Source organism: Chamaea fasciata, unplaced genomic scaffold (assembly GCF_029207755.1).
Source record: "Chamaea fasciata isolate MVZ Bird 193981 ecotype frontalis unplaced genomic scaffold, bChaFas1.0.hap1 SCAF_3, whole genome shotgun sequence".
In the NCBI taxonomy this organism is placed as follows: domain Eukaryota; kingdom Metazoa; phylum Chordata; class Aves; order Passeriformes; family Sylviidae; genus Chamaea; species Chamaea fasciata.
Window position 1 is genome coordinate 104,886,234 of NW_027094088.1, and position 125,439 is coordinate 105,011,672.

At 44.8% G+C, this 125,439-nt stretch overlaps 2 protein-coding genes and 1 non-coding gene across 4 annotated transcripts; 1 reads left to right on the forward strand and 2 right to left on the reverse strand.

Moving 5' to 3' along the window:
- Positions 1 to 43,287: 43,287 nt before the first annotated feature.
- Positions 43,288 to 97,183, reverse strand: HS1BP3 (HCLS1 binding protein 3). 2 transcript variants are annotated; one of them, XM_066179996.1, is made up of 7 exons: positions 97,113 to 97,183; positions 90,918 to 91,083; positions 81,040 to 81,247; positions 78,893 to 79,109; positions 55,192 to 55,343; positions 54,541 to 54,676; positions 43,288 to 45,050 (listed from the first exon to the last, which is right to left on the reverse strand). In XM_066179996.1, exons 1-7 carry the CDS (start codon positions 97,154 to 97,156, stop codon positions 44,822 to 44,824), a joined length of 1,152 nt encoding a protein of 383 aa, XP_066036093.1. In that variant the 5' UTR covers positions 97,157 to 97,183; the 3' UTR covers positions 43,288 to 44,821. The 2 variants fall into 2 exon arrangements, with proteins under 2 accessions (XP_066036093.1, XP_066036092.1); XM_066179995.1 differs by lacking the exon at positions 97,113 to 97,183 and adding an exon at positions 96,784 to 96,992.
- A 112-nt stretch (positions 97,184 to 97,295) lies between these two features.
- On the reverse strand, positions 97,296 to 97,377 carry TRNAS-AGA (transfer RNA serine (anticodon AGA)). The gene has a single exon. It is a non-coding gene; the product is annotated as a tRNA-Ser (tRNA).
- Positions 97,378 to 115,139: 17,762 nt separating this feature from the next.
- Positions 115,140 to 119,021, forward strand: GDF7 (growth differentiation factor 7). The gene is made up of 2 exons (XM_066179997.1): positions 115,140 to 115,467; positions 117,855 to 119,021. Exons 1-2 carry the CDS (start codon positions 115,140 to 115,142, stop codon positions 118,775 to 118,777), a joined length of 1,251 nt encoding a protein of 416 aa, XP_066036094.1. The 3' UTR covers positions 118,778 to 119,021.
- Positions 119,022 to 125,439: the final 6,418 nt, after the last annotated feature.

Consider the following 125,439-nt stretch of genomic DNA (forward strand, 5'->3'; position numbering starts at 1 on the left):
CAAACTGCAAGTATTAGAAGTGGATTCAGGCTCTTGGATCTAAATAACCCTGGGTCTGTATGCAAACTTTGCAGCTGACACCTAAGAAGTGGGAGCGATTTGTAAATTGTGTCCCAGGAGACATCTCAGAGCTACTGGTACTCTTACTGGAGGATTTGAATTGTGCTGCTGATTTTGTCATCGGGTCATGACTAAGTAACAGATAAAAATTAAACTATGCAAAGTTATGACTATTGCATGTGGGGGCTGAATGACTTGGCTGAAAGGCCAAGAGTCCGAAGGAGCACTGAAACAGAGCAGCTGCTGTACTGCTGCCTTTCCTCCTCCTCCTCACTCACCTCCTCCTCCTCTTGCTGCCTCTGCAACAGTTGGAGCTTTTCAACTGCTCCCCAAATCCCTGAGAAGCTGTGAGAGCACAGGAGGTACTGCGAGACAAAATAATTCAGTTTTTCTGCCTTTTGACATGCAGAGGCCCTTCTCCAAATTCTCTCACGTGGATATGTATTTTGCATCCATCTGCAGGCTTTGTGTGCTGCATATAAATGGAATCATAGAATCAGAGAATAGTTTGGGTTGAAAGGGACCTTTTAACCCCTCTGCAATGAGCAGGGACGTGTTATTTTGTGGAAATACTGAGGGTGGGCCCTATGCCTGTGGGCTGCATTAGAGAGGATATACCCATGATGTATCATAGAGCTGGATGAGTGAAGTCTGGTTGTGCTGGACAAAGTGTAAATGTTCAGACAAGGTTTGAGGACAGCTGAGCTCTGAGGGTGAGGGATCTAGACTGCTCTACAACAGACTTTCTGTCTAGCAAATTTAGGGCTCCCACCACAGATTTCCTTTTCTTAATTTTTCACAACTGCTTCCAAGCAGCCCAGAAACCTTCCAGGACCTGCAGTTGAAAAGCCCTGGTTTAATAAACAAAACACTACTAATAGTTGAGACAAGCAAGCATGGAAAAGCAGAAAGAAGTAAAATGGCTCTGTACAGTTATTAGCCAGAGCAATTACCACAATTTCTTGCCTTCTAAATCATCCTCAGGCTGCAGTTCATACACATGCAATGGAACCCCTTATTTTAATTTACTTTTTTTTTTTTTCCATGCTTTAATTTCTAACAATGTGTGTGAGGCCAAGTCTCTCAGGAAGCCACATGCTTACACAGCAATCCAGGAAAAAGTACAGCAATTGGCACTTGCTTCCCTGAGCAGCTGTGCCTCATCTGATGTGCACAGGGCTGTGGTCAGTGTGGTCAATAAAAGAGCTCAGTGGAGGCTGGGAACTATTAGGCTAAGCATCACTTCTGGTGGTCATTATTGCCAGATTTTTCTCTGAATTATTTAAGAAGGGAAGAAGTTAGACTGGGGGTCCTTGTGGGTCAGTGAGGCCAGTCTTTGCTGTCCCAAGCCACTGTGTCACACATATCCCCAGATGGGCAGCCATCACCTCCTAAACCAAGATTCACTCCTGCCTCCAGGGCTCTTCCTGTTCCTCCTGTTGTATCTGAAGCACTCTCCTTCAGTGATTAGAACTACTTTTAATTTCAAGTCTAAAGTTATCTGTGGCTAGCTGATACTCATTTGTACTGGTGCCAACAGTGGCTTTAGCTTACATGGTTTTTTTCATCTTCTGGTGTGTATCTGCCTGATGTATTAATAGACAGCACAGGTTAATTGCTTCTTGGCTTTTGTTTTGTCAGACTAAACTGGCCAAATTCACTCTATTTCTTCTCACTGGACAAGTTTGCTGTTCCCCCCAATATTTCTCCCTTGCATGCCATCCATTTGGGATGACTCTGGGCTAGAGGGATAAACCCTTTTTTCTTTTTTATTTTTTTTTTCAGAAAATATTGTTAAGGAGCAAAAGGATGCTTTCAGAAGCCTCTCTCCTGATGCAAGCTGTGACTGTATTTGCTGTCTGGTGCACATTTTGTGTTTGATCAGCATACTCTACTTTACAGTAAAACAGTGTAATTTCTTAGGCCACATTCGTGGTGAGCCAGGGCCTGATGGTGTGGCATGGCTCACATCCATGGCTCTCTTAATCTCCAAACCAGAGTGACCTCATCCCTACAGCCCCTTGGAAGCTGTCCCTGGCCGGTGCTAATCCCCAAACCATGCCTGGGCATTGTCTAGCAGGGAATTGCTCAGCCTGTCAAACAGTGCCAGGAAGCACATAAACATTTATCCTCGCTCATGATCACGGGGCAGTTCATAAACCTGCCCTGGCTCAGTTTAATTAATTAGTGTAGAGGGAGCTTTAGTGCATGCCAGGGACTTTGAACTCTTCACTCCTGGTCTGCTGATACAGCTCTCAAATGCAGTGTTTTTCCTTTCTACTATTCCCAATTCACCAGTGCCTCCCAACTGTGTATTGTCTGCAGATATCATTAGCTCTTTCTTATTTTTTGTTCCAGAAGAAAACTATCTAAAACTGACTCCAAGTAATTTCACCCATTATGTCCCTCTGGTCCTATCATTTTCCTTTCAGAAGAACCTGTTGTGTTTGTTCTTGGCTGTTTCCTGACAGACCTTCAGCTCAAATACCAGTCCCTGTTTCTTCCAACACAAACAATAATTTCCCATGTGGCTCTTTTATCAGAATTGTTGCTGAAGTCCAGACAGATTAGATCTAAAGCATTTCCCTTGTCTAAAAAAGCCCATGGAGAACTTTGTTTGCTTTTTTTTTCTGTTGTTGTTTTCTTATCAAGTTAGTCTGACTCAAGTGACCTTGGTAAATCCTGGATTTATTTTTATATCATAATGTGCCTTCAGGTGTTCCTTCAAAATTATTTTGCATGTTATCCAAACAACATATCCAGCCCTTTTTCTCTGAATTCATGTAAGTTCAGTCCCTAAGTAGTCTGTGTCACTTAGATATCACAGCCTCAGGAGGTCTGAAATTCTCCCTGCTGTGTGAGCACCCTCAAGAAATGGGGCTGTTTTAAGATGGGCAGGAAGAAAACACGGAGCTAGAGTTACCTCAGTGCAGTGTGGGAACACCCAGCCTCACTTGTGCCAAGATAAATATCCAGTTGAGGCAGAAAAAAAATCACTTGCATGCTAATCCCCTTCATAATTAGCATTTAGGCTGGTGCCCCCTTGTTTCTCCATGGGGGTTTTGCAGCACATCCTGAGTCCCCAGCTCTGTGCCCACCCTGCTGACCAGTCTGTCCATGCTTCACTGCCCCAGTCCATACACACCTGAGTTTGCAAAGACAGATGTACAAGGACCTGCAGGGCCAGCACTGACACTGTGTAGCACAAGGCCCATTTGATGTGAATTTTCTGTAGTACTCATCTCAGAATACAGTTTGGTCAGGACCTCTGGTCCCCTTTTAATGGAATTTTAAGGGATCCCTGGCAGCCATGACAAGTGCTGCGAGTGCTCCTGCTGCATTTTTTTCAAGTCTCTTTCACTCATGTTATACCTTTTTCCTGGCAAACCTGTCCCTCAGTCAATACCTTTCCACAGCCTCCTTTGTGTATATAAATATACATATATATATATATATATAAAGTATATGAAAGTATGTGTATATCTATCTACACATATAAAATCAATGTATTTCAAACAATTCCCTGTCTCCTTTTTTGCCCAATCTAATGCACACAGAACAATAATGCAGGAGAGTCCCAGCAGCTGCAGACAAGCTCCTTCCCCAGTCTCCATCAGGCTCTGATCCAAAAGTCTGCTGGTCTTAATCTGGGACAAAGGAGCTCTTTCCCTATTTAGCTGGAGGGTAGCTATGGCAACATGGCACAAAGACATCTCAATAGCTGGCTAAGGCCAGACCAGCCCCCTGTCTAGCAGACAGACACTGCTTGCTGGCACTTTAATTCTGCTTTTTTTTTTGACAAAGGGAATGTTTATTACCAAAAACTGGGCCCCTGGCTCAGAATGTCCAGTATCTGGAAGTGAAAGCAAGCACTGCAACTCCCTCGACAAATGGGACATTTCAGGGGATGTCCATGAATAGGTCTTGTAGTGGGTAATGAAAGAAGCAGTGGAGAGGGAGGGGAGGAAATGAATGAACAGAGACTGCAGCAGCTAAAGGGAAGCTCGATGCAGGAGACCAGGAGACGGGAAAGGGTGCTCTGATTTATGGCTTGTCTGTCTGGGAAAGTTGCACTGATAGAGCTTTCCTTTTTGTCTCAAATGTGCTGCCTTGTGGCCACACACAAATTGTCTCGCATCCTTTTGTCCCGCCTTTTAATGGAAATGCTGCATTCTTTTCGCGCAAGGGCTGTTTCCCGCCTTTGTGTTGTAAAGACAAGGGTGCAGCCAAAGCAAATCACTCAGTCTGTACCCACCACCCTGCCCGTGTGGCCATCACTGGCCTTGGCGTTTACCACAGGCATGTTTAGAAAAGCTCTGGCGAAAAATGGCCTATAAACACCTCACATTTAGCAGTGTACCCAAAAATCTTTTGGGGAGCACCAGCACAGCCCCAAAGGAACTGCACTTCCATATCCCCACATAAAAGCTCCACTCTTGCACTAACCCCCCATGACATTTTAATCTTTTCTCCTATTTCTAACTTCTGTATTTTAGGGGATGACCCTGGCAAAATTAGACACTGTTTCAGCCTCTAGGCAGTGGCAGCTCAGAGTTCACTAGAGCCCTCTCTGCTCTTGCCATTGCTCTGGCCAGAGTGGTCCCAAAACCACCAGTCCTGAAGACCCAAGGCAAAGGGCAGTGCAGATGCCTAAACCAGTAACCATCACTTTCTTTCTCCTTCTGGCCACTGGCAGCGTTCCTCCCTCCAAAATCCTGCTGTGTCCTGGACTGCAAAGCTGCCAAGGCTTCACACGTGGGCCTGGCTGTGCAGTGTGGGGGCAGAACATGGTGCACGGGCCCTGAGGCCCTGATCTCACCCAGCATGTACCTCAAGCAATCCCACACATTTATTAAGGAAAGCTTGGGAATCTCCTGCCCCAGCCTGCCCCACGGTGTTTCCAGCAGTGGCCGAGCCAGGAGGTGCTGTCCCTTTGACCACTCCACCACCCAGGTAGGCTCATTTCAGCAGCATTAGTGCTGGCTGATGGCTTTAGGCTTGTGGTGTCACTTCTGGCACAGGCAGACACATTTATCACCAATTAGTTTCCTTAAAAGCGCCACGGAGGCTGCAGAGCCACCAGCCCCAGCTCAGGGCCATCTGTCTGGCATTCTGGGCCCTGTCACCTGCTGGTGACAAGTACCTCGAGAGTGGCACAGCAGCTGGTGCACGGCAGTCACTGCGCTGCCAGCGGGGACGGCTTCGGGCGCTCCATGTGCCCCCAGCTCCACCTGCTCTCCCCATCACACGTGTTCATCTGAGCCCTGAGGGTGGGAGGGAGTTGGCTGTGCTGCTGGGTCAGCCTCACCTGACAGAGCCCCAGCCCAGCCAGAGGCTGGAAGCAGCAGGCATGGAGTCAAGGGGCTGCCTCATGGCCCTGTGTGCCCTGCCGAGGCAGGCAGCACCAGCTGGCAACCAGCCTTTTCTGGTTATGTCCAGCACTGACACATCCAGGGCGTGCAGAACCCTCTCTGCTCACTTGCAGGACAACTGGAGGCACTCAGAGGGTGGCTGTCACCTCACAAGACCAACAGTTCAACTCAGCCTCGTGCAGGTGTGGAGGTGATCCATAGCTTGCTCCAGAACATGAGTGCAGGAGGCTCAAAAAAACCTGAACATGATGTTAGCAAACAGCTCATGTTTTGTGTTTGCTGCTGAGGAAGGCTGGTGTAGCTGCAAGCTGTTTGCAAGGCAATGATGAGTCATCACTCAAAAAATATGCTAATATATTAGACTGGGTAGTTTATATTTCATCTATGCTCCTCTGTATTTCCATAAGTAACCTCCCTCCTGTTACTGAGACTAACAGACTGCAGTCTTACCAGCAGCAAGGAATCAATTTAACTCGTTTAAAGGGGAGAGTTGGCTGTTGCCAAAAGTCTAACACTTTTTTGGTTCCTCTTGGCAAGCAGCACTGGTTTTGGGACAAGTGGGGATGTTTGTGTGTACATCTGTGAGAGAGGTGCTGGCACTTTGGGTACCCTCCTACTTCTCATGGTTGCTGTGGTGCTCTCTTTAATTACCAGCTCTCAGGGCCTGTCCTCTGCTCTACCTTAATAGCACAGCACTATCTTCTGCTGTAGACTCACACTCCAGCTTTCACCACAGCCTGCCTGAACCATTTCGGAGTGCTCATGCTATTGCAAGCCACTCATTTGCTTTTCTGGATGAGGGTCCTGAGCAGTCTGCTGTGCCCCAGAGCTGGGGTGAAGGGGGGTAGAGGAAAGGGGGAAGGACACGCAAGACCTGGGTGTCAGCACTGACATGACTTCTCCAGGCTCTTCAACTTGCTGCTTTGCCCCAGACACATTCCTGTCTGTCATACAGGTCAGGATGCTTTTTCCTGGATGGCATCAATATACCTGCTATAATTTTTCTCTTCCTGTGGGGCAAGGACCCACCTTTTCTGAGACCTTTGCCCAGCAGCTTCAGCCAGATTCGTTGCAGAGGCACTGAAGGTGCTAACTTCCAACAAATTCCATGACTGCAAAACAGCAGAAGAGAGAGAGAGAGAAACCCTCTGAAGAGGGAGAATCAATGGGTGTTTCAGGTTGCAGGCATACTAGAAGGGAGGCTGGGGTCTGGGACACAGACACCCACAGAGTACGTGTGTGTGTATCTCTCCTGGCATCCAGCAGCATCCTACAGCCATGCAACCTGGAGTAGGGTATGTGTCATCACTCCAGGGTCTAGTCCCTGAGAATGTCAGGAGGGATGTCCACAAGGATTGTCCCAGGTGCCCATGGGGATGGCAGAGAGACATGTTGCTTTTTGGGTGATGTGTTTCCCCCCCACTCCTGGCAGATAGAGGTGCCCAGCAGCCTGGAAGGCCTCAGCTGAGCCTCCCAGGGTGACCAGGGATAGCAGACACTCGCATTTTTTAGCTTTATACAGACACCCAAGGAAATTACATCAGTATGAATTTGTCCAGGCAGAGTGGAGGCTGGATTCCACCCCCACAGCGCTGATGGTGAAGAAACCCTCACACTGGGAAAGGGAAGCTGGAAGCTGCAGCTTGCTCCCAGTTTGGGCATGTCTTGAGTGCAGACCTTTTCCCTTCCGCTGGCCTGAAGTAGGGAAGACTGCTCTTATCTAAAGGTCAGCAAGGAGACAGCTGACAAATGCCTCTGTCTTCAGCCTGTCACTGTGCACATCACACAGATGCTGAAATAATCTGCCTGGGGGTCTGCTGGGGGAGTTTGAGGGGTTCTGATTAGTTCTAGAGAAGATGCATTACCTTGTGCTAAATGCTGTGCTAAAGGCTGTGTTACAGGCTTTTCTTCTGCTAGTTAGATGAAAGGGGAGGGGAGAAGGAGGTCTGGAACTTGTAGCCCCAAATAACTTAATGGTCATGATCTGTACTTTGAAGCAAGATAATAAAAGACATCTTTTTATGCTATTCATTTCAGGAGCCTTTACTCTTCAGCCAGGATTTTTCTGCCTGCTGGGAATGGCCTGATGGAAAAAGTTTTAAAATTTTCAGAAATCCCATCTGAGCCTTTTACTTTGTTCTTTACCTCTGAGGTTTATGTAGGATTTCTATGGCCTTATACATCAGACAGGACAATAAACATCAAGAAACTCCAGGTCACACAGGGACCAAATTGCCAACTCAAGCTCAGCTGATCTCTCATAAGTACCAGATGCTGCACCAGAGCAGTTTAAACACCACAGAACTCCAGAAAGCCATGGAGAACTTATCTCTCAGGCTCTGCCTAACTCCTGGAGGTGCTAAAACCCAGTATGAATGACCAAATTGAGCATCCAACAACCTTGATGGTTGAGCCCTTGATGATGGGTTGTTCATCACTGCTGCCATATGCTGCAACATCTGGTTTTGAGTTCTGGAAGCGATTTAAGGAGCTTACACATACATGTGAGAGCTGAGCCTTAAACTGGGGTTTGAAATAGTGTGCATGCTCAAGAGACACAAAATGAGGCATTGCCAGGAATTGTCTTTTAGGTATCAAAGATGGGCAGTGTGATCATGAGGCAAATGTCAGCTACAGCAGCAACCCCCAGCACCCTGGGACAGCCAAGGAGGGCAGGGCCACATGAGCAGATTTGGGTGTAAGGTGGACTGAACCCAGATAAACTGATATATCCAGGCACTACATGAAGAAGTTCTGGTTCTTCAGAAAATTTGTGGTAAAATCCTGAGTTGCCCATGCAATGCAGGAAGCTCCACAGACAGGCAGCAGCTATGGAGATGTCTGCAGAGCTGGAGGTCAAAGCTAGACTAGATCTGAAACACTAAGTCTGAATTTCAACACATTTTATCATGGTTTTCCCTATTTCTCTAGTCAGTTGGAGGTTAATGCAGAGCATCTTAGCTCTCTTCCAGACATATCACTATAATAAGCTGTTCAATTTTTAATGAAGCCAAGAGACTGCTTTTCTAAAGACCTTCTGAAAATCAATAGTGCTCTTTACAGTGATACTACTTTACAATAGTAGGTCAATAAGGAAGGAAAATGCAAAGCCTCTGAGGGCAAGACTGCCTTCTTACCTGAAATTATGAATTTCATGTGACAAAGTTCAGTTAGACACATGAATGATTTGAGGATGTATCACCACCACGTCACTTGTTCTTTAGAGTTATTAAATTGGTTGTTGGCAACAATTAATTAGTCAGAGGTCAGAGATCGTTTAGTATTTTAGAATTTTAGTACAATATCATTACTGGTCTGAATTTCTTATAGCATTTCCTATACCATTGGGGGGGGTATTATTATTACTCTGCATAAAAGGAAAAAGCAATTGACAAATAGGAACACAAGGGCATCCTTTAGGTAACCTCTTATTAAACCTGACCATCTATATTCAGACTTGTCATGTCAGAGTAAGTGATCATCTGGAAAAAAAAATTGAAACTATGTGTTAAATCCATATCAGTAATAAATCTCTTTGTTGATTAGTTCAGAAATGCTTTGTTTGATTAAAAACATCAACAGCTAAACTAATCTGGATCCAATTTGGGAATTTATATTAAACTCTTACTGTATGTCTTCTTCTTTGACTTCAGTGAGATTGAAAGAAATGTCCAGGGTTTTTCCCAGATTTGGAAATTTCCCAAGCTGAAGTGTATATACTATGAGCTGTCACTCACTCTGACCTCCCTCTGCTAGGTGCAGAAGGAAAAAGCAGAGAGGAGAAGCACATTCATGCCAACATTTGGACATCTCTGCTAGAAGTGATTTACTGGTGTTCCTTACACCTTTAATGGGGAGAGCTGGGAGCTGCCGAGCAAAGGTGCCGAGAGCCTGGATCTGCCTTCTTGTAGCAACCATTCTCCCTTCTGCAGCTCTTCCCAACATTCTGCAAACTTCGGGATTTTCTCCACTGCTGCTATTGAACAGTCTTGGCAGCTGCTGGCGCCTTTGAGTCATCTGTGTTTACTTGGTCTGCCCCGGGTGTGGGGGGACGTGTGACCTTGGGAAAAAAATATGCTGGACTTCTCTCCATCCCACCCCCACTTCCCTTTGCACCCTTGGGCGGATGTTGTCTGCACTTAATGCCTTGTCAATACCAAGAGGCTCAAAGCCTTCACAAGCTATTTTAAGATTTTTCTTACAGACTTCCTGATTTTCCTGCATTTCTCTCTCTAAATATCCTACCACCATTTTAGGTAAAAGTCTGTCCTTCTGAGCTTTGAAAACAATGGCCCAATAACTCTGTTATTATATTTTTTTCAGTTTATACTTTCCCCTAAATCATTTCTTCAAGGAAAAATCACCTCTCCTAGTGACATTAATCATAAGTTTTCATATCTTTTTGGTTAATCCTGCTATCCAGGGACAGTGTGTCTTATTTTTGTCATTTTTCTTCTTCTGTATTTTGTAACTTTGTTGAAGTTTTATTCCCCTTTCACCTTGCTCCAAAGCTTTTAGGTGAGAATAGGTATTGCACATTCATGTGTCACCCTGGAAACTGAAATGACAAGACTTTAGAAATTGAATTGAAGGATAACATTGGATTTGGGTGCTTTGGATTTTAACCCACTTCTGGCAGAGTCGGATTGATAGCCTGGAGCAAATCACAAAATAAATCCATCTAGTTTCAGCTGTCTTTGAAATGGGAAGAATTTTTGCTGATTTCTTATTGCAGCTCATTTCAAACATAACATCTTGGTCAATCTTGGGTGAAGGGCACTGGAGAGATCTCAGATAAAAATATAGCTGGGCCCAGGTAAAACACTGTGCAGGGAAGAGACAGTGAGACAGGAAATTCTCTGCTAATACAGCTCATGGACACTGATGTGGCAGATACACCACAAGTGTTCACAGGGGAAATAATATCAAGAACAAAAGCAAAGTAAAATGAAACTTCTGCAATGCATCTGTTTTACACTAAAATAATCAGGTCTTTCCTTGGTGACATTAATATGGGATTTCCTTACTTTAACACAAAACCCAGTTTCAATACCAAAATAGCTGACAATTCAGCTGGTATCTGCATCCAAAACTGGACTTCAAAAAAGCAATGTTTTCTTTACCAAGATCCTTGGGTTTTTGTTTGTTTGTTTGTTTTTGCTGGTTTTTTTTGGTTTTGTTTTGGGGGTTTTTTTGGGTTTTTTGGGGTTTTTTGGGGGGGTTGTTTTGTTTGTTTTGTTTTGGGGGTTTTTTGTTGTTTTTGTTTGTTTGTTTGTTGTTTTTGGTTTTTTTTTGGTTGGTTGTTTTTTTTTTTTTCACTGAGCTTGAGATGAGGTTCCTGGAGATAAAATACTCACTGTGGATGTGCAGACACATCTGAGACGGATTAAGCATTGCAAGTCTTCTCACAGCACTATAGTAGGGCATAAAGATAAAGGATTCTATATCCAGGAGAAGTCACATTTATCTTGAAATGACAAGCAAGAGTGAGAACAATGTTCTTTATTTTATCCAGCATCAACCACTTCTCATCTCCTTTGCAAAATACTTTCAGTGGCCAACTGGGCTGTGTCCTGGAAAACCATATTAGAGGCTGATTAATGATGGATTTCTAACAATAGAAGATATGCACAGGAGAGAAAGATCTGGCAGTTCAATTGAATTGTTATATTTCCATAGGTTTTCAGACTGACTACTTTATGCTTTTGATTAAATTATTATAATTTATGTGCTTTACAAGTAGCAATCTTCTCTGAGAGATTACTTTCTCTTGACCCATCTCCATATAGAATTATTTCCATGGTAACAGTTTGAGTGATTTGAGAAACAAAATTATGAACTTTCAATACTATTGGGTTAAAAACCTAGTATTTTAAAACAAAAATAGAGCAGATTTGGGCTTTATAAATGATAAAGAGTAGTATCTGAAGGAGTCATAGTTATTTAAGAGGAAATTGAAATTTGATCTTTCATTATTTCTTTGCAACAAAACTGTTATCTTCCAAACAGGGTTATAAACTGTTATCATTAGAGCAAATAAATCTAATGTTTATCTGGATTTGAATGTACCTTTGAAAGTATGGGGCTTAAAACAGCCATTATTTCTCCTGAGTCAGCAGACTTATAAATCAATGCATAACTATTTAGTATTTTCTTGGAATTTCCTCAGTGATGAAATGTTTAAATCAGTTAAATGTTTTAAATGTAAGGCATAAATTAGAGAAATAAGCTAAGCCATGAGAGGCAGATGACAATCACCCAAGGGTAAGTGAGGGATCAGCTGAAGCACTCTCTGAAACATTAACAATCATCTTTGAGTGCAAAATGAAGGTGGGAGATCCCAACAGGCCAGAGAAGAGCAAACAGCAGAAGGAAAGGGAGAAGGTTGTGGATGGAGAGAAGCCAGACCAGTCAGACTTGCTTTGGTACCTAGCAGGATTCTGTGAATTATTTACAACTTTATAAGCACCAGCAGGATAAAATGCAAATATAACAGTAATAGGTTTTTCAGGAACAAGTCACGTGAGTCCAGCCTGACTCCTTTCTTTGACAGGATAACAGGTCCTGAGAACAGGGTAACTAGCTGCTATGCTGTATCATTACTTCAGAAATGCTTTTGTCCTGGCCAGATGATGTTCTTACATACAATCTAGGAGAATGTGAAAGAGATTAAATCATAACAAGGTGAGTGCTTGACATATGGCACTGAAGGGCAAGCTGTGAATAGTTTTCTCTCTAAATATTTGCAGTGTTTTAGTCTTTTTTTTTTTCACTTTCAGTCCATGATGGAGTAAAGGATGCACTTTCATTTGTGGAGGGAAGTAGCCTCTCAAGGGGAGTTTTCAAATCTAGTTAAGGTATGCAGCAGGGCTCAGAGCAATATGCTTTTCCTGGGGAAAAGCATAACCAGCAAGGTTGAATTAAATAAAATGTTGAATTTGGGAAGGGGTGTTAAAATGTGCAAACACCAAGGTGGCAGGAAAACAACACACCCTCTCAAAAACCAACCAACAAACCAAACAAACAAATAAAAAACAAATCCCACCCCGAACATCCCCAAGCACAAGTTTTTATTAGATAGAAGATGAAATGTGAAATAAAAGGCAAAATGAACTAAATAAAAGGGAAAATGCATTCTGAGTTGTATTGGTAAGAGTATCACAAGCTGTAGTTTTGCTCTGCTCTTTATTGTTGAGTCTTGGGTGTATGCACTAAATCCAGTTTAAGAAAGGTTGGCTACTGTCCAGGATGGGCAGCAGTGGCAGAAGTTTAAGAAATACGAGTCAGAAGGGTTGGCAGACAAGTTCCTCTGGAAAAGAGAGGAGTGAGAGGCGAGGAGCATGCAACAGTCTCTGAATGTGGGATGGAGGACAGCAAGTGACTTTTTCCGTCTGCCTGGTAGCACTAGGCAAAACATATTTGATGGAACTGCCACAAACAATATTTGTATGAGAGTAGGGAAATATTTCTAACTATAAAGTGCTGAAACTGTGGATTGAGAGTCCTGGAGAGTTCCTGACCCTCTTGTACTGGGGATCATACACCACAGGTTAGACAAGTCTTTACCAGGGAGGGTCTAAAATGTTTGTTCCTGCCTTGAAACTGGCTAAGAAGAGGTAAGTGCTGTTACTGTCACCTGTGTTAGATGGTGCCTACATGGGAGGTCACCATCGGAAGATGCAGCTGGGTGATGTTCTCCCTTTCTGTTTGAAAGTTTTCTTCATGCCCAATGGAAGCTTTCTTTTCCAGCACTCAAATATCAGCAGAAGAGATCTGGAAGCAGGAGAGGTACCAGGAGCATGTTTTAAATCCCAGGTTTGCAGTCCTGCCCTGGTGAAATCCTCTTGATGCAAACTCCCTGACTTCACTATTGAAGAGCATCTGTGCCCCTTACAGCTCAGTCACTACACACACAGGACACTGTCTATCCTGGGCACCAGCCAGACTCAGAAAGGCAGAAAAGACCCTTTTAATTTACAGTGCTATCATTACCTACTTGCTTTGGGTATATATTTATGTACCTGCTTCCTTTGCTGAACAGAGCCCAAAAGAAGAGTAGTACCAGGAACAGAGTCAAATTTGCCTGAAGGCTTCCCGAGGCACTTGCAGGATTTACCAGGAGTCTCATTACCAAAAAACACTTCCTTCACTTAGGCAGACTCTAAGCCTCTAATCTGATCCCATCAATAAACAACAGTTCAGCTATCAAGAATCCTGTATCACGATGCTAAAATTGCTTATTCTTATGCATTTTTACACATGCACTGTGCCCCCTGGGCAGAGCAATTGCGGGGAGAGCAGGCTTTCCTGCTGAAAGGTAATCAAGACTTATGCCAAGGGCTGTGCTGGCAGCATGCACGATGTGTAATCCCTGACATTAAGCAACAGAAAACAGAACTTCCTGCACAGCCCACTTAATCCAGATAGATGAAATTCATTTTGGATGGTTTCTCTTTCTCAAATCATAATGGATAAAGGAAGAAGCGTTTTATCAGGTTGTGTTGAACATCACTGTCTTCTACAATTTTTGGAAACAGATACTGCCACATCCACAATGGATCTTTTCTTCTCCTCCTTCTTCTAATATGTTTCTTCCCTTTTTTCCTGTAAATTTTCAGGCTTCTCTAGGGACTCTTTTTAAATTCTAATCCTCTAATCTCAGTGTGATAAAGTGTCTCTTAAGAACTAGCATTGGAAGTGCTCTTAAAAGTTGCTCGGAAGGCACACAGGCTTTCAGAAGAAAAAACCCATGTTTATGTCTTCTTGCTAATTTAAATCATGTTCTCTGTGCAAGGAGGCTTTAGCCAGGATAGCTAAAAGTGAATCAGGGAAGCTTAGTCTAACCACTACTAAACTTTCCTGTCTTGCGGTAATAGGAGACTAATTTTTTTTTTTTTGAGGAAAAAGGTGGCTATGTGGAATAAATAGATCAGATTGGTTTAAAGAAGACCTTGTGTTCACACATTATTTTGCACTTTTCAGGGTGCAGAAAATCCATTAATAGTTTAATTTGCATTGCCAGCAGGATGCACTTCTTGTCCCATCAAATTTTTGTACTGGCTGAGTTCAACCAAAGCTCAATGGCTTTGAAAACACTAAAATAATCTTCTCCAGGGACTGCTGTCCTGCCTACTACCTGCTCTGGGTCAGCATGTTCTACTCCTTCCCACAGGGAGCCATTAGGGACAATACTCTCTGCCAGCATCTTGAGGAACAGGATACCTCCTACTCCAGGCTGCTCAAACACATAACTTCATACCCAGCTGTCTTCCTGGCTAAGGAGATTAAGTGTGTTAAAAAGGCTTCTGGGAAGCAATGGGTGCAGGTCACTGGGACACACAGGCACTGGGGTGTTTGCTGGTGGGGGTCCAGGCATTGCTCACAGACCAGAGGTGTCAGTGGGCTTTGGTGCCAGGGCCAGGCACTTCCCATCTGGCAAGGCACTTGCTACCCCAGCCTGCCACTGGGGGTTGATCATCTCATGAAAAGCTCATTTTCATTAAATAAAAAGAGCCTACTTCAGTTCAGGCTCTTTTTTTGATTCTCAGCAATGGTTTTACCTCTATTTGATTGACCACACAGCACAAAGCTTTGGATCTAGTCTTGATAAATGAACACTTTCACTGGTCAGAAAACCAAGTTCCAGGTGAAGCACCCTCTCCTGAACATGCAACTGAAGGACCAGAGTGAAAAACAGAGAGCACCTATCTCTCTAGTACCTTCCACAGTACTTTTAAAAATTATCTAGCTACAGGCATCAGGTACCACTGCAAGTAAGCAGGCATGTGTCACTTTCTAATAACAGCCTCTGGATCGTTACTGGGACTTGCTCCTGCCCAGGGTTGCAGTGCAAAGGCAGATGAGAGCCCAGTGCTTTCCCTGTCCTAGCCATCCTGTGACCCTGTCCCTGCAAGCACAGATGCCTTGGGGAGGCCGTAAATCACAACTGCTCCCAGTACTGGCAGCAGGAAGACCCCTGCATCTCTGCTCCAACCACACTTGGCAAGTTTGTCCAGTTCCTACTGCCCTTTTGTTCTCTCTTATGACAAGGCTTGACCGTTTTAAGGGCCAAAGGATCTACAGGCCTTTCTCTGAACGAGGTATTTTTAGGCTTTAAAGTTCAGTGGTGATCCTTACCTCCTCCTCATGTCTGAGTTCCGTCCTCTTGAGATATGAGGGAAAGTTTGTCCTTCCTTCAGCTTCAGTCATCACCTCCTCATTTTTGAGGATAACCGTCTCAAACAACATAGACACTTATGTTTCAATTTCACGGGGAAGCTTAGTTTTTGTGCTGCAACAACTGAAGATTGAAGGTAGAAGAGGTCCACAATCAATTCATCAATTTGGAAGTGCCTTTACCCATCTTCCCTTTGTTTGCAATACTTAGTTAGGCGTATTAATAAGTGAATATAGATATCAGACTGTTCTCAGACAGGCTGGGCCATCAGTTCAGTAAGAACAAAGTATTTCATTACAAATAGATCAGTAAGATGTTCTCAAAGAGAACACTTTACACTGATTTAGAAGAAAAATTTGGCAAGAAACCACAATCCATGCCAATTGCAAACCAAAACCAATCAGAGTTTGCAGAGATACTGGTTTAATCACCAACTGAAAGGACTATTGTTCTGCAAATCTTGAGGCAGGAGCAGTGTTGCTGTTATGGAATCCAGTCCAGTCCCACCATCCCAAGTCCCACTCCCGGCATGCTCTGTGTGAGCAAGGGGGGCACGGGGCTTCTTCTTGGCATGAGAAGTGTCACACCTTCCTTCTGTGCCTCCCTGAGCCCAGAAAATAAAATACTCATCTTCATGGGCAATATAGCAGGGTGAGAGGCAGCTCTGCCATCTGCATTCATTGGCACTGTGGATAGTGCACCCCATTCTGGAGACAAGCACGTTCCTGTGTGCCGCATTTTTGGAGGATGCTTTGAGTTGAGAAGCCTTTTCCATAAATAGTCATGGCAAATTCAGCCCTGTCAGACCATTTCTGGTAAATGGGACACTGAGTTTCACATATTCTGAGGGGGTAACTGGAGCGTCACATGGGAAAATGCAAGGCACCCATGTGTCTTTGTGCCACTTGTGTTGGTTTCAGCAGCATCTGTCTGGACTTAAATAAGAGCCTTTCAAAGCCAGAATTCAAATGGAGCATTTATGGCTGCTTTGTCCTGGAATAGCAAATGTCAGGAACTGTAGGCCCATTGCAGCAGCCTGGCTTGGCTGACAGGTCTTTTTGTGCAGCCCCGATTTATGTGACCTTGTGTCCTGAGATCTTCTATCTGTGGCAAGTATTTGTGTGTACCCTGGGACATAGCAAGGCAATACTGCAATGACACTGTGCATCCACAGGTGGCAACTGGCTCTTGGATAGCTCTGAGAGTTGGAGTTTGGTCACTGATTTTGCTTTGATGCTGTAAGAAACCACCTGTTGTGAGAGACACAAAGCTGCCTGAAGCACATCCCTGTGCAGTAATTAAAAAGGTAGGCAAGGCTGTGCCCTCTTGGGATACATACCCTTTTTACCTAAGATAACTGAGGATAAACTGCAAATTGCCTTACCAGAAGTGATATCCCTGTTGTTGTCCAGTCCATCCTTGTCCTCACAGATCACACAGGGACAGCACAACCTCCTACTAAGGTGACAGGGAAAGGCTCTCACCCCTCAGCCCTGACAATACCAGTATATTCTCATTTTCCAACCTCAGTGGGTTGAAGGCCTCCATCACTCACATGCCTACGGCCTTGTCTACCAAACTTATAACCCCATGGGAATTGTGGGGAGGTTTTTTGGCCTGAAATAGCCTCATACTGTTGAGGGTTAGAGCATTCCTGCATACAGAAGCAGTAGGTGCAAGTTCTGTGGAGTAGGGGACAAAGGAAGTACAGAAAATAGGATTTTTCTCCAAGTGAAAGCTCTGACTACTCTCATGCAGAGAATGAATATCAGCTTGTCTTATCTGTTCCTGAGCAGAGACATTGCACAATGATGAATGCTGCTGACAGCTACACACTTCTGCCAGGCATGCATGTGTGGCTCCTGTTGAGGCCTTGGATGCAGGTGGACATGGAGCAGCCTGGTATTATGTGTGACCTCCAAAAGTTGTCTGGGTCTCACAGCTGTTTATTTTATGAATTTAATCCCAAAACTCAGTGTAAACTGCACTTTAGTTGGTATTAATGAGATTTATGATATTTTCCTTATGCCACTTCCCAAAGATCTCACTTTTCCAACCTGGAAATTATATTTTCAGATATTAAAATACCTGATGAAATGCTTTCCCTTGGTGCAAATTACCTATGAAATTAGGTTATTTAACTGGTGTAGAATAATGCTGGCTGTGTGCTTACTTCTTGTCAGGAGACAAGAAGTCTGCAACAGCAAGGATAACAGTGGTTTTTTCATCAGGTGTTGGCACTTCTGAAAATGGTTGGCAGTGTTTGCTCAGAAATTGGGAAGGGATCAAACGATCCAGAACTAATCTAATTTGCATGGATATTTTACCTTAAATGCCACCTTGAACAAAACTACAATTCTGCAGAAATTTTTAGGAAGGTAGATAAGACTGAGAAAATAAAGGCAAGCAGAAAACAATACGTGTCTTAAGAAGGTTGAATTATCCTCTGGAAGTTCTGGTCTCTTGTCTTGAGTTATGTAACCAAAATATGTTTCTTCTATTCCATCTGTTGAAACCGGTTGGGGAGGTGGGGTTTTTTTTTCTTTATCTGTTGTAACTCCAGGAGGGAGGGGGCGGATGCATTTCTGATAACAAGCCAGCTGTTAAAACCAGGTGGGGAATTGTGTCTTATCTCTGTTCACCCTCCCATTACCTCCATGGGGATATCTTCTGTTAATGGGCCATTAAAGCTCACCACTGACATGACACATTACATTATCCCATTGTGAGATGCTCCACCCAGGGAGGAGGAGCCAAACCATTTCCACCTAGATAAAAAGGAGCCACAAGTGTCACCAGACATCCAGTGTTCCCACAGGACTCCCAAAGGAAGACTGTACCCTTCTCTGGACCCTTTTTTTCTACAGGACCATCTCTACTTCCAACGGGACCAGATCTGACACTCCAGGAGGGCTCACTTTTTGACTGCTCCCAACACCCTGACCAACAGGGTGTCATGTTGTATTTCTGACTCTGTCAGGGTTTACTAGGATTTCTTGCTTGTTTGCTTATTCTTTTGTACTACAACATTTGTATTTCTAATATCCCTAGTAAAGAACTGCTATATCTATTCCTAAAATCTTTGCCTGACAGTCTTTTAATTGCAAATTTATAATAATTTGGAAAAAGGGGGGGGGGGGGGGGGCTTACATTCTCCATTCCAAGGGAGACTCCAATCTTCCCTGGCAGGTGCCTGTCTATCGAAACCAAGACCTCTCCCTGTGGATTCTTCAGAGAACTTGGCAGTACTCAGGTAAACAGCTATGACTGTATACTTTTTAGTGCCCAGTGTGTTAGGACTGCTGCTTTCTAAGCATGGGTGGCAATTGCTCCTCACCCTTGAATCCAATGGCTGATGCTGATGTGCTGAGATCAAGGCCATCCCTTAGTTCTGTGCTGTATGATGTAATAAAGTTTGGCTTAACAAGTCCCTACTGAGTGTTCAAACAGTTCAAGAAGCGGAAATGAGGCCCATTTGAAGGCAGATGGTATATTTGAAAAGTCATGGCAACAGCAGAAACTTACAGAAGGTGAAAAGGAAACAAAGTAGAGGATAAAGCATGTTGAAGGATAGGGTAAGTCAAGGTGAAAGCAGTCAAACTGCAGTCTGCCTAATGAAAAGGGGATTCAGTCCCTCTTAGAAAAGAAGGATTAGAGAAGAGTTAATCCCCTCACTGCTTTTTGAGTTACAAAATAAGGTCTTATTTGCTTTCAGGTAATAATGGGACTTGGCTGTATTCCTGAGGAGAAGGAGAAGGGATGGAGCAGAAAAGAGAAAATATTGCAGCTTTGCTGAGCCTCTCAGGGCTACCAGGCATGAGGGTGACTGCAGATGCATGTGTCTGCTGCGTGTCTGCTGCACATTGCCTTTAGAGGGGTGATGCCTTAGTCCTGCAGGATGTGGTGTTTCAGAAAGGGTTGTGTGACCAAACTGCTCCTTCAGCTCCTGAGCTCGGCTCCATGCAGCTCTTCTGCAAATGCTGGGGAAGCCCAGACCCCCCCTGGCCTCAGCAATTCCCTGAGTGGGGTCTGATGATGCAGAGGGGGAGGAAGGTTCCAGCTCCCTCCTCCTCTGCAGATTCTCCAGCCAGACTAGCTATTGAAGTAGTGGTAATGATGAGGAGATCACTGAGAGAGCTTTGACATCACTCAAACCCTGCTGGTAAGTCCAGCCACAGCATGCAGCAGTACTTGGTGGTACCAGAATCTCTCTCGTACAATTAATTTTCTCTTAGTGGGAAGGAATGAGAGGAGTAGGGTGTTCAATATCATCATAGTCACCAGTGTCAGTCCTCATTGCTATGGGATGCAGGAGGAAAATAGCAGCCAAAGACCCAGAGACAGCAATAATCAAAGAATCATAGAACAGCTTGTGCTGGAAGGGACCTCAAAGACCATCCAGTTCCAGCCCCCATGTCATGGACATGTCTACCCTCCAGTAGACCAGGTTGCTCAGAGCTCCATCCAGCCTGGCTTTGGACACTTGGCAGGGGCTGTGTCCTCACAGCTGCTCCTTTGATAGCCAGCAGAGGTCCTTGCTGAAGCAGGATGCTCTGCCCTGGAATGTGGTCAAGGAACTTGAATAATGCCCTGTTTGCAAGGCGATTAGTGGTGAACTGGGGGAGAGAGGTGGGGGGAAGTGAGAGGAGGGCAGTCCTGCTACTTTTGGTTTTGAATTACAGCTAAACCTAGTCTGACTCATTCTGATAATAAAGACGTGGCAGATATGGTAAAACATCCTTATCTAAAAATGCTAATCTGACACAGCTGACCTTAAGACACATGGCTGACAGTCAATCACTCTGGAGGCACAGCACAGCAGGGCCCGGCCGGCTCCACTGCTCCGTCACATCTTGCAAGTCCCACTTGGAAGAGGAAGGAGCAGTTAATGCCTCGGGAGGGTGTGGGGGGAGCCCCGGGCAGCACAGGACCTGCATCACCTCTTTCCAAAAGGGGAAATAGGCTGTGTTTATAGTAAAAAAGTCCAGTCCTGCTTGCAAACGGGCAGGTTTTTCTAACATTCCTCCTTGGAGTGTGTGGAGATTCCTTCCCTGGGTTTTGGGGATGCTCACCAAAGATAACTCCTCGAGGTTAAGAGAAAGAGGCCTGCCCATGAGTGTTGATATTGGTGAGTAACATCAATGTCTACTTAAAAATTGTTCCTTTTTGCTAACTTTAATGTAATTGCTTTAGTATGGTGCACTGCATTATATTGTACAGTACCAGTAGTTTTAGCTTTCATATTGTGTAGTAATAATTTTGGTTAAGATCTTTTGCCTAATCATTTGTCATAATAAATAATACATTTTATATTAATATATCTGGTCTGCCATCTTTCAGTTCCGCGGGAAGAATTGCTTAAACCGTTGACAAACTCTGAGGCTGAGATTGGATCCAGCCACTCCTAAGCTTCTCTCTGAGAAGGAGTTTAGAAGGCAAGGGAGCCCTCTCAGTGCCTCGTTGCTCAGCAGAGTTTATTCTTCAAAAAACTTTGTCTGAAGCTCACAGTCCAGCCGTGACTATTTGGTGTAGTCTTGTCAGGAAGGCAAGTGATTTTGAGAAACAGACAAAAGGTTTAACAATATTTACAGAGGCAGAGTATACACAGTGATGCTGATGACTCCTGGCCAGGGGACAATTGGTATGAGTGGGAAAAGATACGGGAGAAATTAGATAAAAAACGGGGATCACAGAAAGATAAAAAAGGAAAAGGTATTATGTGTCATGCACTGGAATTATGCTTTAAGGCTGCATGGCAATGGAGAGAACAAATGCTAAAAGAAATTAATAACCTTAGAGGAGAAATAGAAGAAAGAAAACTTGTAGAACTTTCTCTAGAGTATCAAAATGACCAATTGAAAAAACAGTTAAGAGAATCTAAGGAAAAAACAGAAAACTTGGAATGATAATTATAATTGATATTATTAAAACTAACAAATCCTATTTTGTTAAAATTTACAAGAATTGATAGTTTCACCTGAGGATGGGGGTGGTGATAATTGGGAAAGCCCTGATGGAAATGCTGATGAGGTTGAATGGGATTCAGTTGAAAGAATTAAACCCCCACCTGTTAGAGAGGAAGGGATTCAGAGTTTAAAAGGAGTCCCATAACTAAACCCAAAGGTGTCTGAAGGATCTCAAGGAAGTCAGAGGAGGAACAGGGCCAGAACTTCTCCCTGGGATCTCCTGCAATGGATAAATGTACAGGGAAAATATAAACGAAAATCAGGGGAGTCAGAATCTGAGTATTTGTGGAGAGTGAGTCTCTCTGGGGGGAGATGGAATTTTGCTGGATGGGTTTGAGAGCTCTGGATTCTGGGGTACAAGAGTCCCAGAAAAAAACCTGGGACCAGAGCCTGCTAATGAACCCCATTTAATAACCAGCAGGGTTGCATATTGGGCAGGAGGAATAGATATTCCGGACAGAGGAGAGCCAGTTTCCATACCCATAAGGTCAGTTGATGAAATGTTTGCCTCCGTTGCAAAGGCAGCTTTGCCTGCAGGCAATGCACAGATGAGCCCACGCACGTTCCAATCTCCGCAGAGGTGGACCCCAGTTTAAGACCCCTGTTAAAAGAAGCCCCTGCAATATTAAAAACGTGTTTAGTGAAGCGACGAGATGAAATCGGAAAAGATGTCATGCATAATGAAGTTATAAAAGAGCCACAAGCCCCAAGGAGTGTTATCCCAATGTGGGCAGATCTCTTACATGACATGGTGAACTATGCAAGAGAAGTGGGCTGAGAAAATCATTCTAGAGAGCAAACTCGGGCTACTGAAGGGACCCCGAAGTCTGGAACGCAGAGACCTCCTGAAAGAGGGCTGAGGATTTTTAAACAGAACCCGCCTGGAAGAAAAGAAAATTCAAAGCCTCCTGCTCGCTGGCGAGACTATCGAAATGAGCTGTGGAGGAGTGCAGTGACTTTGGGAATTCCCATGCCGCCCTCAGGGGACGGCCCAAAGGCAGCGAGAGCGGATTTAGTCGAGGCGATACAGAGCAGGAGGGAAACGGGTAGCAAAAAGCCTCCACAGGAAAAACACACCCGGCAAGCCTTTTGAAACACAAAAGGAAAACAACCTCTGAGAGCTGGGTGAACTTTGGGCATTAACACCCAGGGCATTAATTTCTTCCAATGGTCCAGTGAGAGTGGTCCCGGTATCTAGTCACCAGTAGGACCTAGAAAAAAAACTTTAAATTTTTAATTGACACAGGAGCTCAGCTATCTCTGATCATCCCCAGAGATGCTAAAAAATTAAACTTCTGTTTTAAAAGAAAGAATCTATGAGGAAGAGGGTTTAATGAAGAAATTGCTGTATGTTATACTGCCAAAGTCTGTTTATGGTTATCTGAGGAAAAACGAATGACCTCACAAACATTTGCAATTGCAGATCATGAAGAAAACATTTTAGGATATGATGTCCTTAAAGGAAAAGTTTGGCAATTGCTCAGTGGGAATGTCTGGTCATTTGGGCCCACAAAAAGTCTATATAGTAAATTTTCTGGGAAAAAAAAATTAATCTATTAAAAATTTCTCCAGTTTTACGTGCTTCTGTTGTGACTAATATCGAGCAGTACCCTATTCCTCCTGCAGCCAAAGAAAGGGTAAATGAATTAATTAAAAAATTTAGAACAAAGGGGTAATATATTTAGGACACATTCCCCAGAAAATAATTCTGTTTGGCTGGTAAGAGAACCAGATGGGAGCTGGTGCTTAACAACTGATCATCGACAACTTAATGCTAACACAGAAGCACTCACTGCAGCTGTCCCAAATATTGCAAATCTCACTGCTGCCCTGCAAGCAGCTACACATAAATGGATGGGAGTTTTTAATATAAAAGATGTGTTCTTCACAGTTCCCAGCTCAGGAAGAAGACAAACCCAAATTTGCATTCACTTGGGAGGGAACACAATACAACTTTAATTGCCTGCCCCAAGGGTATAAGTATTCACCTACCACAGCACACAATGTTTTAGGTGAATTCCTTCAACAAATGAAAATCCTGAAAGGCTTACAAATCTATCAGTGTACAAATGATGTGTTGATAGAAGGTGAAGAAGATGCAATAAGAGCAAAGTAAGAGCAACAGCACAGATTATATGGAATAAATTAAATGATAAGGGGATAAAAATGCCCACACTAAATAAAAATGCCCTCCTAAAGAGGTGAAATTCCCAGGAACGTGGTGGGTTGCTGATCAGGTTGCAATCCCAGATGTAGCATTTACGAAATTGGATGCTACACCCACTCCTACTACTAAAAAGGAACTTCAAAAGATCATGGGTACTTTAGGATACTGGAGAAATGTGTAGGAGATGAGCTGTACTTGAATCATCCAGACTGAGCAATATGCTAGGCCTCTAGGCCGTGGCACTGAGGCCTGTGAGGTTGTGGCACAGATAGAAATTAGTGCCAAGTGTGTGTCGCAGTAGAAATATTCACTTAAGGTGTTGCAAGGGTCAAAGGGTTTCATAGTAGTTAACTAGTAATTGGTGTGGACATAGTAGCTACCTTAAACAGTTTATAAAACAATAGGTGTTTGCATTCTTTCCTGTGCCATGTACCAATGAGAATGTATCTAAAAGTGTAAACAATATAGAGTGTATAAAACCTGCCATCTTACATAGAGAAAAGGAGAAACGTAGTTGTAATCATACTGAGTGGACCTGCGTTTGCTCTGCCGACTCCTTTTATTATTTCGGGGTTTCCCCTGCGACTTCGGAAATGTTTCTGGATTTTTTCTAATAGAAAGACAATTGCACACATTAATAAGGAAAAAACAGAACTGGAAGTGGCTTGATAGTCATAAACAAGTTTTGCAAACACTGATAAAAGAGTTAAAAACATATCAAGCACGAGGTCCTGTTCATCCCAGTGATCCTATAGTAGTTAAATAGGGTTTTGCTGAACATAGGACTTACTGTAATATGTTCCAGAAAAGTCCACATGGATCCAAACAACCATTAAGGTTGATTTCCACAGCATGGAAGGATACTGATAAGAGAGACATTGATTGGGAAAAGGGATTATTATCTCTGACCTGAGCTCTTAAACAAGTAAAAAATTTCAACAGCATCAACCTGTGCAAGTCTAAGGACCTTTTAACCTGTCAGTCAGTATTAAGAAGGGCAGTGCTTCACCAGATGGGATTGCACAAAGACCAACAGTACACAAATGGTTTGCATGTCTCAGGACTCAAGGGGGAGATGAATATAACTGAAGGGACAAAAAACCCTGCAAAATTACATAGCTGTGACCCCAAATACGCTAGCTTTGCAACAACCATATAAACCTAGTCCTGTACTTGATGCTCCTGCCTCCACATCAGACTCTGAAGTTAAAGATGTCTGGTTTGTTGTGTCCGCCAAATGCATTGATGGTAAATGGAAATACAGAGCAGTTGCTTTTAACATTCAGACAGGAATGGAAGTAGTAGAAGAAAGAATGGGAAGTGCACAAGTGAGAATGTTAAAAGCTGTGTTGCTGGCAGTAAGAAAGCAAGCAAAGACAATATTGTTGATTCTTTCGCAGTCTGGGCTGGTGCCAGTGGTTGTGTCAATGGAAAACATTAGTTTGGCAAGTAGGTGGAAAAGAGGTGTGGCAGAAGGAAGATTGGAAGTGATTATTTGTACAGACTCAAACCCAAGCAATCCACATTGGCTCATGCCGATGGTCAAGCCTTCCAGGACAACCGTAAGTTGTTCCAACCCATCAAGGTCAAACTACCCCAACTGGCATTGTACCTATGACTCTAATGGACACTCAAGGACCACTAGTCTGGGTGGCGACAGACTCTGATGGCCACCAACACAGAACTGGTTAATGGAAAATTTCTACATTCTGAACTAAGGAAATTAACCTACCCCATCCGGCACAGTTGCGGATATATATATATAGTTTTATTTTACAGATCAATGGCTGCTCCTGGTCGTCATCCTGGTGGTAACACCTGGAACACTACGGTGGGTATAATATCCTTCAAACAGCTTTGAGGCTGCTGAAGTGTGGACTTGCAAACACACCAGATCTCATGGGCCCATATGTACCTGCCTACAAGGAGCCCGCTACAACTTGAAGGTGGTGTTGTCATTCATCAGCACCTATGGAAATGAACATTACCCTGGTTAAAAACTGTTGGAACATCCTGATCTACACAAGTTGTGGTACAACTGGAAAAGGGTAATTGAAAAAAATTATCACTGCTCATCATGATGTGGAAAAATACACTGTTGTCCTAGAGAGAGTGAAAAGGGATAGAGAATGTCACTGCATGATGACTTGTTTGGATGATCCTCAGTCACAATGGGCATTCTGAATTTATTGTTACACCCTGTTGTTATAACAGTATTATTAAGCAAAAATCTGTTTCTTGTAAGTAATCATTTTATATATATTTTATATGTGGTACCTAATCCAACAAGTGAGGATACTAATGATTCCAGAAGTACATAAATTAAAATAAAGTGTTTCTTGCCAGAATCAATAGCTAATTTTGTAGTATGATCCCTTTAATATTATTAACTAAATTCTAACTGATTTTTATAATAATTTTGTATATAAAAGAATAAGGTATTATTATAATACAGCTAACACTATTTCAAACTAAGTTAGGATAAAAGAGTAAAACCTAGGAAATAGGTGTATTTCAACATATTTAACAATAATGTACATATAGGCAGTGGACACTTTCATAGCATGGAGGGAAGAGGTACTTGCATTACCACTTCATGAAGTAAAGATGACTGACTGCAGTCATGGGGTGGAGTGTAGCAGGATGCTCTGCCCTGGAATATGGTCAAGCAACACAAACTATGCCCTACTAGCAAGGGTACCAGTGGTGGACTGTGAGGGGGCTGCCTTTGGTGTTGAATTATGCTGAAACCACTCTGACTCACCCTGATGCTGAAGTAAAAATGTGGCAGATATGGTAAAGTATCTTTATCTAAAAATGCCAACCTGACACAGATGACCTGGAGACATATGACTGGCAGTTAATCACTTTATACTGTAAAAGTCCAGTCCCACATGCAAACAGGCAGGTTCTTCTAACATTCCTCCTTGGAGTGTGTGGAGATTCCTCCCTTGGGTTTTGAGGATGCCCAGCAAGGATTTTCCTCGAGGTTAAGAGAAAGAGACCTCTCTATGAGTGTTGATATTGGTGAGTTACATCAATGTCTACTTAATAGTAGTTTCTTATTGTCAACTTTAATATAATTCCTTTAATATAGTCCATATATTATACTATACACTACTAGTACTTTCAGCTTTTATACTGTGTAGTAAATAATCCCAGTTAAGATCTTTTTTCTAATCATTTTTCATAATAAATAATTCATTTTATGTAAATGTATCTGATTGGATATCTTTCAACTGGGGGGGGGAAGTTATTTACTGTTGACAAACTGAGAGGCTGAGATTGGATCCAGCTGACCCCAGGCTCCTCTTTGAGAAGGAGTTAAGAAGGAAGGAGAGTCCTCTCTGCACCTCGTGGCTCAGCATGGTACTGTGGTGAGAGCAGCACAGTCCTCCCAGACTGGTTGTAGGTGGGTCAAGATGGGACTTTCGGGTGTCCTGGGTTCAGGATTTTCCCATTCTACAACACCAAATATCACCTCCAGCTCACAGCTGACTCTGGGCTGTACCATGGGCACACTATGAGGAGCCAGAGGACAGCTGTGCATTTGTTCAAATTGCAGCGTGGATTCTGCTGCTGAGTAGCAGCTAGCATTTAAATTGTTGGTCTCAGTATTTCAGAAAAAGTCCATTGTTGTGCTTCTTCCTTTTCCTAATTTAGGTGGCAGAAGGGTGCTAAAGAGCAGCTCACTGGTGTCCCCACAGCTCACCAGCTCCATCCTGCCCAGCATCCTTAACTTTTGAGCTTCAGGCACTGGGATGGCTGCAAGATCTATCAATCACCACAGTGCTGCAGAAAACAATGGAGATCTCAGCACAGCAGGAGCCAAAGATGCCTGAAAAACAGTTGCTCCTTGTTCAAACATGCAGGCTGCATCCATGCAAGGAGTCAGAGCAGCCAAGAAGAGAGTTTTGAGAAAGGGACAGGATCTGCGTTAATCTTCATCTGATAGTGAGAGTTCTTGCTTTCTTACAAGCTCAAATTCAGCATTAATTAAATTACTCACCTTCCTCCACAGCAATAAGTACGCTGATACACAGCATGGGATTTGAGTCCAAGCTGACTGGCCATGGTGGCTTGGGTGAAAGGTGGAGAGGCCTGTGATGACAGACAGCCTTTGCATGCAGGATGAAAATCTGGGTAATGCTGGGGGGCCACAACGGCCAAAATTATGTGTAAAACCACAGGTTCCTTCCTGCCCTCAGTCCTCTTGGCTTCCACAGAAATACTCCACTACTGATGGGCACCAAGTCTTGTGGGAATTCACTGCTCTTCTTCCAGCTTTGAAGCTGGGTTGATAAGAGATTTCCTTCAAGAGAGGCCATCAAAATGCCGCAATATGTGACTGTTCCACCACCATGGGCTAAGGGTGGAGACACCATAACCTCCCTGGGCAACTTGTGTCCATGCTCAGTCAACCTCACAGTAAAAAAATGTTTCCTAATATTTAGAGGGAACCTCCTGTATTTCAGTTTGTCCCTGTTTTCTCTTGTCCTGTCACTGGAAACCACCAAAATGAGGCTGGGTCTAACTTCTTCGCAGCCTCTCTTCAGGTATTTATGTGCATTGATAAAATTCCCTTTGAGCCTTCTCTCCACACTGAAAAGTCCCAGCCCTTCCTCATAGGAGAGATTCTCCAACCCTCAATCTTTTTCATGAGCTTTTTCCAGAGTCTTTCCAGTGTGTCCATGTCTCTCTTGTACTGGGAAGCCCACAACTGGACCCAACACTCCAGCTGTGACCTCACAAGTGCTGAGTAGAGTGGAAGGAGCTTCACCTGCTGGCAATTCTTTGTCCAATGCAGCCCATGGTGTCGTTTGTCTTCTTTGCCACAAAGGCACACTCCTGGCTCATGTTCAACTTGGTGTCCAACAGGACCCCTAGATCCTTTTCTGACAAGGTGCTTCTCAGTGGGGTGGCCCCCAGCATATTCTGGTGCATGGTGTTGTCCCTCCTCAGCTTCAGGACTTCACACTTGCCCTTGCTGAACTTCATGAGGTTCCTGTTGGTCCATTTCTCCCACCTGCTGAGGTCTCTGGATGGCAGTGTGGCCCTGTGGTATCAGCCTCTCCTCACAGCTTTGTATCATCTGCAGACTGGCTAAGGGTACACGCTTCCCCCTCATCCAGACCATCAATGAAGGTGTCAAACAGGACTTGACCCAGTATAGGCCCTATACTCCCAGACACTGACATGCAACTAAACTTTGCCACCACCCTCTGGGCCCAGCCATTCAGCCAGTTTTCAATCCCCCTTACTGTCTGCTCAACTCATCCACACATCAACAACTTGTCTACAGGCATCTAATATATGACAGCATTGAAGTTCTCAGAGACATCCAGGTAGCAGCTTTGCACTCCTTTTCCCCCATGTCCAGGCCACTAATTTCTTCTTCATAGGAGTTTGTAACATTGGTCAAGCATGGATTCCCCTTAGTGAAACAGTACTGACTGCTCCTGGTGGCTTTCATGTCATGTATGTACCTGGAAATGGTTTCCAGGGATAAAGTTGAGGCTCGCCAGTCTGTAGTTCTTTGCTTTATCCTTCTTGTCCTTCCTGAAGATAGGAGCAACATTTATTTCCTCCAGGCTTTGGGCAAATTTTTACTTTACTTCTCTTATTTTATGGGGAAATGTGTCAGTCCTTAAAAGACCTGGTAAAGCAGCATCCTCACTGAAAAGACTACATGTGAAAGAGACTTTTCCTGGCCTGGCTGTGCTGGCAAATACTTCAGAGATAAAGGGTGCCTTGGAAATCAGAGGATTATTTTTGATGCTAACCTGTGTTTCAACTCCATCCATGGATTCACAAATAACATCTGGCATGCCTCTGCTTAGGTGATCTTGTGGGCTATAACAAATTTGTGAGTGCAAAGACAGGAAAAAAGAAGTTCAAGTCCCTGTGGGCATCTCTCCCTAACTATTCACTCCTGGCATGACATGGAGCTTGCAGCACTCTCCATGGCTGATGTGTGCTCAAGAGTCCAGCTCTGCAGTGAACTGTGTCAACCATTCCCCAAATGGCAGAGGAAATGCCTTAATACTCATCCATATGGTAAAGGAAGTAAGAACATCATCAACAAAAAGATAATTAGGGAAAGATATCCAACAGAGATGCAAATTAACCTCCCTCCACAAAGCCCTTTATAAATCCTGGGATTTTGTGCACTTATTACTTCTATTAAATGTGACATATTTAAAACTTCCCTTTGCCAAAAGTGCTCTTTCACTCTTTCTCTCTGACCTCAGCTAGTTCATGAACAAAAAGATTAAAGGGGAGATAAATACAATTTATTAAACACTTGGGACCACTGGAAAAAATGCCATGTATAAAACCTTCATGAAACATAAAGTATCCTTAAACATTTTATTTTGCTGAAGGTTTTGAACTATTAATTACCAGTAACATTCCAAAGTTCAATGTTTCTCTACCAACCATTCCCTTGCTTGCTAGGAGCTTAACCAGCTCTCTCCTCGCCACCCCTGCTGCTTCTCTTGTTTCCTCTTTGCATCCAAGCTTGTGGCAACCACTGATCTAGGTGGGAAAAAAAGCACTAAATATACTTTGGCTCCAGGTTACAGCTCAACAAAAAAAGGGCTTTTCTTCTTAAATTGGATGGGGTGTTTGCCTAATGTGGAAGGTCCCAGTGCAGATTTTTGGTCTGCAACACCAACATGTAAGGTGAGGCTCTGGATGGAGGTCATCTGGGGCCGGGTCAGCCTACTGGGAAACAGGTATTGCAGAGTCAAAGTGGTGGGCTAAGTCCACAGCAGCTGGTTTCTGACTGACTTCAAACAGGGGTGCAACCTCTTCCCTTCTGCCCCTCTGTGCCTTTTTTTCATTTCCAAAAGTTGTTATTTGCTGCTGCGGGGCACCTGGATTTCAGCAGGAACATCTCATCCTTATTCGCAGCTGGGGTTGGGTGAAGATTTTGGTGGTGGAGATCTTTGGGGAGGCAGTGGCACCACACAGTGCACGTCCAACAGGTGCACAGCAATCCCAAGTGCCACCCCATGTGTCAAACAGCTCTGATGGCTGCAGGCCAACATCCTCAGCAGGTGTGGAATTACTGACACAGCTGAATGGCAGGAGACCTTGGTGATCACTGGCCAGCACAAGGCTCCAGCACTTGGTGTATCCATGGCAGGACATGGAGCTTGGCTGGATCCAGCACTGCTGTATGTAACTGGAGATAACATCCTAAAATAGCCAGGGGCAATCATGGAAAGCAGATTCTGCGCAGAAGACAGTCAGACACGTTTCCTGCCATGTGCAGTGGGAGTAGTGACGGCTGTCTGGACCAACATTTCAGCCTTCGGGAGATATGAGGCAATCTGGTACAGCTGTATCCTCTTTCACTGTGAGTTACATGATGTCATACCCAACCTCTGCTGCCAGAGCCTCACATCACACTTGGGCACTTGCTGCTGCTGAGGAGCTGTGTGATAACCTGCCAACCTGCAGTCATGTGTTAGAGTGTCTTAATGGGTGCAAATTGGGAGCAACTCCACAAAAGTTGATTACACTGGTGGAAAAAAATGGGCAGTGAGCCTTCTGTGCACTTATCAGTGAGGCTGGGCCTATTACTCATGATTTACTCAGAACTGTACAGAGAAAAACAAATGCCTGGTTGGCACTATTGAAGTAACTGCTTCAAGTTAACATTTATGGTAAATAGTCTGTGTAATGGGAAACAGCTCTTTCCTTCTGAGCTCACATGCCACTGAAGAGTTTACTTTCTTCTGCATGTCCTCACCAGTCATCCTTTGTTATGTTAAGAATGTATTGATTTTATTAACATCCTTTGTGAAGTTAAGGTTAGTTTGGGAATTAATTTATTTCAAAAGCATCCTCCTTGAGATTGAATATGTGTAAAAACTCACATAGCATAGCAAGAAAAGAGGGAGTTCTGATAACAGCCATGCTCCTCCCTCACGTTGAGACTTCCAGCAAATGCCCCAGCAAAGCTGCAATCCCCAAACTTGGCTCAGACCTTTGGGGAAAGTCAATCTTCATCAGCCTGGGGTGCCAGGCACCAGAAGGACTTTTCTGTGATGCTGTAACGGTCCTTTTTGGTAGATTCCTTGGGGTGGATTAGATTGAAATGACACTGAATGACTGGTATTTGCATATCTATTTTTTTAGTCTTATTTTAGAACAATTTGGTTGCAATGGAAAGAAGATGTGTAGCCATTTTTGTTATTCTCTATAGAAATATAACAGTCCAAAAGTAAAAAAGCATCACTTAAGAAAATATATAAGTAAGAGAAAAAAGGATAAAAGTAGACAGTGGAGAGGAAAGCTATCATCTGTGGACCCAGCAATGAGACTTGATGCGAAGGGATGGTTGCAGTCTTGAGAGGTGGATCTGCTTCTTATCAGCCTTTTCTCTTATCTGGCTCAAAAATCAGGGAGTTGCTAAAGAAAGGTTGGTTTGTCAGGGTCATCCTCCAGTGTTGGGTGTGGACCCCCCTTCACCTGGGCTGTGCTTGTGCAGATCAGAGGTTTCAGCACCACACACCCAACAGGTCTCCTTCCCCCCTTCAGCTGGGGATGCAAACCTGGGCTCAGCAAAGCACACCCTGCTGCTTTTGGAAATGGTCAGTTGTTTGAGTCATTAACCCTTAACATTTCAGTCTCTCACAGATGCCAAGGTGGTTGGTGGTCCCTGGAACAGATCTGCCGTGATAGTGTCCCCTGGTCTGGGGGCCAGTCCACTCCTACAGCAGTGTGATCTCCCTGTGCTAACTGGTCTCAGTGCTGGAGGTCCTACAGGGAATCAGCTACCAATAGGGTTGTCAGGTGCTTTTTTATAAATACCTGAGCATGTCCTGGGCCAGCAGAGAAAGGATGAGAGTAGTCTGTGGCAAGAAGACATTAGGCAGCACTGCTGGGGGCTGAGAGGGATCATTCCTCTCATGGCAGGAGGTGCCTTCCACACCATGTCTGAGCCTTACAGTGCCCTGTCACGCTTCCCTCGACTGAGGCTTAGATTTCACCATCCCAGGTGGGAGTTCTGGAGAAGGTAGTGTTGGGATGATGTTCCCCAGGAGAGGGAAACCAGACCTGCTGAAGAACGTGGCCATGAAAAAGGGGCAAGGAAGCAGAAGTCACAGCAGGGATGTTGAAAGAGAAAACATTTATTAGGTGGTGATTAGGTGGTGCCACCCTCTGTGGCAGCATCTTTGCTGGGGCACCCACTGCCATGGTCCCCAGGACACAGCAGCACTGGCATTTGCTATCCCAGGGATGTGCTGATGTACCCTGGCTGTTCAGTGCTCCCCAGCTCTGGGCTGATGTGTGGTCCCAGGGCAGTCATGGACCTGAGGGTTTTGTTAGCATCAGGAGAGACCACATTCATCTCAGCCTGACCTTTTCTCTTTTAAATCCCTTTAGTGGAGGAGTTACTCTGTTTAGGAACTAAATTGGCAGAGTGCAGCAAAGGTTTCTGCAAGGTTTCATTATCAACAGAAATTTCAGCTTATTGAAGCAATTTCTTGAGTCTTTTAACCTAACTAAACCCAGCAGTTTTATCCTGAAGAGCAGGGAAACATTTGGAAACCTATTAGACTCTCTACTGTTAGCTGTTCCTGTGGGAAAATGGAATGGCTATAGGAGCAAAATGAACAATAGTAATACCCAGCAAGTCACTCCTTGCTATTTTTACTGCACAACAGTACAGATCACACAAGTATTGTGTCTGTCCATGTGAAACTCAGCACCTGAACCCTGGTGTTCCCCCAGCTTCTGTAATGAGAAATATTTCAACACTCCCAAATACTTCAATTAAATTAAATGCCAATCCTTCCTATATGACATGAAGGCAATGTCAAATAATCACTTGAGGTACATAAGCCCCAGGGTAGTAATCCCTTTAAGATCAAAATATCTGTGGAATTTTTTTTTAAAACCAGGCACAAATTTAAGGTTCCCCTAATGCTTCATCTCCCATTTGCTGAATTTATTTCACTGGGGTGTCAGTAGTCAAGTATTGGTGTGGCAGCTCATGTGTGTTTAACTAGAGAGGGCAAGAAGGTCCTACTGTCCACAGCCCAGCCCAGCACAGCACCACATGGCCACAGGAGCAGCTGCTTATTGCTGGTCAGTGGAACAAGCTGTGTTTAAAACATGCCTGGGGGGAATGTGTCCAGGGCTGGGTTTTATGCTCTAGGCCAGCATTCAGGCAGCTGCTGGGGGAAACGTGGACAGCTGTGCCTCCCTTAGGGAAGACAGACCCATGTCTCCCTCTTAATGGGTAGATGCTCCAAGTGTCCACCTCAACACTTCTATAGCCCTCCCAGGGTTAACATTTATGAAGCAATTTTTAAAGACTCCCTGTAAAAATGTACTTTTGCCACAAGGCCAGCACCTGGCAGAGAGGGACAGACCTCTGTTTCACAGGAGCTGAACCTTCATGGCTTGAGAGGAGCCAAGTCCCCACTGTCTCTCCATTTTCCCCCACATACCTACTGCCAGTGCTTGCTTTGGCTGGCTTGTGTGCTAACAAATGACCCCGAGCACATGTGCAGAAACAGGGCCAAAAAAATGCTCATGGCGCTGTTCCAGCTGACGGGTCCCAGCCTGGAATAGCCTCCCAACAGCCGGCTGCCTCCTCCAGTTACAGCCCAGGGACACCCAGCATGACCCTTGGGTGAAAGGCTCTTAGCAGGATCCTTTTCACCTAGGTTTAGATGCTCCCAGCCTGCAGCTGAGTGAGCGGGACATGGTCCCTTGGAGAGGAGATCAGGCACTTCCAGAGGGCATGTCACCTCACCCTGGGTTAGATGAAGGTCAGATGAAGCAGCCTGGAAACACCACTTGTTTCACAGACTATAAAAGGGTTCTCAGCTGCCAGCTCTGGGATGGGATACACCATCCTTGGGGTTTGGTTCCTCTGCCTAAGTGCAGATATCTAATATCTGCTTGGCCTGCAGCTGCTGGCCCCCAGATCTATCTTGTCCCCAGATGCAGGGTTATCACCATGTCCCACAACTCCTTCAGAGCAGGGGCCAAGAGTGGTGCAGGTTTTGCTCAGCATCCTCCTGCACTGGGCTACTGGAGGAGAGATGTGCCCACTGGCTGGCTGCAGATGGGCACTGACAGGGGAGACCACACTCATGGCAAAATGTACAGAATTGCCACAATATTTCAGTACTGGCAGTCTATACATTAGGTTTCTTTCCTTTTTTTTTTTTTTTTTTAATTTATCATACACACAAATTTCAGAAGATGTGGGTTTTGTCTGCTTCTAAATAATAAACCAGAAGGAACAATTCTGACATCCAAGTGACTCCTATGCTGATTCCCAAACCATTCTTTCAAGCTTTGAGACAATAAAGCCTTCTCACTCAGTTTTAAGAAAAAAATATAAGAAGTGGAAGAACTTTCTACAACTACTTCATATGAAGACTCATGAGCTGTTTGAGTTGAAGCATTCTTAATATCTCAATTCTTAATATCTCAACTGGAGCCAAAATAATGGGGCATGTGAAATGTTATCCTGAACAGTTAACACCTGGCAAAGTTTAAGGAACTAAAAACAGGAAAGAAAAACATAAAGGAAATGGCTAGATGTATTTATCGGCATCAGGAATAACTTGTCATTAATACTAATAAGGATCATGTTCATATTGGTTTAGCCAGGTGCCAAATGAGATTATTGTCTCATTTGTGACATGTAATCAATAGGGAAATAATAGCAGGAAGCCTCCAGTGACTAGAAACAGCTCAGATCCTAGGAAACGACGCTTCTACTCCTACTGCAGACCTCATTTCTCGCTCTGTCTGCCAGTCCGTGTCCCTCTCACACTTCTAACAAGGAGCGGTGACGGCACAAACGCCGCTTGCCCCCAGTGACCCGAAAGCTTCTGGGTTCGGTCCCTGACCTCGCTCTCCCTTCTGGAGAAATACTCCGTCACCGTGCCCCGCCATGCCTGGTTAGTCAGCGTTCCCTGGCGCTCAGGGCATTCATTCCCCCGGCCGTGTTTCCAAGAAGCAGGGCTGTGGTCACTGCCAGGCTGCAAGGAGAGAACGCTGCCTCCCTCGGCCGATGCCATTTCCATTTCAGGCACGGCTGCACCCTGCCCGCGCTCTGTTCAAAGGGCGCCCCACGTCTGGGACACTGCAAAACCCCAGAAAAAGGAGCCCATCCCATATCTATACCCAATACCTGGTTTTTTCAGGGTCTGTAGTGCTTTATCCTGGGGAAAGCCCCACAGGCAGCCTTCTAGTGTCTGTGCCTCTCAAGGCATCTCTGGGTTTTGCTGTCACAAGCTGACTATGAGTTCAAAAAAAGTTTCTCTAAAAAGTTTTGTCTTCCGGTGTTCTGACACCAATCCAGTAAAAGTTTTATTTGTCTTGATTCTGAGCAGGCTGTGGTGACTGAACAGTGACTGGTTCAGTGACTTGAGACTGATGGGGGAAAGAAAGGTGTTTTTAAATGGAATTTAGAGTCTGGACCTGTTTTTCTGACATAATTAAGAAAACACTTCAGCTTTTCCTCTTTCATTTCTAAAGGTCAGTCATTTCCTTCTTATATTTTAATGTGAAAAAATAGGAGGAAACCCAGATTCTCACACCCTAAGTGTCAGGAAAATTCATTAGCAATCCTAAGAAACATTATTTTTCTCACAAATATTGTTACATATTTTAAAATTAAATAGAAAATCAACTAGAAAAGAAATTAAAACCTGTAATACCAAAACAAATAGTTTCCCCACCTTTCATCCATCACAATGTGACCAGTTCACTGTCTGTCCAGTAGACAAAGCATATTCCCGAATTTCTAACAAAACAGAGAAAAGGCACATTTTTTTTTCAGAGGGTGAATATTTCAGGTCATCCTTATGTACATCCCAGAAATGTGAAAACAAATCAGAAAATCTCTTAACCCACAGGACTGTTTGCTTTATATTTTTAGTTTAGCCTTGAGGTTCACGGCCAAGATATGAAACCAGACAAATTTTTTGCTGGCTCTGCTACAGAGTCCCTCTTTAACAGTGGGAAGGTTAATGAGCCTCTCTGATTTTTCCATGTTCTCATATGTACTATATACATGCATATTTTCAGACAGAGAGGAACACAGGGTCTAAAAATTACTCCGAAGTCTTAGATCCCAGTCTCTACTGACATGCTGAAAATAACTGAGTTGTTTTCATGAAAGGGCTGTTATTAAAATAGCCACAGGAAAAGGAAAGGGGGTAGCAGGTCTCTGACAGTCACATGGGTGGATACTCCAACCCCAGCGCAGGGACACGGTGCTGTCACCCTTCCCCAGCACCTTTTGAAGTGTCACCACCATCTGCAGAGTGCTCCCAGCAAGGTGAGACAGCAGACAGCAGTGGTACCTGCCATCTCCCAGGATCTCTTATTGGATTCTAATGCTGCCCTGTGTAACTCCCAGTGTGGATCTCTGGTAGAATTACATGGAATTCGTTATTCAAACATGGCTCTAGGGGAACTTTTCTTTTTCCACTAAAATCCCATTTTTTTCTTTCTCCTCTTATCCTCTGGCTGAACAAAAGAAACTCCATGATTTTCTTTTACAAAGCTGGAAAATCTGTAGGTCAAGTGGAAAAAATAAAAAAGAAGAAGAAAAAATAAAAATAAAGAAATAGCAACAGAAATGGGGGCGGGGGGGGGGAAGCTGTGGTAAATGAAGACATTACAGATTTCTCCTGCAGTAATTTAGGGGAGGAGCCACTGTAGGTCAGTACTCGAAGTGGAAGGCAGTCAATCTGTTAATTACTGCATTGAATGGAAATGGGTCAGCTCATGGCTGCTCTACAAACCCCAGTCGTCATGCACACACTTGAAAATTCTGGAAAACTGGAGCTGGTACCTCAGGAAATGCAGCACCTCAGAACAGGCTTTGCTTGTCAGCCTTAGCTGAAAACAGACCTCTGGGCAGAGCACACCGAGCCCCTGCCACCCCATTCAGCCTGTGCGGTGCCAGCTTGGAAACGGGAGAAAGCAACAGCATCCCATGGTGACCCCCAGTGACCAGTTTTTAACCTAGGCCTAGGATTGATTCTCCTGCCTTGCTGCTTAAGGAAATTTTTATTTCTTCTGACTTTCCCTGGTGCACTGCCTACTCACCCAGGAGGGCAGACGTGCAGGCTTTTTTCTGAGCTGCAGGGACTTTTGATCCTTCCCTTTTCCATTTCTCCAACAAACAAGAATCAAGGCAGTGCCAGAATCATGCTTTATCTTCACAGCTGAAACTGGAAAGAAACAGGATTCCTAGAAGAAGAAACAGGGATTTTATAGCAAGTAGGTTATCTACTAGAGAGCAGGAGATGTGAGTTTGTTTTCTCTCCTGAAATCCCCACACAATACGTTTTCCTTTAGTTGAGCCAATGTTTGCTTAATGCAAAACTCACAAACAGCCTGGACAGCAGAGACAGATGAACAGAGACCAAGCTGTTACAGAAGGGGACCTGACTGAGTATTATGAAAGCCAGTCCAGCACCTGCAGACCATGAATCTCCCTATGATTTTGCCCCTTCCTCCCTTTGCTCCCTCAGTACAATCCCTTACTGCAGAGGTGGAAGGGAACTGGCTGAGTTTAGGTGGACTTGGGACTCCATTTACCACCAAACACGAGCTGGTGACACCAGCAAGTGCAGCAGCACAACGGGAGCAGACATGCAGAGTGAAACAGCCGGTGGTGAGTGCCCACTGCACACACCTGGGGGTGGTTATTTCTACTTCTGGGGGGGTCCTCTGGACCCAAGTGTCTGGTTTGCGGCCATGGCAGCTCTGTGATGGGAGCCAGAGTATGGTTAGGTGAGCTAACCAGATGTGCTATGAAAATGTTCCCTTGAGCTAAACTAAGCCACTGATGAAGACAGCCTCAGGTTTCTTTTATCATTATTCATGAAAAAGATGAATTTTCCATACAACTCCATGTAAATTAGTTTTGTTTGTTGTTGTTTTTTTTTTTTTTTTTTTTTTTTTGTTTTTTTTTTTGTTTTTTTTTGTTGTTTTTTTTTTTTAGGTAGGCAGTGCAGCTAGAATTAGAATGTAGTTCTGATAAAATATTCCTTTTGGGGACTGTACACAAGATTAAATAAGTAAGCTATGAAAGGCTGAGACAGGGGAGGCATAAGCAGGAAAACAAATCATAGTAGCCTGCAGATTTGATTGCTTAAGATGGGAGGGAAACACTAGGTAGTTTTGATTCTCAGCATTCAATGTAAATAAGTGATTGTTTTTTCTCACAGTAAGAACTTGTTAACATACCCAGACATTACCAAATGGACTGTTTCATTAAGCTCTTCTGAAGTACAATCAGTATCATTAAATCATTATTACCAAGGAAATAATCTGAGAAGTTTGTGATCATTAGACAAAATATCCGGATGGACTTAAAAAGCAGATAGATTGGCAGAGAAGTAAGAAAAGTGTTCAGTAAATAGCCCAGGAATTTTATTATTTTATGTTCATTTGAAAAACGATGGAGCGCCTCTCACCAGAGAATCACTAAATTAATTGCTGATTCCAGCCCTACAGCTGTGATATTTCAGGGGAATTGAATGGCTCTGGAGCTGTGTGTATAAATCAGGCAGATGCCTTCTTTCATTCTGCCCTGTCTCTCCTGTTTCTCAGTGGTGCCCTCCAAGCCCATTAGGCTTGTCAGTGGTGTCACATCCTATTCCTTTACCTCCTCTCTCCAGCACCAGCACAACCAGGCTTCCACTGATCTGCATGAGGTTTTGACAGCTTAGATTGAGAGCAAGACCCTCACAGAAGTCACAGGAAGCAACCTTTTGATGACATCAGTGGTACAGAAACATTGCCTTTGGTAGAAAATAGCTAAATTGCATTCTGAGAGTATTTAATGAGTTCAAGGAGAGACTGGTTTGCATTCCTTTTACCAAAACCCAATCAAATGATACGTTTTCATACATTGTTAGGATTTCTGGGTGACTGAAGGACCACAAGGAAGATGCCACACTGACCATAATGCTTCCCCGTGGCTTTAACAGCTCCACACCTCCAATTTAATACTGTGATTCCTTGGTACTTGGTAATAAAAACAATATACCGGAGGGTAAGAAAATATGGTAGCTGTCAATACAGCAGGGGCCAGTGGGCTGTGAGTTCTTTTTGTGTTTGCTGATGACATCAGACTCTGAGGTTCCTGAGCACCTCACTGAAAAAGATCATCATGTAACATCAGGTGCTGTGTTTAGTGGATATTCCACTGCTATTTGATGGTGTTGAGATGATGCCCATTTATTGCCAGGTTACACTGGTAAACCTTCTGTATCTGACATCCTAAGCAAACTGTAGTATATACTAACCTTTCCATCCAGGGTGGCATCATTGAATCATAGAACAGTCTGGTTAGATGTGAGCTTAAAGATCATCCAGTTCCAGCCCCCCTGCCATGGGCAGGGACACCTTCCACTAGACCAGGTTGCTCAGAGCTCCATCCAACTTGGTCTTGAACACTTCCAGGGACATCCACAGCTTCTCTGGGGAACCTGTTCCAGTGTCTGAGCACCACTACAGTAAATAATATCTTCCTAATATCTAATCTAAACCTGCCTCTACTTTTGAAGCTGCTTGCCTTGTCCTATTGCTACAGTTCCTGAAGAAGATTCCTGCTCCATCTTCCCTGCAGCCCCCTTCAGATATTGGAAGGCTGCTATGAGGCCCCAACACAACCTTCTCTTCTCTGGGCTGAACAACCCCAATTCTCTCAGCCTGCCTTCACACGGGAGGTGCTCCAGTCCCCTCGCCAACTTCATGGCATCTTCTGGACTTGCTCCAACACCTCCATGACCTTGTCATATCAGGGGCACCAGAACTGTGTGTCATATTCCAGATGGAGAATCCTCACTAGAGCAGAAGATCTGGATCTGGAAGAGCATTTAAGAATCGTCGAAATCTTCCTCTGACACCATCTGGACTTTTACTGCTCACTAAATGTCAAAAGTGGCTTTTGAAGAAGTATATATTGCAAATCAACATTTCCACTGACTCCAGGAATTTCTCCTAAGTAAATAGGAGAACTTGCTTTGTTGCTGGAAGGCCAGTGGAGGGATCTTATGAGAGTGCTGGGAAGCAGGGTGACACAGCACTGAGTATGTTCTGTTCTTTCAGTCACCAAATCCTCCGAGTGACCCATTCCACATGAGTTTTGGGTTAGCCCAGAACAGTATTCCTTACAACAGCCAAAAGGAACTCACTCTAGGGAAGTATGACAATATTTGGCTGTTGAGTATTCTCCTTGTTTCCAGTAACCTGTAGCTCAAGGATTTTCCAAGCTCTGACTGGCATAACCATCAATTGATTTCTCTTCCATGAATCTAACTGGTGTCTCCTTAACCCCATATGAATTTTAAGCATCCGTAACATCTTGGTATGAATAAAACTTAGTCCCTAAATATCTAGAACTAATCAATCCTTTAAGCAGCTTTATTGACTTCTGAACTCTCATAGCAGCACTTAATTTGACAATTAATTTAATTTACCACCTTCCAGTGTGAGTATCTTTACTGAAAGCAGTGCACAAGATTTTCCCATCACTTGAATTCTTCATTAGGTTCAACACATGACATGAAATAACACTACGCAGGAGGGTTTAAAGGAAGATCAGTGATATGGTGAGGGCTGAAAAAAATCGGAACAGGAGGGTTTAAAGATGAATTAAGGAAGAAATGGGCACAATACAGAAAGTGAGTGACTTAATTTACTCCAGTTGTTGATGTTGAGATAAAAAGAACATAGTTACAAGAATATAGATAAAACTTCACAGTAAAAAAGCCTTTTCTCTTCTTGATCCACACATTTAAACAGTCACAAATGCGTGATCACTTTAGTTGAGATGAAATGTGGTTGATGCATACACAAAGATTCAAGAATCCTTGGTGAATTAGTGACAGTCACATTTTTAAGTGAAACATCAGCGCTTTCTGGTACTCAGTACTAAATCTAACAACCTCAGGGATTGCTCATTTACAGTAGGTAATGCCTTAGTGGCCCATGAGCGTGCTGGATTTTCATGACCTTAAATCAGAGGTTGACTTGTCTATTCTGCTGTAGCTAGCTCAGCTTCTTTGCAGAAGCTAACATCTGGGCAAAAATTAGCAGAAATATCAGTTTCAAGTAATACATTGTTTTACAACTCAACCCAAATTGCCACTGACAGAACTAGACCTTAAGTGCTACATGGGAATTAGCTTTCCTAAAAATTCACCAACTGAACAGACCTGAGCATATGACCCACAACTCATCTGTGAAATATTCAGCTTGGTGAAATAATTTAACTGTGACCCAAATAATGAAGTATATACAGTGTTAGTTGCCAATTAGTGTTGTACCACAGAGCAAGCAGAATGTTATGCAAAACAAGAAGCTGCTCATAAGGCAATAAAGATACCTATTATGAGTTCTAACTAACCTCCCCATCTTTTTTAAGGATTTAAATATAACTCTTTCTTGTCAAATCTCTTGAAGAACTCTATTACTGATGATGGAAGGTGATGACTGTCAGCCAAAAAACTACATTAGAGTCCATAATTGAGTTTCAAGAGTTGTCAAGAGCAGGCTAATCAAATAGCTGCCACTAGAAATAAAATATGAAAGAAAGAAAAAAAAAAGTTCTCTTCTGGCAGGATGCAAAGTATGTTGCATAGTTTCTTCATGTCATTTCTAATAGTATGTTCAATTTTTCTGGGCTACCTTTGTCTGACATTCTGCTCTTGTCTAATAATGATTCATTATATATAATGTATTCAATGACTGTAACTCACCTCTTAGTGCCCAAAAATATGACTGCAGCAAGACATTTGCATTGTAAAACAAAAGCATAACACCAGGGTTTATGAAGGATCCTCTTATATTAGTTTCTTGACAGGAGATTTTTTTTTTTCTGAAGTAAAATACTGACCCCAAAATAATCTTAAAAATCTAGCACAGGAAACAATTAACAGCTCTTCCTTCCCTGTGCTTAGGTAATTTGACAATTTTAGGGAGAGCTGGGGGGCAAAATATTCCTTGGCTATTCAAGGAAGGTGAAGAACTGCACTCACTCTACTACTAATGGATCATTAAATCCATGGCCTGCAGTTTGGAAGTTTTAGCAGTGTTCAGGCTATGTGATGTGCTGTGGTCCAAAAATACAGAAATGCAAGCAGTGTCCCCAAACAGTGCTGAGTAAAATGGAGATGATGCTCCCTGAGCCCTCAGTTAACTATTGTGGTTGTTCATGACAGCAGGGAGTGCAAAAGAGAGGCTGCTCTGAATTAATTTTTCCTGCCTGCTATTCCCTGCGTGTTCTCGGGCAAGGCATTTATTTTCTCCTCACTGCTTTTATTCACCTTTTTATTCCTATAATTGCACCAGGTCACTGAGGGGACAGGCAAGACCAGGCAGTACCTTTGGTTCTTCATTTAGCTACTCTCAAACGAAATATGAGCACAGCTACATTTTTGGTTTCATAGTTATTTACACTTTAACACCACATAACACTCCTCCTCAGCTAAATGGAATTGATTCTTTGCTGCTACTGTACAACCTAGAGAACAACAGCAACAACATAACACCTGGGGGTTAGCAAAATGTTTTATTACAGCAAAACATAACATTATATTTTATCTGTCCCATCAAAGCAAAATACCTTTATAATATTTCCCACTGGCTTAAAAAGGAAATGCTAATAGAAATAATTTCATTATTAAAAATATATAATGCTTTCTATTTATTTTGTTCTGTATTAGAAAGGCAAATATTGGGATGATGATACGGCTTAAATATATTAAAACTTTCCCTCTGGGGAGCTTGTCTTCATCTTTAGCTAGGCCACACATGGAATGAGTTCAGGAATCTCTGCATGAGCAGGTATCAACCCACATTAGGTGTAAATTTGGTACCTTCAACCAGAGTGCCGGAGTTTGGGAAGAAGAGGGAAAGTATTCGATACCTGTTCTACAATGTTTTTCTTTTCCTGCATATTAAAATTTCTTCAGTGTATTTTCTTCCTATTTTTTTTCCTCTAGATAATGCAAAGTTTGTCTTCCCTTGTTTTAACCATTGCATGGTAAAGAACAGACCACCATCTTATCACACAAACTCCATTTAACTTAGTGGAATTGATCAGCATGGCTGGTTCTTAAAAATTCTGGGAGAAGTGAACGAATAGGAGAGAAAGAGTGATTCCAGAGAGCAATTCAGACTTCCTCCATTAATACACCTGCACTGAATGACCTCCTGGAGAAATCTCTCTCTCTCTCTCTCCACTAACTACAGTGGAAGCTCAGGAAGATTTGGCTGGAAAAAATTAGCCCTTGTGAATGTGGAGTTCACAGGAGTCCTACAGCATCCAAACCTCCTAGTCACTGCAACCTCCATCTGTGTCTGGAGAGTGTTCTTAGCCACCCTCAGTCATCTGCTATTCTTCCCAGGAATCAGAGATGCATAGTGTGGTCTTTGCAGGCCTAAAGTTCTCTTACAAGTTCGCATTTGTGCAGCAATTAAGGCAGCAAGTTGTCAGGCTTAGCTGGGATTTCAGTGTTCCACAGCAAGACAGAGGAACTGTTAACTATATTTAGCAGTTCCTGTTAAAAATTACCGAAATACCAGTTAGGGAGGAAAAGGATGCTACAAAGAACACACTGGGTAAAAGGAAAATGGCCTTTCCACTGAGCTGAAAAACACTATCTAAAAATGACAGGAACAGCATCCTCTCATGCCTCAGACCATTTGCTGGACATTATTCACAGTTGCCATGTGTACAGCATCCTGACCATTTTCAATAACTGGCCAAAACTGTACAATGTTGATACTAAAATAGCAGAAGATAATCTGTAGTGCATCCTTGGACAATCTGTGGACATCCTTGTCCACATTCCCTGCAAAACCCTGAAAATCTAAGACAACATTAGATCACAGCTGCACTGTTTTGAAAACCTCACAGGGAGGTTCTGCTGCTCAAACTTGCTGGTCTCTGTATCCTGGTACACAAATGAGCATTGTGACAGTAGAACTACCTGGTCAATTCTTGCCACTTTAGCTCAGTGGGAAGTGGGGCCAAGAAGTCATCATCACATTTTAAAAATACATATGTTCAAAAAAGACTGGTATCCTGGTTGTTGATAGATTCATTTTCCTGGATATACTGGAGAATGTCCACTTCACTCATTGTCTGTATCCTGTTCTCCTTTTGCTTTGCCAGTGAAGGTGAAGTAGTGCTCTTGGGGGAAACTGCTGGCTTCTGAGGCAGAGGTGGTTTGGGTGGGACCTTAGGTTTTGGTTTGGAGGTAACCTCTAAGAGTTTCTCAAAATCATCTTCAACTCTGGAATGAAAAGAAAACATCAGTATTTAATAAATTCTGAATTACTTTTTGTTATTAAGAAAATACAATCTTTCAAAACAAAACTTCCTGCAGGAAAGGATCTACTCTGATAAATTTCTCTCTCCATAGAAGTTTCCATAAGAACCATCTCTTTTATAATGTGGCCTTTCAGTTCTCACAAGTTAACTTATATATAACAGCATGTTTTCAAATGTCTAAATTAAAGGCAATTTGCGATTACTAAAACCACTAAACTTTATTTTAGTTTGGGAAACAAATGTTTTTGATTTGTGACAGGATGCTTTGCTTCGCCATAAATTTTCATGGGAAAATAAAATTATCCTTTTTAAACAGAGTAACAGTATCCTTTTTAAACAGAGTAACATTTTACTCTGTTTTCTCTTCATCCCCATCACCCAAACCTGAGACTGAGCATCCCCATGCTCAATCATGAGAAACTGTAAACACTATTAAATAAATCTGTGTTCATATTTGGTTCCAGGACACTGGAGAAGTTTTGCAATCTGTGACCATATACAACAACTCTTTTTGGTGATTATTTGCTTCTGATTCCTACTGAAATTACCCAGAACACCTCAAACAGTTCATGGTATATTCTACCTGCATTATTCGACCTTATCAGATATGCAGCTGGCTCTGTGCGCCCAACTCTGTTCCCACAGAAGCTGTTAAAAGATTTTAAGAGAGCTCTTATCAGAGATTATCTTGTGACTCCAAGAACTGTGTGCCTTTGGAAAGTCAAAATATGGAGTAAAGAAAAAGAAGGATGCTCTCCAGCAGCTCCACTCACTAGAACAGGATATGGTATTGGAGTCTATGGAAGATACCTTTTTAGTTTCTTCTCCATTACCTGTAGGTAGGCAGTCCCTGGAGCATGAATCAATCATTTCATGTCATGTATTTTTTGGTTCTTCCTCTCATTTGCCTTTCGTAGTTAGAATCATGGGATCATTGAATATCCTGAGCTGGAAGGGACCCATACGGATCATCAAGTCCAACTCCTGGCCCTGCACAGGACATCCCAAGGGTCACACCATGTGCCTGAGAGCATTGTCCAAATGCTCCTTGAGCTCTGTCAGGCTGGTGCTGTGACCAGTTCTCTGGGGAGCCTGTTCCAGTGCCGAACCACCCTCTGGGTGAAAAACCTTTTCCTAATATCCAGTTTATAACCTCCTCACTATGACGAAATGAGGCATCTTGGGGGGTTACCCAGACCACTGTGAAACCCCTGGGGTAATTTTTGTTTCTAAATGTGACAGTGATTCCTCCCTTTCTCTCTTTGTCCACCAGTTGCCTTAGGATGGGTACTGTAAATGCCTCTACCACACAGCAGTACAACTGGTAGGGCTTTCTGCAGACAGTTAAAAGTAAAGTTGTGCTTTTCCATAATTTGGGAAGCAACTGATGAGGCAACTGTCCAGGAACAGGATCAAAGAACCAACATCTCTTGAAACATTCCTCCATCCCCACTGAATATCGTTTGAATGTTAAAACCATAGGTACTTCAAGAGCTACAGCCCCCTCAAGCTAAGGATCCCACTATTACTAAGATAAACTGCATAATTTCAAGGGCTTCCTTTTTGTGTTCACCCTCATTAAAACCTATAAGTACAACAGTACTTCCCAGGCTGAGACAAACCACACCCACCATGAACTGGCCATGAATTCAATAAGCATTAGCCTAAATTTTCTGGTGTAGAGACAGTCGGAACTCTTTAAGGTAAAACCATTCCTGAAGTCAGACAGATCTTCCTGTGACTCCCAAAAGGAAACTAAAAAGAATCACTTTTAACCAAGGCTACTCTTGTAAAATCACTGAAATGAACATTGATATCTAAAACTAGGGGACACCTGAACCAACTGATGGACAGAGCCATTCACTGCCCCAGAGTTCTGCACCTTGAACTTTACCTGTGGTATTCCAACAGGCAGAGCCTCAACTTTTATCCTCTAAGTAAATCTGGAGAATATATTCTCTAATTTAGATAACATTTCTGACGTCTTTTATTTTCCATGATTCCTTGTGCGTGACATATCCTACTTAAGTTACAAAACACACTCAATGTATTTCTGAATTCCTAATCTACAAAGAAATTCATTTAATTTAAGACCAGGCCTTTCATTTATTGCAAACTCTGATATCCAAGAGGTATCACACGTGTGATCATGTTGCCAAGACATGTTCTTGTTCTCTTTGCTGTGTAATAAACAAAACTTGTTAGGGCTGGTATTTCTGAAGCCTCCCTTCTTGGCATAAACAAAGAGTGACTGAATCAGTGTCCATGCCATGAAGTTTTGGTCTTAAATAACAGGAAATATATAATAAGCAGAAGAACAATACACAAAATACATGAAGACAATATGGAGGAAGCAGGATTTTGAACTAGGTGCACTACCCAGAAAGGGCAGCAGTAAATCCAGTTTACTAACCTGGTATGATGGTACAACTCCCTTAATTCTCTGGTCCAGCTTCTGTGCTAGTCACAGCAACAAAACCACTCAGTACAACCAAAAAAATACCCACAAAGGATTCAGTCCAGTAGGCTGTGGGGGTCTTTAGGAGGTGGGGGTTTGTTGTTCTGTTTTTAAGCCAAGGATTCTGCAGAAGAAAGTCTAGAAGCTGATGATGTAATTTCCTTTTTATGTCCTGGATTTTTTCAAGACCTTGGTTAGACAGAAGCCTCAAAGAGAGAACAGAATAGATAGTATGTGGTTTTTGTCTCAAAACCTGCTTTTCAGTGCTACAGTGCTAGGCAAGCTGTTTGATCTGCTGCTGTTTGATCATGTGAGACACAACTGTCTTTGCAAAACTAAAGAGGTAAAATGCAAAATGCCTCAGGCAGAGATAGAAACAAGGACTTCTATTTCTTGAGAGCAAATGAATTGTTACAGTGCATAACTACCACCATATTTAACTCCAGGCCAGGAGGAGGAAGAAAAAAATCAAGCAACTATTCTGAAACAAGATTAAAGGAAGAACCTTCCCACCCCATCTTTTTACAGACAATCAGGCACAGAATCCATGTAATTAATCATTCTTTAATTAGTCTCTTTCTTTTTCTGTAAAAGAAAAGCAGCTCCACAATGTTTAAAATTCCTGCCATATTGTTGTGCTGATTCAGAGACTCCATTGGTGGAAATTCTCTCTGACAGAGAGAGCAATCAAAGCCCTTACTGAAGAAAGGCTGTCACAAAGCCCTTCATGACTGCTGGCATGTGGACTTCCAGACAGCAAATGAGTTCTGACTGGAGACAGATGCAGCTGCCACAAGAGCATCAACATTTTAAATGCCATTTCTCTGGTCTTTGTCTCTTCTCTCTGGACCAGATCTTTGGGACAGGAATGACTGTCTGCATGTACAACATGATGGGGACAGTGACCTCTGCTTGCTGGGAATCCTTTAATGAGGAGAATTTGTAAAGAAAGCAAGAGAAAAAGACTCCCATAATTTGCTAAAGTATCCAAAAGGCTCATGATTGAATTGTGCAACTAGCACAGTTGTGCAACTAGCTGCAGTTCTTGCAGAACAGACTTTCATCTTTTGCTATCTTAGTATCTTCATTTTGTCTGGTGTTAATTCCAAGTACAAGAGATACCTTACCGAAGCCTTGGGGAGTGCTGTAACACCACATCTACAACTTGGGAAAAGACTTGTGCCCAAAAATAGGCCCAAGACTTCAAAGTATCTGTTACCCATCACATCTGCTATGGTCAAGAGAGACAGTGTGATGTCCAGCAACAGCAGGGATGCAGCCCAGTGGTGCTGCCTGGCCAAGTGCCAGGGAACAGGCTTATTAGTGCAGGTAAGTCCCACAAGAAGCCCTCTGAGGAAATCAGCCTGCTGGTTATATCACCCACCTAGGAAATGAGAAAAGTCAACTTTTCCAGTCTGAAAAAGTTCAAACCTCTCTCTCCTGCCTCTCTAGGAAGTTCTCCGATCAGCAGCCAAAGGCACAGCTGGGGCAGGGGAGAGCAGGCAGCTTTTGTCCCTTGAGCTGATGATGTCTGTCAAAAATGCAAATAGCTTGGGGCAAGATGGTTAAAATCTGGTGGGTCTCAAGCCCAGCAAAAGTATTTCTTGCTACACTAGGACTCCACATCACCTCTGTACATTATTCTACACAACCTCTACATGTTCCTAGAGGTGGGGCAAGGATTAATGATTCTGGTCTAGCAAAAAACATTTTGTTTTGTTGGCAAGTTTACTTTATAGCTTTTCTAATGCTTGTAAGTAGCATCTTGATACATCATAGGAATGAAATAAATTAATTCCTGAAAACCATCACAGAAGAATTTGTTTTTCTGTAACCTACTGCAGCCAAATCAAAGACCTTTCCCCAAAGTTCAGTCATAGCAAGCAAGAGAAACTGCCCTGGAGTGGTCAGGAAATTCCTGACTCAGTTATTGCAAATTTCTCTTCCACCTGTATGTTGCCCAAACTCTCTCCCCAAAGGATCAACATCTAAACTATCTGTAGTTTCTCAAAGCCTTTTTCTCCAACTATAGTGCTGTTCTCATACTCTCAGGACAGTGAGCATTGGTGCTGGAAATGCTGCTCCACGTGACTCCTGGATAGGTTGAAGATGTGTAACTCTCTGAATTCAGCATCTGCTAATGCCTGCTGAAAGAAGAACACACAAACTTTTTCTACTTCAAGGGTGGCAACAGTTGCTTGGCAAACCTGAAACTGACAAACCTGCTCAAGAAACTCGATGGACTGAATGGTGTCTGGGGTGCAGTTTCACAAATAGCCTCAGCCTTAAAAAGTGTAATGCTCCTGGAAAGGGTTATCCATGTAATTCTAAGAAGGAACACACCAGATCTGCCATGACAGGGCAGCAGAACTGGGATCCTGCTGGTGACACTTTTTTCAGCACTGGAAAAATGTGCTAACAGCTGCTTCCTTCCATCTCAGCTCCCTATTCATTATCAAAGGTGAAGCTAATTAAATCTCTTCTAAAAGGCTGTTCAGACAGCTGTGATAATTATTTCAGGCTAGGATGTGTGATAATTTATGTAATTCTGCGGGCACACAGAGCTGCTGCAACATTCACAGGATCAATTCCAGCATTGGTTTTCCACAAAAACCTGATCCATCACACCAGGCAGACATGATTAAGATTAATGAAGCAGAAGAGTGCATGCTTGCAGGGCTATGGCCTCACTGGCATCATGGAGACATGGTGGGATGGGTCCTGGGACTGGAGTGTTGGAGTGGAAAGATACAGGCTCTTCAGGAAGGAGACAGGCAGGGGATGTGTGGCGGGACTGTCACCCTCTATGCCAATAACCAGCTGGAGTGCACAGAGCTCAGCCATGAGCCTCAGATGAGGAGCCATCCAAGAACTCAGGGGTCATGACTAAAGGGAAGGCAGGAACAGGGGATATTATAGTGGTGGTTTGCTACAGGCCACCTGACCAGGAAGAGTGAGTGGATAAGGTACTCTACAAAAAGGAGCAGCTTGACCTTCACAAACCTTGGTCCTCACAGAGGACTTCAACCACCCCAGTATCGAGTTGGAAGGACAGCCAGCAGGGCTTAAGCAATCCAGGAGGTCCCTCGAATGCATTGAGGCCAATTCACTTCTCCAAGTAACAAAGGAGCCAACAGGAAGAGATGCTGTGCTGGACCTCATTCTCACCAATGAGGAGGGGCTCCACCATGAAATGGTGGAGTTTGAGTCTCTCATGGCAGTGAAGTGGGTGCTCAGCAAACCCAGAACCCTGAATTTTAGGAGAGCAGACTTTGGCCTCTTCAGGAATCTGCTTTGTAGAGTCCCATGGGATAGAGCCCATGAAATCTCCCATTTCACTTAGAATGCAATTGGTTCTTCTCAACGTTCCGCACTTGTTAATGTAAAGTTGATGATTCTATTTAAAACAGTAATTCTCATTTCATATGAGCAAGTATCCACAGAGAGCAGAGATTTCAGTTTGCAATGAGAACGTTTATCAGATTCTCTTCTCCCTCATGTTGTGACAAGCACAGCCCACATACATTTTGCAGACTCATTTGTCTCCTTAACAGCCTCTCTCTGCCTCATGAGTTACAGCCACTGCTGAGGATTCACTGCTGTGCTGACACTGCTGTGGTGCTACTGCTGCTACAACCACTCAGTTACCATAAAGATCACAAAGGATTTGGTTGCTCCCGTGCTCTGCTCTGAACATTATCTTCTTCCCATCCTCCTTAAGGCAGAAGGTTCTGCCCTCCTCTGCCTCAGGCAGCTCTCTTCTAACTCTAAGCCCCATAATTCACAGTGAGTCAGACACTTCTCAGATCTACCACACACTTGTGAGCAGACGCTGAGGTACATGTGAATGTTCACTATACCACTGAAGAGCTCCCACATCTGCATTATTCAGCTACTCCATTGGAGTGCATGAACATATCCAGGTTTCTGGACTTACCACAGACCTGATGGTGCATCATATCTCAGGACAGTCCTAGATCTTAACAAAATGTGTTCAGGTAAACTTTTGGTATAACCAACTATATCCAAGAGACTGAGATGTTTCCATTTCCATTTCTAGTAGTATATCCAGCTCTAGCCTACTAAAGAAATGGGTTGTCACAGCTCCTACTCTGATCTGAGAGCTGCGAAGAGATTTCTTCAGTCCTTTTGGGAAAGGAGAGTAATTGCCAAAACATACAGGACAAAGGCAAGACTTGTTCTTAGGCCTCAAAATAAGCTTAAGCTCTCATGCCAGGGAGATTGCAGAGTTCAGCTCATGTTGAACATTTTCTCACCACAAAGGGTCACTGCCTGGAAAAGAGACTGTGGTACTGCCCTGCAAGAACATTCAACACCAGTTCGGTGGGAGAGGATTCTAATGCTGCCTCTACATTGATGAGACTTGACTGTTCTGCTGAGGCTTCCACCTGAACAGGAAACAAAGTACACTTTGCCCTGCCACTGGAGAAAGTTCAGATATGGGATTTCAGGTGACTGCAGTGAATTTGCATAGAGGGAAGGTCAAGTGTTGCATTAGGTTAAAACAGCACTGCCACTCCTCCTCCACTCTTGGACAGCAGCTTTTCCTTTACCCTCAACTGCCTTGCCTTGAGTTCACCAGCCCTCTACAATGTGCAGGTAACACCATGAACTCGGTTTACCAGGGGAATTTCAGAGGGTGTTAGGCACCTCAACAGATCAACAGATCCTGACCTATCTGCCTATACCTCTTCCACAGCCAAGAGTTGCCTCTGGATTCCCAAAGCAACTTTCCCACTGGACCATTGGCATGATTTTCTGCTCCATTACACGTATTCATTTCCAATTGAGGACTTATCAACTATTGGAAGCATTGAGACAAATCAGGAATAAAGGAAAACTACTGGAATTTAAAAGAAATTAAATATTTTCCCATGGGTTCCTATAACCATCTGGCTATGCTGCTGTTGTTGATGAACCCAAACTGGTCTGAAAGCATGGTCTATTGGTCTCAGAGCAGACCTCAGAGACCTTTCCCTAAACATATATAACCCAAAAGACATTAATACGACAGATGGAGAAGTTCTCTCTAGTGGATAAAAATGCAAGGACTGCACTGGAACAGGCCCTTCTCCTCTAGTCATATGAACACTCTGGATGAAGTGCTGGATGCTGAGATCACTAGCAGACTAGAAAATATTGCAAGCACATGTGTGTTTGCTCCCAGTATACCACAGCATGAAATCAGGTCATGTCCTGCACAAAAAGCTTCTATAAACATCAGGTGGGCTGTCAGGGTGTAATGCAAGATGGCACCCAGCCCAGTTTAATCTTTGTTTAAAGTCAGGTATTACTGCTAAGATAGCCAGCACTTTTCCATGCTGTCACGGGTTTTGTAAAGAGCATATTATTCTATTCCATCTGGGTGGAGCAGAATTGCTTATCTTTGCCCAAATGGGTCAGTGTCACTTATCAGATGGTGGAGTGCTACTTATCTCTCTTCATTGTTTCACTGCTTCCATGGGAATGTCTTCTGCTAATGGACCATTAAGAGCTCATCAACGACATTACACATTACACTGCACTATTGTAAGCTGCTCCACACAGGGAGGAGGAGCCAAAACATCTTAACCTAGATAAAAAGGAGCCACAGTCCCACCAGGTATCCAGTTTTTTTTCCACCGGATCCCTGGAGGAAGACCGGACCCATCTCACCATTACTGGACCCTTTTTCTTCAACGGGACCATCTCTACTCCAACAGAACCACATCTGCCACTCCAGGAGGGCTTACTTTGGACTGCTTCCAACACCCTGACCAACAGGGTGTCAGGTTGTATTTCTGACTCTGTCAGGGTTTTCTAGGATTTCTTGTTTGTTTATTTGTTTGCTTATTCTTCTGTACTACAACATCTGTATTTTTATATCCCTAGTAAAGAACTGCTATAGCTATTCCCAAAATCTTTGCCTGACAGCCTTTTAATTGCAAATTTATAATAATTTGGAAAAGGGGGGGAGGGGCTTACATTTTAAGGGAGACTCCAACCCTCCCTGGCAGATACCTGTCTATCTAAACCAAGACACATGCATAGAAAGCAACAGCTGCAAAATTACCTGATTCAGGAGAGGTTTGAAACCACACAGAGTCTCTCTCCTGCGTTTAGTACTGGCTGTGCAAATCATATATCCTAACAGGAACTGGTTGACACAAATTAGCACTGGAAGCAGGCTGGCCTCATCATTCAGATGCCAGCTTGAGACCCAGAAGGAATGAATTTGACTCATTACTCCAGCAGATTCCCTGTGTCTCCCCAAGCATTGGTTGTTCCCTGCTTGATCTCTTGAGGACTATCAGTGCAGGCAAACAAGCCCTGTGAGAGAGACGTCAGGGGTAAATGCATTTTATGCTGATGTGTTCCAGGGCTACACTATCAAGGGAGAAGCAATATATTATACCCTCCTGCAACTCTGAGCTTCCGCCCTCCTTCCCACTAGATTAAAAATTACATGCAGTGTGATAAAGAGTCCTTTATAGCTGTGGACGTATGCACAGGATCCCTCCTGGAAATACGCATGGAAGCCTGTGAGCCATCAGCATGGAAACCTTTCTTCCTGTGGCAAGAACCTCTGATTTCAGGTCCCTGAAGCTGAACTGTTCTTTATCTATGGGCTTTTTTCCCCACTTTTTTTCCCTACAGTGGAGGTCAGGTTCCCTGTGGATTGTTTGCAGAAAGCAAAAGTGTCATGTTAGAAAATAAAAACATGACAGCACACCTTGGGTCTTGAAGGCTCCTTTGGAGTCACAGAATAATTCCTTGCACCTCACCTTTCTTAAAGGGTCTTCCTAATTTCCTATTTAACGTGTTTGATGTCCAAGCTTCATGACACACATCTTACATTTTACTTGTCAATACAAGTATTGATTCACAGTTTGCATTCTGAGTATTCAAGCTTTGTCCCCAAATTCATCTCTTTCAAGATCTAAATAACATCTCAGGCCACCTTCATCCCACATGACAGATTTGAGATGAGTACCTCAGCAGTTCCTCAGTGTCCTCCTCAGGATCCCTGCTCAGCACATACTTGCCGTGCTCACAGGCAGCTGGCAGCAGCAGTGAGTCGCCCAATTTCACCACCCCACCGAGGTCTGGGTCTTCAAATAACTTCAGATCTAGAAAGGGTAATCAGAAGCTGCTGTATTTAAATCATGCTAACACAATAAATCATGTAACACAATGCCTGCACTAACACTAACTAGTAAATCCAGCTAGTTTGGTTGAAAAAACAGATAATGTAGACAATTCTTATTTTTTATTACGACCTTCAGTCCACAAAGTGTGGTGATACTCTGCACTCTAAGGACTTGCTACATCTGCTTTTTCCTTGCACTCAAAAGTAGGTCACATTACTCTTGTTAGTGTGGCCTGAATGACTGTGGGACAGCCAGCTCCCACAGACCTTAATATCATAGCTCAAAATGTTTACAGAGAACAGCTGTGGGAGCTACAGGTTTCATTTGTTCTTTCTGAATGATTCTAGATGATTCTGCTAAGCTGAAGATTTGCCTTAACATTTCCAAGTTATTGTTTAGCCTGTATACTATGCATCACTGGGATTTAAAGACTCAGTTATACATATGCTTTAGACAAAACAATCTGTGTATATACAAATATTGAACAGATTTACTCTCTTTCATCTTTCTTCTGGGACCGATTGATGAGAAATCTTTTTCTGGGCCAAAGAGTCCTTCATTTGGATCCACCTCCTCTTCAAAAATGGTTAATTTGGGCTTCTCTTCCTTGGTAGGAGAAGCAGGTGCCTTCTTTGCCTTTTTTGTTCTAAAAGGTAAGAAAAAAGAAAGTTACCTGCAACTCTTCATTTAACAAGTAAGATTTATGGCTAGAAAGTCTCATAAGCTGAAAATGGTGGGAGGCTAGGAAAGGTTTAGACAAAGGTACACAGGCATCTGTTAATTGCTGGCAGGAATGAGATACTGAGCAGGAGGGACTGTGGGTCTGGCATTCCCTAGCTGGACCCATGTTTTGTATTCTTAATATCTGTCAAGGACCCTAGTAGGAATGGGAAAAGCAGAGCTAACAATGCAGTACTGTGCAAAGTACTACTCAGAAACATTTAGGCAGTTTTACTCCTCCCACACATAAAGCTTAAAATAAGAAAGATCAGTTCCAGCAACACTGTTTGAGACAGACAGAAAAGGATGGCTTGAAATACAAAGTGCAAGGTTATCCATTGCACTGATCCCTTTGGCTCCATTTCCTTGCCAGTTCCTTCTCTGTTTATGATTGCTGCATACTCCTTTCATAAAGGTATTAGATAATCCCCTCATTTGCACGTGGCTTAAATAAAGGGAGTTGACTCCCCTTCCAAGAGCAGAGTGAAAAGCACCTGCCTCTTGCTGTCACACCCAGGATTCACATTCCACCAGCTGAAGCTAAAGGCAGCTTTCACAATAAGGCACCTTGAGTTATGAGGCAAACCAGATGGTACAGTAAAGAAAATTTAGAGGATAAAACCCTTTGGGTGAAAAGTCCAATTCAAACTAGGCTGAAAGAGAAGCATTCCCTAAGACAGCATGTCCTTCCAAAGTAATTGCCATATTTCAGAGATCTTTAATCTCAGCAGCCCCGGCCCAGCAATTTCCAAGGTAGCCCCTTTTAGTGCCTCTTCCAATGGAAGATCTGATGTCCTCCTCTGCAGAGAGCAGGTCAGGTTTCAGCCTAGAGCAAACCCAATTATCAGCATTTAGCATGCCATAGTCATCAAAAACGAAGAACAGGGTCAAAAGATTACACACACATTCCAACTACATTAAAGAGTCCTGCAAAATCCTCTTCCAATTACAGCTGCACACAAAAGCCGAGTTCAGTTACTTCCAGTTATTTTCACAAGTTTATTATCAACAAACTGGAACTCATGGATGGTGTTACCTTGCTACCACCACTTTGTGGCAAATGCAGCCAAAGAGCAAGCCCCATGCAGAACTTAGATATTGTTCTATAAGGAAATGTACCCTATTTGATACTCTAAAGGTATCTGCAGGTATCAGCAACTACTATTTATGACACACCCCTTAATTTTAAAGCAGAAGAAACTTTAATTAATTTCTCTTTTTTTTGCATTCATATTCATTAGGAATATGTCTTGAGTAACTTCTGAATTTGAGCTATTTTTGAAAGTGCAGCTCCAAGGAACTGCTTCCAACTGAAGCATTTGTAGAAGACCTTTCTTCCAAAACCTGTCAGAATCTGAAGTTATAATATGTACAGGCAGCTTTCCCCAGGATATCTCCACAAACTCAAATTCATTGCTTTATTAACTGTAGTAAGGGATCTATCACTCAAATGAGCACAAGTATTAAAGGAAAAGGTGAAACAATCAACAACAAACCCAGAAGAACAGTAGGACCTAGTCTTTCAGAGCTGACAAACTGATTAAAAAAATTACTAAACACAAATAAATTCTATCTACTAGGGAAGAAGCAATCTTCATTTGCATAATTCACACCTCACAAAGTATTTTTTGAGAGGTGAATGACAATATAGGTGAGGATTTGCCAACCGACAGAATGCTGAAAGTCTTTGACAAGACCCTTCATCCATTTAGAGAATTACAACAGCTCTCCTGATGCATAAGAGTCCATCATGGCACAGGTAATTATGTACACTAGCCAGTACACTGCCAAGCAACAGGTCCCCACCCCAGTGAAGTTAGCAAGGAATTTACTCTTAGGTAGCTCACATATTTGCAGTAAACAATACTAGAATGGTAGGAAGCACCAAAGAACGGGAAGAGAATTGTAAAAAGCGTCATAAAAATAGCATGTAAAACAGAAATAATGGAACTGAAAGGTCCTGGTAACAACCTCCTGTGTAGTCTGGCCACCAAACCAGCCCAGGGCTCACTTTCTGTTTGGCCAGGGGACTCCACTGGCAGCTACAGGGCATGGGGCCAGACCCGCTGGGTTTGACTGGTACCCAGAGGAACAGGAGGAAGTTGTTTTTATGCCTTCAAGTTGTTTCCCCTCACTACCCTTCTAAGGAAGCCACTGTTGGACTGCCAAGTAATTCCAGTATATCCATACAGGGACACTGTTGAGGTCAGTCCCTAAGTGGGAAACAGGATTCCCACAGTTCTGTATTTAGCTGTGCCAGTCCAGACTGCACAGCTGAGCAGAGGTTAATGGATGAGAAGGGGGGTGTGAGAAGTTTCAGAGACTGCCTGAAGTTCTGCAGCTGGCCTGAGTGTGCATCTGCCTGCGCACCCATCCCCTCTCTGTATATTGGTGCTGCCTCCCCATAAGCAGGGCCCAGGGACTCTGCTGGAGCTGAGCTGATTGTGCAGCCCCAGGCTGGCAGGCATGCAGCGGAGAAGCTGCAAGGACAGCTAAATCAATGATCATGATGTAGCGGGGTGCAGTAAACTTGTGTAGGAATGTAAAGTCTTTGGGGAAGACAGCAATGAAGGAACATTAGGTCTTCCAAAGTATTACTGTACTCAAACCCTGCACTTTATTAGCACTTTTTTCATACATCACGCTCACAACCTTGGCATCTGACGTTTTGAAACTACCAGCATCCAGCTGGCAGAAGATGACCCGTGTTATTGCTATTTCTTAATTTATGAAACAAGTGAACTTTTGGAACATCACTCTAGTGACTTTTAAAACCTTAACAAAAACCAAACCAGCCCTAAAGATGACGTACCCTTTGCTCAGCAGAAACTATTTACCCAGCTGAGCCTACTGACATCTACACAGGAAGCACTATGAGAATAACTCAAATAATGCTCCTGTCTCCTGCTCTGACTAAAAAGGAGCTTCCTAAGTGACTGTACATAAAGACTGGCCCCTTAACTGACATGGACCAAAACTGGATGATCAAAATTTAGAGTATATGAATCCACCTAGTCAGGCTGCTGGAACACTCAAAAGTCCAGCTCCCACATGATCCTCAAATCACCCATGAAAATGTCAACAAAACCCTGTATGTGGACACTTTCAAACCTCACTCTGTTTGTTAGCACAGTTCTCCTGTACTGTTTACTGATGCAATGTACGTCACTCATCTGGCAGCCTCCAGGTAAAACTGGCACAGCAGTAATGCACAAAAGTTTTCTGGTCGGCTGTGGAAAACAGCAACAAGGACTCAGACACTCCAAATTCAGATTTCCAGACCTGTGTATGACAGCTGTTTGTGAAGCACTGGAACTACAGATCCAATACTGGGTGACACTCGTTTAAATCAGAGTGTGTCTACTGTGCTCTATACAGAGGGGAGTCCCTGCCCTTTTCTCACTGCTGGGTTAAAACAGTGAGTGTTGTGATCAAGAGCATGTGTAATCTCTGCACACAAGCAGAAGTTTTCAGATGTTACTATTCTGAAAATATGACCATCTCTTTTCTTATACAAATAAGATTATGCTTCAGAAAAGAAGTGTTACAGTAATATTTAAAAAAAAAAAAAAAAAACTTATCCAGAATATACACACTCATATATTAGGAATCCATGGAATTTTACAAGGGAAGAGGTCCCTAATATAAATGGACATCCCAACTCGCACAAATCTACGTTTAGGCTTGAACAAAACAGCTACAGCTAGAACAGCAGCAATATCAGCACATCTTCTTGAAAACCACATCTGAAAAACAAAGATCCTATACACTAGTTTGTGCAGAAAACAAAATGTCATCTGCTGCTTTCTTTTCACTCAACAGTGCCCATTTTCCAGAGCTGCCTGATAATAACAGACAGGACAAAAGGGCTCATTCTCAGTCGCTCTGGCCAAGGGATGCCCAATGGCAATTCAAAGCCCATCAGCTCACACAGCCTCACTCCTAAGCATTAGGCCACCACGACAAGTTCTGGCTGCAGGGATACTTTACCTCACACAGCGATCTTTTTCTAGTAGACATCATACTAATTTACAGTATTTTAAATTGCTTTGGCATGTCCCAAAGTAAGATAATGTGTGGAATGATGGAATAAATCTCCAATTAGAAATCATTTGGAACAAGAGTATTCAGTTGCAAAGTTTGTCTACTGCAGCTCTGAGATTAGGTCAGCCTTGGATTATTGTTCCAGCAGAGCAACAGATGGAAAGAAAGCCTGAAGGAACAGATTTTCAAGAGTTCAGCTCCCATCCAGGGACCTGCTTTTGTGGAGAGATTTTTCTGAAGGGTTCAGAACTCAAGAGTACCTGTTCTTCCTAAACAAAGGCAAGCTGTGTTTGTAATCTGTCCTCAAGTTTTCTATCTTTTTCTAATGTAATTTGAAAGCAGATGAGAAGACCACAGATGGACAACTTCTGTTTAGTACACAGATCATTAGCAATAATCATAATGCAGAAACATTTCCTAAAATGTTTTCAACTAAATAACTAATAAAACACTCAAGCACTCATAAGCCTGGCAAGGGAACTCGGGTTACAGAGTAGATCTGCAAAGAAGGAAAATTACCATAAAGGAAATCTCTTTATAATTTTCCTCTGATTTTCTAGACTAAACCAGAGTGTAAGGCTTGCTGAAACAAGTTAAGGACAACAAAAGACAAGTTTCAAAACATAATCATGACCAAATTAAACCACAGTGATCCAGAACAAGAGAAGCATAATAAAGTTGTCAATAATGTTGTGAGAAGGCCAAAAATACTCAATAGTATTTTGGGTTTCATCTGCAAAGCAGGAAAATGGTATTTTCAGGTTTCTGACAACAGTGAAATTTTTCTTATCCTAGTACTCATGTTAATGATGATCATTTTCAGATATGCAATACCAGGTACATGCACTAAGGTGCTTTGGAAAAAACTGGCCAGGTATTTTCTGCACCCCAGATGTAACTATTCAAGACATTTTAGAACTCCAGGGAGGTTACAGAGGGCTAAAAATAAAGCTATTTTAGAAATCAGAAAAGTTAAAAATGTAGAACACAAGCATGGGCGAGTGAGCATTGCCTTGACACTCAGTAAAATTATAGACAGGCAGATTATCAGATACAATCAATCAGTAATTAAAAGAGCATTCATTACGATTACTATTACTATTACTATTACTATTACTATTACTATTACTATTACTATTACTATTACTATTACTATTACTATTACTATTACTATTACATCTGGCCAGAATCATGCTATTTTCTTTCCATGAATCCACAGCCTTGATTAATAATGTTATCTTACCCAAGGTGTGACATAGCAATCCTGAAAATTCCCACCACTTTCTTCTAAAGCAGGTGCAGGACAACGGACGTTTCTCTCCTCCAGGTCCTGCAGACAGTGATCTCACTGCACCATTGCAGGAACCTGCTTCTCTGTAGAGATCCTGAGCCACCCCTGCATTAACCTGAACACTCAGATGCCTCAAGCACCAGGAGATAAAACCACAACAACTCTTCTGGTAGAACAAGGAGATGAGAATATTATGTCTGTCTATCAATTAGTAAAAGAGCTACAAGGCAATCATGCTGATGGCAGCATCAGGGCTTGATGTAGACAGCTTTTATCATGCCCTTAATTCTCTTTCTTTATTTGTATGTCTGGCAGGACTTGATTTCAAATTGATAAAAGGAGAGAAACACTGATTTTTGCTCTGCTTCCCTCTTCTGGTGCACCTTTGATTTTCCTTATGTCCAGCCTTTACAATTTCTGTCCAATTCCATCCTTTTTCCTCTTTTCACCCCTCTTCCTCATTTTCCCAATTTTCTGGCCGGTATCAGACATTATCCTGCTTCACCTCCAGAATCTGCAGTGCTGCCTTACCCTCCAGACTGACAATAAGGCTTCCTTGTCATCTTGAACTCCCGTCTTCACATCATGTACCTCTTACTCTCCACACCTCTGTTCTGGACTCTTCTTTTTCTGCTTTAACCCTAGTGATTATTATCATTGGTCAAATTACGCTTTTGAAAAAGACCACAGGCAGTAACAGAAGGAGAAACAGGAAACTTCACTGAGAAAGTGGGAAAATGCAGATGAGAAAAGGGGCAAAAAAAAAGGATAAAGGGTAACAGTAGGCAAAACAAGATAAAGGGGAGAAGTTGAAGCTGATCACAAATGATAACTAGCTGTAACTGCTATCCTCTAAAAATAAACGTTTACTAGTCAGTTTTCAATGAAAAGCAAAACTCATGTCAAATCTTAAATAAATACAAAATCTTTCTGAAGAAACAAAGCTTTATCAGGAAATAAAATGTGGGAGATCAGTTTGGACTTAAAAAATTCTGCAAGACATTATCACTTGTTTTATTTCCTTTAAAGTAATATTCAAGCTAAAGGAGCTACTTTCAGGAATAGTTACATTTCAGGAGTTACTTCTCAGGAAACATTCTTTTAACCCTATAAAAATTACACTCTAAGAAAAAAAATCCCACATTCTCTTGCATTAATTAATGATTGCTGCAGGTCTGTAGCTCCAAAACTAACGAATTCTTGAGTAACTACTGTGTTGCATGCCTGTAAAATGATGTCTATATGCAGTACAACTCAGCAATAAAATGTGCCACAAGAATTTAAATTTGACCACTGTAATGAAATCAACCTGCCACCATCACCCCTTTATGAGATGTTCTTCACAAAACATCCTGAGAAGCTTCACAATCCACACTGCCCAAGCTGAAACAGCATGTGAAAAAAACTTGCTAGTAAATATGTTTTCTGCCACACTCTCAACAGATTTGGGAGCAAACATTTAAAAAGAAGGCCTCACAAAGAGGGAATTAAAGGCACTAAAAGTATGCAGTGTCATGCTGAAAATTCTTACAAGTAGCAACTAAAAGTGACAAATACAAATAACAACCATTTTGGAGAAGGGATTGATGTCTTCAACACTGAAATGGTGAAACCTGCTCCCCTCCTGACAGGAACATACTACTGTAGCTTCTTGTTAGATCTATATTCTGAGAAAGCACTGAACATGTGAATAGTTGATACCTCATTTTCAGATGTGCTGGGCACTCACACCTCATGGAACAGTAGAGTTACAAAATGGTTTGGGTTGGAAGGGACATTAACATCACCTATTCCAACCCCCCTGTTGTGTACAGGGACACCTTGTCATTAGGTCACTGAGAGCCCCATCCAACCTGGCCTTGCACACTTCCAGGGGTGGGGTATCCACAGCTTCTCTGGGCCAGTGTCGCACCACCTTTATTGTATTTATACCTCATCTAAAACTACCCTTTTTCAGCTTAACACTACAAGTTTTAAAGTGTCACCTCACTACAGGCCTTGGCAAGGCCTAATCATCAACTGTTTGGTGCCTCCTTCTAACGACAGGCAGGCTGTTTTTAACTGCTACCTCTCCTTAACAAAGCCTTAATATTGGGTTATTTAATCTCTACCTCACAACAAATTGCTGTCCAGTCCCTTGCACTTACACTGTGCTCCTCAGGAGGAGATAATTTCCACTTTGCTGCTGCCTCACCTGAATTCCCTCCTCACCACATCCTAAACAGAAGGGGTACAGAGCCCAGACTGCAGAGACAACCCTAATTTTTCCTTGTCTGTGAACAGAAAGGCTTCAAATAGGATAGAGGATGTTTGCATAAAAAAACGTCTGGCTTCTCTAATCCTTGATGCTCCATATAAAACTCAGTCTGAAGGGTACCTTTCCTTTTCTTCGCCTGGTACCTGCACAGACCAAACTGCACATGATATTCCAGTCTAAAATTCTGTCTGACATACCTGTCAAACCACATCTAAAGAGCTTATGAAAAGCTCGAGAGGGGCCAGTTACCAAGGCAGTGAGCAGATTCCAGCAGTAGCCAAGCAGGATTTGCATCAACTCGAGGAGGGATGACGGGGCTAAGCCTGCCCCACTGCCTTCCCTTCCGCACATCCTGCTGTTCACAGAGGTCACTTTTTTCTCTTGGCTGTGCCAGGGGTGAAACAAAACCCTCACCACAATTTAGAGATGGCTCCACAGGAACTACAAGAGAGAAGGACACAGTGAGACATTGTCAGAGCTAAATGACACTGCTGTTACAGACACAGTACCGTGCTCCAGCTGCTGCCTCTCCTGCAGATCATGACATCAAAACATCTTCCATAAAACAGAACACTGCTTTCCTGCCTACAGGTTTTTTGTGATTATTTTTTGTTAATGGAGTTAAGATAAAATTGCTCTGGGTGAAATATTCCTTAGGCCATGGATATACCTAGTGCATGAAGCAATTCCACTTGTGATGTTGCAGACACTGCTGGAGGTCAGACTGTAGGAACAGTCACACCAGGGAGCACCTCAGACACAATCACTCCCTCCTAAGCAAAATACTGAGGCTCTGCAGTGCTGGCTGCCTAGGGGCTGCTTTCTGCTGTAAGCAGAAAAGCAGCTGATGAAATTCTGCATTTTTGAAATTGGATTCCTATTTAAGATTTTATTGCTAACTAGCTTGATTTCTCAGCAGAGAAGCTTTTGCAAGGTCAGTAACACCAGGGGCTGGGCACTGAGCTCAGGTGCCCGCAGCTGGCTGTCAGGCTGGAGGGGGGTCCAGTGGGGAATCACCACAAACCCCTTGGGGAGCACAGCGGGGTGGGCACTGAATCACTGGAACCTGCTAAGTGCCAGCATGCCACAACACGTGAGTGAAAGAAGAAGAAATGAGTAGTCTTCACAAGTGCTCTGGCTTATGCACACGATCCAACTCAGTTGCTGGTGTTATTTGGCAGCCATGACAGTATTCCAAAATCTTAACAAAATTCACTCCACTCCTACTGGCAAAAAATCTCTGAGCTCAGCCCAGCCAGAGTGACACTTGCTATTCCCACAGCACTCTTCAGAGCTGGCAGATAGATGATCTCAGGCCTCCAGCTATCCTCTCACATGCCCAGAGGATTATGACTTGACACAAACAACATGAGCCTGTAGATCCACACAACTGACTCCTTGCAGATCCCTCTCCTTGCTCCTGCTCAGCCACCTGATGATCTGCTTCTGCCTGCCAGCCCCTTGAGATGGCTGCATTGAACACTGCAAGGGTGCAGCAGGGAAAATGAATTAGGGAACACAGACTGTGGGTAGAAATACTGAAAATCATCTCCAGCTCCCATACCCCAGATGACATGAGATCTCAGGCTTGTTTGGGGACAAAAAGCAACAAACACAGAGCTCCAACAGCCAAGGAGAGCTCTTGCCACGTTTAGCTACTGGTCACTCGCAGTGTGAGTGTGAGCCAAGTTTAGCTAGTGGTCATTCATGTGTGAGCTAAGTTGATCCTTTGGGTCAGTTTGGTTACTCACAAATCCTAAATTCATTCAAAGAACATTAAAGCTCTACACTGTGAAGAATATTATACCATCCAGTAAGTTGAAGATGTGAGAGATTACCTGAGGTGTGGTAAAGGAGGATCTTTGGTTGAATATAGAGAGGGAACAGAAATTGTAACACTGATCTACGTCAGTAAGAGGGACGACTGGAAAAGTGCTGAAATTATGCTGATGAAAGTAAGGGAGTAGCAATTACAGATAACTGCACAATATTTTGAGCTTTTACTCCCTCATGTTACAGTGGCTATGGCAGTGTTGGAGGAAGAATGATCATTACAGACAGAAACCACAGACCCAGGGCACTTCAGGATTTGGGTCCATAAGTAGAAATGCTATAGCAGACCTTTCACATGCCACACAGCCAAGACAGAGAATAAACACCACAGGGTCAGCGTGGTTGTAAAAGTACAGTACATCAGATATGGTCAAAATGCTGATTCACAGGGCGTAATTTTTCCTGAGAATCCACTGCAGAGATTTCCCTGAAGCCCCTGGTGAGACAGCTGTGACCCTGCAGCCCATGGGGCCCAGGGGGGAGCAGAGATCCACCTACAGCCTGTGGAGGATCCCAACCCGGATCAGGGGGATGCCCTGTGGAGACCCCACACTGGAGCACACCCCTGGCAGGACCTGTGGACAGAGGAGCCCATGCTGGAGCAGGTTTGCTGGCAGGACTTATGACTCCAAGGGAGAAGGACGTAAGGAGTCCTCCCTCTGAGAAGAAGGAACAGAAGAGACGACAGATGATGAAGTGACCCCAGCCCCCATTCCCCATTCCCCCGCACTGCTGGTGGGGAGGTAGAGAAAATCAGGAGCAAAGCTGAGTCCAGGAAGAAGGGAGGGGTGAGGGGAAGGCATTTTATAATTCAATTTTATTTCTCATTATCCTGCTCTGATTTCACTGGTAATAAATTCAGTTCATTTCCCCAAGTGGAGCCTGTTTTGCCTGTGACAGTCACTGGTGAATGATCTCTCCCTGTCCTTATCTCAACTCGTGTCATAATTTCTCTCCCGTGAACAGCTGAGGAGGGCAGTGGAGGAGTGGCTTTGGAAAGATTTTGACACTGAATTCCACAGCAGAGGTGCCATGAGCACAGGAGGCAGCACACACACCTACCCTGCTGAACAAGAGGGCTGGTGCAGTATCCATATTTTACAACACTTGGCCTTGGTTCTCGCTTGCTCTGTGGCATCCTGGAATTAATGTTTATTCTGCATCTGTTTTTAAGTTCAAAGTGCTTGAAATGACATGAAGGTTGTGCTAGAGCTCTGCAAAGCCACAGCCCGAACTGATGCTAATGACTTGCTCTGGGCACAGAACAAAGGCTCATAGGGGTGTTTGAAGGAGCAAAGGCTGGTGTGATACTGCCAGAGGACTGTGTATAGCGGGAAGCTTGATGTCCATGTCACCTTCTAGAAAGAGTCCTTGTGAGGGGTCCTGGGTGCCTGGTCCAGGAAGAAGCGATAAGCAGAGGGCAGAAAGGAAACTGCTGTTCTTTGCCATGTTGACCATTTGGCTGTAGGGCTTAAGGACACCTTGGCATCCTTCATAATATCCACCAGCAGCACACAATGGCACCATGACAGCATTCCTCCTGTGAGCAATGGTGCTGTGCTACCAACAGCTGGAAAAGGACTGTCAGAGCAAGGAAGTTCCTCCATGAGAGTAAGGGATAACAGGCTGGGTAACATCTCCAGCACCACCTCCCAAGGGCAACTAAAACAATGCTTACTGACAACAAACCACAATGTTTGGATAGCCCCAAAACACCTCACAACCTTTCAGAATTCACTCTCTCTGCACCTCTGCACGTCAGGACATGCCAGCACTGTCCCTTTACAGATCAGGAATGAAATGTGCTCCTGAAAACCAGAAGTGAGCTATCTGCAGCCTAAACAGGACGTCTTTGACATGAAGAATTGAAACTAATTATTCTGAGACTTTGGTGCACAGTTCTAGACCATGTGCTTCCCCTTCCTGTTCCAGCATCCTGCATTGTGTGGCACTGCCCACATCTCTTGGCAGCATCACTGAACAAATAAAAACAACTCCAGAGAGGTCAGGGTTTGGTGTAACAGCCCCTAAGGGATGAAGTGAGGGTTAACCCTCAGGAGTTTCTTGAGAACACATTTGTTTTCCATATTACAGGAACAATTGCAGCCACGGCTCTGTCACTCATACGCAAGAGGACAGAAAGATGGATGATTCAGGAGTAAGTTTTCAGGACAAGACCGTTACACACAACAACAGCCTATGCTGGCAGATAACCCATCACAGAGATGAAAAATGAGATGTCTGTTGCAAATGAGTCTAGATAATGTAGTAAGTTCACATTAGCCATGCAGGAGCAGGGCGGGGCTTTCCTCTGGTGAGCAGAGGGGTGATTAAAAGAGGGCTCTAGGGAGCACAGCAAACAGGAGCAGGCAAACGGGCGTGGCACAGCAGTTCAAGCAGGCAGGGTTGGAGATTTCCTCCTGCTAATGAGGTTTTTAGTTTGTTGTTCGTTGTGTTTTTGTTGGGTTGCTTGGTTTTGGGTTGTTAGTAATGGTTTTTACATGATCAAAAACTGCAGTTAGTAAGAGTGTGTGTAGCCAAACAGAACCCTCCAAAAAGGATGTGTTCGTCCAGACCCCTTCCTGTGCCAAGTATTTGAGCTTATCAGTGGTACCAGGGAGTGTTGCAGAAGAAGCCTGCCTGTGCCGTGAACAGGTAAATGATCCCCTTTCACTGGTGGCCGAGCTTAGGGCGGAAGTAGAAAGACAAAGGAGTATTAGGGAAAGTGAAAGGGAAATAGATTGGTGGAGTTCAGCCCTTCCATCCTTGATGGAAGCCCACCAGGAGTCAGAGGACTCCCATGCCTCCCACTGCCAGAAGGACACCTGGTGGATGAGGAGGAGTGGAAATGGGTCCCTACTCACAACCTACCCAAGTGCCACCTCAGAATAGGTATGAGGCCCTGGATCTAGAGGGTCAGCCAGATGACCCAGAAGAAAATTATTTGCCCAGTGAGCCTCCCAATTACACTTCATCTGTAGGATGGATCACCACCTCTGACATTAAAAAGAAAAGAAAGGTACTCATTGTGGGCGACTCCCTCCTGAGGGGAACAGAGGGCCCCATGTCACCCAGACCAATCCCACAGGAAGGTCTGCTGCCAGTGGGGCCCAGGTATGGAATATCACCAGGAGACTTCCTGGGCTTATTGTTACCCACTGCTGATACTCCAGGTTGGCAGTGATGAAATTGAAAAGAGGAGTGTCACGGCAGTTAAAATGGACTTTAGGGCACTGAGTCAAGTGGTTGATAGGGCAGGAGCACAGGTAGTTTTTTGCTCAGTCCCTTTGGTGGCAGAGAAAAACAATGAAATGAATTAGGAATGTCCACATTATCAACAAGTGGCTCAAGGGCTAGTTTCATCAGCAGAATTCTGGGTTTTTTGATCATGGGGAAACTTTTACAGCACCTGGCCTGCTGGAACTGGATGGACTCCATCTCTGCTAAGGGCAGAAGAATTTTAGCTCATGCACTGGCAGAACTCACTAAGAGGGCTTTAAACTAGGTTTGAAGGAGGAAGGGGATGCAGCTGGGCTGCCTGGAAGCAGGCCCAAGGGTGCTAGGCCCGAGTTAGGGGTGAAATCACTAGCCCAGCTGAGGTGCATGGATACCAATGCATGCAGTATGGGTAACAAACAAGAGGAGCAGGAGGCCATGGGACAACAGCAAAGCCATGATGTAGTCACAATCACAGAAACGTGGTGGGATGACTCACATAGCTGGAGCACTGCACTAGATGGCTACAAGCTCTTCAGAAGAGACAGGAAAGGGGGAAGAGATGGAGACATGGCCCTTTATATTAGGGAGGCTTTTGATGCCGTGGCATGACACCATGTTTTGTGTTTAATGATGCCATCAAGTGTGCCTCAGATGCTATTACAGACAAAAAGCAATAAAGCAAGGAAGAGAGAAGCTTGGAAGTCTTCCATTTGAGCCATTCCAATCCATTTGTGTATCATCACAAATAAAGAGCAGTTACTACAGAAAATTGTGCTTCAGAGAGCAGACCTCAGAAAATAACCTATACTACTGAAAATCAAAATCAAGACTTTTTCCAAGCCACCTGATACACCACAGCTCACATCCACAGGGCTGAAGTCTGAACACCCAAATGAGGCAGGCTGCACCTATCCAGCTCAGGCTGGTTCCTGAGCTGTGCCAGCACCCAACAGAGTGCCAGCTGAGAGGAGGCAGTAGCCAGACCCATCCTTGCTGCAAAAAGTCCCTGGGGGTCTATGGCCAGGAGCATCTTCAGGTGCCAGGCATACCTCAGTGCTGCCTGCATCTCCTTACAGGGCCCCAACAGCTCCAATCCTGACTCCTAAAAATGCATATTCCTCAGGCTGTCCAGAGGGCAACAAAGGGCCAACAACAGCAAATAAATGTGGTGACTGCATGGGCTGGGATAATGGTGCACAGTAACTGCCTTTTGAGTTTTCAGCATGCTCCTCAGCATGAATTTGGCCCAGGCTGATTATTGCTTTCCCAAATGATGCCTGGGCAAAGTTTAGGGATCAGTACAAGCTTTGGGCCCTTCCTGTTTTGGATATGGCCAGCTTGCTCTGGGGAGCAGAAGGATTTAGCTGCTGGACAGAAACGACTTTATTCGAGTTGGCAAAAGCAATACTACAGTTCCTGTCTGCTTTTATTTACTAGTTTAGCCACAGTCAAACCACCTACCACAGCTGTGTATTTCACTGTCATTATAAATCTTACTCGCTCTATGATTCGGACATGACTGGGCATTATCAGGCAATATGGAAAGAAAGGGTTTGACTCTTACCCAAAATGTACAGAAGGTAATGGAAAGTATTTCTTTTGCTTCAATTACAATGGTCATTAACAACTATCTGAATGCCACATTTCTGTGCAAAGGGAAACTTTTCTGCAGGCAGATCTATAAAATCGCTTTTATTCCATTTACTAAAGGGATAATAGAGAAATCTAACTTTTAAGTACTGTGATATGACCCAAGAAATTCAAGTGCAGAATGAAGAGCTGCCAAGTCCCAGATGCATCTGTCCCTAGGGCTATTCCTTTTTAATTGACACTTTAGATGATTCCAGACCTAGTCAAATGCTGCGAGGGGCAGCAGTAAAAGATGTGATCCCCAGGTGTGTTAATTAGTACCAGCCTACAGTTATATAGCTAAATCATGAATTTTTGGCAAAGTTTTACAGATTGCTTTCAAAAATGGTTTTCCATTTTTGGAAAAAATGGAAAAAGCTGATTCTTTGATCCTTTGAAATGAAGACAGAAATGTCTGCAGCAGGTCCATGGGGAAAATGGAACAATGGTTTCATTAAGTCTGCTGAATTAGGAACCTGACAGCATCAGATGAAAGGAAAAACAAGTCTCCCATCTCAACTTAAACTCAGCACACATTCACCCCACAGTTTCTTCAGTGAACAGTAAAGCAATAGGGCAGCTCTGAATCCATCTCTCATTAGCAGTCTGTCTCATCTATGAGCAGTTCCCTGCATCTGTTGATTAAAGATTTCCCCTGCCTTGGTGAAAGGAGCAGGCTCATCGATGAGGTAATGCTTTTTTTATTCTAATTAAGGACCTGAGTCATCCTATTATTGTGAAGTCCATGAAACAAAACATGTTTAAATCTGCCCAATTACATCATGTACAAACCTCTTCCAAAGGAGAAGTAAAAAGAAAAAAAAGAAAGAAAGAAAAAAAAAAAAAAAAGACACTTTTGATTCTGTGCAGTCATAAATTTCTCCTGTAGCCTCTCTAAAGGATCTCCTGCCTCCTACTCCTCTCTTTCTCAGTTAAGTAAGGACTTGCTGCATACACCTGCAGAGCAGCTCACAGCACCTCCTGCACACCTTCAGTGCTGTCTAGATCTGCTACAAATGCCTGCATGTCCTGCCAAACAGGAGGGGGAAACTAAAAGCCAAGAGTTCACTCAGAGGACGATGGGAATTATTTGAAAGATGGTGCTAGCTAGTGGCAATGGCATTTCATTCCAGTTCCAGATATTGGCTCTACACTTCTTCTGTATACAGAAAAATGCATTTCAAGTTGTTGGTTTTTTTTTTTTCCTTTAGTACATTGTAAACAGTGAACCAGGTCTGTTAAAAATCCTGTGAAACCTTTTTTAAAAGGAGACAATCCACTTTAGCAATCTGGTCAAATTCCAAGCTGGGTATTTACATTTATATGGGTGCAATTGTCTCTGCATTTCCAGTTGAATTAAGTGCTCTTCATTGATGGTGCCACAATGAAGTGTTGCATGAAGCAATTAAGTCCTTGCTGTATTTTACCCCAGGTGAAGATACATTTGTGTTCTGCTTGGAAACACCACTGGATGGTACACACAGCTGTAACACTACACAGACTAGAGAGCTATTTTTAGCCCTTTGGGCTTAGGATGATGGCATAAACACAAATCAACTGTTTATAAAACCCATTAAAGTATATTCAGTGTTCTAATCAGAAAGAAAATGAAGCACATTAAAATAATTACTTAAACTCTTTCCCAAAGGATCCTCATGTTCCAGCTGTGGATGTACTGGAATCACTCAAGCCAGTCATGACAGAAACTCACCACTGAACTTTAAGCCAGGCAATTGCTTAAAAACCTGGGGAAATAATGACTGCATAATCCCATTGGACCAAAACTCCAACACTAGACAGGGAAATTTGAATGCAGATAAGGACAATGCTGGCACAGGGAAGACTCTCACAAGTTTTCTTTAGGTCAGGGAAATGACTATTTCCAAAATAAAAGAAAATACAGAGCAGCCAACTTTAGAGCTGTGACTTGTGTTTCCACTCCAAACCCCTCTGACAGTGTGAGTGCCCTAGCTCTGATCCCAAGGTACAGTTCTTTGTGATTGCCAGGTGCAGACACAGCAGCAACCACCTGTGCAATACACTCTCCTGAAGGAGTGCTTATGGATAGAGCATGTGTCAACCACAAGTCCAGAAGTACCCAAAAATCTCAGTTTTCCTGAGCATAATTCCACTCAGTCTGCCCTCCCAAAGAAAAGCCATGAGAGGAGAGGGTCAAGTCCTTCACCCATTCAACTCAATTTCCCTGTCTGGGAAGTACAGCTAGGAAAGGGTCTCGGTTTCACCACTCGGAGCCACACAAGCCTTGGCAGAATTATCTCAAGAGAACAGGTTTCTGCCACTCAGAAGACATCACACTGAATGAATATGGATGATTCTGTGAGATTCAGTAGCTAAACATGTTTTCATTTTCCATTGTTTTCTTTCAATCACCCTCAACCTCCCATTTGTGGGGGCACAGCAAGATTTTCAGTAAGGAAACACATTGGAAGCCATTCTCAGGAGATGGGATTGGTGGCAGAAAAGAAAGGAAAGCCCTCTGCATGGGAAACACCACTCACAAAGCACCTATAAAAACAAAAGCATTCAGGAGACAAACCGGAGGGACTGAATTCCTGCAAGGAGAGCATCCCTGCCAACCTGCTTTACTCCCTAGCCACTCAGTTAAAATAATTCCACGGAGAGGCTACAAGGTTGCGCCTAAAAAAGGTTGAGACCAGACAGTTTATGAAAAGTGAGGCAGGCTTATCCCCTAACTGGGTAGGTAATACAGATTTTTTGCTCCCTTTTCTTCCTCTTGGATGGAGAAGAACACTATAGCAGACTACTATCCTTGGTTTTCATAAAAATTTCATCTGTCAGTAGAAGACCAGCGGGGTTGTTTACTGGGACATTGCGAGTTGCCAATCCGACAGCAGCTGGATTGGAATTGTGACAAATACTTGTGTCACTTGGCAAAGTGATGGTCAAACATGCCTTGCAACCTAAGCTTGTGACTCAACAACTGACAGAAAATAAAGATTTGCCTGTTTAAATCTCTGAAGGCTTCACAGCTGTGAGCATGGATACACACACTGCTAGGAAAACAAAGCTCTATTTTCTCATTCATTGTTTTGACTATCTGTGTTTTGTTAAAGAAAAAATAACCTGTATCTTCACTCTTCTTTGATGTTTTGACACCTTCACTCTCTTTTAGCTGACTGGGACACACAAGTTGTTTTTATGCTGTGTATAAATCCTACTGGATTCAGAGGGGAAGGCAAACACGTACCTGGATGGACCAAAAGGCAGCTGTGAATTTGTGAGTGGCTGAGGAGCAGGATGCCTGAGGAGTGGCAGGAATACAACCCTGCCAGCCAAGGACCAGACGGCACAGCAGCTGAACACACATTTTGACAAGTTTGCTCCAGACCATCTGTCCAGCAGACAGCAGCTGTGCTAGGACACCACTCCAGACTGCAGAAATGTCCTTCCTTGGAGGGAAAACCCCATAAGCAAGTATGCTACCCTCACCTATTACAGCTCTGGGCATTCCATCAATAAAAGCACTTGGAATGATGCTAAATGCAGGATTTCCCTTAAGCTGATTTCTGCCTCCTCATCAGAGACTCTCACTGCCCAAGGTTTCTCACTCTCAGCTGCCCAAGGTTCCTGGCAGAGGAAGGAAGACCAAATATTGCCACTCATTTCTTCCCCAGAGACAAAAGGCTGAGGCCATTCTAGCCTCTTGTGCCACATCAGGGAAGAGGAAAGGAAAGGGAGCATTGGGATCAACAACTCAGAAATCAAGCTCTAGCCTGACTGCCACTAAGGGGCTGGGAAACACAAAGGCATAGCATGCAACGCAGAAACAACTGCTGACTTGTGTGCCAACCTACCTCCTCCTGCAGCCTGCCTGGCTCTGCGGGCTCTGGCAAGGCCAGGGCTGGCTCCTGGCTGCTCATTCCCTGCCAATCTGCTGCTCCAAGCCATCACCTACTTCATCTGCAGCCAGGAAAAGCACCGAGTGCCTTAATAACCTCCTTACCAACTAAACCCAGCAACAGCAAACCTCTAGCACTGGAGGTGCTTGAGCTTGACCCCAGCAGTAACCAGCTACAAAGATTTAAAAAACCTCTGGCAGAAGGTGCCCAAAACATCAGCCCTCACCAGTCCTTCCTAACTCTTGTCAGGACTTAGCTGACTCTGTGTTGAAACAACAGATGCAAAGCTTTCACCTACCCATGTCTGTGCTCCTCAGGAGAGGCACAAATTTGGATGAGGAGAAGCCACAAGGGGAAATCCTCTGGAACAGAGGCACAGAGTCAAGACAGAAACTCTCCAGGACCCACCAGGAGATAAAGGAACTCTTGCCTAGGGAATACTCACCTCTGCGCAGTTTGCCAGGAAAAGCCTATGCCTGGTGAAATACATGCTGTCACTGAAAGATTTGAGGAGGCAAAGGAAAAAGGACAGAAGGAAGGAACCCAGTGTGGAGGAGAGGCTCCTCCAAGGGCTGCAGAGAGCTGAGGAAGACAAGAAAAAAAAAGCACAGGAGAAGGTGGGTTCTCTTAAAGTGGTGAACAAATATTACCTCAGAAGGTAACTGCAGATGAAGAAAATGCATGCAATGAAATGGCTGCTGCATATTTTAACCCATGAGGCAGCCACACTCCTTTTGCAGAATTGTTGCTGCTTTGTTCAGAGGAGCTGGTTCACAGCCATTTTAATCAGCTGCTGTCTGAGGTTTTTTGGAATGAACCGAATACAAGTACTAAATTCAGTTGTTGTGACTACAAAGTGGGAGGAGAGGGATGCTAAAGCTCTTGGCTTCAACATATAAACAGTAAAACTCAGTATTTCACCCAGAGAGGAAGAAGACAAAGCCCAATTCAGTTACTGTGATGTGTTTTTTAACCTCCTGTAAGATGAAGACCTGGAAATGTGAACTTGATCTTGCTTTGATTAAGCAAAAACATCCCAAACTAGATGCCTGAATTCTCTACAGAAAGCCAAGCCCTAGGGTAGCTTGAGGGCAGAGCGGAGCAAAGATGGTAGCAGGCAGAAAGCTCTGTGGGTAGAGGAACATGGGGCCATCCTGGTTTTTTGAGTAATTCCTTCACAGCCTGGGCCTGAGCACAGGATGTCAGTTCAACAACTCAGGCTGTTAGAACAGTCCCTGGCATCCCCCTGGCATGGGACAACCTGCCTTCTCCTAAACCATCCCAATCACAGCCCAGGAGGCAGCACAGGCCAGCAGCCACTTGCTGTGGGCGTTCTGGAGACAGCCAAGCTCACTGAGAGGACAGGAGAATGCCATGGTACAGCTGAGTGCTCAGCCAGCCCTGGCCAAGGGGCCCTGGCACAGCCCAGCTGGCTGAGCACAGCTGCTGCTCCGGATCCTGCTGCAGACAGCTCCCCCCACCCCACACCAACCTGCCCCCAAACCACCTCACGCCTTTTTCCATCACAGAGTTTTCAACAGTACCATCAAGTTCAGGTGAACAGCTCATCCACCCTGTGTTTCTCTTCCATGCCTTGTCCTTCAGAGGATTAGGCTCTTCAAGATCCATGCTCTTGTTTCTTTCATTCCTAAAGGCGTGCCAGTTGGAGAACTCCCTGCAACTGAGACTAGCCCCACAATACTATTTTGCAATTTATGAGGAAAATCCTTTGAAACATTTAGAACACTGTTAAAAGATACTGCACCTTTAAAAACTCAGATACCAAAGCACCATGGTAGCCTACTAAGGATTTAGAAATATTTATCTGCAAATGTTGAGCTCTATGGATTAAAGAACAGTGATAAAGAGTGGAGACAAAGCTAAGTCAATATCCCTAATACTGTCCCTACACTGGGGAGTTAAAATATGTATCCGATCTCCTGGATCTGATTTATAAGGGAATTCAAACATTTTAACGAAGGAATATTATTATGATTGTGGCTCAAGAGAAAAAAAATGAAACAAAACCCCAAACCCAAGAGATGCTGACTTTAAAGAAGATGCTATGAGAGCCTTACAGTGACTTACAAGTCATCGTACACTTAAAGAGCTAAAAGAAGTGAAATAGAGCTAAAAGTGTGCCACTGCTACAAAAGTGAGTATACCAGATTTTGTTACCTTATGCACAGCTGATATCAAAGGATCATCTTAGTCTGAATTAGGAGTGATTTTTCTTACAAGACTTGTATATTCTGTCCAAAACTGGAAAGATTTCTACAAAATCTTTTCCTTCTACCAGGAAAACTTGCAGAGTAATTGGTGACAACACACAGGAATACCAATACTTCAAACTACTGAGAAAGGAAGAGGATGAAGAGAAGAAAACATATTTCAATGAATTTCAACACAGCATTCCACAAATACAAGTTAATTTTGAGCACCTTTTATTCTAGGAAGAACCAGGCTCCTGGGGTAAAAAAAAAAAAAAAAAAAAAAAAAGGAAAAGGAGGAGGGGTGTTAAAAGATGAAAACTTAATCAGAAGTATGTATTGGTTTTGACATGTTCCTGATTTGGACAGCAAAACCCCAAGTCTTTCTGTTGTTAAGAATCCCAGAATCACCCTAACACAGAGAGAAAGCTTTGAGGCATAAGAACCATACAACAGAGAAACACCAAGTTTGGAGATCATCGTTAATACCCACAAAAGATGAAGAGCTGAACTGGCAAGTGAGTTTGTCCACTTGACATCAAAGAGCAACTCAGACACAGCCCTGAAAGCAAGGCAGAGAATCTGCACCACTGGGATGTCTCTTCCAGGCAAAAGGAACCAGGCCATCATGAGCTTCCACCTGGATGATCACCAGCAATACAAAACCAGAAAAAAAAGGCCCTAGTTTAACATTTTGCCTCTAAGGCCAGATATCTGACTGGATATTGGGTGGCTCAGCAGCACAGCAGCACTGCTGGGCCAAATCCAATTCACAGCCTTCTGGCCCAGGAGGAGAAGTTGTTACCAAATGAAGCGTGCTGACAGCATATGGAGGCCTGTGCTACTGGAGCAGTTTCATCCTCATCCAGAAGGCAAAAAACCTGTAAGATTATGCCAAACACATGATTCAATTTAGGCCGGAGCTCTGCTGCTCAAAGCACTCTGGCCACCACTACTGCACGAAATGGACTGGCTTGTTCCAGCTCTGACTGTACAGCTTTCCAAAGGTTTTTCAGAGAGCAAAGGAGCATGGTGGGGTTTTTTTTTCCTCTTTTAAACCAAAATTCACTAGGCACTAGGGAACAATTTACTACTAAACACATTTATCTATCTGCTTCACCTCCTGTTTACCCATTCCCATGCCAAAGTAACTTCAAGCACATGTAAAGCACTGAAGCTGTGGGGCTTCAGCTCCCAATTCAAAGCATGCAAGCACCAAACATTTTAACAGGCACAGAAGACACCCTAAAATGTCCCCCAACAACTGCCCATCCCCTGACTACTAAGCTCCTGCCTTTGGCCTCTCACCTAGATACCTTACTAGATGGCACAGAGCTGGGATACAGTGCAGATGTCCAATCTGATCTCCAGATAACTTCCACGGAAGCAGGATGAGTTATAGGAGAACAGAGACAATGAAAAATGCAACTCAGAATTCTTGTTTCTGCTTTCATGTTTCTGCCCCAACACTGTACATATCAGAGTCACAAAAAATAATAAATAGATATGGAGAGTTCTTTTATAGATAGCCAGCCCCTGCTTTAGAGTGAAAAACATCTGACTGCATAACATGTCATGCTGCAGCTCTGTCCCAGTGAAGACCATACTTCTTATATAAATGAAGTTATTTTAACTCAATAAGAATTCTGTACTTGGAAGGAATGGAAACAACAAACTAACTGGGGATTAAATACCAGATCCTGTCATCCTTCATTGCATTAGAAGACCAAAATAATCAAGATTTTCAAATGCTACGTCAAGCCATGCAGAGGAGAAAAGCAAATTTCTTGCTTGTTTTGGCACAGAAAGCCCTTTACAGCTTCTATTTGTTGTAAGCTGGAAAATATAATTGCATTTTCTAATAGATCCAATAGATCATTTTCCTATCCAAAAAAGGACAGCTGCTTTTGTAAACATACAAACTAAGGACCATTTTGTGGGAAGCATTGCTTTATCTAACTTCTCATTGTAAATAGTTATTTAAATTTTGAAACTCTCCTTAAACAAAAGAATAATTTTGATGCTGAGCAATTCAGCATATTTTGTCAAAAGATTAATAGTTAATGTTTTCTGGTGATCCTTTTCTGATTTAAAGGATTCAATACTTCAAGTAAAAAGGACAGTATCTGGGGGTCCACAATTACATATGATTATAATAGCAGGAGGAAAGTCCAAATAGTGCTTCCAGTATTAATCATCTCATTTGACCAAACTTAGTGTAGGAGACTCCAGCTTAGAGCCTAGAGTGAATGATCCCCTGGAAAAATGATTTAATGCCATTGGGAATCACCAAGAGAGGGGTCTGGCTTGTTACTCTCAGTTACTGCCTATTGCTATGCAGAAGCATTTTGAAAGCACAGTCTAGACCCAAGACAACATTCAGTAGTGACTGGTGACTCTGGGTGCCTGAAACCATCCAGTTGGTTTGGTCAGTGTTTACTGAAGATAAAGAACAGCTTCTTTACTTGGACATCTAAAGCCTGAGACACCCTAAAAAGCAGTTGATACTCAAGATCCCAGCCACAGAAAAACTAAATCTGCTTCCAGACTTTAGTAGTTAGAAATCGGTTTGGAATTCAGTGAGAAATTCCATCTTGAAGTGAAGAAAGTAACTGAAAATTACTGGACAGGTAAACAAACCCAGATACTAATATCAGGAAGCTGTGATCCAGTTACTGTTTCTCAGGCAGTTACTGCTTATGCCTTACAGGCATTTAGCATGTGACACCTTCAGACAAAGCAAAAAGGAAAGCAAAGCCACAAGTGAGCTCAAAAGCAGTTCCAGACACTGTAATCAGAGTGTCCTGTGTACTCTGGAAGGCACATCCACAGAATGCTGGAGGGTTGATGCTTTGTGGTAGAACCCTGCAGTGCCCAGCAAAGCATCTTCTCTAGCTGGGACTGTTACCAAGGCATTCCTGATGTCCCTGTCCCTTTGATGTCCTGAGGAATGCACTGAAAAGGCACTGTGAAGTCTCTATCCTCTATTAAAGCACCTCATTCATTAACTGCAGAGGCTCCTCCTCCTCTATTAAATTTAGCTGTGGAGACAGTGACACACAGCCTTATTAAAAAAATATAAATACCTAATTTACAGGATTTTAGCCATACCTGATTATACCAAGAGGGTCTAAAATTTCCTCTTCTTCCTCATCTCCCTCTTCTTTTTGCTCCCCTTTCTTGATATTTTCCACTGATAAAAGCTGTGAGATTAAGTCTGGTGTCTTCTCCTCTTTGAAAAAATCCAATGTCTCATTTTCTTCATCTTTCTCCCTGTCATCAGGCACGTTTTTACCCTTCAAGTCAATGGCACTGGAAGATTTTGTTCCTGCAAAACACAGTAATGGAGACAAAACTGAGTATACAAGATAACAACTACAGGGTTTTTATACTCTGCACTTGTCTCTGACAATTTTGTTTGAGGAATGAAGGACATGATCAGCTTTTGTGAAACTCTTTCAAAGCACTCCCACTGTTCTCTTTATTCACTATGTGTCATTATGTGTCTGATCTGTTTACTGATTTGAAGTAGTTAAGCAGAGAAAGATAGAGGAAATGAACTTTATCTGAGACACAGCAGCACATGTCAAATCTGCTTATTTATGTTCCTTCTACAGTCAACAGAAACAATAAAATTTCCACATGGTGATTCATCCCATCCAAACGAAGTCATGTGAGAAGTTTCTCTTTGAAGTGCCTATTTCTCTTCTACTGGCTGCAGAGGGACTGTAAATACTCTGCTTATATGTCGGTAGCTAACTTTCACATAGCTAGTAGAGATAAAATCCTCTTTTTGATACTATTTAATTAACTTTGGCTAAAATTAGAGCATTGGACAGCATGTTTCTACAGCAGCTCTTCAGTTTACACTGAAAAATGAAGCCTGGAGTTCTAACATCCTTCAGTATGCAAGATGCATCCAGCTCAGGAAATTCAGCCAACTGAAACATAAAACTAAGTCTTCTCCCCATACCTGTAACATGCAAAGGCCAGCAGAATGGGGAGAAAATGGTTCCTTGTTGTCGAGTTTCTGGATGTCCAGGGAAGCAATTTAAAATAATGAAACCAGCTAAAAAAAAAGGCTACTGAAAACTGTGATGGATAAAATTCATGGTTACACCATTTTGACTATTGAAGTAACGTGGCATGGCAGACTCATCTCACCCAGATTTTCATGTCTGCATCTGCCAAATCAGGGTAAGACTTACATTATTCTAAGGCAAATTTTGATTTCACATTACTTGCACCTAATCTGCCCACAGAATGCAGTCCAGCCTAGTTTAGCTGCTGATGTGCACCATGGTTAGGTTAACCAGCATGCAAAGATCAAGCAACCTGAACTCTGAATTCTCTGTGCAAGGGGTCTGCTTTCAAGAGAACACTTTTGTTGAGGGAAAAAAAAAACCCAAACAAAAACCTTACTATCTGGATCTTGCCACGCATTAAGCAGCTTTTCCCACTTCGACTTTAGGAAGCTGCCAATTTCACAGAACTAATCTGGCCACACTTGACACTTCTGCAAAATGGGCTGTTTACACTTGTTAGCTTCTTGCAACTTCACTTACTTAAAAGTAACCCTCCATTATGAATCATGCACAGCACCAGGCTGGAGTATTCCCTGCTCAGCAGGCCTCAGCTAAAGTAAAAGCAGAGATCTCCTGTGTTCCACTCATTCAGTAACTCCCTCATATGCCCAAGGGACATAAGAACAGAACTACACCAATCACTAGACAAGACAATGAGAGCTGGACATAAGGCTAAGGAAAACTAAGGGGAAAAAAAAAAACTAAAAAGAAAAAAACCTAGCCAGAGAATGTGTTTAACTACTAAAGAATCTGTCTTCCATTTAAATACTTCTCAGAGTCAATAATTTGCAGGAAAACCAGATAAAACATGGAAGAGCTGCTCACTAAGGGAGACCCTGCTCTGTCCCTTTAGGGTCCATCTCCCCACTGACAACATATGACTATTTAGCCTTCTAAACTTACATATTCTGAAGCACAGCAGGAAATCAGAGACAGGATAGCACAGTGCTTGCTTTGAAGGTACCTATCAACATCTCTGAATGTGGCATGTGTCCACTAAGAGGAGGGAAGAACCCTAGCAAACATAACTGTGCAGCACTGTGAATGCACATGAAGATATTTTCAGTGACAGCCTTTATTCTGGCACTGTAGTTTTTGGCTACCTGAGTCAAGAATTTAACACTTCCATAAAGCACATTCATGAGAGAGGGGACACTCACATATTTTAGTTACCTAAAAATTCCAGTAACTCAGGACTCGTTGCTAGATCCTCATCTTTGGAGATGAATTTCATGATATCATTGAACATAGCTCTTCGTTCAGAGATGTCAGATTCCCCCACGAAGAGAACTTTTCTGGGCAGGAGTGGAAGAGAAACCTGTGGATATCGTGCTGTCAGTCTCTGGTACAGCTCTTCGATCTCGCTGTACTTCTTGGAAACCTGAAATGAAAATGTGTTGCCTGGGTTAATTCCTTTACAGGAGAGACAGGAGCAGCAAAGCAGCAGTTTAAGTGCTGTGAAACATTAACTGTGGAAGTGGAAAACCATATATTAGCAAGGAGCTTTACACATGGCCTAGCAAAAGCCTGTTATGTACCCGGTGAATCCTCAAGCATTGTTGCTGGTCTTCTAATTCTGTTATTAAAATCCACTGCTTAATGGAATTAAAGTTCATTGCCAGAATCCATTTGACTCATCAGCTAATGAAATACTGGGAAGGTCACTGCTCCAGATACTTTTCTGAAGGCAGGAATCCTTATCCACTCAAAGTAATGCCCAGTCCTGAGAGACAAGAGGGAAGAAAAGCCCTGCCTGGTAGGTATATGGTGGAGAAAGCTGCCATGTCTTTGCACCACTGTCCCACTCCTCACTCCTGGTGGCTCCAGTGCCCTTTGGCTGCTTAGGCCTAAAAAACTGCCACATTTTTCTGCCCTGAAGAGTTCAGGACACAAAAACCTAAGGGCAAAGACCTCAGCTGACCCCTGACTATTCAGTTCATCCATGAGAAAATAAAAATCAACAACTTGGCCATGGCCTAAAAGGTTCTCATACAGGGAGAAGATGCCAACAGTGAATGGAGTCATTCCTTCTGTGGACAAGGACAGGAAGCCTGAGGAGAAATAAGGCTCAAGATATTGCAAGGAAAGCAATAGCTAAGGGAATGTTGGTTTAAAAAGGTGTGGCTTTTATGCCACATTAAGTATTGAATTCAGTACCTTAAACCAATATACAAAACCCACACACAAACAGAACACTACCTCTAAGTGACATTACAGATGCAGTGAGGGTGACTTCCCTGCTCTGTGGTGTTATACAGATAATATATTTGTCAAGGCCCTCCACGGACCCATAAACTACCGAACTGTTTCAATAAATACAAAGATTTAAAATCAACCCAAAAAGTAGTGCTAGCGGAGTGCATAGGACACAGATACTCTTTTAGGGTCAAGCTCTCATCCTCCTGTAACATGTGTTGCTGAACTCTAAAGAAGTGACTCTTAATTTACACTGCAGTACGTGCAGTAGTGTATACACTGAGATGAATATAAAAGATAGAGAAACTCAAGCACCACATCTTGGAATGGAGTAATGCAGAGTCTCCCACCAACACAGTGATAAAGAAAGTCAACCTAACAAAAAGCACAGAAGGGAAATGAGTTATAGATCAATGCAAAATCCCTACACTGCATCTGTACAAGCAAACTAAACAGCATCAGGCATATTCCCAGTCACTGGACTCTGAGTGCATCTACTAGAAACCTAATTTACAGTGTCTACTGGAACCTGACAATGTCTGGCACAGTTCCTACACTCTGGGCAGCTATCATGCCCCCAGATAACTGTTCAGCCCAAGATTTGGCCCGGTGGAAAAACCTCTCAGCAGCCAGTTTGGGCACTGATGCACATTGCAGATGGTAAGGAGGTTTAATCCTGCACATGCAGCCAGACTGTGTCAGCTGCCCTCCAGGCCAGGGAACTGCCCTGCAGGCCCTGACAGTAACAAGCACACCTCAACCAGTACACTGATTCAGATGTTGGCACAAAGAGCAATAACCACCTCAGCCTTCACGCTTCCCTGCCTTTCGCAGTAATTATCAGGCTAGCCAGATGATTTGGAAAAGCATTTGCATTTCTGCTGTACAGTGTTCACTGTGGGTTCAGTGTCCAGTCACAAAAGGCAAGCAGCTTTGTAACAAAGATTTGAAACACAACACCCAACCTGAGTCGACAGGGGAATGAAAAACAAGAATTTCAGACTTGTCCTGTGAAAGCAACAAAGGTTAAGTGCGAGTAACACTGTGCTCCACATGCAGGATCTGAAATGCCATTCAGCAACCAAGCACTAAAGTGAGAGCAATAGAGATGTTCCAGAACATCATAATCTTCCCTCTGAAAGACACCCCAAAAAGAGAGGGGAAAACAATTCCAGAGCTTCTGAACTGCTGTACAGTTTTAGTTCACCAGATCCCAGTAGCACCCTGAACCTGAGGCTCATGCCTGAGGCCCCCCACCAAAAAAAATACTATGTAAGCACAAACATAAGGGCAGTAAGGAATTCACTGGTGCTCTTTTAAAAGAAAAAAACATCATTACCCTCCATCCAGGAAAAAAAAAATTAAGTCTGATTTGCGAAAAACATTTAACATCTAATTAATTTCAATAACTACCAAATTAATTTCTGAAAGCGTTACAAGACAGCAGCCAATCAAGATTATGCCAAAACAGTTTTTTAAAATACTCTAACACTGAACTGAGATACACAAACTTATTTCTTTCCCCACTTAATTTTCATTCCTCCTCTATCAAAGTCTGTAAATTATTCATAAATCTCAATTTATGTCTAATTACACCACCGAACCTAAAGCAAATGCACACTCTCGCATCCCATCGCTAATTGCGCCTTTGTGGATCTGCGCGGGCTTTGAACAACAACGCCGGGAAGGCACACGCGCCACGGAATACCAAGCGTGACAGCACAGTCCCCAAAGCATACTAATGTGCGTCCCAGGGGCCGCAGCACACCCAGCAGGCCAATATCCAGCGGCGCCGGGATGCCCTCTGCTGGAACACCCCGCCAGACCTCCAGCCAAAACCATTCCCCGCTCACCTAAGCCCAGTGCCGGCCCCTGGCAGCCCCTGCCGGCTGGGGCTCCTCACCCACCGTGCCTGTGCCTCGGGCTCTGTAGCCACGGGCTCCTCGACACCCTGGCTCAGCTCTGCTGCCAGATTTACCTTGGGTTTGGTGCTGGGAATGCAGAGTAAGGCTGGCTGAGCCCAACAGCCCCAGACTGGTGCACTGAGAATCGCCAAATGGTTTGGGTTGGAAGGGACCTTACAGATCATCCAGTTGTATGGGCAAGGACAATTTCCACTAGACCAGGTTGCTCAGAGCACCCCCCCAATCTGGCCTTGAACAATTCCAGGGATGGGGCAGCCACAGCTTCTCTGGGCAACCTGTTCCAGTGTCTCAGCACCCTCATAGTCAAGATTTTTTTCCTTACATCTTATCTAAACCTTCTCTTCTTCAGCCTAAGGTCATTCCCCCTGGTCATTTCCAGGTCCTTGTAACCAGTCCCTCTCCTGCTTTCTTACAACCCCTTTAGGTCACCCTGGAGCCTTCTCCAGGCTCCCTCAGTGTCCCCACAGGAAAGCTGTCCCAGCTCTATGAGCACTTTTGTACCCTTCCTCTGGATCTAACAGGTCCATGTCTTTCCTGTACTTGGGAGCCCAGAGCTGGATGCAGCAGCACAGAGGCCTTACTCAAGTGCCAGACAGGTTCCACAGAGTGCATTTTTACAAGTCAAATCCCAGACATGATGTAGAGCATTCTCACACCTTTCCAGTCAGAAAGCACTGTTCTGCCACAATTCTGGACCCTTTCAATTTGACATCTTCTGTCAATTTTCCAGGAGAAAGGTGTATCAGCATGTAACAAAATTAAATCTTGCCTTTCCTGGTTATCACTTACAGCCCTTTGAAAATCATCGATGGATCCTATGGCCCAAAATGTCAGGATTAAAAATAAGCACTGCTCTAAACCCCGTTTTATCAATCCTATTAAGAAAACAAAGTTCCATTTGATTAATAACCAGATATTTTTCTTCTGCCGCCTGTAGTTCCTCCAGGTCTTGATCCTGCAGTTATCCTCTCCCCCTCCATGCCTCTAACTGAACTCTGTGAACATTGTGGAGCTAAACCCCCACCACCTGTAAGTAAGCCTGAGCTCACACGCTTCAAGGAGTTCTGTCAAGTCACAATATCAAAGGCTCAATCTGCTTCACTTCAAAAGAGTTAATCATGCAAATACAGCAAAGCATGTGCACATTTGCCAGGTCAAGACCTTATTTGCCTGTAACAATTAACATCCAACGCAGAACTTAAAAGACAGACAGGGATGGGGTGAATGTTTTTATTTTTTTACTGGGAACAAATAAATTGGTTGAATGTGATCAAGTATAGCTAGAAGGTTAAGAAAACCACCATGAAGTTCAAAGTGAAAGTCTGAAGTTTGCTGCTAATCCCACAAATCTCATGCATGTGCCTTGCCCCCCTCTTCCCAAGGGCCTCAGGCATGAAAGTACACACCAGAATGGCTGCAGGATATGAGCCTGGGACTCGCAGTTGTGTGCAGAATTTGATCCCACTCAGTATTAATGCTATTTAATGCCTCCTTTCTCTTCAAAGCTCCTTTTACTGCCCCATTTCTGACCTCAAACTTGTCTTCATGTATGTTTTGTATCTACTGCAATATTTCAACAAAATGGAGATCTTAGAGCTAATTTGAGCCCTTCTGCCAGCCAGTGCACACCAACAAAGAGCACACTTGATTTTATAGTACCTTGTGAAAATCAGGGCTACTGTGACTTTTTTCTTATAAAGCCCACTTCTTAACACTGTCCAAAAAGGGAGATCCAGCATCTCTGTCCTTTAAAACAACCACTAGCCTTGGGTAGGGGAATCAAAAGCACTCCTTCTCCCAGGCAGCAAAACCCAAGCTTTCACTTGGAAACTCCCAATTCAAGCCATACCCGAATTAATGTTGCTTGGTGACCCCGTGGGTAAGCAATATGGTAGATTTTAATTACATGACCGCATGCTGTTCTCCTCATCTGTTTTGCTCAGCAGAAGAGCAAGAACTCTAATATGTCTTTTTAATCAACATGAATCCTTGGTGGCTCCTGAGCCTACTGCCACACTGGGCATGAATTTTTTCCCCCCTTTCTCACATAACAGAAGCCATAAGGTGAAGGTATTTATCTTCACAACATACCTGTATGGTCAGGAAAAAGCAACTCCAATGCACAGATTTTGAGGCCCAAAAAAACCCCAAAAAAACAAAAGGCAAACACATGCAAAAAGGCAATGATGAAAACATAAATGAATACACACCCACGTACTCATACACTCCCTCATTTTAAGAGAGGAAGACAGTTCCATAGTGAATGCCTCCCTAAATTGGGCTATGCCTGTCAAACATCAGTAGTTATTTGTTCAGCTTTGAAAAAGAAAAACCTTGACTAACAAATAACTTGTACAGAAGAATCAAACTCGATGCAGGTACAAAGAGAAGGCACTAAAGGCTGGGTGGATTTTTAATAAGGCTGGGAAGGGAGAAGTTAATTGCTAAAAAAAGCTAAGGTGTGGCTAGAGGAAATGCCTTTAAGAAAAGCAAAGCCTTTTCTTTTTGTCACAGAAAATGGCAAATCTACAGGCAATAATTAAATATCACCTTGGTAGCAGTACCAAAGAGAAAACCAATTTCCCTTTTTTGATAGTACAAGAGTATCCTGACCTTTGAAAGAAATGCAACTGACTTTTCCTTTAATTACCTGTCTTGGTTTAGATAGACAGGTATCTGCCAGGGAAGGTTGGAGTCTCCCTTAAAATGTAAGCCCCTCCCCCCCTTTTCCAAATTATTATAAATTTGCAATTAAAAGGCTGTCAGGCAAAGATTTTGGGAATAGGTATAGCAGTTCTTTACTAGGGATATAAAAATACAGATGTTGTAGTACAGAAGAATAAGCAAACAAATAAACAAACAAGAAATCCTAGAAAACCCTGACAGAGTCAGAAATACAACCTGACACCCTGTTGGTCAGGGTGTTGGAAGCAGTCCACAGTAAGCCCTCCTGGAGTGGCAGATGTGGTTCTGTTGGAGTAGAGATGGTCCCGTTGAAGAAAGAGGGTCCAGTAATGGTGAGATGGGTCTGGTCTTCCTCCAGGGATCCAATGGAAAAACTGGACACCTGGTGGGACTGTGGCTCCTTTTTATCTAGGTTAAGATGGTTTGGCTCCTCCTCCCTGTGTGGAGCAGCTTACAATAGTGCAGTGTAATGTGTAATGTCATTGATGAGCTCTTAATGGTCCATTAGCAGAAGACATTCCCATGGAAGCAGGGAAACAATGAAGAGAGATAAGTAGCACTCCACCATCTGATAAGTGACACTGACCCATTTGGGCAAAGATAAGCAATTCTGCTCCACCCAGATGGAATAGATTAATATGCTCTTTACAAAACCCATGACATTACCAAATATAACCTGAAGGTTATGCAGTTCTACAACCCATTTGCTCTATTTTACAATTAGCATTTCTTTAAATTAAAAAAAACCCTCCAGTTTCTAAGAATTTACACTTGAATGTCATCACAAAAGTGAATTTCTTCTTCTGTTAATGATTCACAAACATTTATTTGGAGGTGCCATGCTGCTGATTTTGCATAGTCCTATTAAGGCTAGGGAATAGGGCACTCCAGACTGTTTAGACCCACAGTAAAGGCTTCACAGGTGACATCTGAAATCTCTTTTTGATGTTCATCTGGGTTTTGTCATTGGGCCTTAACACACCTCTCGATCTTGACAGGATGAGAGGAAAAAGCCTCAAGCTGTGCCAGGGGAGGTTCAGGTTGGACATCAGAAGGATTTTCTTCATGGAAATGGTCCTTAAACATTGGAATGGACTATCCAGGGAGGTGGTGCAATGCCTGGAGGCATTCAAGAAATATCTGGACTCGGTGCTCTAGCATTGTTGACACGGTGGTGATCTGTCAAAAGCTGGGTCAATGATCTTAAAGGCTGTTTCCCACCCAAATGATCCTATGATTTGATGCCGGAGACCACAGCTACCTTAGAGGACGCTTCTGCCTTTCTCACCATCCTTTCCCAGGAAAACACGAGCCGCTGGAGCCGCTGGTCCCCGCGGTCCGGCTCTCGCTGCTGCCGCCCAGCGCCCGCCGCGCGCGGTGCAGGCTCTGAGGGCTGGGCAGGAGCAGCGGCTCCTCCAAGGCCTCAAGGGCAGCGACACGGCAAGGAGGAGACACAAAACACGGACCTGGCTCCCAGCTGGTCAAAAGAGAGACACGCCAAAAATCGGTATCCAGAGACAAGGACAAATCTACCTTCTCTTAACCTCCGTGTCACCACAGCGCTATGACACTGGCTCCCTCCTCCAATTTGGCAGTTTCAACAAAAGCGAAAAAAGAAGTCCCCTCTCCCATTCTGCTCCAGAACAGGCACACAGTAGTTTCTTCTTCCTCCGTTGTATGTCTCATCTCACTCTGATTTGTGATACAAATTTGATGTGTTCGATCTGCTGCCCATTGCAGCCTCGTTCTTCTCTGCCGCTCCTCAGGCTCTTAACTTCACCTGCAAACCCTCTGGGGAAGGGTCACAGCTCTTGTTTGTGCTGCTCCAGCATCCAGCAGAACAGAGAGCACTGCACAGACACTCTGGGGGCAACCTGCCTTCCCTGGCAGACACCAGGTTAAGCCATCTGCCTGCACGCAGGAGGTGTCTCAGCTCCCATGACAGTCATTGGTAAAATGACATTTTGGTGAAATGTGACTGAAGCTCAACTCACATGAACACAGACAGGCAGTGGCAGCTACATCCTTTTCAACAGCACTGCATCAATGGGGATGGGAGCTTAGAAAACCAAATGCAGACATCTAATTATGGAGAGCAGACTCTTCTACCCAGAAAAAGGCATCCCATGCCATCTGAGATGCTTTGGGGTATCCAAGGGGCTCGTGTGCAGCAGGCTAACACCACACAAGATCCATAGGAAACCCACAACCTTGCTGAAGGCCAGGTAGAAAATCCCAGGATACCTTCGAGTGCACACAGTGATTTGTGTGCAACTCTACTGACCCTCAAGCATTTCAGCCTGGAGTTGAAGCCCCTCACTGCAGCTGTCTAAAATGTAGATACCTTCCCTTTACGGTCAAAGAAGAGAGACATTTCCAGAGGATGAGTCACATCATTCCCCTTCTCCCCACTGACCATACAAGCATGGACAGACTCAGATTAAAATATCCAACTTACAGAGAGATAAGTTACGACAGGTGAATCCCTCTGTTCCTTCCAGTAATACATACAGACAAGACTCAATGGAATGAATCGATGGAAAGCATCCATCCTCAACCTCCCAGCTCACAGTTTTAAATTACTCTCACACAACAAACTATATAATATATCACATTTAGTCAGCTGAAAAAAATGTATCTGATGAGATAAATGTTATTCTCGTCAGGCTCCACCAGTTTTCTTCTTCATGAAGAATGAAATGTCAGGAGGCCTCACCGGAGGAGAAATCAAGAAGGTTCATTTCACTTGAGAAGAGCAACTGAGTGCTGAAAATCCTCCCAGAGAGACACAAGAACAGACAACCCCAGCAAGCAGAGGGGCTGCAGTACATAGCCTGTCTCTCCTCTTTATAGACAAGCTGATTTTATCAACTTATTCTTAAATGATGCAAAATGAAGCTAAATGACACCTAAGGTGTCATCAGATTTTTTCTTCCACAGAGCTGTGTGGAAATATTACATAATACAAGCAGGAACTGATGCATGAAAAGAAAGCAACTGCACATCCCCTTCTCTTATCTGCCCATGTCTGGCCATTCCCTGTCCTAAAAGAAACTTTAATGTGATTGTGCAACTCACAGGCTCAAGGAACAGGTGTAAATCTGTACTGAGTAACAAGCTCCAAAATACCCATTTTTAGCCAGGAGCAGTTCCTCAGCTGACTTTATGGAATAGCCACATGACACTGGCACACAAAAGGAAACACTGCAGGAGTGACAACAAGCAGTCAGGGATGAGGAGGGAGAACAGAACAGACTCCTATGCCAGCATTGCTGCTTTTACCACAGTTATATATAGCACAAAGTATGGAATAAATGCAGACAATCTCATTTGTTGTAAAACATTTCTTTTCAACACTGACAGATGTTTATCTGCAAATCAGATTATTTAAATAGGCTTTTATCAACTATCTTCTATGAAGTGTGAGTTACGATACAGGTCCTGGTCTACCAGGTAACCACACATTCACATCACTCTGACATTACAGTTATTGCCAAAAATCTGAAAAGAGCAGATGTTCACAGCATGCAATAGGGCGTGTCCCTTTATGGTCAGTGGACAGAGAAATGCACTTCTTGGGAGTGGCTCAGCAGGCAGCTAAACAAGATCAAATAAAAAACCCTAAATGCACCTTTTCCCATCAGCTTGACAGAGAGTCCCAGGGGCAGCAGCTTAAGTGGATGTGCACGTGCCATAGGTGAGATTAATACCACCTGTTTTAAGCTACATGCTGCATTTTCAAACCTTTACTCTGCAGGTATAATGAAAAAGACAATCCAGCTAAATAATGTTTTATATGGACACTTCCTTGTAAACCTCCCTTATTAAGGATTTTAAAATCTGTATCTAGGTAACAGACCCATTCAAATAATGTCCCATATATTTATTTCATGTTTCTGTATGAAATCTAGTACTGATACATGTATTGGAAAAACTAATTTGTAGCAGAACTTACAAAAAGCTTAATTGGTTTCTACTTGTTTATCCATAATGAAAAATGCCTTAAAGGCAACACCTGTCATCGTCACTTTTAGCTCCAGGAATAAAAAGTTCAATTACTGTGTGGATAATGGAATATACATAATGGAATAGGAATGGCAGAAACAGTACAGACTGTGTTGTCCTACCAAGGACCTTGACCTGGAGAGACTGTGATTGATGATGAAGCATCTGCTGCATCATGACAGAAATAATCAAAGCTGATTAAGAAAGTGATCACTAACACAGGTCTGATTAAATATTTACCATAAATTGAACCACATCTTCAGGCTTGTGCTTTGCTGATTTGAAGGCAGCCAGTCGGGTAACGACGACAATGTGATACTCAACATGGCCAGACATCATCTTCCCACGGATTTCCTGGTATTCTGGCACTGACAAATCCAGCCCTGTGTGCGTATTCTGAATTTGCCTAGGGAAGAAAATACACAGAGTTCAGGCACTGGCAGAAAGACTTTTAACTGTCCTTCTCCCAGTTACAAGCCCAAGAAAATCAATGCAAAGGCTCTCACTGGAACAAAACATCAGACAGACCCTGCCCTCAACACTTCCTACTCTGCAACAAAACAAACTGGGACATGACCTGTTTCCTATATTCCATCCCAAAGCAACTGCCACGAGCCACTGCAGGCAACATGGCAGGAACACAGCCTTTCTGTGAAGAGACGTGGATTCATTCAGAACAGGACTTCACTCACAGGAACTAAAAGTGCTCTTAACCCAGCATCGCAGGTGAGAAGATCCCATGATCTCTCATCAGGTTTATTTTGAGACAAAGGTCTGTTCATAGTGACTCATGCTGAGCCCTATCCACCTTTCCTTTATCTAAGAACATTTCCAGGAATGACAGAGGCAATTGCTGAAAGGTGCCATGAAAGAAAGAAGGGGCTCCCTGGAGCACAGGAACAACCTGAGGTTTGTGAAGGGCTAGCCAGGGAACTGGATTAAAGCCGAAATACAAAGGGAGCTGCTGGAGCAGACTGATGGGCCAATTGCAGTTTCCATTTGTGAAGGTCCTTGAGGAAAATTGGACAAACATCAGGACTGAGCAAGTTAAAGGAGGACATGAACCCTCAGAGCTGCCTTCTGGTTTTGACTGTCTGATACACAGTCTTGTTGCCAAACAGCCTAAAGGGCACACTAGCCAAAATATCTTGGCTTTCCCATCATAAATCCTACTGGAAACAAAATTACCTAACCTTTCATACCCATTTAAAGTAGACAACCACAGCATTAACCTCTGAGAGTTGCCAGCAGTCATAACCATCCATGGCTCCTCCTGGAGGAAAATGCCTACAGGGGAGCTACTGCTGCAGTTTACTCGATGAATTTTTTTTCCTCCTGACCACTTCCGATCCACAGAACTGTGGTGCCACCTTCCCCCTGGATTGCCACCTGAAAATATTTATGACATTTTTGCAAGAGGAATGCCGAATCATATTAGAGTGTTCACACATCAGGAGTAAGACCAAGCAGTTGCTGTTGGAGCATTGAACAGTATGTTTAATGAAATAAACAGTCTGTTTCAATAGCCTGAAAATCAAAACTGATCAACGATCCTTTTCCCAAAGCTACCCTATGCCAAGCCACAGAACACTCACTGTCACTGGAAACAAGTATTCTGGCAGTATCAGAAGTTCATCATCCAGAGGACTGAATACCCTCTGAACACATCTCTGAGTACATCCTTCCTATGTGTGAGTGAATGTTTTTTAGAGAAATCAGAAGGGACCACTTAAAAGAAAACCAAACTACGATCATTAAACATTTCTTCTGCCTTTTTAAACTTCAACCATGAGGATCAAGTTCCATCTTCCCTGGATTTCCTGCAGACTGCTGAGTTCTTGTGGAATTCTTGCCTCTTCTTCAAGTTTATACTCATTAACACAGGTGCCCTTTCACCTATAGATACACAATGTTTAGAACTTAATATACACTTTTAAGAGGCTGAGACAGTCTAGTTTCAAAATAAGATTCCTCTCATCATGTCAAAACTTGACCACTTCTTATGAAACTTGAGCTTCCCCAAGAAGGCAACCTCTGAATCTCTAATTCAAAGTCTGAAAAAAGCCTTTTAAAGAGAGTATCTTGAGAGTTCTTAATAGGATAACAAAAAACAAGGACACAGACCCAGTTTTGTACTCAATCCTCTTTGGAAGCCATGTTTAAAGCACCAGGGTTTAACAACATCTCTATCATCTCCAGTGCTTTGATGATGCTATTCTGTCTGTTCTGATTCTCTTCTCATATTCTGCAAGTCAAGGACTTCATTTTACACATCCAGACAAAATCTTGTTCTCAGTTACAGGTGACTGGCTCCAAAACAGGACCAGTAGTGCCTAAGTGTGAATACACAGGTGCCTAGCTTTCACGCAGCAGCCTCTGGGATCTGTGAGTAATAACCATCATCTGGAACACTGCCTCCTTCAGTGGCAGCCAAAATGCTGACTCTAAGGGCACCTGCCAGTAAATTCAGATGGATCTGTAGTTTTTAAGAATATACCTGCAGCAGAGGATATGCTCTTATAAGAGACTTACAGATCACAGTAGCCTTAAATACTATTAAGATCACCAAAGGACTTTGCCCACTATGGCAGACAGTACAAAGAAGCAACTCCTCATCTGCAACCACCGATGCCTCCAACCCAAATGTGCCCCCCTGAATTCCTGGAAATATGGACAGTAAATTAAGCCATCTTGTGGGGACTTTAGATAAGATAAAGGTGGTACTATTGTCCAAGCTATCTCAAGCCTAAGGAGAGGTAAACAAGGCTGGGGGAGAAGAGTGTAACACTGCAAGGAGTCCATGGAGAAGGCCAGCTCAGCAACTGTGCTGAAGGTCAGCTCTGACTGGAGGAGACCATAGTCCACTGGCTCAAAGGAAGAGACACACTGAGCACACAACATTCACACTCACACGTAGGCCTGAGGGTATTTATCCCTTCTGATGGGGCATAACAGGCTCAACTGCACATGCATGAGAGGCAGCTGTGATGTCTTAGAAGGTGTCATAAACCATCAAAGACACTCAAAGCACCCCCAGATTTATTTCTGGGGCCTTCCATCAGAGGACTGTACATGATTCACAGTGTAGCAAAAGACAGTGCAAAACTTTCTCCTGCAGGGGAGGTGCTTGGGCATGCCCACATACACCTGAATGTATATTAACCCATTAAACTATGTTTTGTGGGACCCTTACCACCAAGAAAGGCAAAGAACGAACAACAGAACACTGCTGGATCCACAAAGTTAGTAATTATCTTTCTACTTAATTGTTCTCTCTCTGCCTCCCCCCACGCTCTTTTCTATCTTTGTTTCTCTGTCTCTCTTCCATTTACTAAAGAAAATCTGCATTATTGATTTTGGCATATGATCTCATTTGCATGTTAATTTGGGTAGAAGCATCTCTCTGTAATAACCACAATAATCAGATCTTAACAGCTCTCCAGATGTGCAGTCACTCAGAAATTGCGACTGCAGCTATGGCAGCAAAAAGGTCTGTCACTTGCACTCAGGAATGATTTGCTAAGCCATGGAAGTACGTAGACGTGGCACCTGGGAACAGGGTTTAGTGGTGGATGTGGCAGTGCTGAGTTAAAGCTTGGACTTGATGATCTTAAATGACTTTTCCATCTCAAATGAGTCTGTGATTCTACTTCTGTTAACACAGAGTATAAATGACTAATTAACCTGCTTTTAACCTCCAATATGAATAAAAGGAGTAATGACCAGTGAACCATCCTCAGGTGGCCTTTAGCTGAAAACACCAACCATGTACAGATGTTCTGAGATGACATAATGACAATTTCACTGTAAGAGCTGCTGCATTAGAAAGTTCTGAAAGTGTCATGAAGTTAGTAAGTACCTTATCTATACCCCTGGGTTTTCTTTTAAAGTTGTACCAAGTCTGTGCTAAAATGTCATGGAAAATGATTAGAGGGAGGGGGAATAGCTATACTTTTGTTTGTTTGCTTTAGGCCTTATGATCACTTTCATTATCGTCTCCTACAGGAAACCCAATCCTATTATCTCTTCCATAGCAACAGAATTTCTTTTTAAATATAAAACTGATTCCAAACAAACCGAAATCAGCAGGGAGGCTGAGACAGACAGAGCGTACCCTAGTTCTTGTAATGCCCTCAAAATAAGCAGCCTTAGTGTTTTAATTAATTAAATACTGTTATTGTTATTCAAACAGAACCAGCACCTGCAAGTCCCAAGACAGAATATAGTTTCACTGCATTTTTCACATAAAACACAATTATTTTAACACGTGTAGCTTAAAAAAAAAAAAAAAAAAAGCAGCAAAAGGATAAAACTGGTTGTTTAACTTGGTCACACAGGTTTATTTTTTCTACTCTTTACTAGAATCTAGTTTATCTCCAGTTTACACTTCTGTCTACAAAACCGACAGTTCACCAGAGACCTGGGCACATGGTTAGCCTTCCTAACAGGAATCACTTCCCCCAAATACAAGGAGACCATTCACACCAGCAACACTGGTGTGAATCAGATCATTGCACAATCAGATCATGCAGGATTGGCCCAGAACAGAGGAAGTGCAAACTATAAAGGTCAGCTGAACTGAGCAGCTTCCACAGTTCACTGAAGAGCCAGGTTTTCACTCCTGTTTGGTTTTGTTTTTAAGCTGCATATAATAATTAATTAGTATTTTAATTAATCTGCTTTCTGTGCTGAAAGGCCAGCATGGGGGGTGGGCAACAGCCACCTCCAGAAAGTCAGTAAAATAAGAGATGCAAGTGTTGTGATCAGAGAAACATTTATTCCAGCATCTGTATGGCCAGGAGAGCAGTCTGTGCTTCCTCCCTTGATAAAGTCAGCCCTGCCAGCAGCACCCAGCTCCAACAACCTCTCTCCACAGGGGACCAAACTGTGACATCCCTGGTCATAACAAAAGGAGAAAAAAAAAATCGTACAACTAGTTTTATTTATTAAGTGAAGGCAAAGTACTCATCAAATAATTTATTTCCCTGTATAGTCTAACTACAAGTATACAGATTTTACAGGCTCCCCAGAGAAGTGATCACAGCACCAAACCTGATAGGGTTCAAGAAATGATTGGACAATGCTCTCAGGCACATGGTGTGATCCTTGGGATGTTCTGAGCAGGGCCAGGAGTTGGACTCAACAATCCAACTCAGCATTTTCTATGATTCCATTATTTATATGACCACAGCAAGTAGGAATCCTATTCCCAAAACAAGCATGTGGAAAAAAGAGTGGAAAAGGTCACAGCTGTGCAGCTATTTCACCTCAAAAGCTAGAAAATATGTTCACTTGCTAAAGTCTTAATCCCACATGTACATATATACCAAATTTTATCACTGAAAGCATTCCAGTTTCAGTGGGACAATTTGCAAGTGGGTCTTTTTCAGTCAAAAAAACGTAAAAATAACCTAAGTGTTCCGATTTCCACTTCCAAGGCTAAACTTGGAAAAAAATAAAAATCAGTCCTACAAAACATCTGCTAGTCACATCAGATGCATTTGAACATTTGAAGGTTCAAGGCTACTGCTTCAAGGAAAGTCCAGCCCTGATACAGCTAAATATTTAAGGATTAAAATAATGGCTTTGAAGTTAAAGTGCCTGAAATAGTAATAATTTATGTCCTAGGAGGTAAGGACCTTGCTGAATCAACACTCCTGCCTCTCTTGGCTCTTCTGATAGGAAACTGCTTTCATGTGGTCTCAAACACCTCGTGGGAATTAAAAAAAAAAAAAAAAAAAAAGAAAAAAGAAAAAAGAAAAAGTGAGCTCCATCAATTTCCCTATAAAAGACTGCCATAAGGATTTTCTTCTTAAGGCATTTCTCATGAGCATTTCTTTACCATATCTAGGAAAACATCGGGTTTAAAAATTTCATGCAACGGAGAACAGCAACCTCTACACCACTTCATAGCTTCGAGAAGGTGAGAAAGGAGAATTAACTCTTTCTGCCTATCCCTGGGCTTCCAAGCAGGGTGGGCACGAGAAGGAGCACCGGGGTGCCGGGCACAGCAGCGGGAACGAGCACCAGCCAAAGCACTGGGGACACCGCGCCTGGAAGAGGCCGCTGCACAGCCCAGGACAAATCCTCATTCCTGCCCACCCACCTCGAAACACCGACAAGGAAAAGATGTTCCCGGAGGGCGACAGCACACGCTGCTCCAGAGTGGACGGCAAACGACCCGGAGTTATCACAAAAGGAGAGGGCACACAGGATGGGCCAGGGATCTGCCCCGGCTGGGAAATGCAGGAAAACTGGAGGACATCTGAAGTGCCCCGCGACAAACGCACGCAGAACCATCCGGCTTCCCCTCAGCCTCCGCCACCGCGCACTTTCCTTTCCCTTCCCTTCTCTCCTTCCCCCGCTCCCTCGCCCGGGCCGCCCCGCCGAGGCTGACGGGGGCGCGGAGTCGCTCCGCAGCCCCGTGCCCGGTACCTGGTGGTGACCAGCACGGCGGGCGCCGGGCCGCGCTGCTCCATGGCCGCGGGAGGAGGTCCCGCCTCCCTTCCCGGGGCTGGACCGGCCGCCCTGCCGGATGTCAGGCGGCGGCGGCTCCGGTACAAAACGAGTGGAGGAAAGAAAACGTCCGGCACGGGGAGGAAAAGAAAAACCATGGCTCGTAGTCGGCAGGATTCGAACCTGCGCGGGGAGACCCCAATGGATTTCTAGTCCATCGCCTTAACCACTCGGCCACGACTACACCGACGGGCAGGAGCGCCGCCGCGTAAACCCCATTAACTCATCCCTGCGCTTCCTCTTCTTCCCGGGACCAAAACGTCCCCCGAGCCTCGGTGCATCCCTGGGCGCTTCTCTTCCTTCTCACGGGAAACACTTGCACACGTGTCCCTGCCCGGAAACAATGGGCACGGTGCTGCTTACCCAGCCCCATCCCGAGGCAGCGTCAGCCGGGTGCAAAGCACGGCCACTCCCGCAGCCCTGGCCACAAACCTCGGAGGGCCTGTGTGCTCCGAAGTTTATTTTGGGAAAGAAGAGGGAAGCAACTGGTCTTTCTGCTGCCCCTCAGGCTCCCGCGGCCAGGCTGGGCAGCCCTGGTTTGTTCGCAGGCTGCTGGGCGTACCTGGGGTCTTGGTTGTCCCACGGCTTCTCTGCGCTGGGGTGCAGGGCTCCTGCAGGGCAGCTCTTGGGGAAAAAAGCTTCGCACCGGGCACAGCTTTGTGGAATCACGGAACTACAAAGTCGCTATGGTTGGTAAAGACCTCTGAGATCATGGGATCCAATCGTTTACCCATCCACCATGCTCACCACTAAACCCTAATTCTAAGTTGCTACATCCACATGTTTTTTTTAACACTTCCAGAGACAGCAATTCCACAACTTCCCTGATCAGCCTGTCAGAATACCTGACCACTCTTTCAGTGAAGAATTTTTTCCTAATGTCCAATTTAAAGCTCTTTAGGTGCAACTCGAGGTGCAACTTCATCTGTCAGTTGTTACTTGGGAGAAGAGACTGACCCCCACCTGGCTGCACCCTCCTTTCAGGTGGTTTAGAGAGTCATAAGGTTCCCCCACGAGACTCCTTTCCTTCAGGTTAAATGCCACCAGTTGCCTCAGCTGCTCCTCATTACATTTGTGCTCCAGACCCTTCTCACCAGCTCTGCTGTCCTTCTCTGGCCAGACCAAAACCGCAGGTGATGCCAGGGAATATTTTAAAAGTGATAAAAACCAGATGCTGACACTGCATCAATGCAGCCAGCCTCCAAACAGGCTCAGCACCTCAAGTGGGCATGAAGCAGTGTCCCCAGAGAGGAACAGCCCTTGAAAGAGGACCTACTGAGTGGATTAAGACTTTCCCAGAAAGGAGCAGCTGGAGGAGTTTGGGGTGTGATGAAAATGTCAAAATCGAGAGAGATCCAAAGTGGCAGACACAGAACAGTCTTTTGATGTTTGTGGTGAAACAAGAAATCTGGAACATGAAACTCACGAGTCCAAACAAAAGGAGACTTCATAGGTGGGGTTCCTTCCTAAATCCCCATTGTTTTTCCTCCCTGCCACTACAAACCTTTTGTTAAGCAGAGTGTAAACACCACCACCCAGCTGCAGCCTTTCTGGCACAAGAGTTGCAGGTTCCAGAAGTGCTGCAAGCCACCATAAACTGCTTTTGGAACATGAATCATTTTCATGTGGCCTCTGAAGGGTTAAAAAGCCCTGGGGTGGAGTTCCTGAAAGCATATAATGAATAGTTTTATGGCTAAACAAATTGCTTCTCTAATGGCATTTTTATCCCCATTTGACTTCCTGCATAATGCAATTTATTCAGATAGTAACAAGGAGTAAGCAGCTGGCAGTTTGCTGTATGAGACAGCAAAAATGTAGCAGGACCTGAGCCATGAGTTCCCACTGAAGCTTGTCGTGCTCGCTGAGCAGTGTCCTTCCAGATGTTGCCAAGTGCCTGTTGAAGGTGCTTCAAAAGCTTGGGATTTTTTTCCCCAAACAGAAGTGTCTGCTTGGCCCCAGTAAGCTGCCACTCTTTGTCCTGGAGAGGCTGTGTATGCTATGTCTGTGCACTCATGGAGAATCAAAGCACTGCCTGTTTATCTGATTTCCAAACAAGTTTTATCATATACGGGCATTTACAGCCCGTATCGTCCTAATATATGAATAAAACAAGTGCCTCAGTGATGCTAACCTCTGAAGTTGTGGAAATAATCAGCTGATTTTCCCATGAGGTTAGGGCAAGGTCTTTGTTCAGATGGTGACTGTGAAGAGTGAACCTCTGCATAAAAGGTGAACACAAATCAAACCTGTCAGGAGAAAACTAATATGCCAGTAGAGCTGTCTGCAGGAGCTAAGCCTCAACTTGCCTCTTTGAGAAGAAAGCTCCCAGAATACTTGGAGTTTGATTCCCATGTTACTTTGGATGCCACACAGAAAATTTCTTCCACTGGACCAATTTTTTGACTCAATTATCCACTGGAAACCTTCAGGGGAAAGCCTATGGGAAAATGTGCAAAGAATCTGAGAACCAATACCAGTAATAGTCATCACTTAAAAACTTACGTTTTCCTACCTGCTGCTTGGGTTACTCTTAGCTGTTCCTCTCTCTTTCATGGTCTCCTTTGACTCAGTGAAATTGTCCATTGGCAAAGGAAAGACAAATAAACTCTCTGAAGTTTTAGGATGATTTTCTTTGGGATTTATGGCTTTTTTCCCTGCCTTTTAGCTCTGCAGGACTGACTGGTATGGTACATTGCTTGACTTATTTTTTATCTATTCTTTTTCTGGGTTTTTTTCCCCTTTCTTTCCATACCCTCAACAAACTGAATCAGCATATTCGTGCAGTCTGTATTTACTAGCCTAATTTATGCATAGGCTCTGTAGTAAAACTATTAATTAATTTGCATAGAATAACTGCCTAAATACAAGCACTTGTTCTTTCACTGCAGGTATGTGTGGTACTGTACTAGACCCTCTGTTCTTTCTGCATAAATGAGGCAAGGCCAAAGATGACTGCTTCAAGTGGGAGAAGATACTTGAAGAAAAGGGGGTCAGTCTGATTTCAGTCAAAAGCCTCTAGAAAGTGAAGGAAAAGAAGGAGTGGGAGTAATTAAGCTCAATAGGAGGTTGAAGGAGTTTTATATGTGTTCAGGATGTCTGAGCATTGGGAAGTGTCTATGTAAGAGGAGCTCATGCTGGAAAATGGTATTGTCCAGGAAGGCTAAGATAATAACCCTCCCAACAGAGAGGTAATGGAGAAGCCAGCTTTTAAACAAAGAGTTTATGGAGAGATCCATAAAACCTCTTTAACGAGAGGTGTAGCTGTTTCATGAGTCAAGTGGCTGTTTCTGGTTTTACTGCCACCATCATAAAAATCTTTCAGCTGTCATTTCACAGGAATAAAAGGAAAATTAGTTATTCTTAGAACTCAAAACTCAGATACCTTCTATAAACAAATCTCAATTGCAATACAATATCATCACAAATGTCATGATTTTGGGACACCTTTTGACATTTGGGTTCTGTAGTATGGTTCTGCTGGTCTGGGAGTACTTACTACATAACTACATAGCTATTTTATGGCCTGTGTCCTAAGCTGACTTCCTTAACCTTGTTTTTACACTGACATCATCTAGGTTTCTACTTTACCCAGTGGCTTATCACTTTGTGCTAATGTCCTGGGGTGACTGTGTGGTCCAGTGTCCCCATAGTCTTTTTTTTTGTTAGGTTTTTTTATTTTGTTTTGTTTTTGTTGTTGTTGTTGGGTTTTTTTTTTTTTTGGGGGGGGGGTTGGTGGGGTTTTTTTGGGTTTTTTTGTTTTGTTTTGTCTTTGTTTTGTTTTGTTGTTTTTTGGGTATTTTTTTTTCCTCAGAACTGGGTCTGGGGACCTGGGACAGCTGTGAAACAATATGCACTGGCAGGACTCTCAGACCAGAGGGCTCCTGGAGGCTCAGCAGCAGCTGGTAAATGAGTTGATACAATTTTTCCCCACTTCTCTCTTCCCTTCCATGACCAATGTTTCTACTCTGCTTCCACAGTACTTCTCTGCTCTGCTAACCACTGACTACACACGGGAGCAGGAACTGCAGGTGTTTTCTTCAACACAAGGAAAAGCCCTGAAAAATAGTGTAAAGGGGTTGAGGTGGTTCTTGTGCTCCTGAGTCAGCTCTTACCAGGTGAAGTGGGCATCCCCTGCCACCCTGCACTGCTCTCATCAAACCTCTGCCCTGAAGTGTTACAGATAAGGGAGACACGGCTTTGAGCCTCCTTCCCAAATCCTGCTCCCAGACATTCAGCACAGGCCCATGGTGTGTGGGTATTACAGACTGAATGCCTCAGATACTCAGCTGAGAGTGACTTAGGCTTAGGTACAGCTCATCAGTTTTGTTCGCCTCTGGATCCGTTTTTCTGTCCACTAGAGAGCACTCAAATACCACCTATAGATGCAGGATGGCCACTGCTGCTGACTGCAATCCCTAGCTATGTCTCATCGTGCTGGTTTTGCATGTGGTGGAGTTAATTTTCTTCATAGTATCTGGTAAACCATGACACTCACCCTTTGGGAGCTCACTGCCCAGCTTGTCTGGCACCATTCACTCACACACACAATCCCACCAACTCCAGTGTAACCCTCAGCTCGTGCTCAAAACCTGACTCTGGGACCAGTTGCACTGGGATTTTCTACAAAGCTGAAGTCAGTCAGTGATGCATTTGCAGTTAGGACTGATGTTTGTATTTACTTTTGATACACAATCTACTCCCAATAGCTAACTTTCACTGACTCATAGCTCAGAGGAGTTTTCTCAGCCACCTGCCTCAGCATGGATGTAGGGAACTGAGTGGTATGAAAAAAGGGGAAGAATCACCATATGTGCTCAAGGACCACTCACCAGCCATCTCCAGCAGGCCCTGAGGCCCTACAAAGGGTTAAAGCAAGGAAGAAAAACCTCTCAGAGCCTGTTAACATATTGAGTGATTTGTGGCTGGGGTCTGTTCATTCTGTTCGATGCAAACACACTGCAGCCCTACAGTTTAATCCCTCTGTTCTTCACAGGGGCACGGGGAGATGAGGGGTCTCCATGAGGGTCAAGGTGCGACCCCATGAACTCATCCCAGGGTTGTGTCTGTCTCTTGTACACTGAGCAGGGACCAGCTCTCGCAGCACTGCATCCCTGCTTGGGTGTGATTCTTGGCAGCTCATGGATTAGCTTTTCATCTCCCCCAAAACAGCAGGAGAACAACCGTGAGTTTATAAGCCCAGAGGAAATTGTCCACCAAATTTTGAATCCCTGGAAGAGGACTATAGCTGTAATCATGGCAGGATGAGGGGAAATCAGAGCCCTGCTTAGGGTATAGTAAATAAAATGTGGGAGGAAAAAGCAAAGGCAGAGGAACATTAAAAAAAAAAATCAGCTATGGAAACACAGTTTAAAAGCTGAGCATGGAACTGTTTTTCACCCTTGATTTGGGAGAAGTGCAATATAATTTCATTACTGAAAATGGCTGCACTAAGATTCCAGTGAGATGATCACTCACTTATCACTCCTAACACTATTTGTTTTCAGATGACAATTACAAAACCCAGATGTGAACCACTAGGAGATTTTATATTAGGACTGGGCTTCTCAGTGAGTTTCAAAGGTAGCCAAAATGGTAGATTTAAAGTTCACTCTTGTTATATGATGTGGTAAGGTTGTTGATAGCCTGTCATGGCAGTCTTTTAATCTACACACCTCCTAAAATCGGTATAGATTTATTCTGGAGAGAAGGGAGCAGAGTTATAGAGCTGTTATTTATTATGCCTCATGCTTTTCTCCCTGCTTTAAACATTTAACCTGTAATATGATGAGCCACATGTCAGGAATAATCTAGTAGAAACCATAGGTAATCCCTGCTGAAAGATGAGCCTGGCTCTTGACCTGCTGCAGCCCTGGAATTAAAATTCCAGCTCTCTTAAGTTTGGGGGTCCTAGGTGAATAATGGATAAGTTTCCTGGTAGCCAGTGAGGAAGAAAATATGAGATTTTCTGGTTTGCCTCAGCTTAATAAAACCAAACCCTAAAATACAGACAATTGTATATATTATTCAAAAATCACATCTACAGTAGATAGATACAATATATTTTCCCCTCCAAGGAAACCATGGTTTTTGGGTAGTTGAGTCTTTACATAGCAGCAATGGGAAGTATTTCCCCAGTCCAGGAGAAGTGAGCAGTCAATAACTGCACAAGTTTCCACCTGAATATGTTGTCAAGTTTTTCAAGTCCGTCTTCACCGCACACCCAATCGAAGCCGGTGCCCAAGGATTTTACCATCGCGTCCCTCACTCCCACCAAAGAAGCTCTAGAGGTGTTTATGTTTGTGCTAAGTTGTTTAGTTGGAGATGAGCAAGAGCCCAAGGCCTGCTTGGTTTTCGTGATGGCTCCTGGTTGCTCATTACCTGTGTGAAAGTGTAGAAGTGACTCCTTTATGCAGATTCCTGACTATAAGTGTAAAGGCTGAAAGTGATGGAGACCCAGGCTTCTCTGCTGAAATACCCACCAGAGCACAGTGTGAACCATCCAGGTTAGAGCTGGCCAGGTTTTGTTCCTGGATTTCCTTTTAAAATTAGGAAACCTTTCAGTGTTGTTGTTGGAACAATTCCTCTATTTTATGAGTGATTCTGGACCTGACTGAAATTCTCCCAAAAGGAAAAAATTCAACTTTTGGAATTAGCAAGAAAAAGAGAGAGGGCAGGGAGGCGAATGGGTGTGAGTATGTTATTCTTCAGCACCTCTTCCTAAAAAGGTGTGTGCAATTGCTCTGTCTGTTGCTCCATGTATCTGCCAGTCTCTGTGGCTGCTCCCCCCTGAAAAACACTGCAGTAACCTAATGACCCATTTTAACCAAAAACAACAGAGGAGGAAGTGGCTGGACAACTTTCAGCTCCTCCAGCCATTGTAAAAACCTGGCAGCTCAATAGGTGAGAGGCCAGGATTTGTGTCTCTCTAAGGTATAAACTGAGGTATAAACTCAGCAGATACCTGTTTGACTTGGCTCACCAGTCGCTTCTCATATACCTCCAGTGTGTGATAGAAATAAAAGGCAAGTACTGTGCAGGTTTTTTGGTATAAATTGAGTCACGTTGGTTCTGCTGCACTCTTTTCAATCCAAGATAACAAATTTGGCAGATGCCATGAGAGCCATTTCAACGGCTAAACAATTTCTAGGTGACAGTAAGCCAAGATAGAGTGACCCAGTTGTCCCAGGAGATCTGCAAGATGCCTCTGTCTAATGGCACAATCAGTACAACCCATCTCATCAACCAGTCATTCATAAACAGCTGTGGCAGAAAGGTGAACATCTTACCAGGTCATTGCTCTTTCTTTCAGGAGCTGAGTTAACTCACAGATTTTATTTTTTTTTTTTTTAATAAGAATTTTAAGTCAGATGCTCTGACTCTTACCTAGAAAGTGGCTAACAGATTCTGTGTTTCACCAGGTCATGGACATGGGTATTTAAATGCATGTTTTTTACTGAAGATATTTGTTGCTGCGATTGTGAAGGTGTTATGAGGCAGTAACTACTTGCCTATCTAGTGTTACACAGTGAGATTATTCTTGCTTTAGATTAGATTTTGATCTGCTCAGCATCTTGCTCTGTGCTGATCTGGTAGACTGGCTTTGTAGTCAATGAATGAAAGGAAAAATTCCAAAGAGTGGCACAGCTGATGTACGTGTAACAAATCTCATGTTGTAGATCAAGTGAAATTAATCTACCCTAAATACTTCTTTATCACACTCCTCCAAATAGTGAACACTAAAGTGGCACTATATGGGTGTTGAAGATTTTAGAGAAGTGGGTGATTGTGCTTCAATGTAGCGATTTATGATGCAGTGGTGTAGCAAACATTTTGGATATTTTTCTCATGAGTCAAGTTTTCAGCTTTCTGTAGTGCAAGAAGTAACCACCACCTGGTGAGAGAAACAATCAGCCTGAGGAGAATAGAAATTAAGCCTCCTTGGGAGACCGCATTGTTCAAGCTGGTCCTACAACCAGCTGTATCCATTCCTGGTTCATATGACTGGAGCCTAAGCTGGAATCAGTCACTTGGGCATTCAAAGCTACAATGACAAAACTGGAATGGTAATTGCTACCCGAGCATTACACATTTAGGGGAAGTGTTCTGGACAGTAAAAAGGGTACTACAGGAATTGAGGAAAAGCTGGTTGCATGGAAGGTGCTCTTCTTTCCTGACACTCCACCAGGAACATCCATTCCAATCCTGTACAAGGTTGTAAATACAACTTTAGTATTTCCTTAATCCTTCTCCCAAACTGCCCTCAAGAGCAGTCAGGGACCTGTTGCAAGAGAGAGGGAAAAACTAAGATGGGAAGGAGTGTGGGAGTCCCAGCCAGCACGGGCTGAGGTCCCTTTCAAAGGCAGTGTTCTTTATTGCTCTTACTGCCAGCTTCTCAGCTCCCCCCTAAGTACTAAAAGCCTAGACTTTTCTTCCAACAAGAAAAGCCACTGTTTCTTGGCTAGCTAAGGTTCAGCCCAGCCATGCTGGAATAAGATTTTGAAGGAATGAAGGCAAGGCCACAGACAATTCTGGCAATGACCTAGGTTTTCTACACACAAGACTCTCAGATACCCTGATCTGATCTCCAGACTCTCCAATACTTCCTTTGCACAGGTAAATTAAATAGTTCTGTGGGCACACAGTTTGTGATAATTGGGAGTGGGGCTGTAGCCCAGCCTTATCCCTAATGGGCTACAACTGTGTAGGACAGGTGAACAGTACTGAAGGCAAAGAAACATGGAGTGCTGAGGTGTACTGACCAATCACAGAAGGGCAGAGAGGGCACACAGGTGTAATGCATGTAAGGTGAAGGGTATTAAAGGTTGTACTGAAGAACAATATAATGTTGATGCTTAGAGTCTTCTTTGGTGTCAGTTGTACCTTCTCTATCATAGTGCCAGGGAGCCAGCTCAGCATTGTCACAGAGCTAAGAGGGCCTCATGTTTTTTTGGACTCGTACCCTGATGAAGAGTTCTTGGGGCAGTTCAGTCATTAACACAGGCCGGGGACTTTTCTCAGCTGACAGCTTGTACATGGCCATGAGTCTTGGAGATAATGGGAGTTTATCCATGTGGACATGGGCTGATCCACAGCACCTGATCTTGGTACCAATGAGTGTTCCTACAAACATCTAATTTACATGTATCGATGTAGCCCATGTGGCTACCTCTACTTACACAATTATGTCTACCTGAAGAGCTCGTGAGTCTTTATATTCACAACCTGTCTTATAAATACTGTATCCACAAGCCATTACTGTACAGAGGAAAAAGCTGTGGAGAAGATTCAGGTCTGGGTTCACTTGCACTTTCCACATTACTAATTCATCAAGGCTCAGGAAAACCTTTAACTGTCCCTGTGCCTTTGACTCTTATAAAAACTGTCAGCCAAGACTGAATCTGCATGTAGGGTGAGGCCCTACAGAAAGGACAGAGGCAGACTTTAACACCTTCTTGTGCTAAGTGTGAAGCGCTGGTTAGCAAATCAGTAGCTTTCCTCCCAACAATCATTTAATTTAATTTAATTTCATACAGGACCCAGTCATATTAAGACATTTTGAGCTGCACTTTTCTTCCAGACACAGATGAAGGAGCCCAAAATGGCATATTTTGGCTTACTAACCTAGTGAGATCAATGTGTGAAACACAGAAATAGGCAGAGCTCCCTGTACACTGCTGAAGCAACACACACATAGTGCTGTGCTCTTCAAGGATTTCTTCAGTATCAGGAAGTTCCATCTTATTTTTTTTTCCTACTAAATTCTGATGATCTTCTCATAAGGTCATGTGCATAGGTGCTAAAATAGGTACCTGGGGTTTCTCTGCAGGACACTCAGGACACCCCTGTAGACTCACAGAATCATTTAGGTTGGAAAAGGTCTATAGACATCATGCTAGTCAGTGAGGCAGAAGGTTAGAAGCCCCCTCTTTTCAGAGGCAGCAGCTGGAGGTCTGGATGTCTCGGGTAGCACCATATATTCACATGAAATAATCTGGTATTGTCTTAGGGGCCTGAACCTGCATATAAGTGTGCTGGTGTGTAAGGACAGACTAGGCAAAGTGTGTAAGTGGGCAAGGCAAAGCAAGCATGTTGCCTGCATTAAATATAAATCACAGAATCATAAAAAAGACCTGGGCTGGAAGGGACTTTAAATATCATCTTGTTCTGCCCCTCCCTACTGTCATGGGCAGGGACATTTTCCACTAGATCAGGTTGCTCAGGGCCCCATCGAACCTGACTTTGTACACTTCCAGGGACAGGACATCCACAGCTTCTCTGGGCAACCTGTGGCTGTGCCTCAAAGCCCTCACAATAAAGAATTTCTCCCTATAAACCAATCTAAATCATTCCTCTTTAAAACTACTCCCCCTTGTCCTATTGCTGTCTACCGGTTTAAAAAAATTGCTCTGTTTATTTTCTCTAAGCCCCCTTTAAGTACTGTAAGGCCGAAGTGAGGTCTCTCCAGAGCCTTCTCTTCTCCAGCCCGAACAGCCCCAGCCCTCTCAGCCTGTCTCCGTAGGAGAGGTGCTCCAGCCCTGGGATCATCTTCGTGTCTTACTATAAATAACAGGTCCATGCCTTTCTTGTTGAGGCAGAAACAGATGCTACCCAAATACTGATGTGAGTACAGCCCACACCAGCTTGTCTGCAAAGAGCTGAGGTAGGCAGTTGTGTACACGCACCACTATGATGTGTTAGGAAATCAAGGTCATCCCTAATAGGGCACTTGACATCCCATACTGATGTGTGTCATTGGCTCCATCCATGCAGCTGCCCCTGTCCAGAGGCATGCCTTGAAATTTAGTAGGAGAACTAAATAGACGTGCAGGGCCTGCAGGATGTAATACGTTGCATATATCTCCTTTTATTGCATTTACAAATGGAAAGATATATAGGCAGAAAGCTTGTTCCAAGTTACTCCTCAAGACTTTGCAAGGGACACTTCCTTAAGCAAGATGTGATTTGCTCTTTGTATTAACTCGATGTCTTTTTGAGACAGTCTCAAATGTGAAAGAAGATGGAACTTCACCTGATACACCTGCAGTAAAAACTTTAACACCTGATCCTGCAACTCATACTCAAGTCTGTCTAATGCACAGCACAGAGAAAAAAGGATGTCCCCACAAAATGTGTTCCCATTTGCAGCCAGTTTTCCATCTCCCTCCTTTTTACACAGGACACACTTGTACTGGGTTGCTTTACGTGTATTTTACAGCCTACACGGAGAGAAACCAGAGTGGGTGCCGACCAAACTGCAAGTGCCTTCCACATTCCATAGATGACTCTGAAAACAACCTTACACGGAGCCTCAGTGCTATAAATTCCTTCTCCAGGAGATGGTGCTCCTGCACTGGGAGAGTTCTTCCCAGGGCTCGCACGCTTCCAGATGATGCTCGGTGTCACCGCAGCCACCTGGTCCCTCTGCTGAGCTGGGACGGGGTGTCTCTGTGGGATAGGTTTTTTTCCGAGCTTCTCATGCTGCTTAGCAGCTGAAGGAGAAGGAGCCCCACGGTATGAATTTTTGTTTTCAAAGCAAAAAGTTGGAAAAGACAAGATGGAAAAGGAAAGCAGAAATTGTGGGGTTTAAATGCAGAACTGAGTAGGAGACCAGAAGGTACCAGTGGTAAGAATTAGTTTGTGAACTGCTCAGTTTGCCCCGTGGTGTGTGCTGGTGTCTGTGGGGCCTTTCAGATGAGAGTCATCTCTCCTGTGGGCCCAAAGCCCCTACATCTGTCATGGAAGGATAATGCTGCCCTGGCAGGGACAGTTGTTGATGGAAGTTGTGCAGACCATGCAAAGCTGCAATCAAACACAACTTTGTACCACGTCTTTTCCCCCACCCACACACCCACCTTCCTCCATTCCTTCTCCTCCTCACAGCTCAGCACAGCAGCAGGCTCAGAGGAGTGAAGGGAGGAGTGCTGGGCTAGAGTTGAGGGGTGGCTGGTCTTCTCTGGCCACCTGCACACCTTAGCTAACCCCCAGGGCTTGTTGGTGTCCCCAGAGTAACTGTCTAGGAAACCAAATTTACCGGAATTTAGTTCCATTTGTCAGGTCTGTGGCAGAAAATAAAAGCATGGGATTAGAGCACTTCAGTGAACGAGAGAGAAAAGGTAACAACAATACCAAATGATGGGAAGATAACTTAAAGAGGAAAAAAACCCAAACACCTTCCTTCCATGTTCATAGTGGTGAACAGCTGCATCCAGAAAGTTGTGAGTGAGATAACTGGAGTTATTACTGGAGTTATTACCAAAAACTGGAGTTGCTGGTAAGACTTTGCATTGCGATGGAAAGCAAACGACTTGGTTTATGTATGGAGACATTCTGTCTCAAGAGGCAGAGAAGTGAGCCTGACACAACAGTCATGAGCAGCACTGGCTGGGAAGGGATGGGAGAGGGCAGAGAAGGAATCTCCTAGGAGTAGTTGGGAATTGGAAAGATCAGGTGAGGTACTCAGTTCCTTTTCTGGTATTCCCTTGGGTATCTGCTGGAAAATACTCTCCCAGCCAGGTCTCCCCTTTTCCTCCCTGATGCCCCCAAATCTGAGGAGCCTTCACAAAGGGCCTGGGAGCTGGAGGACAAGAAGTTGAGGAGGAACACAGTGATGTGGGAAACTGTTGAGAGAAAAAAAAAGACTGAGTGGACATCAAAGGATTTAGTACATGAGAATAAGGAATCATGGAACAGAGCTTAAGGAGAGTTGTAGGACAGGGCTTCCCTTCGTAACATCTCACATATTCATCCAGGGGTGGGGAGGAGACAGCTGATGGCTTTCTTGACCTCTGTGAGAGCTGTCCCAGCTGGGCTCTGTGTTAATGCTGCAGGAACTGCTTTCTGGAGGTACTGCTCTCCCTCCAGGGACTTGTAATGGGAAGAAGGTGGTTAGTTAGGCTGAAAGGAGCCCACAATGTAGGGAAGTGAATCCCATCCCTTTCAACTAGACGCTGGCCTAGGTTACCACCGTGAGGACACTTGGGGTGAGTCATCACCAAAATCCAGCACCCGTGCTTGGTGCATTGGCAAATTACTTGCTGACTCTGCACTTTTCAAAAACCAGAGTCAGATTTTTTTTTTTTTTTTTTAATTGACTGAATGCTCAGTTGTGTTTTGACTCACTATTTTCAGGTGGCTTATGCCAGACGCTGTTGACCAGATGCTGAATAGGACAATTTTTCCCTGAGGGGATATTGGAAAGCCTTTTACAAGACACTTTTTTGTTTCCAGAAGGATTGAACTCTCCACAAAGCATTTCCTGTCCCCTAGCTAGAGCACAGTGCTCAAATAGAAAGTGATGTGAGACAGCTTTAGGCAGCCAGAGTGAGCTGACATCAGGTCTCTGGGCCTGAAGCAAAGCAGCCTACAGGGTCCTTGAATCCATCTGATGTTTCATGCATGGAGTCTGTACCTTGATTTGTCTTATCTTCCCTGGCTATCCCTGAGCAGACAATCAGAAAGAATTCAGCTTGGCTTCAGTTTAAGTAAGTTTTGGAAGGAGTTGCTGGAAGATTTGGAAAGAAAATGATGCTGTTGCTTAGCTACTTGCTGACCTGGCCCTGCTGTCACTTGTAGCCATCTCACTAGAAGACATTTGTTAAGTGAAGCCCCAAGAGGCTTCTTGTGTGGTCACTACATGAAAACACACTCTTCCAAGTAGCCACTGGCATTAATAGTCTGATCACTGAACTTGCTCAAGACTTGAAAAACTGGTGGAGCCCTACTGCCTCAGCTAACAGAAACAGCTGCAAACACCCTCAGTTTTGAAGCGTGGAGGGGGTTTGTCACTGCAGTTTATTTCTATTCCATCAGAAAGGGCTGATGACAGAGAAGGTGAGGTGGAGGTGCAGAGCTCTGGGAATGTGGCTGAAACACGAGGCACATGGTTATTCCTTGAGTATTTCCCTTCTGCCTCAGTTTCCTACTTTAAGAAGTGGTCTTCCATGCATGGTGGGGTTCTAGTTAAATCAAATTCATTCCTGTGCTGAAGAGCATCACTAGGGCAGCCCGTCTGCCAGACTGGGATCTTGCCCACAGCTGTACAGGAGGAGGTAGCCATGGTAGGGTGATTCACCATGGCCAGGACTCAACAACCCCTGTGGGTGGAAATGATTCAGTGCTCCACACACAAAGGTTCCCAATGGCCATGGACAATGCAGGACGGCAAGCCTAGCAGTGCTGGGCACAAAAAAAGGGAGCTCAGGAAGGGGGACTGCAACAGAGGGGAAAAGCCCACATATCAGCCAGGTAGGAATGATTCCTTCCTGGTCCTGAAGCAGTCACCATCCAAAAAATGCTCCCAGGAAAAAAAAAAAAAAAACCAACAAAACAAAACTGACTTAGTGAGAAGACTGTCCCCTTCTTTCCAGAAACCTGACCAGAAGGGTGTATTGGTGAAGGAAGGGAGAGACTGTAGTGGGACATGGTGCAAGCTGTTTCAGGAGTCAGGATCCCTCCTGGGCATGCAGCCATTGGCTTCATGTTACTTGGGACTGGTTCTTAGGGAAAAATTAGAGGCAAATGTGGCCCTTTATCTTCATCTTAGGTTTTGGCACATGTCCGATTTAATACTCAGTGAACAGGGTGTCAGGACAGTCTCAAAACTGTGTTTTTCAGCCTATGATAGAGATACCCAGAAGATTCTTAAGTGTAAGAGCAAAGAGAGATGGAGCAGGGCTGGAGCCAGGATCACCACGTTGGTTGAGGGGCCCCATGGGCAGGAGCACATGGCTGTGCCCACAGCAGTAGGGAGTGCCCTCAGGAGGAGCTAGTCTATTTTCTGGTGAAGCTGAACGGACATAAAATCTCCCTCAGTTATGTGGGTGTTTTTTTCTGTATAAACTTGCTAATTGAGTTGTAAAATAAAACTGCAGCCTTTCCTCTCCAATTTCTGCTGCTGCAGCAGCGTGCTAATTTGGGTTTGGAAGGGGGCTGGTAGAAGGTGGCTTTTTGCCAGTGTGAAATTATGCACAAAAGTTTTGCAGTAGGAGAGAAGGGAGCCCATCCCCAGCACAGAGAAGGACTGGGGGCAGGAGCTGCTGTGCTGCTGCAAAGGGCTCAGGAGGCTTGGGAAGGTCCTGCAGCTGGGCTGGGCTGGGCTGATGGAAATTCAAGAAAGCCCAAAAGGGTTTAAATGAGGCTGCAATGGAGAACAGATGGGAAAGTCAGTGCTTGTGCGTCTTGATAGACGCTGTGTGGTTGAGAGGACAAGCTGTGGGATTTCACATCTACCCTCTGGCTTGGCTGGGCAGGATTTGCTGCTTGGGTTGTTGTACCTGTGTGTGTGTTCATGTGCCTTCTGGTGTGGTCATGTATGCCTGATGCTCAGAGGTGTGTGTCCATGTCACTGGGGTTGTGTGGGGGTGTGTGTGCCTGTGTCTGGGTCTCCATACAGACATTGAGCACAGGGGTCTGGGTATTGTCACCCAGCAGCATAAGGCCCTGTCATGGGGACAGCTGCACACAGGGACAAGGATGGTGTGGTGCAAATTGATGCACAGGAACCCATTGCTCAGCTCTGCCAGCTCGCAGCAGGCAAGGATTTGGCCCTGATGCCCACACTGGGCTGAAAAGAGGACTGGTGTGTGGGGCAAATAAAGTTGTAGGGGAGGAACAAACAGGAGGCACAGCTGTCTGTTGCATCAATGTAACTTTAATTTTTGAAAGATACAAATCAAAAATGCAGTGACAGTGACAGTTCCAGTCCCAGGGAATTTAGTGAAGCTTGGGGTTCCACATGTGTGGCAGGTACACAACCTGCAGGAGGATGTACAGACTCAGGGGTCCGAGGCTAGGCCCACACTCACTGTTTTTGAACCTTTCACTGTTTCCCATAAAACTGACTGTGTGAAATGATTCCAGGCAGGATGCTCCAGAAACCATTGCAAGAAGCCCAGAGGTTTATGGATAGACTTGTCTGCCCATTCAACAGTCCTTCCCACCCCATCATCCTTCCATCCTTTTGCTGAGCCTTTTGATCCCTTCCTTGGGCAGCGCTGGGAAAGGGAGTGCTGTCATACGCTGCAGTGGAAGCATCAGGAACACAGTTTGGAGCCTGGGGCTGCTCTGAGGTGGGATTAAGTGGGACAGGACTGGACAGTGCCCTGAGCACTGAGCCCTGCTGCCCTGTTCTGGTTCTGGGAGGGCTCCCGAGTGGAGTCTCAGCACCTTGGCCAGGGGGCAGTGAGGCCTCAGGGCTGGGAGGTTTTTAAAAGTGACCTTTAGTATCTGAACAGTGTCAGCCTGGATTGAATAAGGGACTGACAGAAGAATAAGAGTTAATGAAGCCTTCCTCTACCAGCCCTTCCTCTGCGTCCTGCCCCAGGCAGGTTAGGCTCCTGGGGGGTCACTAACTGCTAGGTGTGCAAGGCCCTGTGTGAGCATGCTGAGTGTGCAAATGCCATGGAAGCCATGCCAACTCCCTGAACAGGCTGTGCAAGGCTTGTGCAAAGGCTGTGCAAACTCTGCAAGTGCTGTGCAAGGTGTGCAAACGGCTTCAGGCCTGGCCATCCAGCACTGCATGGGGCAGGAATTTCTCGGGATGGGGTTTTCTTGGGATGGTGTCCTGGGAGTGGCGTCCATGTCTCTGCACAGTGTGTGTACATACCAAGCAAAGCCGCTGGTTGGCATTAGAAACCCACTCCCGATACTGTGACAAGACACCTGTAAAATTACAGCAGAAAGAAATCCAAGAGGCTGCAGTGACAAATGCTCGTGAGAAGCAATTGTTTCGAGGGTGGGGGGGGAGAAGGAAAAAAAAAAAGCCGTGTTTATTTTGGCGAAACACCTACATTCCTTCAAATAAATCATCGCAGCGCTTGTTTTTGTATTTGCAGAGAAATCGCAACAGACATAACCAGGGACTTAAGAGACTTGAAATAACATCCTAGTAAATACCCCACTTTGTTATTTTAATCGAGACCCAAGGAAACATCTGAATTTTACCAAGGAAACCCTCCGTGCGAGAGAAAACATCAGCCCGCAGCCCGGCTGGGTCTTTGTTTTTCTCCGGTGTCGGACTCCCGAGGCGGAATTACCGGGGCCGACGGAGGCTTGGGGCAGCCCGGGGCATCTCGGAGCGGTGCGGGGGGAGCCTGGGGCCCCGGGGCCGCCCCATAGAGGGTTTGCTCCGGCTGCCCCGGCCGCTCCCGGCCCGGTCCTGCCGCCAGCATCACCCCCGCAGGGCAGTGTTGGGGAAAAGGGGTCTGCCTGAAACACGGGGTGTCGGTTCCTCCGTTCGAAACGGAGCCGGGACTGCCCCATCTCCAGTGTGGGACCGAGACCCACGGCCCAGCACGGGGGTGTCGGTGACCCGCTCCAATACGGGGTGAAGTTTTTGGTCCAGTCTTCGGCGGGGGGTTCCCCGCTCTGAAATATGACCCCTGCAAACAGAGATGGCGGTGCTCCCCAACCTCCCGCCATTCCGAACTGGGGTCGCCTTCCAAAGTCAAACACCATTCCACCCCATAGGCTGGGGTGACGCCTTGGCACGGGCTGTGGGACGCAGCTCCCCCCGCCAAATGAGGGGTGCGGGTGCCCCCAGCGGGTGGGGGCCCTTGAGGGATCTCTCACCTGCCGGGGGTCCCAGGGCGGGACCCGATGGAGGGTCCGAGGGTCCCTCACCTGGCGGCGGAGGCGGAGCGAGGTCCGAAGGGGGTCAGGGGACTCTCTCAGGCGGGGCGATGTCCAAGGGGGGATCCGGGGGTCTCTCACCTGCCGGGACAGGCGGGGCGGAGCCCGGGGGCGGGCCCGGGGGTCTCTCACCTGCCGGGCGGGCGCGGGCGGCGCTCGGGCGGGGAGGGGCGAGCGGCCGGCAGGGGGCGCCCCCGGGCGGCGGGCGGCCGTGGCCGCGGCGGTGGCGGCGGCGGCGGCGGCGGGCGAAGACGATGTTCAAAAGCGGGCGGGGAGCGGCGGCGGCAGCAGCTCCGCGCCGAGCCCCGGGCCGCCGCCATGCGCCTCCGCGCCGCCGCCGCCGCCCTCTGCCTCTGCCTGCTGGGCGCCTGCCGCCTCCGCCGCGGGCTGGAGGCCGCCGCCGTGCGCGGCCCGTCAGCGGCCGCTCCCCAGCGACCCTCGGCAGCCGCGCCTTCCTCCGCCTCCTCCTCCTCCGCCGCCGCCGCCTCCCCCTTCTCCTCCCCGCCGCGGAGGGACGGGGCTCTTCGCAACGGCACGGTGGTGCCGCATCATTACATGGTGGCCCTGTACCAGCGTCTGGCCGCCCGCCGCGCCCCCGGCCGCCGCGCCGACACCGTGACGGGCTTTGCGGAGCGGGCGCGCAGCGGTGAGTGCGGGACGCGCGTCCCCCGATCCGCGCAGCGCCCGCGGCTGGGCAGGGGAGCGCGGACCGACCGCCCCGCCGGGACTCCGCCGTCGGCCGGGAGAGAAGTCGATGCTTGGGCTTCGGAAGGGGTTTGGGGATAGGATGGGGCTTGGGGATGGAGACCGTGTTGGCCATGGGCGTGGGGATCGGGCATGGAAACACGGTGCATCGCTCTGAGCTTGAGTTTGGGGCGTGATGGCACACGGAGACGATGCTTGCATGTTGGTCCGAGCACGGGGCTCTGCCTGGGATAGGATTGTGCGTTGGTTTCCGTACAGGGTGATTGCAGGGGATGGAGCTTCACGGGGTAGGGGCTGCGCATCCCGGTTGTTTAACGGGAATGAAGCCGTAATCTGGACATGGGAGTGGGGGCGAGGACAGGGCTGGGAGTGGGGTTGTGCGTGAGCATACGGTCAGGAGGTTGACGATGGGGACAGCACAAGTTTTGTGCCTGGCACCGGTGAAGGGGTTTGCCGAGGGAGATGAGCGCGGCGCCGAGCGGGGTCTAGGGTGGCGATGGGGTTGCACACCAGTCGGTATCAAGGATGATGCTTGGTGCTGGGGATGCGGTTCGGGACGGGGTGCGAGGTGCAGCCGGCCAGGACGGGGTGAGCGGCGGTGTGTGCGGCTCTCGGCACCTTCCACCATCCGATGCGGAGCCGGGGTGTGCGGCGCAGTTTGAGAGCAGCTTCTCCACTCGACATTCCCCGTCCTGCCAGAGCCTTTGCAGCCCGAAAAACTCCGCGGGGCACCGCGACGGGCCGGGCCGGGCCAGGAAGGGAGCGCAGGCACGGTGCCCCGGGGGGAGCTCGGCCCCGGGCGGCCGCAGCGCTCCGGAGCGGCTCCCGCTAACGCCGCCGGCCGAGCTCGGCATCGCGGTCCCCTTCTCCTTCTTCGCCCTCTCCTGCCCTCTTCATTCCCGCGAATCTAATAATAATAATCAAATGCATATATGCACCTAACTATATACTTTTAACAAATACATGTATATATGTACTTCGCGCCCTGCCGGCCAAGTTTGCTCGGCTGTGGGAAAAATAATACATTCCCGATTGAATAAAATGAAAACGCAAAGTGAAAAGCAGCGCCAGGCGCACCCCGTGCCTGTCGCCGGGTGTCTTGTGGTGGGAAAGCCCCCCCCAACCCCATTCCCACACCCAGAAGGGGCCGTATCCTGCCGGCAGCCTTTGCGGGAGGAGGTTCACTGGAAGCTGTTGGAGAAACGTCGGGGGAGCGACGCGGGACCGGGAGAAGGATGCTGCGGTGGGACAGCGGGCAGTGTTCCGCTTGTGAGAGCCGGGCGAAAAATGCGCACAGGTCCTGGGAAGTTTCAGCGCAAAACGAAACCAGATGAACTCTTCAAAGAGATTTCCTTATCGGCTCTTATCTGCTTCTCATAGGAATTTTAGATCTGCTTTTCAAATAGTAATTTTAATAACTATAATGAATAATAGTACCACTATTAATGATAATATTAGCAGCAGCAGCAGCAAGTAACAGGGAGAAGAAGTCTCCCCCGCGGCGGGCGGTGCAGGCTGCACCCAGCGGGGGCGGGCGGTGTCGGGCAGGGCTCTGCCGGCAGCGGGTCGGGGCGCTCCGGGCACGGTAGAGATGTTTGCAGCATACCCAGGTCAGGTTTCTCGTTAACGAGGGAGAAAACAAAAAACAACCCTCCCAGAACTCAATTCATATCTTCTTCCCAGCTCCGCCTCCTTTGGTGTTTCTTTTTTAAACTCACACTGAGTAGATTTATTCAGAAACTGCACAAGTCCGTGTCAGGTCTTTGGATCCCCTAAAAAATAGTGACAAACTGAGGCTGGTCTCCCTTTCAGCCGTTGCGTGTGCCTCTATCAGACCTGTGTGCCTGTGCCTATCTGCGAGGGGCAAGTGGAATTTTTAACAACGTGTGTATGTGTGTGACACTTGGGGCAGAGGAAATCGGTGACAACCTGCTGATTGGGGATGGTGATGTGCTGCACAGGTTCAGGTGTAGCTTCTGTGCCAAAACAGAATAGTGATGCATCTGAGGTCACTGGAACACCTGGGAGGAGACAGAGAAGCCTCCTCAAGGTGTGGAGAAAAGTGCTGATGAGAAGCCACTTGTTTGAATGGATTCCTCCCTCCCTCTGCACCTTCTCCTCCCCATTTGTTTTCGGTGTCCCCAGCCAGAGTGACGCTCTTGGATGCAGGACACACAGACTGTGTCCCACTGGGATGCCCTGCTGCACAGCGAGATCTCCCCCATTACCTCTGTGTCCCTTGCACCTCCCTAATGAGAGCTTGACTTTGGCTTGCTGATATTAAATTTTTTTTTCTCCTGTTTTTTTCTTTTGTCTTATCTCTTCCAGATGCCTCCCCATCTGCCTTGGAGCAGCGGTACCTCTTTGACATCTCCAGCCTGCCTGAGGCAGAGGAGGTGACAGGGGCAGAACTGCGCATCCTGCGCTTCCTCCCTGAAAACCGGAGCTTGGCGCTGTCCCCCGAGGGCACCTTCCACCACCTCCTCCTCGCCACCTGCCCAAGCCGGGACGGCGAGGAGCCCCGGCTGCTGGACTCCAGGGCTGCTGACATTTTGGACACGGGCTCCTCCAGATGGGAGGTGTTTGATGTCTGGGAGGCCTTGCGAGATCAGAGGGAGAGATCGCTCTCGGGAGAGCTGCTGTGCTTCCTGCTGAGGATCGTCTCGGATCAGTCGCGGCAGCTCCTGCCGCCCCGGCAGCTGGGGTTCGGCAAACCGCGGCCGGAGCCCCTTGAGCGGGCCCTGCTCGTGGCCTTCTCCCGCACCCAGAGGAAGGAGAACCTCTTCAAGGAGATTCGGGATAAGATCAAGGCCCTGGGCAGCCCCCCCTTCCTGGAGCCCCCCGATCCCGGCCAGGAGGCGTATCCCAAGCGGAGGAAGAGGAGGACCACCATTGCCGCCCGGTCTGGGGGCAGAGGCCACGGGAAGAAGGCGAAGACTCGCTGCAGCAGGAAGCCCCTGCACGTGAACTTCAAGGAACTGGGCTGGGATGACTGGATAATCGCCCCCCTGGATTACGAGGCTTATCACTGCGAGGGGGTCTGCGACTTCCCCCTGCGCTCCCACCTGGAGCCCACCAACCATGCCATTATCCAGACCCTGATGAACTCCATGGACCCGGAGTCCACTCCCCCGAGCTGCTGCGTGCCCTCCAAGCTCAGCCCCATCAGCATCCTCTATATAGACTCTGGGAACAATGTGGTTTACAAACAGTACGAGGACATGGTCGTGGAGACCTGTGGCTGCAGGTAGCAATTTCTGCAGCTCTCCCTATCCTTCCTGGCCTTGCTCAGCAACCCTGCCCATTTTATATATATATATATATATAAATATATATATATACATTTTGGTGTGTGCCTTTCCAAAAGCCAAGCTCAGAGCAGGGGTCCCCTGTCTTCCCTGGGCCACCTTGGCCATGAGCCCAAGAGGGATGGGGGATGCCCTTCTGAGACTGTGAGGCTGCCACCATCTCTGTGCCTTGCCTGTTCCCCCTGGAAAGGAAAGGGGGCCACACAGCCTGGCAGAGCCCCAAGGGAATGTCTCCTCAGCCTCTGAGCTCTGCCTGATACACTTGGTTTGCCTAAATGGAGCTCACAACTTGTTTCCCAAAAGTTTTGGAAAATGTCTAGGCAAAATTGTCTTGCTTAGAATGATGACCTGGGGTGGGGGGAGGTGGACTGGTGTCTGTGGCAGAGGGATCGGGTCAGCATCACCCTCTGGCTGTGGCAGTGGGATGGAGGTGAGGTAGGAATGCTCTTTTCTTTGAGTTAAAGGAGTTTTTCTGGCAGTCTTCAAATTACTGCCCTGGGTTTCCTGGTGGAAAAATAAGGGATCCCTGGGAGAAGGCAGGGAGTGGAGAACCTGTGGCTGGCGTGGGTTGTAATCACTGGGTCCAGGCCTGTTTGCAGTAGGGAGAGGTTTGTGAGTCTGCTGGCAGAGACAGGAAAGAGGGAGAAACAGGGGCTAAAAGAGCCAGATCCAAAGCAGAGCTTGTGCTCTTAAAAAGATGGGAGTGGCCCTGGGAGGCCTTAGCTGGAGATGCCTCCACTCCACGTGGTTGGAAGCGCTGGCCCTGTGGTCTGTGTCCTGCAGGAGGTACTGCTTGGTGAGTCCCCTCCCTTTCCTGCACAAAACTCTGTTTCCAAGGCATACTGGGAACACGGCATCAGGCCCAGGAGTCACACAGCCGTCCTGAGCATGTCTGGAGAGAAACAAAGGTCCCAAATTCCCTAGGGAAGAGCCATTTCACTTGGGTTCTTCTCTTTCCAAATAATCTCTATAAAAACACTAAGCTCCACCCTGTCTTCCTTTGGCATTGATTTCCCAGGGAGCTGTGTCTCTCCCTGGAGTGTCAGCTGTTCCCTGCTCCATGAAGGGAGCTGGATCCTCCAGGAAAAGACCTTTCCCATGCAGAGGGCTGAGTGCTACCCTCAGGGGCTGCTATGTGAAGTGGGGTGCTTTGACGTGTGCTGAAAGGGCTGCAGGGTTTTAGTAACTCAGGAGCTGAGTATAAATTACACCTTTAAACCAGAGAAGTTCTTCATCCATGCCAGGGTGTGCTTTGGATGCTGGGAAGCATTTCTGCTGCACCTCAATGGCTTTGGGTAACAAACTTTGGCTTCCTGGGTGAGTTGGCTTGGACCAGAGATGTATTTGCACAGATTTTGTGTTTGATGGTTTGTTATTTTTCTTGTGGGAAGGGTGTTGGTATGTAAGCACCAATACTTATTAGTGATGGTAGTTTGCTTTTGGAGGAGATAAATCCCTGCTGGAAAACATGGGATTTTTCCTACATAAATCTAGTTGTCCTCCATGGCAGGGGTGTTCTGCTGGGAGGGCAGAGAGGGGATTGCCTCAAAGAGCTCTACTGAGATACAAATGATCTCAAAGATCAGAAAAGCTTTGGTGAGGTTCAACAGTCCCTTCCCCCCAAGTGTATCAGCAGGAAGTAAATGTGTCCATTTAAAACTGACAGATCCACTGGGATAACACCCCCTGCCTCCCTCCATCCTCAGGCTGTGTCAGGTGGCAGCTCAGAGGAGCAATTGTGGTGCCCATAAGTCTCATGCACCCCCTTGACACCTGCAGAGCTCCTCTGGCTTTACATCCCTGCATCTGAGAAGAAAACCCATCTCCCTACATCGGCATGAATGTAAATATATGCTAATGATGTACCTGTCTCCAGGGGGATGCTCAGAGATGGAGGTCAGGGGGACGGATCAGGTCCATGCCGTGGGTTTTCTCCCTGTCAACATTTGGGAAGGCCGAGGTTCCTGAATGGGTGAGGAGGGGTCACACAAGGGTTTGTTGATTTCCTCTGCCCTTTGGCTTTAGCACAGCTGGTTGGGGAAGGAGGTTGGTGCAGCAGTGTTGGAGCTGCCAGATTCCACATCAGTTATAAAGTTACCAAGTTTTGGAAGTACCTAATTTTTCAGTTGCCTTTGGTTGTTTGATAGTTTTTCTCACTGCTGAGACAATTTTTTAAAATGTTTTTGTTTCTTTTACCCCCTCCCCTTCCTCCAAATATTTGTGGTGAAGGTTCATGGGCAGTTCAAATCCAAGCCAGATATATATAGCTTCTGGCAGCCCCTGCTGGCTGGTGGCTCTTGTGAGCCTCCACCAAAAAGGTGTCCTGAGACCTGCTGCTGTGGTACTGTGTCCATGGGCTGGTAATGTCAGTGACTCCCATTTCCTGTGGTTTTTCCAGCCAGAGTTTCAGGGAACAGACAGATGTCACCTGCCTCAGGTCTGGAGGTGGTTGATGGAGAGGAGGGTGTCAGGTTGGGTCTTGCAACTCTTCACCTTAACCCAGATTCTGGGGCAGTGCTCACTGCTGGGGCTTTTGTCCTGAACTCCATGAAGGCTTTTCTGGTGCTGGGGACAAAAGCAGTGGCTCACTTGCTGTAGTTTCATGGTCTGGATCACTATGATAAACAAGAGGGGAAGATTTGGGGAGAGAGCAGAAGCTGCTGCTTGCAGTGATGCTGTCCTTGGTTTCACCCATTTGGAAACTCAACCTGGCTCTTCCAGCTGTGGGCATCCCTGAACAGGGGTGTTTGGTGAGGGAGCAAATCTCACCCCGAGAGGAGCCCAGCAGTGCTGGAGCCTGTGCCAACTGCCGCCTGTTCCTTTCCTGGGCAGACAACCTCTGAAGGACAAAGGGAGGGCAAATGGTGGAGTTGGATCTTTTTCTGCTTCTCTAAGGAGTCAGGGGAGGCAGCTCCCTGCCTGGGGCTGCTCCAGGGGGATGTGTGTGAGCAGGGCAAGGCTGGAGGAGAGTGAAGCTGGGGGGGTGGTAGGTTACTGTGCTGCTCCCCCCGAGCAAGGGTATCAGCTGCAGGGCTTGGCTGTCACATTGCTCATTGCTCCCATAGGAGTATTTCCAGAGCAAAAGCCACCACTGCTCCCTTCATGAATCCCTGTATGACAGCTGCAGGGGCTGCCCATCCATCCCCAGGCAGATTTGGAGATTGTGCCAAACAGTGAGATTAGTCTTGGGCAACAACCATCAGAGCCGTTTAGAGGTTTAGATTAAATATTAGGGGAAAAAATGTCACAGAAAGAGTTGTAAAGCTCTGCCCAGGGAAGTGTAGGGTCACCATCCCTGGAATTGTTCAAAAACTATGTGAGTATATGTGGCTGCAGGATGATGGTAGCCCAGCCCCCATCCCTGGAGCTACTCCTCTGCAGAGCATCACTTCCTAATGCCAAAGGAAAGGCCCAGAAAAAATGTATTTCTGATCAGTTGCTTCTTGCTGAGCTGAATTTTAGGCACATGTAAACTTTATAAATATGAGACTAGAGGCTGAACATAGACAAATATTAATTCAGCAGTCTCAGAGTGATTTTAATGGATAATTATAGGTTCTCAATCTGCAGTATTTATACAACCTTTCCAGTTAAAAAAAAACCCAAACAGTTTCCATGCAGTGCATATTCTCCTGGAGGATTTGTTTGACCTTGAGCACCATTTTTATCTGCAGGATATAATTACAGTGAAACTAGAAATATTAAGCATCTGAAAAGGACTATGTATTCATGCTTAACTGGCTCGCTCCTCTCTGACATGGGAATGTAATTGCACAGGAGTAGGGAAATTTGCAGAGTGATCTCATTTGACCTAGAAGCACTGGGGCTGGGATTTGGGGAAGCCTGCCCAGTTGGGACAGGGGCTGACTGGTGTGTGTGCCTTGTCTGGGGGTTCTTTGAGCTTGTGCTCAGGCCACTGCCTTCAGGAACAGTCAGAAGCAAAATGACTTTATGCCCTGTTTAACCCTGGTCATCAGGGGTGCTTCTGACCTAGAAATACTTCCCAAGAATCACAGATTTTTTTTTTTTGGAAAAATTGCTTTTTAAATCTTTTAAAATAGGGGGCTTGTCTAACCATGTTCCCCACTCCCCTTTTTTATTTTTGCTTTTACATCATACTTAAATCCAGTGATAGGAGGGAAATCAGTGTCCTCTGGTAGAGAGAAGGATTCATATGGAAAAGGGTTTGATGTAGCCTCATCCTGACTGCATTGATCCAAGTGGCCTCATTTCTGATCATCACTGGCCGACGGGGCCACATCCTCTTTGCCTGTTGGCTGATGGTTGGCATACCCACGAGGAAAAGGCTGCAAAGGCACCAGTTCTGATTAAAAGCAAACCCCAAGCCTTGACCCTTCTCAAGTTTGAGTGCCAGCAACTCCTTTGTGTGTGTTTGCACTCCGTGGGTTTTAACCCTGTCCTTAGCTGTGCAGCTCTCACTGGGTAGCACTGTGATTTATCCACCACACTCCCTTTGCAAAACAAACAGCTCCTTTTACAGTTTTAAGCCCTTACCCCACGTGCAGGAAAGTGGTATTTAGGGACAGTGACCTGTGGTGGCCCCCACAGAACAGCAGACACACACCCATCCCACTGTTGGCAGGGAAGAGACAAGAGGCTGGGGCATCACTTAGGAGCCCCTGGGAATGCAGGTCCCAAGGGCCTCATCTGGGCAAATGGAGCAGAGCACCTTAGGTGCTGAGGGGATGCCATGGCTTTGCTCTCCAGCCTTAACAGGAGTTCTGCCCTGAACTTCTCCTTGTCCTGATTGTATCAATAGCAGCGGTTATTGTTACATCAAAACCCACAGGACCCACGTTAAGGTGGCAGATACATCATAAATACCAGCCCAGCTCATACTTGTGTTGGACTAAAACTGGTGGGAAATGTCATGGTTTCCTGCTGAGCATGGAGTGAGCTCTGAAATCCATGTGCTTTCTCTTTTGTCTATGCTGGGGCAGCAGGGCCATATGCCAGGGAGAAAAAAACTTCTGTGGAGTAATGGCAACCCAGGAGAGCCTGGGTATTGCACAGAGGCTGTCACCTGAAATGGGGCTGTGTGCCACTGTGCTTGACAGATAATCAGAACAAAGGGCTATCCCATGGACCTTAGCTGGGCAGTTCCATCTAAGGGGGGACACTTGCTGTGTCCCCTGTCCTGGATGCAGCTGGGGCGAGTTGTGGGGTGAGTTCTTCTCTCTTCACATCGTGGTCTGGGTAGGTGAGTGGATGGGAAAACCTGTGTGGGAAAAACCAAAGTCTTTGAGAGCAGTGTCACTCAAGTCCTCATGACCAGCAGATCATGTGTGTCCCACTGACCTCAGAGCAGCTCCCTTGGCATTAGGGATCCCTTGATGTGGGGTCAGAATGGAGATGCAGGGTGGCAGGAGCAGAGTGTAGCAATGTCCCCACTGTGGGAGCATGTCCTACATGAAAACACAATGAGGAAAGGAGTTGGGAGTACGTGTTCTGTGGGTGGGGTGTTGCTGATGGTTGGGAGCCTATGACTGTGAGAGGAAGAGTTTTTCTCTTTCCTATCTTTGAATTAATGACTGGTAAAAGAGCGAGATGTTCCACCTTCAATTTTTTCATAAGCTGGTTTATGTCTTCCAAGGTAAAACCAGCTGCATTCAGTCCTTCTAAGCTCTCTGTTCCTAGAACAACATGTTGTGAGGTACATAGAGGTGCAAAGATGTTTCTGAAAATTACTAATGTCCTATCAGCCAGTGATCTGGGCCTTCAGAAAATGACAAAAGTTTGGAATTCATGCTGGTGTAACCCACTGGACCAAGGATCCCACCATCTTAAACGATATTTTGCATCTTTGCACCTCAAGACACAAATAGCCCTGTGTCTGCTTTTCACTTTTACTGGCGTTTTCCATGTTGGAGAGAAGCCTGATATAGGTGGTGGTGGAAAGGAGCACTGGCAGGCTGATGGATGCCTCATGCTTGGCTCTTGCTCAGTGGATGGACTAGGGTAGGAAGCTTGAGCAGCAGAGCATTTGCATGCAACTAGTACTAAAAAATCTTAAACCAAAGCCTGATCCATTCCATCCATTCCATGGATGAAACCACAACTCCACACATTTTCAATGGTTTTTCAGCAGGTTTTGCTCTCCATTTTTCTTTCATCACCACTTAATAGTTCAGTCATACATTTTGTGAGCTCATTTTTCTGTTTCGATACTTGTGCTTATGCCTTGGGTTTTCAGGACGGGGAGTGGGGAGACTTGCTGTGGTGTTTGGTGGGGGAAGGAGGGTGAGGAAGGAAGGGAAGGCTGAGACTCAACAGCAGGAGGACGTGATGCAGTCTGTGCCTTTGGACAGGGGACAGAGAGGGGACAGGTCTGGCAGGGTTGAAGCCAGTGGGAGGAAGGGAGCTGCTCACAATGGGTCACACATTCAAGTGCTTTTCTGATGGAAGGTGGGAGTGTTTGGGTCTCCCCTCCCCTTCTCTTGGCCACAATGTCAACCTGTGCTGGTGCCACCCTGGTCTTCATCATCAGAGGAATGAGACCCAGAGGCTGGGCCAAGCCCAGCCCCCCTGGGAGCTGTGCCATTGGCCTTGATCCTAGTTTTTGTGGAGATGGTAGCATTTCCTGT

What these genes read in the sequence shown, in the direction of transcription:
- GDF7 (XM_066179997.1), top strand. Translation starts at nt 115,140, where the DNA reads ATGCGCCTCCGCGCCGCCGCCGCCGCCCTCTGCCTCTGCCTGCTGGGC. An exon ending in TGCGGAGCGGGCGCGCAGCG is followed by an intron (nt 115,468 to 117,854) that starts GTGAGTGCGGGA and finishes TATCTCTTCCAG; the next exon opens with ATGCCTCCCCATCTGCCTTG.
- HS1BP3 (XM_066179995.1), bottom strand. Translation starts at nt 96,977, where the DNA reads ATGGTTCTGCGTGCGTTTGTCGCGGGGCACTTCAGATGTCCTCCAGTT. An exon ending in CAGAAGAAAGATGAAAGAGA is followed by an intron (nt 54,677 to 55,191) that starts GTAAATCTGTTC and finishes TACCCTTTCTAG; the next exon opens with ATCTGAAGTTATTTGAAGAC. An exon ending in GACACTGAGGAACTGCTGAG is followed by an intron (nt 45,051 to 54,540) that starts GTACTCATCTCA and finishes TTTTCATTCCAG; the next exon opens with AGTTGAAGATGATTTTGAGA.